The sequence below is a fragment of the Nuphar pumila genome, chromosome 5 (genome assembly GCF_984573655.1).
Source record: "Nuphar pumila chromosome 5, dmNupPumi1.hap1.1, whole genome shotgun sequence".
In the NCBI taxonomy this organism is placed as follows: domain Eukaryota; kingdom Viridiplantae; phylum Streptophyta; class Magnoliopsida; order Nymphaeales; family Nymphaeaceae; genus Nuphar; species Nuphar pumila.
The window spans coordinates 122,212,098-122,356,276 of record NC_143253.1 but is presented as its reverse complement, the minus strand read 5'-3'; the positions used below and the strand labels follow the sequence as shown (position 1 = coordinate 122,356,276).

General features: G+C 37.1%; 6 protein-coding genes across 7 annotated transcripts in view; 3 read left to right on the top strand and 3 right to left on the bottom strand.

Annotated features, from left to right (window-relative positions):
* LOC149838456 (uncharacterized) overlaps window positions 1-1,156 on the bottom strand; it is a 2,526-nt gene extending 1,370 nt beyond the window's left edge. The window contains exon 1 of the mRNA XM_090007700.1: window positions 1-1,156. This exon is cut by the window's left edge and continues 237 nt beyond it. Coding sequence (XP_089863826.1) covers window positions 1-1,008 — 1,008 coding nt within the window. The 5' untranslated portion in view covers window positions 1,009-1,156.
* A 47,539-nt stretch (window positions 1,157-48,695) lies between these two features.
* LOC149838455 (3-ketoacyl-CoA synthase 6-like) lies at window positions 48,696-50,399 on the top strand. The gene is made up of 2 exons (XM_090007699.1): window positions 48,696-49,832; window positions 50,013-50,399. The coding sequence occupies exons 1-2, from the start codon at window positions 48,696-48,698 to the stop codon at window positions 50,397-50,399; spliced, it is 1,524 nt and encodes a 507-aa protein (XP_089863825.1).
* A 23,712-nt stretch (window positions 50,400-74,111) lies between these two features.
* Window positions 74,112-76,045, top strand: LOC149838454 (uncharacterized). Its single transcript, XM_090006601.1, has one exon. The coding sequence runs from the start codon at window positions 74,614-74,616 to the stop codon at window positions 75,841-75,843; it is 1,230 nt and encodes a 409-aa protein (XP_089862727.1). The 5' UTR covers window positions 74,112-74,613; the 3' UTR covers window positions 75,844-76,045.
* Window positions 76,046-80,047: 4,002 nt separating this feature from the next.
* LOC149838453 (protein TORNADO 1-like) lies at window positions 80,048-84,486 on the bottom strand. The gene is made up of 2 exons (XM_090007698.1): window positions 81,739-84,486; window positions 80,048-81,436 (listed from the first exon to the last, which is right to left on the bottom strand). Exons 1-2 carry the CDS (start codon window positions 84,484-84,486, stop codon window positions 80,048-80,050), a joined length of 4,137 nt encoding a protein of 1,378 aa, XP_089863824.1.
* A 5,516-nt stretch (window positions 84,487-90,002) lies between these two features.
* Window positions 90,003-125,389, bottom strand: LOC149838452 (inositol monophosphatase 3-like). 2 transcript variants are annotated; one of them, XM_090007697.1, is made up of 12 exons: window positions 125,318-125,389; window positions 125,133-125,188; window positions 124,988-125,038; window positions 124,008-124,088; window positions 123,801-123,904; window positions 123,585-123,669; window positions 108,422-108,476; window positions 108,256-108,299; window positions 90,807-90,875; window positions 90,630-90,730; window positions 90,488-90,544; window positions 90,003-90,347 (listed from the first exon to the last, which is right to left on the bottom strand). In XM_090007697.1, exons 1-12 carry the CDS (start codon window positions 125,328-125,330, stop codon window positions 90,251-90,253), a joined length of 813 nt encoding a protein of 270 aa, XP_089863823.1. In that variant the 5' UTR covers window positions 125,331-125,389; the 3' UTR covers window positions 90,003-90,250. The 2 variants fall into 2 exon arrangements, with proteins under 2 accessions (XP_089863823.1, XP_089863822.1); XM_090007696.1 differs by lacking the exon at window positions 125,318-125,389 and having other exon boundaries at window positions 125,133-125,210.
* Window positions 125,390-127,257: 1,868 nt separating this feature from the next.
* LAZ1 (organic solute transporter ostalpha protein (DUF300)) lies at window positions 127,258-136,397 on the top strand. The gene is made up of 9 exons (XM_090007695.1): window positions 127,258-127,441; window positions 127,661-127,939; window positions 128,046-128,102; window positions 129,509-129,617; window positions 129,949-130,133; window positions 130,279-130,367; window positions 134,254-134,515; window positions 135,310-135,561; window positions 135,670-136,397. The coding sequence occupies exons 2-9, from the start codon at window positions 127,790-127,792 to the stop codon at window positions 136,018-136,020; spliced, it is 1,455 nt and encodes a 484-aa protein (XP_089863821.1). The 5' UTR covers window positions 127,258-127,441; window positions 127,661-127,789; the 3' UTR covers window positions 136,021-136,397.
* The last annotated feature ends 7,782 nt before the right edge of the window (window positions 136,398-144,179 follow it).

The following is a 144,179-nucleotide window of genomic DNA, read 5'->3' as shown; positions in this document are numbered from 1 at the left end:
CACCACCACCGCCTTCTCGACAACGCCGGAGTCGCGGTCGCTGATCAACTCCAGGAGCGGCTTGACGGCTCCGGCGGTGACCGCTCGCTCCTTGTTCCGGCGAAGCGACGAGAGCTTGTACAAGGCAGTAAGGGCGTCCTTTTTCCCCCTTGCCGACCCACCGATCAGGAGCGCCACGAGCGCCGGCACGGCACCGGAGGCTCCGATCGAACACTTGTTCTCTTCAATCATCGCCAGGCTAGAGAGGGCGCACGCAGAGTTCTCCTTTGCCACCGCCGTCCCCGTCTTCAGCGCGTAGACGAGCGGCTTGATCCCGCCGGCGGGCGCGATCGCCGTTCGGTTCGCGTCGTAGAGCGAGAGGTTCAGCAGCGCCGTCGCAGCGTACTCTTGCGTCGCTGGATCGCGGCAGCGGAGGAGGCCGATCAGAGGAGGGATCGCCCCCGCCCGGCCGATCAGCTCGCGGTTCTCCTCCCGGTTCTTCGCCAGAAGACGGATCTTTCCGGCCGCACTCCGCCGGACGGAGACCGACGGCGATCCGAGAGCCGAGATGAACAGGCTGATCGTCGGCTCGAGCTCCTCCGCGTCCATGCTCTCAAGAAACCCCAGAATCTCTTGCTCCTCCTCCTCCGACGGCCGTTCCCCAAACGCCAGCCCTACCTCGAGCTCCTGCCGGGAGGCAGCGGCGGCCCGATCGGCCTCTTCGGCTCCGGCAGGAATCGAGGCGAGGCGCTGGAGCTCGCCGGAGATGTCGCTGCTGCAGGCGGAGAGGTCGCTGAAGGCCTGCGAGAGGTCGAGGAATTCGTGGGCGTCGCGGAAGGGGGTAAGGCATCCCACGAGCCGGGCTAGGTCGATGTCGCCGGAGTCGGCGAGCGACGAAGCGTCGGAGGGCGGGAGATCGGCGTGGAGGAAGAACTTGGAGCGCAGGGTCCGCATGGATCGAGCGCCGGCGGCTTGGGACTTCCCCAGATCGACGGCGGAGCGCGCCAGATTCTGCGATAGGGAAACCATGGTCTCGGCGAAAATGCGAGCTCAGTCCCCCAGTTTCGGCCTCGAACAAGCGATCTCTCGGTCGTTTGGTACACCTTCCTCCCCTTCCTTGGGCGTCTCGGACTCGACCTTGTGAATCTGCTCGCTCGATTGCAGTTGCAGGGAGAGCTTTGCTTTTGGGGGGAGAGCCAAGTTACAGTAGGGGGGAAAGAGAAAAAGCAGCAGCAGCTAAAAAGAAGAAGAAGAGAAATCTCTCGCTTTATGGAGAGAGAGAGAGTGAGTGTGTGTGTGTGGTGTGCTCCACCTCACTAGTTAGTGCGTGTGCGTGTGTCTGTGTGTCGAAGGGGGCCGTACAAAACGAGTTGTCAGAGAGCTATGGCTGCTCGCGACAGGTGTGGTGTGCCATTGGACGACCGCTGTTCATGGATCATGGATATGCCTCAACGGGGTCTACGTGCATCAGGATCCGTTTTCGAGTTGCACTCGCACTATTGATTAGCTGTATCAAACTGTCAATCGATCCCGCGGGCTTCGGAGCAGGTCGGTCGTGTTCTTTCCTGGTTCCAACTCAACCCAACATGATTTAGGGTAGGGGTGGCACAATCTGATCCACGCTTCTTAGATGGGTTAGGGTTTGGCTTAAACGGGTTCATGTCGTAAACAAGTCAACCCGCCTAACTCGTTTATTAAACAAGTCGTGTTCGTGTTAGAGGTATGCTAACCCACCAACACGTTTGACCTGTTTAATAAACGGGTTAGGCGGATGAGTCAACCGGTTTACACGAACCCGTCAAACCTGCAACCCGTTTATATGTTGGTAGGCGGGTGGGTCAACCTGTTTAGATGTTGTCTTTATGTTTATGACTTTATGTTAAGTTTTATTTACAATTCCATATTGAGATTTGCGTTTTTTTTTTTGTGTTTTTAATTGTGTTATTCGGGTTACTCGGGTCAGTTATCGTGTCTATGTTATCGGGTCAACCCGTTTAATAAATGGGTCGCCGTGTCATGTAATCGTGTCGTGTCGACCCAACCCGTTTAATAAACGGGTTAACCATGTCGTGTCAGGTTACCTGTTTAATAAATGTGTCGTGTTCGTGTTTGCCACATCCGACCCGTTTAATAAACGGGTCGTGTTCGTGTTGAGGTATTTTGACCCGCCAACCCGTTAACCCGACCCACCAACCCGCCGACCCAACCCTATTGCCACCCCTAATTTAGGGTGTAACTTATACGGGTAAAATCCAGAATTTTTCATAATGGATCCAATCGAATGGATATCTACCTAATTTGTGTCGGATTCAAATTTCAGTGTAAAAGTTAATTAGTGAATCTAGATCTGGTCAGCCAATTGGATGCATTTTCTTATGTTACTGGATTCGGATGTCCATTAAATTATAATTCTGTTCCGATTCCGATGTAAGGCTCCACGTAGAACCCAAATCCGATTTTTAATGAATAAACGATATTATTTGCTCTATAAAATCGCTTAAGGCTCCGTTTGGCAGCCTTGCATTGAGATGCAAATGCTATTCTCATGCGCTGCCAAAATATAGCTTTGCCAAAACGTGTCATTGAGGTTGGAGTTGCCAAAAACATCTTGTTGTAAATGGTGTTCAAATGCGCTGTTGAGACAACCAACCTCAGTCACGATGCAGTGTTTTGGCAACTCCACAGCTCTCGAACTACAGAGGGCATAAAAGCACTGGGGCTGCATAGGGAAGTCACAACACACTTCCAACTCAAGCCTCCCAAACACAGACAAATTGAGATTCCATTAGAAATCCAACCCAAATTTGATGATCGAATATCGCCCTGATATTCTTAGATGATATCATATGGATCATATCTGCTACCTTGATATTCTTAGATGATCGAGTCAAATGGGTAGAAATATTATTTTGAACAATGCAAAACAAAGGGAAAGGTACCAATCTTCCATCTAGCATGATTGGAAATGATAGGAATACTTTGCAATATGCTGGACCATGCTCATGAATATTGCCCTGTTTTGTTTTGTATCCAAATGGAACAAGAGAAGCCATACTTATTTAAAACCAAATTGACCTAAATTTTTCTTCTTGGAAGCAACTAACCAGATAGACTTAGCTAATAAAACAATATTTACCTCAAAAAGTTTCTTGATACCAGGGTTGCCTTCATCTCTTGGGCTACAAGCAAGCGCCCAATTAAGCTAGGGACATGTTTTTGTTCAGATTCTTGTCAAAGGAACTTGCACATAATTGTCTTCAATTTTTTAGGTTAGATATTTCATGTGGGCCTACATATATAATTGTCAAAGAAACTATGAGAAGTGGGATCGATTCAATCACATGAGTCTTATGATTATGAAACGTGCAATTCTAGAAACCTTCAGGGGTGCTATATCTGAAGAAGTTAATGCCAAAAAGTTATTTGAAGAAATTGAAAAATATTTTGCTAAAAACAAAAAGGCCAAGATAAGTATTCTCCTTTCGAGTCTTGTTTCATTGAGGTATAAAGGTAAAAGAAACATAAGAGAGTACATTATGAAAATGTCTCATCTTGCTTAAAAACTAAAAGCACTAAAGTTAGAGTTGTTTGAGGACTTACTCGTGTATTTAGTTTTGATATCTCTTTCTGCACAATACAGTTAATCGAAGGACATTTATAACTGCTAAAAGGAAAAATGAACTCTAAATCAACTCATTTCATATTGTGTGAAAGAAGAGAAAATGATGAAACAAGAAAAGATAGAAAGTGCTCACTTAACAGTTACCTCTAAAGATAAATTTAAGAAAAGGAAAAAGGATAATGAAGTTGCAGTGGACCCTCAATTATAGAAGAAATACAAGAAACATCAGGATCCAAAGTTCAATTATTTCTTTTGCAAGAGCGAAAGTCACATGAAGAAAGATTATATCAAATATCATGCTTGGTGTGAAAAGAAAGGTACCCTCCTTACTTTTGTTTGTTCTGAGGTTAATTTAACTTTTGTACCCAAATACACATGGTGGATGAATTTCGGTGTTATCACTCACATAAGTTTATCTATGCAAGGTTGCCTAAGTTGTCAAACATCAATTGATGTTGAAAAATGCATCTATGTGGGCGATGATAAATCACTTCAAGTTGAGGCAACATAGACTTTTAAGTTATTATTAAAGACTGATTGTTATTTAAATATGAAACAAACATACATTGTACTGCCATTTAAACGAAATTTAGTTTCTATTTTTGTATTAGACAAATTTGTTTATTCTTGTTTATTTGAAAATAGCCAATTTAAGTTGTTTCTTAATTCAAATATTATTAGAACTGGTTCTTTATCTGTGGTCGATAACCTATATTTACTTAATACTATTGCCTTATATCATGAAACCTTGTATTCAAGTTCACGTGGTACAAAACAAAAATTAGCCAATAAAAATTTTGCTTTATTATGTCACAAGCACTTAGGTCACATTTCTAAATAAAGAAGTAAAAGATTTGTGACAAATGAAATTCTTGATTCATTGATTTCACTGACTTTTAGGTTTATGTTGAGTGTATAAAAGGAAAATAAACAAATATAAGAAAATAGGTGCCGATAGAAGAACAAACGTCATAGAACTTATTCATAGAGATATTTGTCGGCCATTCCCTACGGCTTCTTAGAATGATTAATAATATTTTATTACGTTCATAGACGACTATTCATGTTATGAGTACCTATATTTGATTCATAAAAAGTCTCAATCATCGGATATGTTCAAATCATTTAAGGCTGAAGTTAAAACTCAACTTGGCAAAAAGATTAAAGCCGTCAGATCTAACCGTGGTGGTGAATACTATGGTAGATATGATGAATCAGGTGAATAACGTCCATGGCCATTTGCTAAATTCTTAGATGAATGTGATATCACCCCTCAATACACCATGCCAAAAACTTTTAGTATGAATGGTGTAGCTGAGAGACGAAACAAGACCTTAAAGGATATGGTAAGAAGTATGATCTGTCATTCTACTTTACCACAATCTCTTTACGGAGATGCAATAAAGACTGCAATTTATGTACTGAATAGAGTACCAATTAAAGCATTAACCAAAACTCTGTATGAAATATGGACAGGCAAAAATCCTAGTATGAAGCGTTTTTATTTTTTAGGATGTCCAATTGAGGCAAAGCCATATAGGTCACTTGAAAAGAAACTGGACTCAAGAACAGTTAACTGCTATTTTGTTGGATATTCTGAAAGGTCTAGGGGTTATAAATTTTATGACCCTATGAATAAGTTCTTTTTTTAGACGAAAAATGCCTGTTTCTTTGATAATGCTAAGTTTGGGAGAGGTGATAAGGTAAAAGACATTGCTTTTGAAGAAAAATTTATTTTTTTTCTACAATTGTTGTTGACAATGATCAGATTTTAATTTCTTACATTGTTAAAACAAATCCAGAATAAGGCAATGTTCAAAATCTTCCTATTCAAAATCAAGTTTTTACTCCTTGAATACAGACTCAACAACCACAATAAACACCTTAAGTAACTCAAGAACACGTGTTATTAAGAAAATCCGCTAGAGAGAGAAGAAGGATAATTCTAGATGATTATATTATTTTTCTCTAAGAACATGAGAGCGATATTGGCTTAAAAAAGATGATCCAATCAACTTACAATAAATTATACAGAGTTCTAACGCTAAAAAATAGCTAGATGTAATACATGAAGAGTTTAAATCCATGAAAGACAATGATGTATGAGATCTTGTCAAATTACCTAAAGATGTGAAACCTATTGGTTGCAAATGCATATTTAAAATCAAGAGGGATTCAAAGGGTGATGTGAAAAGATATAAGGCACGTCTTGTTGCAAAAGAGTTTACTCAAAGGAAAGACATGGACTATACATAGACTTTTTCTTCAGTTTCTGCGAAAGACTCTTTTAGAATAATGATGGTACTTGTGGCTCATTTTGATTTGGAGCTGCATCAGATGAATGTAAAGACTACAGTCCTTAATGGTGACATTGATGAAACAATATATATGCTGCAACCAGAATATTTTGTCACAGGCGATGCAAAGAAAATGGTTTGCAAATTAAAGAAATCCATCTATGGACTCAAGCAGGCTTCCCGTCAATGGTATCATAAATTTCATCAAGTTGTCCTCTCATTTAATTTTGAGATGAATGTAGTTGATGAATGCATATACCATAAATTTAGTGAGGGTAAATACATTTTCCTTGTTTTATATATCGATGACATACTACTTGCCAGTAATGATATAGGCTTATTGTATGAAACAAAAAAAAAATTGACAAAAAAATTTAAAATAAAAGATCTTCGTAACACCTCTTTTGTATTAGGAATTTAGATACGTCGAGATCGTTCTCAATGTATTCTTGAATTATCACAAAAGAGCTATATCAAAATGATTCTTGACAGATTTGGCATGAAGGATTGCAAACCGAGTGACACCCCTGTTGCTAAGGGAGACAAATTTAGTCTTGCTCAGTGCCCCAAACACCAGTTTGAAGTTAAGGATATGGAAAAGATTCTCTATGCATCTGTTGTAGGGAGTCATATGTATGCTCAAGTATGTACACGTTTGAATATAACATACATTGTTGGGATGTTATGCAAATATCTCAGTAACTCAGGTATGGATCATTGGAAAGCAGCCAAACGGGTTATGCGATACTTGTAAAGATCAAAAGATTACATGCTTACATACATGAAGTTGAATCGGTTAGAGATCATTGGGTATTTTGATTCTGACTTTACTGAATGCTAAGATAGTTGTAGATCCATGTCAGGTTATGTTTATCTATTGGCCAGGGAGCTATCTCTTGAAGGAGTGCTAAGCAGACACTCATTGCATCTTCCACCATGATGGCAAAGTTTGTAGCTTGTTATGAGGCATCCAATCATGAAATATGGTTACACAATTTTGTGATTGAGCTGCGTATTTTGGATAATATTGAAAGACTGTTAAAGTTGTTTTGTGATAATAATTCGACAATACTATATTTCAACAATAACAGGAGCTCGTTAAAGTCAAATCATATAGACATCAAGTTCCTTGTTGTTAAAGAAAGAGTGCATAATAGTCAAATATCTATTCAACATATTGGCACAAACTCCATGATCATGGATCTGCTTACCAAAGGTTTATCACCTAAGGTCTTTCAAGAGCATACTCCTCGAATGGGTGTTGTATCATTTAATGATATGCTGGTTTAGTGGGAGTCTGTATTCAGATGTTTAGAGATAAAATAAAGTTTCAGTTTATTACTTCAGTATAAGGATCCAGTTTCAATTTCATTCTATACTTATTTATGGTGATCTCACTAAAGAATAAGGTCAGACCAGTTGAAAATAGGCATGTTCAGATCACATTATATATAATTTTCATGCTTCACATCCATACTTGATCTATGTCGTTGGTTATGTCAATATACATGATCATTGATGGGTCTAATTACGATGCTTGTAATAAAGATTACTTTGGTTCTATGTTGACATGATCGATAGACCATATTATTGGAGATGTCATCTGGTAAGACAATGTTTTAAGCTCATACAAATATTATATAATGCGTGATTATATGGTAACATATGTGACCCAAGTGAGAGATTGTTAGATATTTCATGTGAGCTTAAATATATAATTGATCCCCCATTATAAACTGTCTTAGGTGAAGGCTCATATAAAGTGATCTTATATAGTTGGCCCATATGACATCTTATAAAGTATGATTATAATAACATGTAGATACCATATGTGCCCTCATTGTCAAATTTCTGATTTTATAATGGGATGAATTGAAAAGAATATCATAGGGTGGTTACAATTAGGTTATGGTCTCTAAAACCATATATACTGATTGTTCTCTTTTGACTCTCCATCAAGAAAGAAAATTGTCTCTCTCTTTAAGTTTAGAAAAAAAGAAAATACCACCTATAAAGGTTTTGAAAGATCTAACTCATTAAGATCTACCGGTGTAATAATGGATTCAGTTATGCTTCCACGTTATGTTTTATTTGTTTATTTCTAATCTTTTCAATGATTTTAGCATGAACAAATTTAATGATTAAGAAATATGATTTTCCTAATCAAGAATCTAACATTTTAATGATAGATTTAAGGATCTTGAAGCATAACATAATATAAATAGGCAAGAATGAGAGAACTGAACTGATTAAAATAGCCCTGCATATAATTGGAAGAAGTTTACCACCCTTGGATGGGAGTTTTTGCTACATTTTAGGAACCAACCACTGCAAAAATGGGCTTTAATCTACCCATGAAAAAAGGAGCTCCAAGATACTAAATAGGTAGAAACTCCCGATGTCAAGCAGAATTAGAATGAATATAGTTCACTCGATCCAGGGATCAACCAAAGGTGATAAAAGATGATTTCTCATTGCTAATATGGCACCCCGAAAATCTATGAAATTCTTCTAAGTTCATGAAGAAACTACCCACAAGCTGGCCTTTATCCCTTATAAAAAAGAGGGCATCATTTGCATAAAAACTATCGCTCTAAGAAAAGTCTGATTGAAGCGGGTGGGATTTGCTTTTGTTGCTCTGCTAAAATCATTCATAACCGTTCCATAATTATGAGAAATAAATATGGAGACATTGGGTCACTCTGTCTAATTCCGTGACTGTTGTGGAAGACCTCTCCTGGCTGGCCATTTAACAGAAACAGAAAATCTTGGAGTCTGTCATAATACGAGCAATCCAATCATCAATGAAACCCAAAAATTTAAGAGAGCTACAAAGAAAGTTCCAGTCAACAATATCATATGCTTTAAATGTATCAGATTTAAGGAACACATGAGATTTAGAACTATTATGAAAATAATGTACCAGCTCATTGCAATCTTAATACTTTCCTACTGTCGCCTGGGTGCGGGTGCATGTACGGGTACAAAGGGTACGATACGGCAATCCTAGAAAATGTGGACACAGGGATACAACTATATATATTAAATATCAGATAAATATAAAATAAATTCAAAATAAACTGAATATAATCTAAATATGTATGTTATATTTAAACTATATATTATATACTGGAAATATAATTATAAATTATAAATTAAATAGGAGGGTAAAATTACATGTCCAGGAATCTACGCATGTGGACACGGGGATATGTGTATCAGCATGGGTACAGAGGGCAAAATGGAGTGTTTGAGTACCATAGCTTTCCTGTATACTTCTGTCTCTAAGAAAAGCCGTTTGGTTATGTGAAATAATCCTCTGCAAAATCTCACGCATTCTGTTAACAATAATATTACACATTATTTGTTAAATATAGTTGCAGAGGCTAATCAGCCTGAAATCTTTAAGTTTGATCTCACCAGAAAATTTAGGAATCAAAACAATGTTAGTAGTATTGATACGCTTCAGCAATCTGCCCGTATGGAAGTCCTTAACTGCATTGCAAACATCCTGATATATAACATGGCAGAAGTGTTGATAGAAAATACCTGGAAAACCATATGGTCTTGGAATACTTGAATTTTAATAACAAATATAGTCATTTTCAGTTCTTCATAAGAAAGAGGACTGTTACGGTATGCATTATCTGTTTCAGAAACTCATGGTTCTACTACACCCTATAAAAAATCCTTTTCTACTTGTACAGATGCAAATAAATGAGAAAAATAAGCAGAAGCCTCCTAAGCAATCAGTCTATGCTTGTGAATGATCTGTCCATCCTCTTTGATCAAGTTATTAATAAAATTAGCTTGGGCAGTGGCATCGAAAGGAGCATGAAAAAATGCTGTATTGTGATGGCCATCCTGAAGCCACAAAGCATGAAATTTCTGCCTCAAATAAGCTTCTTCCATATTAATACAGTTATGCAATTCATCCTTAAGATTGAGTATCTGCATAGATGCATTGACATCTGGTATGTGTGCAGTTTCCTACAAAGACTGGATCTGGTTCTCAATCCTATGTTTATTCCGAAAGATATCTCCCAATTCCTGTTTGTTCTAGACTTGAAGTTGTCTTTTGACTTCATCTAACTTCCGAACCAATTTGAACATCGGGACACCTCTTACTGGCAACCTCCAACATCTTTCGATAATATTCAAACATTGCACTTTATAGGTCGCTATTTAAAAAAAACTTAAACAAGATTTTATGTAGGTAATTGGAATTACATGTATCAACTAGTAAACCCACATGATCAGAGACAAACTTTGGAATGAATTGAATTTGAGAATGTGGGAAGGAGGATAACCAAACGTTATTCACTAATGCCCTGTCAACCTTTCTTTCTCTAAAAGTTGATGCTTGCTGAGAGTTGGTCCATGTGAACTGGACAGAGAGATTCTCCATCTTTGTCAGTCCGGATTCAGCAATCATGTCATTAAATTCAGTCATTGGCTTTTAATCTTCTTGGACAGGCCAACGTTCATGTGCAAAATCTTGTAACGTTCCAGTCCCCTGTGAGAACCCAGGGACCATCGACATTCATATCTTTAATGCGTTCCCATAGAGACTTGTGGCAACAATAACCCCAGAATCTTTAGTTACTTTAACAGTAATGGCTTGATCTGACATCAACATTAACTTGTTTTGGCCTCCAAAAACAGATAATCCTACACTTATGACCCTCTACAAAATTTCCAAGAAAGTTGACAACAGGCAAAAGACCTCATTATAGAGGGTAGATTATTAGCACTAATTTTTGTTTCTGACAAAAAAATAACATCAGCTTTATTTTTCTGAATTATACACACAATCTCCTTTCTTGCCCAGGCACCGCCGAGGCCCCTAATGTTCCATGATACGATTCTGACCATCTGAGCTTGTGCAATTTATCTTCTCAAGGGAGCAGTCCGCAGCTGTAGTATTAGAATTCTCCTCATTGGAATTCATTGATGAAACGGAAAGCCTACCGTCCCTTCCAGAGTCTGGTTTAACTGGCTTATTAAAAAGTGCAATGTCTTTTTGCCACTTAATTTGAAAAGAGTCCTTAGATTCAACAATAGATAAAGATTTAGTTTCTAACTTACTTATTTTGAGTTGATATAATGACTACCAATAAAATATGTAGAATAAACATCACAGTTGTGCCATGTGTACATCATAAATGTTTGAATAAAACAGTTTTTTTCACCAATTTCGTCCTCGGGTAAATATTGTCGAGAGAAAATCTCACGATATTTGGAGAAAACAGGTTTTTTCAAAAAAATATTGGTAAACATAACTTGTAACTTGAGCGTGTGTGATGTATGTTTTAGCAACAACTTTTCGACAATTGCAAACACAATTAATGCTTTATGCCAAACATTACCATCCATCTTGGGACTGCCAAATTTGAAACTTGCATGGTTTTGCAGAAATGTGCATGTGATTACAAGCATGCAACCTGTGGTAGAGATAGGTACTTTTTTTTGGAACTTACGTTACATTGCTATGTGCTTTCAATTTAGCTTCTTCAGACATGATTCCTGATTGTTTCGAGCATGTCTATATAACGTTCAAGATATTAAGCTACTTTCAGCATGGTTGTATGACACCTTTCATTGTGCGCCCAAAATGGACAGGCCGCACGTTGTGGACTCATATCTAATCAACTTTCACAAACATGCCAGGTGACCTGAAAGGTGATACCAAGTTCTGCATCCTAGGCCATGAGGTTAATGGGAAAAAAAATAAAGAAAATCAGATGAACATTAAATTGTCAAACTGCAGATAATTAAACCCATGTCACCAATAGCAAAGAGTGGAGGCAAACAAACATATCAACACAAAAATAACAAAAAGACTCAATTAAGGTGTTGACTGTTGTGGACCCTTTTCTGGACCTGATCAGTTAAATCTGCCCCAGTTAAGACCCGCTCAGATGAAGTCTCGTCCAATTGAGACTGCACAAAAGGGAGTTTTCCTTTCTCTCAAGACTCCCATAGAAACCTGCCTGCTGGGACTATGGTGAGATGCCCCCTTAGACACTTATCTAGGATGAAATTGTGCCTGAGTATTTTACTGTTTTGTCTTCTTGTAAATGTATATATAAATATATCATGCTTAGTTTAATTTTAATGAAGTTTATTTAAAGATTTTTCTAAGCTTCGTTCTTGGTTCGTGTTCTTGTTCTTTGAGAGAACGTGTTTCTCTCTCGCCTCTTTTTCATGTCCGTTATCGACCTGGAGGGAACTCCTTTTCTCCCTCCTTTGCCATCAACCCCCGTCCACCTCATGCTTTTTTAAGTAGCTGATTATGAGAGTCGACTCTCTCTCCCCCAACGTTGTATGCTCCTCCTTCAAGGAGTACACATCTGTATCTAAAGTCGTGCCTCATGTCCAACTCATCAAAATTCAGAGGATCATTTTCCATGAGAGTTTAGATCTTAACATAACACTCGAGTGAGTATTACTTAAACCAATCATATACATTATTGAGAAAGGCAAACCGAAGAGACTCCCCTTACGATTGCGTTGGTTGCATGAAAATGGACTGAGAAAGCAGTAGCTTGGGTCGCATCAATCTAAAAGTAAACGTATGTCAAGCCTAGTAATCACATCATCACTGGTCTTGAGATCCCTGAGCCACTATATCAACTTAGCTGCCAAAACAAAACAAAAGCCTAGCAATGTTTCTTCGTAGATACCAACAAATCAACAACCTCCAAAGATTCATCACAAGTCACAACATAAATTAAGCCAAGTAATCTAACTTGATGAATGTCAAGAAACCCAAAAAAGTTTATATCTGCTGCATCTTTTCAAGAAATAAACACGACTGGGGAAATGAAAACTGAGTACTGATTAGAATATGCAACCGATAGCGATTTAACTGACAAATTTATTTCTGTTGTTTTCTCTTGATTACACGAAAACATGGTTAAAAACAGTTGTAGCACAAACTATCATCTAAAAATGACAAATTATAAGTTTTGACATTTGCAGGGCTCATAATCTTTTACTTTCCTTTGGCAGTCACATGCATTTATAGTATATTTATCACAAGAAAACATGTCATTACCTACCAAAAAAATAATGACGATAAATTATTGTTGTCAATAATAATTTAATCCCGGTGACATATAATGTTATAGTAAAAATATCTATTGCCGATCATAGGCGGAGCTGGGAGGGGGGGGGGGGGGGGAGCAGAACTGGGCTGTAGCCCAGTCGTGCCTCCTGGCCCAGTTACATTTTTTTTTTAAAGCCCAGTCCTAGCCCATCCCTGACTGCAGAAAATAGTTTGATTTGTCCATATGAAATAGATTTTTATTAATAATTGTAGCCATTTTTTTATTTTATCTCAATTTTTTTTTGGGGCGCTTCCCCCAAACCCCAGACTATCACACCATTTTTTTTGCTACACCCCTGTTTGCCTCCCCTCACATGAATCCTAGCTACGCCCCTGTTGCCGATGATATTTTATTATTGCTCTTATCATGTCAATAATATGAATAGTAAGACACTGAAGATGGTCGGAAAGACATATTGCCAATGATATTATTGTTGATTTTATAATTACAATGATAATTAATTGTTACCAAATATCTTTTATAATTATGATGATAATTAATCATCACCAATAATATGATAATGATAATTATCATCATTTTTAATCAATAGTGGACGATAATTATCGTCGGCTTAAAAATCATATAGCCGACAATATTTATCGTCAGTTTTAAACTAACATAGCCGACAATAATTTATCGTCGGTATAAGAAATATTGCCGATGATTTTTATCATCGGCTATGTCCATTTTTCTTAATTTTGAAACTAAGATAACTGATAATAAATTATCATCGATATAAAAACTATAGCTGATGATTTTTATTGTCGATTATATCCAATTTTTGTTTATTTTATTTTATTTTGAAACTAACATAGCCGACAATAAAAATCATCGCCTATGTCCATTTTTTTAATTTTGAAACTAACATAGCCAACACTAAATTATTGTCAGTATAAGAACTAAAGCCGACGATTTTCATCGTTGGCTATGTCAAATTTTTGTTTTTTATTTTTTATTTTGAAACTAACATAGCCGACAATAAAAATCATCGACTATGTTTCTTATACTGACGACAAATTATTGTCACTATAAGAAAAATAGGTGATGTTTTTTATCATTGCCTCTGTCCATTTTTTTTAATTTTGAAACTAACATAGTCGATGGTAGATTATCGTTGGTATAAAAAATATAGCCGATGATTTTTATCGTTAGCTATGTCCATTTTTTTTTAAATTAACATAGATGACGATATCATCAGTATAAGAAATATAGCCAACAATTTTTATCATCGGCTATGTCCAATTTTTGTTTTTTATTTTTAATCTTGAAACTAACATAGCCGATGATAAAAATCATCATCTAGTGTTCCTTATGCCGACGATAAAAAATGTTGGCTATGATCCAATAGTCTATTTCTATAAAACCATGCATCTAGATCGCATTCGTATGGTAAAATTTTAGATTTTTTTTTTTAAAAAACCTATGAAAATCTTGATGCATACCAGTTTACATATTTTAGTTAACCTAGATCAAGAAAACTAGAATATGTAAATGAACAAAATATATACACTGGTATGAATCAAGATTTTCATAAGTTTGTTTGCAAATCCAACCTTGCAGATGCATTAAGCGTAGTCCATTTGCTTGGAATAAACTTTGGATCATCGTAATCAAATCTCTTAATTGAGGAGATTTTTTATGCTTGTATATTTATGAAAATTTTGAGTCATTAATTTTCAAGTCTTAAAAGATCCTTCTTGTACATGATAATCAGATGATCCAAGAGATTGTTTTTATAAAATCATGCATCTAGATCACATCCGTATGCTAAACTTTTAGAAAAAAATAAAAAAACCTATGAAAATCTCAGTGTAGACTAGTTTACATATCTTAGTTACCCTAGAGTAAGAGAATTTGGAATATGTAAACTAACAAAATATGTAAATAGGTATGAATAGAGATTTTTATAGTTTTTTTTTGCAAATATGACCCTACAGATGCATTCAGCGTGGTCCATTTGCTTCGACTATTGGATCTCGTAAGGAGATTTTTTATGCTTGCATATTTATGAAAATTCTGAGATGTTGATTTTCAAGCCTTAAAGATCCTTCTTATACATTGTAATTGGATGATCCAAGAGTCTATTTCTATAAAATTGTGCATCTAGCTGTATGGTGAAATAAAAAAAAACCTATAAAAATCTTGATGTATACCGATTTATATATTTTAGTTAATTTGGATTAAGGGAAACTGGAATATGTAAGCTAAAGAAATATATAAACTAGTATGAATCGAGATTTTCATAATTTTTTTTACAAATCTAACCCTGCAGATGCATTCGACATGGTCCATTTACTTGGAATCGACTATTGGATCATCATAATCGGATCCTGTAAGGAGATTTTTTATGCTTGCATATTTACAAAAAGTTTAAGTCATTGATTTTCAAGCCTTAAAAGATCTATCTTATATATCATAATCAGATGATCCAAGAGTCTGTTTCTATAAAACCATGCATCCAAATCGCATCCGTATGGTAAAATTTTAGAAAAAAATAAAAAACCTATGAAAATCTGAGTGCTAATTATTTGAATGTATTAGTGATGATAATTATCATCATCAATATCCTCAAATGCTCATCATATTGGCGAAGATAATTATCATCATGAATATGCTGATTAATCTACTAATGATGATAATTATCATCATTAATATAATGATTATTTATAATATTTATAAACTGTTGATGACAATAATTATCAGCGTCTATAAGCTATTTATATGAATCTATTGATGATGATAATTATCATCGTCAAGATGTTGACTATTTATGCTCTACTGACAACAATAATTATCATTGTCAATATGTTGTTTATTTGAATCTATTAGCGATGATAAGTATGATCGTTAATAGATTACAAATAATCAGTATATTAACGATAATAATTATCATCATCAATATGCTGATTATTTATAAGTTATTGATGATGATAATTATCATTGTCAAGATGCTCTTTATTGGAATCTATTAGAGATGACAATTATTGTCATCAATATGTTGATTAATTGTAATCTATTGATAATGATAATTATCATCATAAATATGTTGATTATTTATAAGTTATTGACAATAATAATTATCGTTGTCAATATATTGATTAACAATGATAAATTATCATCGTCAAGTTATTAACAATTATCATCGCTATTCTGTTCAAATAAATAGCATACTTATCATCATCAATATGCTGCTTATTTGAATCTATTAGCGACAATAATTATAATCGAACTAAAATATAATTTTATGGGTCTTTAATTTTATAAAAATTTTGAGTTATTGTTTTTTGAAGCCTTATAAAAGCCTGCGCACATGGCATAATCAGATTATCCAAAATCCTATTCTTATTAAGAGACCATGTAGATCACATCTATAACGTTAGACTCTGAAATTGAACAATTTTTAAAAATGAAAAATAAGATTGTTTATACCCTCTTTTTATGTAAATGTATTTTTTTTAAAGTATAATTCTTGCATTCCTATAAACAATGCTAAAAATTGTCAGGCTTAGAGATAGATAAGACGATAAATATCGTTGGAGAAGGGTGTTTTTAATCCTATAAATTAACGACGATAAATAATATCGTCAGAGACAGGTGTTTTTATTTTGCGGGAGGATTCCCTCCCCTTTTCTTTTCAGAGTACTCTCTCTCTCTCTCTCTCTCTGGGAAGCTCTCTGACGAAGCCCCTCCCCTGTTTCCCCGACACCCATTCCACGATTTCTGGCCGATCGTCCGGCGGGTCGAGTTCTGGACGCCAACCTCTGCTCCTTCCTACCATCCTTATTCGAAGGTTGGTCTTCTCTTCTCTTTCCCCTCTTCCTCTCTTCTTCTTGTCTTCTGTCTCTAGCAAACTGCCGTCTTCTCTCTTTTCCTTCTTTTGAAAGTTTTCTTTTCTTGTTTCTCTCATGAATGTTCGCTTTCTATGGTGGTAGAAACTGCTTCAGTTGGATAAAAAAGCACATCTTTCCGATCGTTTTCTCGATTCTGTGATCTGGGTTTGCGTTTTTACGAAGTGGATTTTGAGGGAAGTTTTAGTTTGTGTAGGGGTTTGGAGGAGGCGGTTGTGGACGTTATGGCTGCGATGGACCCAAACGTGATGTAAATTGTGATGCCCAACTTTGTTTTTGTTGGTTTTTATTTTGCTTTTGCATTGTTTTTTTTTTTCTCTTGATGGGCTTCCCTTTGAATGGTTGCAGGCTTGATGTTTAGATTTTGGACTATATGAATAAGAAGAACTTCCATCAATCGGCTAAGGCGTTCACGAAGGAAGGGAAGATCCCCCAAACGCCCTGCTGCTGATGGTAAAGAATCGATCCGATGAGAGTTTTATACTTTTTGCATGTCTTCTTGGTTTGATTTTGTTGATCTTTTTTAAGGTGATATCTGTTAGGTGCAAGAATGGAAGGGAGAGAAAATTCCAAGAAAAAACGTGGGGTGTTTTTCCTTTTTGGATTATATAAAAGGAAAAGAGTCATGCCTTTTGGAACGGGTGACCCTTGGCAGAGTCACACCCGTTCAGAACTGGTGACCCTTGGAAGAGTCACATTTGTTCAAAACTGTTAACTCTTTGCAAGGGTCATGTCTATTCAAAATGGACAACTCTTCAAGAGTCATGTCCTTTCAAACAGATCTCTTTCACGTCTATATAAACGTGGTTAGAGAGGTTTTAAGGGAACATATGTACACTCTATCATCTCTCTCTCTTGCTTTGTTGTGAGGTCTGCAGTAGTAGTTCATGAGGTTGTTTTCGAAGGGTGATCTACCATCGACGTGCACCGATCCAGATCGTCGAGGCTATTGTATCCTGGAGGAAGGACGCCGAACCCTATTTGCACTGTATGTGAGGGCAAATCTTCTCTAAGGGGAGTACTTTAGTACGCCTTAGCCGTTTATACAGTATTAACATGCTTCTGTTGTTTATATTATGTTCTATGCATATGTTTGTTCATTTGCATATATCTGGATTTTGGTATATGGTGGAACTTGACATGTTTGCTCCCTATTATTGTTTTGATTGTTTGTTGATCATGATGTCTATACTGTTATATTTCTTGATTTATATCATGTTTTATATCATGATGATAATTGTGAAACTGTGTGATCCGAATATCGATCTAACAGTCTTAGAGAAGATTCTAAGCATGTCAACCTCTTTCGCTTTTGTACAAAAAGTGGACATGTCCGGGATGCCGAAAAAGTTTACCGGTCAGAATTTCAAGCGTTGGCAGCAACACATGAAAATTTGGTTTACAACGATAGGACTGTTGTCTGTTCTAGAAATCGACTGCCCTTCGGTTTCTGATTCTGACCCTGACCCTGCTGCGGTCACTGCGACAGTAGAGTGGAAAGAAAAGGACAGTATATGTCGTGGTTGTATACTGTTGGCTCTGTCCAACACGTTATTCGATGTGTACTGTTCCTCGTCTACCACTGCTAAGGGCCTATGAGATCAACTTGACAAGAAGTACAATATCGAAGACCAAGGTCTTGAAAAGTACTCTGTTGCCAAGTTTCTGAAATATCAGATGGTAGAGGACAAGTCGGTCACTGAGCAGACACACAAGTTTCTGCTGTTGCTCCATAGTTTGGCTGAGGCTGAGATGAAACTTCCTGAGAAGTTTCAAGTTATGACCATCGTTGAGAAATTTCCTAAGTCTTGGGTAGACTTTGGTATGTCTCTCAAATACCGTAGATGAAAGATTTCTCTGGATGATCTTATGGTAGCATAGCCATTGAAGAAGAGCATAGAAGCCAGAAACAGATCGTGATGCCAACTGAACAACCTAAGGTGAACATGATGACCGGATCTTTTAAGGGCAAGGGACAAAAACTAAAATCTGCAATGAAAAACCAGTTTAAACCTAAGGCCAAAATCCAGAAAAAGACAAAGAAAAAACCGTGCTGGAACTGTTGGCAGGTTGAGCACTGGGCTAAGGAATGTCCTTCCAAGAAGGCCAAAACTCATGGGACCACAGATGGAACCCCTAAAGTCAACATGGTGACTGAGGTCGTTGGGACCAGTACTGGGTATGTTTCTGTTAACCCGCAAATCTATCACGTTTATGAGCCAACTGAGTGGCTGGTTAACACTGGGGCTAACGTGCACATTTGTGCTGATAAGTCTGTCTTTGTCTCATATCAGGTTGCTGTAGACAGATCCGTGACTATGGGCAATTCAACCACTGCAAAAGTGTTAGGGATTAGACGCGTGAATCTGAAGTTTCCTTCAGGACGAGTTCTGTCTTTACACAGAGTGCACCATGTGCCTGTAGTTAGAAGGAACATTCTAAGTGGTTCATGTCTTGTTAGAGAGGGTTATGAATTTAACTTTAAATGTAATAAAGTTGTTATTTTACATTCTGGAACCTTTATTGGCCATGGGTATTTAGATGATGGTTTGTTTAAACTTCGTGTTGAACATGTTTGCAGTGATAAATTAGAAAATGATGTTTCTTTTGATTCATTGTCTAATGTTGCATATAACATAGAATCATCTGATTTGTGGCATAATAGATTAGGTCATGTGAATTTCAATTCTGTGAAACACATGATGAACTTGAAAATGATTCCTGAGCATTCCATTGATAAAACTAAAAAATGTGAAATTTGTGTGCAAGCAAAACAATGTAAGAAACCTTTTCATATGATTGTTAGAGATTCTGAAATATTGGATCTGGTGCACACAGATATCTGTGAGTTTAATGGAGTGTTAACCAGAAATCATAAAAAATATTTTATCACTTTTATAGATGATGTCACTAAATAATGTTATGTGTATCTGCTAAAATCAAAAGACGAAGCTTTTGATAAGTTTTTTATTTTTAAGAATGAAGCAGAAACACAAACTGGTAGAAAACTGAAAAGACTGAGGTCTGACAGAGGGGGATAATATACCTCTAATAAACTCTCGATGAATATTGCAAGTCTGTTGGCATAGTTCATGAGTTTACTCATCCATATTCTCCTCAATCTAATGAGATTGCAGAAAGAAAGAATAGAACCCTAACTGACATGACAAATACTCTACTTGGGAGTTCTGGATTACCTACCTATATGTGGGGGGATGCTCTGAATACGGCTTGCCATATTCTGAATAGAGTTCCTCAGAAGCATAAGGACAGTAGCCCTTTTGAACTCTGGAGAAATAGGAAATCGAGCTTGAAATACCTTAAAGTGTTGGGGTGCCTTGCTAAGGTACTTGTGCCAGAGCACAATAGGAAGAAGTTGAGTCCTAAAACAGTAGATGCTGTCTTTTTGGGTTATGCAGAGAACAACTATGCCTATAAATTCTTAGTAATTAAGTCTGAGATATCTGACATATATGTAAACTCTATTGTTGAGCTTCGAGAAGCTACATTCTTTGAGGATGTATTTCTTATGAAATTTGGTGTACCTCAGAATCTTCCTTCTTTAGATATATCTTCAACTTCTGGTTCCATTTCCGAACATGTGGAAAGGATGACAGATGTGGGGGTAGAACCATCTTGTTCCCATCCTAGACCCATTGAGTCTGAGGAAGTGACTGAACCTAGAAGGAGCAAGAGACAACGGATTACCAAGGATTTGGGAAGTGATTTTATTACTTACCTTATCGAGGATGATCCTCCCACTTTTCGAGATGCAATGGCTTCACCTGAAACAATGCATTGGAAAGAAGCCATTAAGAGTGAAATTGACTCCATTGTCTCTAATGGCACTTGGGAACTGGTTGACCTCCCTCGTGGTAGTTTCACTATTGGGTGCAAATAGATCTTTAAGAAGAAGTTGAAACCAAATGGATCCATTGACAAGTACAAGGCGAGACTGATTGCCAAGGGGTTCAAACAAAAGGAGAGAATAAATTACTTTGACACCTATTCTCCGGTTACCCGGATGACCACAATGAGAGTGCTTATTGCATTGACTTCCATTTATGATCTCTCAGTTCATCAAATGGATGTGAAGACTGCCTTTTTGCATGACGATCTTGAAGAAGAGATCTATATGGATCAACCTGAGGGTTATGTGGCTCCTGGTAATGAAAATAAAGTTTGTAGACTTGTTAAGTCATTATATGGACTAAAACAAGTTCCTAAACAATGATATGAAAAGTTTGATAATATTATTTTATCATTTGACTTTGTTGTCAATGAATCTGATAAATGTGTTTATTGTAAAGTTAAAAGTGATGGTTGTATTATTTTATGCCTGTATGTAGATGATATTATATTGTTTGGTTCCAATATGAGAATTGTGAATGAGACAAAGTCATTTCTTAGTAGTAAGTTTGATATGAAAGATATGGGTGTTGCAAATGTGATCTTAGGCTTAAAACTGACTCGTTCGGCTGAGGGAATAACCATTTCTCAATCTCACTTTGTTGAGAAAGTACTTGAGAAATTTGGCTATAACCAAGGGAGATCTGTAGCAACTCCATATGACCCTTCTATCCCTCTTCATAAGAATACGATTGGTGTTCCTGTGTCTCAATTGAGGTATTCTCAGATTATTGAAAGTTTGATGTATCTTGCAAATTGCACGAGACCGAATATTTCGTTCTCCGTGACAAAATTAAGTAGATACACAAGTTGTCCAAATCGCACTCATTGGAAGACATTGGACATGGTACTAAGGTACCTGAAAGAAACTATTTCCTTGAGTTTGCATTACAAGAGATTTCATGCAGTCCTTGAAAGATATAGTGATGTAAGCTGGATAGCCATGAACTCTGAAAGTTATGGCGTGACAGAGTATGTATTTACTTTGGGTGGCGGCGCTGTCGCCTGGAGATCAGTAAAGCAAACCATTTTGTCTCGGTTTACTTTTGAGGCTGAACTCTGTGCTTTAGATGTCACTGGATTGGAAGTTGAATGGTTAAAGAGACTTCTTGAGGACATTCCTTCAATGTGCAAACCAATTTCTGCGATATCTGTACATTGTGACAATATGACCACTATTGCAAAGATTAAAAACACAAAATATAACAAAAAATAGAAGAGACACATCCAAGTCAGAATAAAATCTGTAAGGGAACTAGTATCTCAGTTAGTGGTTGCTGTGGACTATGTTGGGTCCAAAGAGAACACAACTGATCCATTAACGAAAGGACTAGATAAGTCATTAGTCCTAAAATCTAGAGAGGGGATGAGACTGAAACCCATCAGTAGTTCATCTACAGTAGCAACCCAACCTATCTGAGTGGAGATCCCACAAAGTAGGTTCAATGTAGTAATAACAAGCTGTAGGGTTAACTGAATATCACCTTATTTATGAGATACTATGTATCTGTGTCTGTTCTCCTGTTTACTCTGGAAATGTGCTGTAGTTGCTAGTTAAGGAAGAGTTCAAACTCTGAATGAGTTCAAAGCCTTCTAGGCGAGATGTTAGCAGTGCATCTCTAGAGAAGCTCACCTATGTGAGTGTGACTGTGTGGCCGCAGTTTAAGAAATTGGGTTATTGCTGAAGTCACTCATGAAACAGGATTCGGGCGCATGGCCTTAACGAGCCGCCCCTAAAGATTACAACCAGAACCTTTATCATGTTGTTGCTAATGGACACTCCTACACCAAAGGTTCAAGTTCAAGACTTCAGTTCACTTCGTTCCTGTAGGGGTAAAGTTAGTCAACTAAGGTAATTGTTCAAACCGGAAGGTACCATTACTAAAAACATGATATGTCCTGCTGCAGATTATCTCATCTTGCATCTTGGTTTCTTCCCGTTTCATTCTTTGAATTTGTGGGGGAATGTTAGGTGCAAGAAGGGAGGGGAGAGGAAATTCCAAGAAGAAACGTGGGGTGTTTTTCCTTTTTGGATTATATAAAAGGAAAAGAGTCATGCCTTTTGGAACTGGTGACCCTTGGCAGAGTCACACCCGTTCAGAACTGGTGACCCTTGGAAGAGTCACATTTGTTCAAAATTGGTAACTCTTTGCAAGGGTCATGTTTATTTAAAATGGGCAACTTTTCAAGAGTCATGTCCTTTCAAACAGATCTCTTCCACGTCTATATAAACGTGGTTAGAGAGGTTTCAAGGGGACGAATGTACACTCTATCATCTCTCTCTCTATTGTTTTGCTGTGAGGTCTGCAGTAGTAGTTCTTGAGGTTGTTTTCGAAGGGTGATCTATCATCGGCGTGCACCGATCCAGATCGCCGATGCTATTGTATCCTCGGGGAAGGACGTCGGACCCTGTTTGCACTGTATGTGGGGGCGAATTTTCTCTAAGGGGAGTACTTTAGTACGCCTTAGCCGTTTATACAATATTAACATGTTTCTGTTGTTTATATTATGTTCTATGCATATGTTTGTTCATTTGCATATGTCTGGATTTTGGTATATGGTGGAACCTGACATGTTTGCTCCCTGTTATTGTTTCAATCGTCTGTTGATCATGATGTCTATACTGTTATATTTCCTGATTTATATCATGTTTTATATCATGATGATGATTGTGAAACTGTGTGATCCGAATATCGATCTAACAATATCCTCTCTTGGGAGTAACTTTGGTCTTTAGTCTTTTGGTTATGTTGGGAGGCCTACCATCCATTTTCTAGGCCTTGGGATATGAAGTTTATCACTCACGCTTGCTTGCATCTCGTGTGATTTGGAATCACATAAGATTCCATCTCAAGTGATTCGAAATCGTCATTCAAAATAACGGGGTGCACAATGTGATCGTCAATCACATTGAGAAGTTAGTAAAATGTGATTTCGAACCATGAGTATTCGTTCCTGCGATTGCTTGCACGTCAGAAATCAGGCAAATGATAATTGTTCTTTCACAATTGTGAGAGAAAAATTCTCATTTGGGGCCAACCAAACGTTATGTGGGATCCATTTTGAGCTTTATGTTGCATGTAAGAAAAATGGTTTTGGCCGATCTTGTTGGTGGTGGTTGTGGCCCTTGCTCCGGTGATAAAATCTGAGTTGGAGGCATCCTTTCCTGTTGTTGGCGGGAGCTACAAATCGTGTTTGAGAAGAGTGAATGATATGAATTGTGAGGATTCTGATTTTGGTGATTGATGGGATGATAACGCCGAATATATGGGTTTTGTATTGAGATGCTAGCCTTTATTGGACAGTGTTCTTATGCTTCTGATAAAAATCATGGACTTAATTGGGTTACTTGATATTGAATTATCTTGTTATTGCATAATGCATTACCTTCTTCTATACTTTTTGACATCATTTATCCATCTGGGTTTTTCTAGCATATCCTTTAGATCAATACTTAAGAGTACTTTCTTTTGAATTTGATTATATTATGGAAGTTAATCTTGTGTTTGATATTTTTAAGAAAGTGAACATTTGGTCAAGTTCTTTACTTTTTCATCATAAGAATCCACCCTTATTTCAATCACAAATCAACATTATTGGAAAAAAGACCTCTCCTTTCAGCCCTCATCATTAGAAAATTTTAGAATCCCACCAGTATCAATCTGTCATAATAGGAAAGCTAGCGCTTCCAACTTTGATGGTTGATAAATCAGTTTCAAAACGAGTGTATACCCTTGACCTACCATAATCCCACAATTTTATAACTACACTGACAATGCATTTAAGGACGTAAACCCATACTTTTCTTTCATAATTTTGAAAGTACTAAATAATGAACTCATAACATTAAGCATATAAAACCCATACTATTGCATCTTACAGTGATCACTATGATATCGTACAAACACACGAGAACACACTCATTTACGCATACCACACATTCACAAACAGAGGACAAGATTCCATGCTTGTCTAGACAACAAGTTGAATGTCAAATTCATTATATCCTAATGGATAAGAACCAACATTAAACATCAAGCACATTGCACAAGAATAAAACATTAACCATAAGAAAACTTAGCCATTTAGCCATATATACAAAGTTTGGACTTCTTGTTAGGTACTTCACCACTAAGAGCTACATATATCAAGCATGAAGCATGTAGACCAAATGCTAATGGCATAAAGCCTACGTTCCTATCAAAATATTTGATGATAATATTTTGGACTAATAACAGAACTTATTGTTATGTCTATAAAAGCAAATCCAACTAGATTTGCTTCTTGGTTTCATTAAATCAGGCTTAAGTTCTTGGCTCCGCCACGGGGGACCTATGACATATAAAAAAATGGATTTAAAATCATTTACTCAATAAATTGCAAAAATAGAGATTAAAATACAAAACTTCTAAAATTTAACACATAAAAAAAAATCGGATTTAGCATCATTCACTTAATAAATTGCAAAAATAGGGATTAAAAGACACAACCCCTAAAATCTAAAGCTGAAAAAAATCAAATTTAACACCATTCACTCAATAAATTATAAAAATATGGATTAAAGTACAAAATCCTTAAAATCCAAAGCATATAAAAAAAATTTGTATTTAGCATCGTTCACTTAATAAACTGCAAAAGTAGAAATTAAAATAGAAAACCCCTAAAATCTAAACCATAAAAAAAAAACAAATCAGATTTAACATTTTTCACTCAATAAATTGCAAAAATAAAGATTAAAATATGAAATCCCTAAAATCTAAAACATACCCCAAAAAAATTGGATTTATCATCATTTGCTCAATAAATTGCAAAAATAAAGATTAAAATATAAAATCCACAAAATCTAAAATATACCCGTAAAAAAACATGAGATTTAACATCATTTACTAAATAAATTGCAAAAGTAAATATTAAAATACAAAACCCTTAAAATCTAAAGCATAAAAAAATCAAATTTAGCACTAATATACTCAATAAATTACAAAAATAAGGATTAAAATGCAAAACCGTTAGAATTTAAGCATACCTGAAAAAAAATTGGATTTAACAAGCATTCACTCAATAAATTACAAAAATAGGCATAAAAAATCAAAACCATAAAAATCTAAGCATATAAAAAAAATCCTAACCCTGCAATCAAGCATGCATTCACACAAAAAATCCATTAAAATATAAAAAACCTAAAATCTAAGCAATAAATAAAAAAACTAAAAACCCTAACCCAAACCCTAAACTCTAATAGAGAAAGAGAGAGCACTTTGATGTGGGATGTGGGCATGCCAGAGAGAGGGGACGCCAGATGTGGCCATGCCAAAGAGGGGGCACAGAGGCACAATGGAGAGAGGGGATGCCAGCGCCAGAAAGGTCAAGATGGAGTGGGGGGGGGGGGAGAGGGCAGAGATATGTGAACATCTTCATAGAGGGCGGAGCCTCAAAGAGAGAGAGAGAGAGAGAGAGAGAGAGAGAGAGAGAGAGAGAGAGAGAGATTTTGGGCGCAACTAGGAAAAAATCGGGGGAGAGCCCAAGAGGGGTGGGGGGATTAGGGAACAAGGGGAGACCTCGGGTCGGTCGGGCACTGCCTGCCCCTTGTGATAGGGGGGACGAGGGTCAAGGTGGGCACGTGCCCACACCATTGGTTACCGGATCTGAGACTAATTGTGTCTTGAGCTCCATAGTAAACTGGTCTCCGGACCCAAGTCTAAATAATATATCATCTCAATGGGACCCAGTCTGAGTCGATTAGTTATCCATATTTACTGGGACGATACTTTTGGCTCTTGCTCCATAAAAGGTGGTTGGTCCGCCAGCGGATCAGGCCTTCTCCCTGTCCCGTTACGCACCAAAGGACCCTTACATGGTGCCCACCACTCATTTTGATCCCTACTAATTGCCAGATTGGATCGGTTCTTGCTACAAGTCCACGAACCTGTTAGGGCCACGGCTTAACTAAAGCTATGCAAATGAAAACGTCTCAAAAAAGATGTTTTATAACTGAATATTCACCTTAAGGCCTTTACCGCTAGGCCAAGGTCATATTGGTAAGTCTAGGTTCAAATCCCATGAGCGTCTAGGTTCAAAACCCATGGGTCAAGGGGTAAGCTCTCAGAGTTTCACGCAGGGCAAGCTGAGCCAGCACGACTAGGCCTTTGCGACTGGATCAGTTTCTCTGAGTAAAATATATTAAAAAAAAACTGAATATTCGTCAACTCATCCTCAATGGAACGGATAGAGATCCAACCGATCATAGGGTATCAACTAGGGATGTAAACGTTCCGGATTCAGGTAGGATGTAGTCAACACCAGATCCGGCTAATCCGATGTTGCCTAAACAGACTCAGATTTGAGCTCAAACTTGGATGGTGAAAAGCTCATACCAACTTCGCATTTTTACATGTAATCGGATTAGAATATCCATTGGAATCGGTAGCAAAAGATCAAAACCATATCCTCATCCGCATTATAATCAGGATATTGTTTCCGCTTACCAAAACTAACTAAATGAAGTAAGATTCAGTCTCGAATAAAATCAGATCCATTGAAATCCTTAGGTATATAATAATATGGATCCAGACCTTTTGTTTTGGTTTGTTTAGGCCTTATGGAGAATTGAAACTGCTGGATATCAGATTTTGTTTTTGGCAAGAGGGGGGTCAGCTGAACATATAATTTTTAATTGATTGAGAAATATTTTCTATATTTTAATACATAAGATATATTTGTTACTGACAATATTACTAATACAATTAAAATCATTAAAAATAAAAATGTATTGTCCATACACATGGGACAACTAAATGGCAACATAGTTCGTAATCGTTTACACAACCAATTTTTACTTAACAACCAATATACCTTTATGGATAACATGAGTGCATTTCTCCTTTTTAATTTCTACTAATCTTTTTGCATTTCCATAATAAATTTGAGTTTAGATCTTAGTTTGTACATTTATACAAGAACGTTTTGAGTATTATGACCTGATAATAAGGATTTTTATGCATAAAAATATTTCATTTACTATTTTTATAAATTACATATATTTTTATTTGTTATTTTTGTAAATTAAATATATTTGCGTTCATATCCATTCATGTATATGTGACATTAATAAGAACCACAAATCTGTTGCTAAATTAATAATGCCATTGATTTCCCAAACATATAGCTCTCTCTCTCTCTCTCCAATATTGTTATTAAACAACAACAACAACAACAACAACTACGCCTTCATCCCAAAACAATTGGGGTCAGCGATCCAATATTGTTATTAAGTTGGAAAAAAAATTTATTATTGGATTTTTATCACGCATCTTGAATTCATGATCTTTCAATTAAATGGAAACTTCTAGAATCTTTAGGTTGTTGCATATCCCAAGGCATATTACAAAAAGAGTGTTTCTTGGATGCATGCAATCACTTGAAAGGAGTTTCAATGTACATGTAAACTTTATTTATTTTTATGCATAAACAGAACAGCTGAACGTACCATCTCATTACAACTCACAGTGTATCATATGTACAATGTTAGTGGCAGTAACTAAAAATAAGGCCAACTCAAGGGAGAGTAGAATCAGTGATCAAGGCCGGCCCCAACCAGCCCAGTGTGTGCTACGTAGTGCCTGCCCCCCTCCATTAAGAAGAAAAATAAACAGTTTTTATTGGAGTTTTGTCTCAAAATTATATGGCTTTGCACCTAAGTTTGGCCACTTATTTTTTTGCCTTTTCCTTACTTAACATTTGGAGGGAACTTCATTTTTTCTTTATTGTTCAGTCTCACGTTGAAGAGTGTGAGAACTTCACTTGTGTTTATATAAATTACTAATAAACGAAATGAATATGAGAATCAATTCATGAAGTTTAAGCGAGGAAGCGAGTGTTGACAAATAGTATTAAGCGAGAAGCCGAATATGGTTGTGAAATAATTATGCAAGCACTTAAAAAATGAAAAGGAAACGTATAACAAGCTACATGAAGTACAAAAAAGAAGCAAATAAGAAATGACATAAACATAATATAAAATGAACATGCAAACTTGTTATAAAAAAATACTATTTTAATATTAAAATAGTAAGAATTAAGGGAGAAGTGCATGAAAAGTAATATGAAGCAAGAGAGAAATGATAAATAAGCGAAAGGGAATCAATTAGAGAAACGAAGAGAAAGCGAGCTTTCCACTAAAGAAAATCGAGTTTCTCATATTTAGGAAGTGAGTTTTCTAAAGCTTTCACTCCTTTGAAAGAAGGGAATAATTTTCTGCTTTTGAAGCAAGCTTCTAGGGAATCAAGCATCCTCATATAGCATGTAGCCTATTGGTGGCATGTCAATTAAACTTTGATCTTTGGACTTCATTTTGGGTTTTGGTTTGGTCTGAACCAGTTTGATTTAGTTTTGTTATGGTTATTCCTAGACTTTGATCATTCTTTTTTACTCTTGGGACATTTTTATTCCAAGTCCTTGATCACCATTATATACAGGTTTAACCAACCATTTAAGAGCTTTGATCAACCTTTTATTGATTAAGATTCAGTCAACATGGCCGCTCTAAGCTGCCTTTTACCACACCTAGTATTGTCTAATGTCCCTGCGTGGTAAATTTATACTTGAGTGGTCCTCTTACTGCCTCTACTTAGTCCTGACCATTTGATTTCTTTGACTTTTTGATCTATGAGTTAATAAACTATTCAAGGTGGTCTATGTCGAGTTGCTCGGTCTCACCCAGTGCAAGACATGAACTGATCTTCACGAGTAAATGAAAGCTTGATTGTATCTTACGAGCAAAGTTGCATGAATACCTATTGCACCAAAGACGTAGTCCTAACTGGGGCAACTATTGCTTTGAAGATAATGTGTTCAACATGTGCCTCCGAGCCTACGTAGCTAATTCAAGCTTACTTGACATACCCACCAAAATTTTCAACAGTTTCGTCTCTTTAATTTTTTATTATTACTATTTTTTTAATATAACCTTATATATGTGGCCTTAATGGTTTTTTTAGTAGGAATAGGCCTTGGGATCACCCAAATATGATGTGAGCATGTTTTTATAACCTTTAAAAATCATGACTCTAAATTTTCATAAAATTTAAAGCTTATAAAATCATATTCTTTTATTAGAAAAACATGATTCAACAATCAATTTCTAGCAAAATAAAATATGTTGACATGACTTAAAACATTGAAATCAGCACTGTCCACACAATGTGGTTGGTAAGAGAAACCAATTTCTCTCTCTCTCTCTCTCTCTCTCTCTCTCTCTCTCTATATATATATATATATATATATATATATATATATATATATAAATCATAGGTGAAAGATTTGTCTAAAAATCTAACTCCATTGTTTCAATTTATTTGTTAAGATCACATTTTTTTGAGTAATAAAGGTTTAGTGCAGCATTAGCCAATATATATAATAACTCCTAAAAAATATGCTTGCATGACATGATCACATGAACTGTAACACCTTGACTTGGGACCTTTGGAGTCTGGGTTCGTAGGTATAACTTTTCAAAGAAAAATACCAAAGTAGTGAAAAGAAACATGACATCAATTTTTTTTAAATAAATATCATTAATTAAATTCAAATAAAAAAATCTCACATAAGCCATAAAGGTTACATCATCCAAATGAGGTATCACCTCTCAAGTTCAATAAATAAAAGAAAAAAGAGAAAACTACTCTGTCGAAAGACGAGGCCGCCTACATCCTACACCAAGTCTTGTTCTACAAAAGTCACTTGAAACCTACAGTTATAATAATTAAAAGGGGGCAAATCTACAACTTAGAAAGAGATAAATTATATGCAAAATAAACACAGATTTTCAACTATAGTGGTTTTCAAGCCCTTAGTCTTATTTTAGTTTTTCAATCAAACAACACACACATGTTTGTGTCTTTTAATTCCTCTTAGGTTCTCACTTGATTCTCACAAGTTAACATACTTTCGATGCTAAATACTATCTACTTCAGCTATACCAGTAATACCCTACTATAGGCATAGCAACCCATGTAAGATACCCCAATTCTACGGTGTTAACCAGACTATGAACCACTCTCTTTGTCTCTGTCCACTATAGATTAGGAGCCCTAGTAGGGAACCATCAAGTCAGTAATCTAGAGTTGTACTTGCTGTAAGGTTTCTGTGGTTCATATTACATCTTAATCTAACTTTAGAGTCTCAATTTTCTTGGTGAAACCCTAAAATTCTTTAGCACATATATAATATGCATCTCATGCATTCACGTGAACTCTCACTCGAGTTCATACTCACTATCTCCCAACAAGTGTTCTCAAGGGACATTCTCAATCAAGTATTCTCAAGGGTCAATCCTAGGGTTCTGAAGTTCACCAATTTTCTAAGCATGTAGAGATGTAGTCTTTCTACATCTATAAATCTCGAAGGCTTCGACAATGGCAACTTTCATGTTGACGACTATCAAGTAGTCATTTTCACCCGTCACCCCCCGATAAGTTATGAGATTTTAGCATGCTAAAGTATTTCAAGTTACAGTAGCACTTTTGTAACCAATATGGGACTCAAATCTCATCTCAAGGACTTTGTTCTTATGCATATATCTCTAAGTTCTTCGCAATCTCAATTATGCATTTCATCTAAAATACAACTCTATATATGAAACTCATGCTGAAGAATCACAAATACTTGAAACCATTCATTGCATCAATACTAATTCACATGCATTTATTCTCTAATCACAAGGAAGGTGTATTTCTAATATGCAATTGCAAAACTCAATAGAATACAACTGTAATCTCAAGTAAACATGATTTCATATAGTCTAATTCATAAATATGTCATCAGACAATGTTTTATTTACTAAAATGCTTATAATTTTTCTTACCTCGAATGCAAACGTTGCACTCTAGCCTGCAGTTGAGTTTCACATGACTCTAATAATAGAATCTGATCAACACACAAGCATATTTATATCAATAAACAAACATTCTTTATACTTTGTCAAAATTATCAAAATATTCCTCTCGAGGTAGTCTGTGAGACCTCAATTTTTTTGCTCTTAGTTTGGTCAAAAGCATAGAACAAACATATTCCTCTCTAAGGTACGAACCCAACACATCAATCCTCACTCAATTCTGAGTTCGAGGTGCAAAGTTATGCTCATTTTACTAACTTAATATCAAGTCACAAATATAAGGGTAATTTGATTATTTTAATTTTTTATGATTTGACCTGATTCAGCTCAAATTTAGTGCCTTTAGTTTGGTCAAAATCATATAACAAAGTGATTCTTCTATACGATACGAACCCAATACACCAATCCTTACTCAATTTTAAGTTCGGGGTACAAAGTTACACTCGTTTTACTAACTTGATATCAGGTCTAAGATACAAGAGTGATTTAGTTATTTTAACTTTTAATGATTTGCCTGATTCAGCTCAGATCAGACCGGACTTGGTCTGAGTTTAGAATATTAGGTTTACTGATCCTAATTTGGACCTAGCTTGGTTTGCTGGACCCAACTAAGTTTGGGTTCAGACCCATCTAGTCTCTTTAAATTCCATCTCAGATTCACTTACTAATAGTGCAGATTCATATCCAGTTTGGTGTAACTGGACTGAACCCAAACTGTTCTAACTGAGAACAAATTGGGCTGGTCTAGTTGTCCCAATCAGGGACAGACTGAGTTGGTCCAATTCTGTTCCAATTAGGAACAAACAGAAATGGTTCAGTTTAGTTTTAGTTAGGAACCAAAACTAATTCAGTACAGAATAGACTAGACTGAATCTAGTTTAGTTCAGTTCTGGATCCAAAACTGATCTGCCTAAGCACAGACTGGATCTAAATCCAGTTCTATTCTAGATCCAAAACTGATACAATTAGTCATAAACTGGATCCAAACCCAGTTCTGATCTGGATCTAGAATTGACAGGTTGAATTCAGACCCAATTCTAATATGGATATAGAACTGATCCATCTAGCTATAAATTAGATCCAAATCCATTTATATTCTGGATTAAAAAATGATCTACTAGTCACACACTGGATCTAGGATTGGCCTTTCTGGTCACAGACTGAATCTAGATGCAGTTTTGATTTAGATCCAGATCCAACTCTGATATAGATCTATGACTGATCCTTTTGGTCATAGACTGGATCCAGACCTGGTTCAGTCTACGTCTAGTCCAATCTGGATTGGTCCAGACTAATTGGACCCAAACCCAGTCTGGTCTAGTTCAATCAAATCCCAAAATAGAAAACCAAGAGTTTGTCAAACCAGACCCGGTCTGGGTTCACACCCAAACTGGTTCGACCGATCAACTTTTTTTTTAAACACAATGATCAGACTCGATTTGGACTGAACCTGAACTGAGTCGGCCTCAGTCAAACCTGACTTGGTCTGGGTTTACACCCAGACTGGTTCGGTCTACCACGACATTTTTTTGAGTCGGTTTGGTCTGGGTTTCACCCAGACCAACCCATTTGAGTCTCGACAGACCTGACTCAGTCTGGTTTATACCCAGTGTGAGTCGGTCCTACCGAGCCACACCGTTGACTGGGTTGAGGTTGACGACAACCTCCTCCTTTCTCTCTCTGTCACTCTGTAACTTATCTCTTTATGTAGGATGATACCGACAGCCAGTGGCTGCTGACTTCCTCCCTTCACACACGTCGCAGAGGTTGAGATCGTCGACAACTTTCAATTGTCGGCTTCCTCAACGTCTCTCTCTTTTTGTTTTCTGTTTCTCTATAATGATGCTGACAACCATGGTTGTTGGCCTCTTCTTTTCTCATACGCCGACAGCCATGCCTATCGGCCTTCTAGAAAAAACAAACAAAAAAAAAACAGAGAAAGGGAAGAGTTTACCTCCTCCAATGGTGGTGCTCCGACAACACTCTCCTTCTCTCTTGTTCTCAACTCTCTTAAAATCTCTGTTTTTTTCTCTCTCGTCAAGTGGGGCATGGAGGCACACTCTGAGTGAGGATAAACCTCACCCACTCGATAATCGTGTGGTGGTGGTGGCGGGGGGGGGGGGGGGGGGGGGAGTACAACGAAGAGGGGGAGACAGTTTCGCACTTGGGAGAACCGTTTTTCCCATGATTTTTTTAAAATTTATTTATTTTTGTTCAATATTAATCCTCCCCACATGTAGTCGGGTGGGTTTTACATGAACCACCAGTAATCCAATTGCTCAAATCGGTTCTAACAACATCGAATCAATTTAAATAACCTACAAATTATGCATACACTTTATTTTAACCCTTCAAAACATCCCCAAATCATCTTAAATGCAACAGATCATGCATGCACTTCATTTTCATCAAAATAAACGATCTATCAAAATTTAGCATAATCCACATGAATTCAATGGTATACATGAAAGACCTCACCAATTTCACTCTAAGAATGGTGGATCTTGATGAGTCGACTTGAATTCTATTGAAACTGGTTTACTCAATGTTTGATCTGGTATATTTTTATGATCTTAACATGATCAAAAATTGATCTGATGATTATTAACGTGAATTGTGGTGCAGCATACCAATTTCTTCAATCTCACATGAAAATCGGCTAGATCCTCCAATCGACTACACTAATATTTTTGAATTTTAATATGAGAGATGAAATTCTTCTAAAGAAATTGGAAAGGCGTGAGTATTAAATAAAGAAATAGGAGATGAGAGTCTTGGAAGGGTAGCACATAAGCTTCTCTTGGGTTTGAGAGAGAGGGACGGGTGTGACTCTATTGGTGGTGGTTCTCTCTTGGTGTTGGGAGAGATGTTCTCTTTTGGGTTTGAGAAAGGTTGCATCTCTTGGGTACAAATCCGACTTGGCGACGGGTATGACAGATCAATAGTTAAACCGTATGCATCGGTACAACTTCAAGTGATTGAAGATGAATGAGGTAGAGTGCAGTTAGTGCTTTATATTTTGTTTTGGTTCTTTTAATTATATTTACATGGTTATTGGTTTTTCTTGAATAATAAAAGACTCGGTACTACCCCAGTGGACATAGGCACATCGCCAAACCACAAAATCTTTGTGTTCTTGTGTGATTTTTTCTTTTTTGGTCATATTGTCATTGTGTGAGCTCCCTAATGGCATTAATATCAAATATGTTCTATCATGAACTTGGGCACAGACCCCAAAACCACAAACATTGACGTATAACCGGATTAAGTTTGCTTTGTTGGCCATGTACCGACTCCAAATCAAATGTGATTTGGAGTCATATGAATCATAATCTTAAGGGTCCCTTGTGATTTTGATTCTAGCACAAATAAGAAAACAACTATCCATTCTCTTACATTTGTTTTGATGCAAGACAGTAGATCCAATGAATCTCTCTCTCTCTCTCTAACAAAATGAGAAGCATTCTCATGGGGGTATAAACAAACATCCCCTAACAAAGAGAATTTGTAGCTTCTTTTTATTCTTTTTTCTTTATTATGGTCAAAGCTAGTGGCTACCCCAATGCTTGAGATCCCTCATTTAAGATGGTGCGACTTTGACAATGAAATTTCAAATTTTCAATGCCATAACATCATGATGGACTATAAAGATTGATGCATTGATCAACGTATATCAATTTTTTTTTTATTAAAGATAGGGAATGAATAAAGGACCAAAAAAACCTTTAACATAACTTTCTATCATTCAAAAAATAAAGCACCCAAAGGGCCAAAGTTTTTTTTTTTTGCAGAGAGAATGAAAACGAAACTGTTGCATTTAACTTTAAAACGAGTTACATCTCAAGCAGCATCCAGTACTATTGACAAGAAGTCCATGTCAAGAGAGTGAAAAAGCTCCAAACTGTTGCATTTAACGCTGGTTCCTTTCCTTCCATGAAGTGACAATCCAGCACCTCCAAATTTTGGGCTATTGCTTCCTTCCATCGACAAAAAAAGGGCGGTGAAGTAGTTGTCCACCCCATGAGTTTGGTTGCGCGTTGATGTTTTTGGAACTCCAGAATGCCTTGAGAATGTGTTGAAAATATGAGCTGAAGAAACTGCACCCGGCATGAAGAACTGGTCGCGCTGGCTCAGCCTGTCATACCTACGGGTCATCGTGCTGGCTAAGTAAAACTCTGAGGCTAGGATCGCTGCTCCCGAAGCCTATGTTACACATTGGCTTGCACGGAGGGGCGACACTCATGAGAATTGAACCTTGACTGCTCATCTAGCAGCCAAGCCCCACACCACTACCCCACCCCCTTGGGGCACATGTAGCACTTACTGGGAAGATTTATCCCCCATTTCTGCATGTTCTAATAGGTTAACACCCGGTTATACAACATCAGCCATGCCAAGAATTTGGACCTGGGCGATGCACTAGACACCCAAATACATTTCCTAGGAAGGATGTCCACACCCGGATCAGCATGTTGCTGACATATTGGCCTCTCGGTGGTGAACAGTTAGACAGTGCTAGATCAAAAATTATATTTCTCTCGAAGGAACCTGATTAAGCATGAATCATGTTGAGATTCATTTGAGAAAGAAACGAAGAGAAACCTGGAGTTGCCGAGAGAAAGGAAGTCGATCTGTTACAATCCACTTGTGACAGGATGCAATTCAAGTCACCAAGAGTTTCAGGTGGATAACACATGTAGAAGTTCTTGCCAAAAGTCCTTGCGAGCGGATGTATAGGGGGCCATAAACGAACTATTATAGAATGGAGTGGCATCTATCCCCGCTTGAATGTTATCACTGATAGAGTACAGTTCAATATGAACGGTGGATGGAGCAGGAGTCATTTTGCATAACCAAGATGCCCCCAAATCGACCTCCATTTGAAATAGGCAAATAATTTTGATTTCATTCTTTTCAATCACATCATGAATATACTGATATTTTACCATTATATGCTTACTTATAGAAGTATTTGCTAAACTTTTTATTAAACTAATAGCCACAATATAATTGTATTGGTCCATCAGCTATATCCAGCTTCAAATATTTAATAAAGTGGTTTATCCATATAACAAATGTGGTAGCAACATGCGGTTTATCCATTTAACAAATGTGGTAGCAACATTACAATCATGTATTGTATTATGATTCTTGTGTATGTTGAGCTAAACAACCTTGGTTCTTACATGAACAAGAAACAACACCTTCACTAAAAAGAAAAACGTAACCGGAGGTGAATTTACTATCATCTCTAAAAACGAAATCGATATCAGAATAGTCAGTTATTTTCAGTCTATTTGTCTGATAACACAATTTCAAAATTTTAGTCCTTTTCAAGTATCTAAATATTTTCTTGACAGTTTGCCAATATGGTCAACTATGATTACTTTGGTATCGACTGATAAGACCTAAGACAAAACTAATATCTGGTGTTGTACATAACATTAGATACACCAAGCTCAGCTTGAGCATAAGGGACATTCAATCTATCATGTCTATCGTATGGACAATTATTCTTGCTTAACTTGACCCCTTTAGCTACAGGAGTATTCATTGGCTTGCAGTCATACATTCTAAATTTTTTGAGTATATTATCAATGCACTTTTCTTGACTCTGACACAAAAGTCAATATCTTTTATCTTGTAAGATTTTTATCCCAACAACATAAGATGCATCTCCCATGTCTTTCATTCAAACTGAAAATTTAACCATGACTTGGTTTTGGCAATCATATCATTGTCATTTTCAGTTAGCAATATATCATCTACATAAAGAGATAGAATTGTAAACTTGCTTTCATCTTTTCAAACATAAACACAGTGATCAAGTACATTAGGTATGTATCCAATCTCAGTTATAACTTTATGAAACGTTAGGTACTATTATCGTGGTGTCTGCTTAAGTTCGTACAGGGATTTTTTAACCTATATACTTTATCTTCTTTACTTTTAACCATATATTCTTTCGGTTGTTTCATAAAAATGATTTCTTTAAGATCTTTATTTAAAAAAGCAGTCTTAACATTTATCTGATAAAGATCTAGATCATAATGCGCTACAATGGCTAAAATTATTGTTATTGATGCAAATTTTGCAATAGGTGAGTATGTATCAATATAGTCCAATCCTTTCTTTTGTGAAAATCCTTTTGCGACTAATCTGGCTTTAAACTTGCCAATAGTTTCATCTGATTTGTACTTTTTTCTCATAACCCATTTATACTTAATGAGCTTCCTTCCCTCAGGTAGATCTGTTAGTTTCAGACTTGGTTTTTCTCAATGGATTGAATTTTTTCATTAATGACTTTTACTTAGTCTAATGATTCATGTGAGTTGATTGTCTCACTATAAGTTAAATTATCAGTTATTTCATCTAGATTTACTGAGTAACATATCTCTTCTATCAAGTATATATAATAATCATATAAATACGAAGTTGGAGCACGTGATCTCTTATGACAACTAAGAGTTTGAATAGAAGGATCATTCATGGTTGGTTCATTACTTGACTGAACATCGATCGGTTCATATGAATCATCATAAATGAGATCATATAGATCATGATCATCATCTTCAAGAGCATCAATGTTAATATTTTGACCTTCAAGAAATTCAACATTCCTACTTTCAATCAAGTCCTTATTGGGATAATAAAATATGTCTCCCTTAGACCCTTTTGGATATCCAATAAAAGTGCATTTAATGGATCTATTATCTAACTTATTGCTTGATGGATCCATAATCTTTACATGAGCTATTGATCTCCATCTCCGAAGATGACTCAAATTTGGTTTTAAACTAGTCCATAACAAAAAAAAAAGTTGAAATGACTGCCTTGTAGGAAATTTGATTTAGGATATACAAAGTTGAGTAAATATCTTCTCCCCAAAACACCTTGGGTAAAGATGCATGTGATAATATGGAGCAAACCATATTTATGTCAGTTCTATTATATCTCCCAGATGCACCATTTTGTTGTGGTATTTCAGACATTGCAATTCAATTCCATGCTCTTGACAATACTCATATAATCCATTTGAAGTGTATTCACCACCTCGATCAGGTCTTAATATTTTGATCTTGTGTCTAAATTGTTTTCAACTTCTCGATGACATTTCTTTAATTTCTCAAATGCCTGAGACTTATGTGATATTAGGTAGATATATCCAAATTTAGAAAAATCATCAATAAAAGTGATGAAATAAAGCATGCCTCTATGGGTTTGAACCCTGAAAGGTCCACATATGTTAGTGGAAATTATCTCCAATAATTCAGATGTTCTAATCATTTCTTTTGAAAAAGGTTTTCTTGTCATGTTTCCATAAATGCAAGCTTCAAATTTACAAAATGTTTTTTCATCAAAATCTTGCAATAATCCTAATTTAACCATTTTCTTCATTTTTTTTAAATTGACATGACCCAATCTTTCATGCAAGACATTCACATCTATGGACAATGCACTATCTATATAAGCAGAAGAAACATATTCTTTATTAATTTCTGAAGTAGTAGGTTTAAACAAACCATGATCTTCATCGAATATACCCTCAAACTTAATGCTTACTCACAATGATCTTATCTAGAACAAACCTGATCTCAAAGGCCTTCTTAGCTAGGGCCGTAACAAACACAAGATTTCTCCTCATAGATGGCACATACAATACATTAGTCAGAATGTCATTAGTGCTTAACACATTCAATCTATATGACCTAATTCTCACAACATCACAATATGTGTTGTTCCTCATGTATACATGATATTCTCTAGGTTGAAATACCTTAAAGTCCATCATTCTCTCTTTGGTCCTTGCTGTAATACTCGACAATTTTTGAGCATTTTGTTCAAAACATAAATATCAAATGAAATGAATGTTTTGATGACCTGTTTTATAACTTTAGATTATGTGGTTGTGACCACATTGAAATTTTAAAAAGAACCCAAGTGATTTCATCGAAATTCGAGCTCGTACGCTTACAAAATGTACCTGACAACCCCAAGGGTAAAATCATAATTTTATGATTTATTTTTATAAGTTTTTAATAGATTATTGCATTCGTATCAAATTTCTAATAAAGTCAATCTTGATTTCATCTAAAACGGAGCTCGTATGCTCTTGAAACTCACTCAACAAGTTTGAGGATAAATTGGTCATTTTATAAATATAGTGAGGCATTTATGACCAGTAGGGTCATTTTCGTCCATCCCCTAGTTGACTGAGACAATCAATCATGTTTTATGAATTAAAGGGGGCATAAATAAATGTACATATAATACATATATGTGTAAATATATTATATATATAATTTAAGCTTATGTGAGTTTAGTTACATTAACTAAGTTCTCACTTAGTGTAACTAATTAGCTGACCAACAAGTTCAACCAACTGAATTGGTGGGGTTAGTTGGACCTAGGGTTGGATAACCAAGATCCGATCCAAAGACCTAAGGCCCATTTAAATAAAGGCATGTGATGCCCGCTGTTTTCATTTTCATGGTATTATGAAAATCTACAAGTGTTGACAAAGATCAACACTAGTATTTGGAAGGCCAAAGACGTGATGCCTTTGGTGTTGCCATTTGGCAACACTAAGGCACCCTTATTACCCTATAAATAGCCCCCCCCCTCCTCTGAAATTCACTTCAAACCTCTCCCTTCCTACTCCACTCTTCCTCATGCTCTCCTCCTCTTCAGCCCCTCTCTTCCTTCCATTGCTGGTGGCAACACCAGCCACCACCTCTTAGCCCAACCACCTTGCTGTTGAGCTCACCTCAGCTGCGCCACTCAGACCTGCACCCTAGTTGCTATCTCTCTCACCTGGTCTGCACCCACTTGGACCAGACCACACCCTCCACCTACTGCACCCTCTGCTCCTGATCAGACCACCCGTCCAGCCAAGTCTAGTTCTTTAGCCCAGCAGAACCTAGGGCTACCACCACCCTGCACCAGGACCACCACCTCGGTGCAGACCACCTTCACTTTCTTCGTTGCACCCAATGATCTGATCCAATGCCCTGCACCCACCTGAGCACACCCAGCCTGCACCCAGGTTTGGCTCTTTTGTGCAAGCCCTCACCTGATTGGGTTATGCTAGCCACACTGACCCAGTTCCTTTCCATACCCAGTTTCCTCTTGTTAACTAGTCCCATTGGGTGACTCCATTCAGTGGAACCGTGACCCTCATCTCCTCAACCCAGTTCGATTCCACCAAACTCTCCAAACATGGTTCACTCTTACAAAAGGAGGTTCAACTTGGAGGAAAATTTCCCCAGAATTTTTGAGAATTTTTTATTACAAAAGGAGGTTACAAACATGGTTCACTCTACGAAGTAAGTACATGTAAATTCTAAATAATTAAATATATCTTCGAGGCATACATGTTTGCTTATGTTTGAATGATTACATATATATATATATATATATATATATATATATATATATATATATATATATATATATATATATATATATATATATATATATATATATATTGAATTTCAAATTTGGTACATCTCATATTTGAAATAAAATAATAACAAAACAATAGTTTTTGTATACACCTTTTTTGAATAAAATAATAGTTTTCGCATAGACCCTTTTTTAATAAAATAATAAATTTTGCATACACTCTTTCTAAATAAAATAACATATAGTATCAGATTTCAAATAAAATAATAGTTTGGTACGCATCATACTCTGAATAAAATATTTGATGATGCACACATTATACTTCAGATAAAATAATACTTTTTTCATATATGTCTTTTCAAAGATAAAATATTTGAAGCAAGCATAAAACAATGTGCATCTCTGCTTAGCTCAAGAATAGAGCTCTAGGTTCAGAGAACCCTATTGACAAAAGAATATTATGCTCCAAATAAAAAGAAAATGGTTGCAGCCCAAAAGGGTCTAAGGTTCTAAGAGACCTTTCTGGTGTCACAAGTATACAATAGTGTATATGCATACTTTCGTTCTGGGATTGGCTCGTATACGAGCTTGAAATAAATTAACTCTCAAAGTGCGAAACAAAACACTATTTCATAAATAAAACATGCCTACCCAAAAAACTTAAGATATTGATTCACCACATTGGCGAAGTGCTCATATATGCAAAGCAAGTACTGATTGGGTCTAGTACACATACAAGATTCTGGTCATTACCCTAAAAGTGGATACTTGGGTCATTAAGCTCCATTCTGGCCTACATGGTGTAACACATTTAAAATAATCATTGTAATAAAATAACCCTTCTAACCTATTTTGTTATGATCTCTACCTTGAAGAAGGTAAATGGTACAACCTCGAGTGTTTCTGTTCTAATTTTTGAGAGCAAGGCGTCCAAGCGGTCTTCACTTAATCATAGGTCTTTGGAGGTTGGAGTTATCTATTTGTTCTAGGTGATAGATCCTCAACTACTGCAGTAGTCCAGGATGCATCTTATTTTTTGTTCTGCCTTAGCGGCGATTCTCCTAGTCATGGACTGTACGCTTTGGGTCTGCTACAGTCAGGTAATCGAGTTTAAAACATCTAAGAATAATACACTCCTTGAATGCCTCGGCTATCAGTGATTGTCTTCTCCCACATATCAGGGTGGCTGGCTAGTTATCGAAACAACAACCTTTTGAATCACTTTTTGAAATCAAAATATGTCATAATTATGCAAACAGTTTTGTTTCGTATTTTGTCTTACTTTTTAGTGACAATGCTCTATATGAATTGTCTGAATATGTTTAATAATTTGAATTATCAAAATTGGTATAGACTTACCAGACTGTTAGCAGCCTGACCCATTAATGGGTTTTGTTCAGGTACTGGACAGTGAATACAGCGAGACAGACAACATCAAGGATTAGCATTTTTCAGAGGATCCAGGGCCCAACTTAGGACTTTTTGGTTCATAATTTTTTGTGTTCTCAAATTTTGAACATTTTATACATTTTGTCAAAAATGATGTAAATAATATTTTGGTTGTACTTTTATAAAAGCTTTGTGTTCTCTCACCTTGTGGCTCACTCAAAATTATCAAACCAGGCTCAATATTAAATCATTTTTCGTCGTCAATATTCAAAAATAATTTTTTTTCCAAATTTTTTGATAAAATTTGTAGTTTTAAATTTTGAGGTGTCACACTTGCAATGTGACGAGTAGCTCTAGAGTCCACCCACCATCCTGTGATATCTTGATTGGCGAACAAACATTTTGACACAACACAGACAATGTCAAGCTCTTCTGAACCCCCTGCCGGCCGAGCAAACACAAAGGCAGGGGGTGGATCCCCCTGTCGCTGTTGCTTAAACAAGGGCAAGGGGTGGAACTCCCTGTCGAAAAGGACCAGCGACAGGGGGCGGAGTACCCTTGTCAGCCAAAAGAGAACAAAGGCAGGGGGATGAACCCCCTGTCGGCCGAATGAAAACAAAGACAGGGGAGCGTAGCCCCCTGTTGGCAGGGCAAACACAAAGGCAGGGGGTGGATCCCCCTACCAGAAAGAACCAACGGCAGGGGGTAGGGCCCCTTGCCGACAGATTGGAAAGAGGGACAGGGGGGAGGTGCTCACCGACGCAGTCGCTGGTGGACTTCGGTCGAGTTGTCGGAGCGGGAAGAACATGCAGTGGGTCATTGAGGGAACAAGGGGAGATGTCAACGATCGAAGAGGGAGTGGTCGACGGTCGGTGGTCATCGGTGGTAGCAGAGAAGAAGGAGACGGTGGTGGTGTTCGGAGGGGTGGCTGACGGCTTCGGTCGCTGGCGTTTGCTCGAAGGATGGGAGGCGACAGAGGGGGATCGAGCGAGGGAGGAGAAAGGGAGGTGGATCGGCGGAAGAGGGGAGAAAGAGAGAGCATGGAGAAAATTTTGCACCCTAGATGAGTAATTTTACATCAAAAAGTAGTGACGGCTTAGCGAAGGACAAATTCTGTCTCAAAATCCGTCGCTAATTAGCGGCAAAAAAATTCTGTTGCTCATCCATCATGAAGTTGCGACAGAGTTTTTTCGTCACTAATCCGTCGTTAATTAACAATGGAGTTTGAGACATAATTGTTCCGACACTAATCCATCACTAATTAGCGACCGATTTTGAGACAGAATTTTTCCGTCACTAATTCTGCAACTAATTCTGATTTTAGGGATGACTAGTTTTTTTTAGCTAATTCGTCGCAAATTTGCGACGACTTATTTTTGTCACAAATTTTCATCGCTAATTAACATTTTTCTTGTAGTGTCTTTCTTATTGCTTCTATTTTTGTTGATGTAGTTATGAGATCGACAATTTTTCTTAATATTCCAAGGTTTTTCGCATTTAAAGCACTTGGTCTTGGAGGCTTTTTCCTTTGGCTTTTGGAGTATTGAACATTTTTCTTATTATATTTGTCAAAATTCTGATTGGGTCATCTTTTGAATTGGCAGGGTTTAAATGGTTTATAACTATTCTCAGCAACATCTTGAGCTGCCAATAGTTCCTTCTTTTGAAACTTTTTCAAATAAGATTGTTCAATTGCTAATTTGAGTTGAAGCTCAATCAAATCTAAGTTTTTGAAGTTAAGCCTAAGAATAGTTGTGACTATTTTTTAATATGAGGGCAAACTATGTAAGAACATAGATATTTGCATACTATCAGGAATTATATTTCTGATAATTGTCAAATCCTTGACCATCACCAACATCTTATTTGGTCAAGAACAACATGACAAAATTCAACAAACAAGCACAAGTAATTTAGGACGATGTGAGTCAATCTTAAATTTTCACCATCAATTATTTATTTATTTATTTTATAAGAGGTGAAAAATAAAAGATTCACGTCAAATCAAAGTACAGTAGTTTCCCTTATCTATGTATTTCGTATTTCGAATTTACAAGAGTAAATAAGCCCTTAAATATTTAGTATATATAGTCTGAGAAGCAGTAATACATATATTCCACTTTATGCTACGTAGTCTTCACCTAAGAGTAACTACCACACTAGTGGGAACATAAAGCATATTTCAGCAATATTCAAGTGACACGAGGGCAGCATATGATAATAAAGAAAACACTTATTCCCATTCTAAAAGTAAGAATTCAAAATCAGGAGTGTGTAACACGTTTATTCAATGAAAAGACTATTCCAAAATGATAGAGTTTTATATTTTAGAGGGTCTCAAATTGGAACAAGCAGAAAATATAACCCACTAATCTGTAAATATTGATTCTACTTATACATGCATTAAACAGAAAAACAATAGAACCTTTATGTATCAATTGAGTGAATAAAAATCTGCAAAGTACATGTCATCAAACAATCAATATCCAGCGATTTTAAATGAGATATACACTAAACTGGAACAGCTAGCATGCAAATACTACATAATTGTGGCCAAACTAGAAATTATGGCACCTTTTAAGGGTTTTCAATAAAATTAGTGGTACAGAATTGTAAACATAAAAACAATTTTAATACACAAGCAAGAGGGGTTCTATCTCGACTCTTCTACTCAAAATGTAAGGTGAAGGGTCAGATGAACCCTTCTCCCTTTTATGCATCAGGCCAGAAGAAGGATTGTCACCATCGACCCTAACAACGATCGGCACACAATGGTATGAGGGTATGCAGGGTTTCTCAGACATCCAGCTGAGAAGATGGAGGCTTAAACAGATTTTATGCAGTCCAAACAACAACAAAAAAAAGATTGCAGAAAACAATAATCGAGGAAACAAAATTTTTCTACAGCAGATTAGCCGAACAAACAGATATAAAGCAGCAATGATCAAGACTAAAAGCTCTCTCAAGAAGGCAGGAAAAAATTACTTGGTAATATCTCTATTTTCCACACACACACACACACACACACACACACATATATATATATATATATATATATATATATATATATATATATAGAGAGAGAGAGAGAGAGATGAAAACCTACAAAATGAGCATGCCCAACACATTAATATGGAATCTTTGTAAATTTTTGAGACTCCAAGTATCAAAAACACATGATCTAGGTGTGGATTCCTCATAAATTGACGATGCCCAACACATTTATAGGGTCGAAATTGCAAAAAAAAAACACACCGGAAGAGCAGAAAAGCCCATTTAGTACGTTTCATTTAGCACCTACCCATATATATATGGAAATGAAAACCTACAAAATGTGCACGGTGCTAAATGAAACATGCTATTAGATTTTTTATGTTTTTTCAAAATTTTGGCCATACAGAAGTGATCTATATATATTTTTATAGGAATCACTTTTTAGAGCGTTTGATTTCAATGCATGAATAGGTTTTTATAAGGTTTAAAAAAAAGGCCTAGAATTTTCATACATTTTTGAAGCTCCAAATACCATGCATGATCCAAATGTTGATTTTTAGTAAATCAATCATGTTGAACACATCTATGGGGTTGGAATTTCAAAAAAATTATAGGATATCCAATAGCATGTTTCATTTAGCATCATTCATGTTTTTCTTAAATCGGATTGTACAGATGTGTTTTACATGCTTGATTTTATATGAATCAGTTCTTAGATCATCTGATTCCATTATGCATGTAGGGTTCTCTCTCTCTATACACACACACACACACACACACACACACACACACACACACACACATATATATATATATATATATATATATATATATATATATATATATATATATATATATATATATATATATATATATAAGGAGAGAGAGAGAGAGAGAAAAGGTGACCACTCAGCTAACCGGGTTTTTCCATGTCGAAAACCCCTTCAAAACCCCGGTTAGCTGGAGAAAAGGTAACCACCCAGCTAACTGGGAATTTGAAGGGGGTTTTTCATGTTTTTCTTATATATATATATATATATAATCACTAGAATATGAGAACTAATGTGTGAACTGTGATTTTAATGAATTTTTTGTTTTCTTTTGATTCTAAAGTACAGATGTGTTCTACATGCTTGGTTTTATAAGAACCCGCTCTTAAATCATCAGATTTTAATGCATAAATAAGATTTTTTTAAGGCTTTAAAATCAATAGATCATAATCTTCTTAAATATTCAAGAATTCAAAAATCACATTTTTCTCATAGACAATACACCAATGATTGATTCCTAGCAAATTCACCATGCCAATCACATCCACATGATTGAATTTGCAAAAAAAGTATTGAAAATGCCTATATTTTCAGTTCTCATATTCTATTGACTATATATATATATATATATATAGATAGATAGATATAGAGAGAGAGATGATTCAGTTGAAGCGTGGTGCACTTGTGATTGGTGGGCTACTGCTCAGATTCGCAGTTAGGTGTGCCCATGCCTTGCGGGATTCTGTCCCATGTGTTTCCCACCTGCCCACGTTAGACAGAACTCATTAAACACATGGAGGAAGACTTATTTTGGTTCGATGTGGATCACAGCCGACACTACAAATCATGGGCTCAGGATGGGGTCCTGTGAACGCTAGAAGTCTTTGAAACCTTTGGAAGCTCGATTTGGAAGGATTTTTTTAAGCATTTGAAATTTGTGAGATGTTTGCTTCTAAAATAATCGAAAGTTTTGGCCTACTAGGACTCTGCCTTCCTACTCATGGGCACCATGTATTGTCATGTGAAATGACCGTTGCCCCAACATCGAAGATGGGTGTATTCTTCAGTAGGCAGGGTCCTCAATGGTTTTACCAATGGGAGTTTGCTAATGTGCAGTGTCATTAGGGTGTTTTCCTTGGCCTAACCAAAGAAAGAAAAATAAGGTTTGCTATTAAGTAATTACAACAAGCAGCCTAATTTATTCTCTATTTACAATAAGTCGTCTTATATTAGCTATCTATAAGGAACCATATAACTTTTAACAATTACTTTTAGCTGCCTGTTTTTTATAATTTATGTTTTAAAGACATGCTTGGTCTTAAAGTCGTTTAGTCGACCTTTGTTTAATTAATAAATTGATTAAAATACCCCCATTTATTCAGAACAAAGGACCATAAGTAGAAAATTTCTAGGAGAAATGGACAAAAATGTCATTTTATATATTAGGCTGGCATTTGAAACGCATTTAGATGGACTAGCTGGTTGATGTCATGACCCAAACGGCTTTGTCTAAATTGATGATAGGTGATTGTTTGTCAATTAATATTTGATTTCTCCAATGTGTACAATTTTGAATAATCATATTCTTTGTAAAGAAATCAAAGCCTTTAAAGCCTAAATATATGATGAATATTGTTTGGGCGAAAGGCTTAAAAACTTCTTGCTCTAATACCTTGATCCAGTGGTCACTGGATTTTAAATTAGATATGAAACCGGTGGTTCAATGCTTGATTTGAGAGCAGATATGGTAATCAAACTTGCATGAATGAGAAAATCAAACATGCCTTATATGTTCAAGGATGAGAAAAGTTTAATGTGAGTTCATTTGCTTATGGTCACAATAATGGTATAGTTTAGACATTGGATAGAAGAGAGCAACTGTAAGCTGATGTCTTCGTAGGCTCCCGAGGCGAGTTACGTACATCTCTTTAATGCGTCATGGGCCGAAGGGGAGACCTACCACCTCACCCAAAATGAATGGCCACCCATGTTTAAGAGGGCCCCTGCTCTTCTGTTTTCTGTTCACCTTACTATTTTTCTCTCGACGGGGCTGTCAGTCAATACACAACCGTCTTCCATCCAGTTAAGTTCAATATTAGTTTTACCTTTTCGGTGGTCATCCCAATTAGGAAAAAGCTGTGTAACTTGCATCAAATGCAAAACAATAATGGTACTGCTCCAACTGCTATAAAATTCCAGAGCAGTTACCAACGTATGGCACATGACATTATATTCCATCACCACCGCACATCTCATTCCATGGAGCTAAGCTGTGCACGGCCCCAGACATCTTACGGTTCCCAAATGAGGTGCAGTGGAGATTGAATGTGACCGACAATCAATTATATAAAATATTACCTTAATTGCTCTCTATAAATCCTTCCTTCACCATCCCTTTGTCACCTTACTCATTAGCCTGTTCTTATACTAACTGAGCCTCCCCCACCTGCACCACATTCACTTAACCAAACTCCAAAAGATGGCTCCTTCTTTGCCGGATTTCTCTTCCTCCGTGAAGCTCAAATATGTCAAATTGGGCTACCAGTACCTTGTCAACAACATCATCATGACCTTGCTCCTCCTCCCTATCATGGCTGCCATCATCATCGAGGTAGCTCTTCACGACCTCGGCGATTTCCTTGCACTCTGGCACTCCCTCAATTCCAACCTCATCCAAATCCTCTTATTCTCCCTCTTCGTCGTCCTGACGGCCACCGTCTACTTCATGTCAAGGCCTCGCCCCATCTTCTTGGTCGACTTTGCCTGCTTGAAGCCCCCGGAGACATGCCAAAGCCCGTTCTCCACATTCATCAAGAACGCCCACAGCCACTCTGCCTACACCGAGCGCCAGAACCCCTCGCAGTACTTCGAGAAGAAGAGCGTCGACTTCATGCTCAAGATCCTTGAGCGGTCCGGCCTCGGACAAGAGACCTGCCTCCCTCCGTCTCTTCACTGCGTTCCGTTCACCAGCCCCATGGAGGGCTCCCGAGCTGAGGCCGAGCTCAGCATCTTCTCCTCCATGGACGCTCTCTTTCAGAAGACGGGCATCAAGCCTAAAGATATTGACATACTCATCGTCAACTGCAGCCTCTTCTCGCCAACTCCTTCTCTCACGTCCATGGTGATCAACAAGTACAAGATGAGGAGCAACATACTCAGCTTCAACCTCTCCGGCATGGGCTGCAGCGCCGGGCTTATCTCCATTGACCTCGCGTGCGACATGCTGCAAGTGCACCCCGATTCCTACGCGGTTGTTGCCGGCACTGAGATCATCACATCCAATTGGTACGACGGAAACGAGCGCTCCATGCTGCTCCCCAACTGCCTTTTCCGAATGGGCGGCGCCGCCGTTCTCTTGACCAATTGCCGGAGCGAGAGACGCCGTGCAAAGTACCGCCTTCTTCACGTGGTGCGCACTCACAAGGGCGCGGAAGACACGGCGTACACATGCGTTTTTCAGCAGGACGACGAGGTGGGGAAGGTGGGGACCAAGCTATCCAAGCACCTCATGTCTACCGCGGGTGACGCACTCAAGTCGAACATGACGACGATCGGACCGCTGGTACTGCCGATATCGCAGCAGCTGCAGTTCGTGTTCACCCTCATAGGGCGCAAGGTATGTTGAATATTAGTGTGTGCTTGTATGCTTGGGTATCTCAGTAAAGATGTGATGAATAAATAAGAACATGCAGTAGATTCTTAATTTATTCTTTTAGCCTTGTTTTTCCAATTTCTTGATGGGTTGAGTTGGTGGTTATCTTCTTGATCAAGGATTTGTTGGTTTTTATTTTATAAGGTGTTCAACCGCAAGTGGAAGCCTTACATCCCTGACTTCAAGCAAGCATTCGAGAACTTCTGCATCCACGCCGGCGGAAAGGCGGTGATTGACGAGCTGGAGAAGAACCTGCGGCTTCTGCCGGAGAACACGGAGGCTTCGAGGATGACACTGCACCGATTCGGCAACACGTCGTCGTCAACGATCTGGTATGAGCTCGGCTACATCGAGGCCAAAGGGAGGATGAGAAAGGGAGACCGGGTGTGGCAGATCGCGTTCGGGAGCGGGTTCAAGTGCAACAGTGCTGTCTGGAGGTGCAATCGGACCATCGAGGCGCGGGAGGAGGGTCCATGGTCCGACTGCATTGATAGGTATCCCGTTCATATTTCCGACGTGGTTAAGCTCTAGGCTTTATCACCGCAATGCACAGGCAAAAATGGTTCGCTGTCTGTTCCAAGATGACCATCCCTAATGTTTCTTGGCTTTCAAGATGTGTTTTCTCCTTCTTCATTGTCTCCTTAAAAACGATTTCAGTGGGAGTTGCTAATCTTTTCCTACCATGAATGACGCAAACATCAAATCATCACCCTGAGAAAGTGTCATGCTGTCACAGGTGGGCCTCAGTTTTTCTCACCACCTTAAGTTTTATAAGTAAATCCATTCGTACCTTCTCCGAAAAGCTTTTACATGAACTCATAGTGACAAAAGTTTAAAACGGCAATTTCTCTACTTTGAATTTCTCATGATATTTTCAAATATTTTTTATTTTTCTCAAGTTTTTATCGGCAAAATCTTTGAAAAATAAAATTCTCAAAAAATAAATAAAATTAAAGAATAAAATGAAAACAAATTGATTACACAATTAAATTTTACATGTAAAGAAAAAATAAAATATATTTTGAATTCCAATATCATATCTAAGAAGTATCAACTATCAACCATCAACCATCAAAAAGGCAGTGGCAAAGATGTGAGTATACTTGCAGCATGCCAACAAAATGACAGTGGGTAAAGATGCTTCTTCGTAGGAGTTTCAATGTAATTACAGATAGGTGATAATCCGATCAACAAGCAGTATATCATGGCATGAAGTAGTGTTGAAAAAAAAAGGAAAAACGATGAAAAATAAATAACCAAAATCTTAAAACAAAACTCACACCAATTAAAAGCAAAATAGAAAACAACCATTCATAATTTTGAAAACCCTACTTACGCTAATTAAAGAGAGAGATTAACATCCTGTCACATTCATTCAAGTCTTCCACAAAACTTTTGCAAATGGTTTAGTCTTTTCGAATTGCAAACCGTGGTTGCAACTAGCATGACAAGAGCCACCTACATTTACCCAAAACCTGTCATAACTCATCATGTTATGTAAATTTCCACAACTCATCTTGTTTTTGTGGACAAGTAGGTGCATCAAAAAATCGTTTTTATGCATAATACTATCACCCCAATCATCCCATTTTTTTGGAAAGGAAAACAGCCTCTAACAATAGGAAGAAAATCACCAATGTTTTCGTACCTATCATAACCTTCTAGGCAAAACTAGAATTGGTCATGAACTGAAGATGGGAAAAGGGCAAAGGCCCCCATCATACTCGTACTAACCAACAACTTAAATGAGAGTGCTTTGCTTCAGATGGTTCTTCACCGAATCAATGGCAGTAATAACAGAGAGAGAGAGAGAGACAGAGAGAGAGAGAGAGAGAGAGAGAGAGTTTGTTAAACGACATCATCGTTATCCTCACAAGATCGATTTCCATGGGCAGTTGCTACATTTGTGCATCCATTATCGTGTTACGCGATATTCATTATCGATTATCATGCAAGTGGCGATACCCATTATCGGGTTCTCTTTACAACAAATTTCAGTTATCATGCAAGTGGGCAGTTGCTACATTTGTGATGTAGCAATTGCCATTATCCCTTGATCATCGAGATAACCTTATCGCATATATGGGATTATCTCTTTCATTGTTGTATCTTTTTCACCTTTTTCATTGTTTTAACCTTTTCCACTTGTAGGAGTTAGTTTAGCCTTGTATCATATATGGAGCATGTCTCCTTGGAATAATTAAGTAAATCAATTTTACACTCTCATTACCGCATCATTATCATCATGTTTCTCTTAACATGGTATCAGAGGTTGGCGGACATGAACCAAAATCAACTATCGATGAGTCGAATGATAATCTATTTTTTTTACATCATTCAAAAAACTCAGGATAAATATTGGTCACCAGCCCTCTCACAGGTGATAATTATGCATCATGGAGTCGAGCAATGACTATAGCCCTATCAACAAAAAAATAAAATGGGTTTTGTTGATGGCTCAATTATGAAACCAATGCAACAACATGGTTCTCTCATGGGTACTGAATTCATTGTCAAAGGATTTAATAGAAAGTGTGATTTATGGAGAAACAACAGTCGAGGTATGGAATGAACTCCATGAACATTTTTCTCAAACCAATGGACCACAAAATTTTCATATTCGTGGTTCCATTGTGACTCTTCATCAAGAAAATCTCTCTATGTCCAATTACTATACAAAAATGAAGATTCTATGGGATGAGTTATCAATACAATTGGCCATCCCTACATGTATTTACAGAACTTCTAAATCTCTATCGAATTTTTTTCAACAAGAGAGACTTATAGATTTTTTAATAGGTCTCAATGAATCTTATGCTCCCATAAGGAGTCAGATTTTAATCATGGATCCAATGCCAAATGTTAATAAAGCCTACAACTTGCTATTGTAAGAAGAAAAACAGAAAGAACTTAGAATAATGCCAATAGTCGAAAATAATTTGGCTGTTGTTGTGGATCATGGTGGACATCAAAATCATTTCCTACAAAATAATTCCCGCTTCAAGAGTAAAGGGCAAAGAGAATGCCCAAAATGTGATCATTGTGGAAAGTTGGGGCATACTAAGGATCACTGCCATCATATTCATGATTTTCGAACAAAACCCACCAGCTTTACCAATCAACGTGTTGGGACCTCAAATAAGAAAAATCGTCAATCTCAAACTTGTATAGCACTAGTTCAATCCAAGGCAACACTTTCAACTAGCAGTCTTGCCCCTCGGCTTACCATTGACCAATACAATAAATTTTTATCTCTCATATCAGAAGGTAACAAACCTATGTTGAATATGACATGCAATCATTTTGCCAACTTAACTCATTCTTTTTCTAATGTGTGGAATCTTGACTCTAGAGCCAACAATCATATGTGTTGCTCATTAAACACATTGTCTTCCATCCAACCCCATTGTTCACAACCTGTCAGACTTTCAAATGGTACACTTTCTTATGTGACCCATATTGGAAAGACCATCATTTCTCCTAACATTACACTAGACCATGTCCTTTACGTACCATCCTTTAAATTCAATTTAATATTTGTTAGTAAACTTACTAGATCTTTAAATTGTGAGGTTCACTTCTTTCCTGCTCATTGTGAAATACATGACCATCGATTGAAGATGATGATTGGTATGGGTAAAGTGCGTGCAGGACTATACTATCTAAAGATGGAGCAAATCATATTGCTGCAACCTTCACCCACCAAATGCAATTCTTAGGCCTATGGCATTGGCGATTAGGACATCCATCATATCAACGCCTGAGACATTTATCTCGACATAATGAGATGATTTCCTCTAACAATTGCCAATGCAATATATGCCCATTAGCAAAACAAACTCGTTTACCTTTCTTTGATAGTGACTCATGTTCTTCTTGTGTCTTTGATTTAATTCATGTTGATATTTGGGGAGGATATTTCATTTCATCTATTATTGGCGTACATTATTTTCTCACTATTGTGGATGATTTTCATGTGCCACTTGGCTATTTTTAATGTGTTTCAAATCTCAAACTAAAGAACTACTTCAGACCTTCATCAGTATGATTAAAGTGTAATTTAACTCACATGTTAAATACATTAGGTCCGATAAAGGCTCTGAGTTTTTTTCTCATGATATGCAAAATTTTCTTTCCACTAATAGCATTTTGCAACAACATTCTTGCGTTTCAATACCCCAACAAAATGGAGTAGTTGAACGCAAACATAGACACCTACTAAAAGTTGCAAGAGCCTTAAGATTTCAAGCAAATTTATCTATCAAATTTTAGGGTGAATGCATTCTCATGGCAACTTATTTAATAAATAGATTACCCACTTCAGATCAAATAAAGGATTTTTTAAAATGTTGTATGAGATGTTGTACCACACTAAACCAAAATATCAACATTTAAAAGTCTTTGGTTGTTTGTGTTTTGCCCACAATATCAATTACAAACACAAATTTGATACCTGTGCGAGTAAATGTATTTTCGTTGGATACCCTCATGGACAAAAGGGATACAAAATTTTTGATCTTGAAAAACAAGTAGTCTTTGTTAGTCGAGATGCCATATTTCATGAAAAGGTATTTCCCTTTCATTCACATATTGAGAAAACCCTTAGTGACCATGTCCTACCCTTTCCTATTTTAGATGATTAAGATCCAAAAACTATCTTGTCAAATCCAATGAACCATACACACCTTGAAATTGCATCCCTTCTAATGGACCCACCAGACCAATGCAGGAGATCTACCAGGGCCAAGACCAGACCCGCGTACCTAAATGACTACCAATGTTCACAAGGTGCAATTTACGCATACATATCTGACTCTAAGATGAAGAAGTCATCTTTTCCACTTTCACATTACCTATCTTTTTCTCAATTTTCAAAGGAACATGTATCTTTCTTAGTTTCTATATCCTCCCACGATGAACCAATGGATTACCAAACTACCATGAAAGATAAGAAATGATGTGAGGCCATGAGAGCTGAGATCAAGGCGTTGGAAGAAAATAATACCTGGACTCTTACCACCTTGCCCCTAGGAAAGAAAGCGATTGAAAATAAGTGGGTTTTCAAGATTAAGTACAATTCTGATGGCTCCATTGAAAGATACAAGGCACGCTTGGTGGCAAAGGGGTACACGCAATAATAAGGTCTAGACTACCATGATACCTTTGCCCCAGTTTCCAAACTTGTCATGATGAGGTGCTTATTATCAGTTGCAGTCATTTCAAATTGACTCTTGTATCAATTAGACATCTACAATGCCTTCTTATATGGAGACCTGGAAGAAGAAATATATATAAAGCTACCACTCAGATATACCATACATGGAGAGAAACTAGTTTGTCACCTTAACAAGTCTCTTTATGGACTTAAATAAGCATCCCGCCAATGGTTCACCAAATTTTTTCAAGCTCTCAAGCAAGCAGGTTTCAAGCAATCTTTGGTTGACTATTCCTTATTTTCCTTGATAAAGAAAATCAAACATATATTTGTTCTTGTCTATGTGGATGATGTCATTATTACGGGGAATAATGATTATCTCATATCCAAAGTAAATGCCTTACTTCATGACCAATTCCATATTAAAGACCTAGGCAAATTAAAGTATTTTCTAGGAATTGAGGTTGCTCGTTCACAACACAGAATATTCTTGAACCAAAGAAAATATGTTTTGGATCTATTGAAAGATGCAGGTATCTCGGATCCAAACCCAGTGACATTCTAATGAAGTAACACTTAAAGTTAGCTCATAATGGTGAAACACTTAAAGATCCAACCCCATACCGACATCTTATGGGAAGGTTCATATATTTGACTATTACACGACCTGACATCACGCACTCTATTCCCATTCTTAGCCAGTTTATGCAGGAACCTCACCACCCACACTAGGATGTAGCCATGAAACTGCTCAAATATTTGAAGGAAAACTCGTTAAGAGAAATTATATTACGTGCTAACAATACTATACACCTTTCTTGCTATGCAGATTCAGATTGGGCTGGTTGTCCTATTACAGGGTGTTTCATCACCAGATATTGCACTTTCTTGGGGGACAATCCTATTTCTTGAAAAACCAAGAAACAAAACAGTGTGTCCTGTTCGTCTGCTAAAGCCGAATACATATCCATGGCTATGGCCACCAGTGAAGTCATTTGGTTAAGATATTTACTACGAGATCTTAGTTTTTTCCCTAATGCACCTGTCACTCTATATTGTGACAATCAGTCTGCTTTACATATTGCGACAAATCCAGTATTTCATGAGCGTACCAAACACATCGAGCTTAATTGTCATTTTATCAGAGAAAAACTTCAGCAAGGCATCATTACTACTCAATTCATCCCTAGCAAAGATCAATGTGTTGACATCTTTACCAAGTCATATGGTCGAGACCAACTTTGCTACTTGCTTGGCAAGTTGGGCTTGATTGATCCTCAAGCACCAACTTGAGGGGGAGTGTTAAATGACATCATCGTTATCCTCATAGGATCGATCTCCATGGGCAGCTGCTATATTTGTGCATCCATTATCGTGTTATCCGATATGCATTATCGATTATCATGCAAGTGGTGATACCCATTATCAGGTTCTCTTCACAACAAATTCCAGTTATCGTGCAAGCGGGCAATTGCTACATTTGTGATGTAGCAACTGCCATTATCCCTTGATCATCGAGATAACCTTATCACAGATATGGGATCATCTCTTTCATAGTTGTAACTTTTTCACCTTTTTCATTGTTGTAACCTTTTCCACTTTTGTAGGAGTTAGGTTAGCCTTGTATCATATATGGAACACGTCTCCTTGGAATAATTAAGTGAATCAATTTTACACTCTCACTACCGCATCATTATCATCATGTTTCTCTTAACATAATTGGGACTTACCGGTCAGTTACCACATTGCTACCACCTATGACGCCTCACACAATCACGCAACATCGAAAAACCTCACCTCCAGCCATTAGGGTTCCATCGTTGAGAGGCACAAAAAGGAGAAAGGGGAAGGTAAAGTTGTGCAGGGTGCCTTGTTAAAAACCCAAAAAAACACAAAGCAAAAGGCAAAAGTTAATTTCACGAGAAATTATAAATACCGTGAAATTTTTGAGATAAATAGTCACAAAAGATAATTTTGTGAGAAATTCAAAAAAACAAAATTTTTACCATTTCCTAAATTTCTCATGATTTTTTCACAAAAAATACATATTTCTCACGATATTTGTCACACTGAATGGGTTGAGCTGATATGATTTTTTTTCAAAATTTGTGCCCGCTATCATGTAAAGCCTTTTCTTTATTTGAGAATGAAACAAAGGACAACTATCTAGATAAAATCAATGATAAATATCATCGCCTATATTATTTTAAGCTGACAATAAATATTGTCGGGTATAGATTAAATTCGATGATAAATATCATCGGTTATATTAAGAAAACTGACGATAAAATAGAAGAAAATGTGCATGGAATCATGCAAATTTGCAAAGAACTTTCACATAATTTCATGAAATTCGTTCTATTAGAAGAAAAATCGCTCTATTAGAAGAAAAATCATATGGAATAACTTCTGCATTGTTTGGCGAAAATTTACATAATTAGTAGTGCATGAAATCATGCAAATTTGCATATAACTTCCACATAGTTTGACAGAAACTTGCTCAATTAGAAGGAAATGTGCATGGAATCGTGCAAATTTGCATAAAAATTTTGCATAGTTATATAAAAAGTCATACAATTCTTGAGACATTTACATGGAATCATGCAAATTTTCCTATTCTTACATAAACATATCTTCGATTATTACAAAACACTTCAGTTATTACAAAAAAATATAACACTTCAAACAAACTTCAAACTCTACTATTACATAACACTTCAAACAAACTTCAAATTCTGCTATTACAAAACACTTTAAACTTCAATTCAAATTTTAGATTTTCCTATTATTATAGAAATTGTTCTTCAAATCAAATAACCAGGCATATACAATTGCCAACAGTCCACAACAGCAATTATTATAGTAATTTTAATAATGCATTTCATATTCCCTAGGAATAACCTAATTGATATACCAAATATAAATGTGGAATCAAGAGTTGCAAATCCCTATCACTCATTGAGATAAAATACATGACAGGTGAATCAAACATATGCCAACTAGTAGGATATGAGAAGCATCATACTTTCACATTAAATCTCAGAAATAAAGCAATGAAACACATAGAATATGAAGAAATGCAAAAGAAGATTTGAGTAAGAACAGGAGAAGTTTGTCCATCTCATGATGGCTAAATAGCTTAAATGGATGCAAAATTCTGTGATTAAAAAGATGGTTAGACAAGATTAAATTGATTATCTTGCATAAATTCTAGTGTATGTATTGTCTGCATTGCAAATTAGAGAAATTAAAAACTTCCAAGTTGTTTTTATTGTTTGCATTGCAAATTAAACTCTAATTAAGATGAATCCATATCTTAATTATTTCTAGTTATATATAGAACTCATATAGATTTAATATCCAAAATACAATTTAAAGAAATCCAAAAATAAAAAAATGGATCCAACTGGATCCTTTATGGACTTGAGTCTTTTGCTCCGCTCCTGTATCATAGTCCCTAGGTTGGAGAAGACCGATCCTCAAGTCTGGATCTTGCTTGTGCTTTCTTCAATTTCACTTGACTTTTAAGAATCATGAAGGTGACACTACCTCTAATGGGTGTAGATTGATGCATTAATCCAAAAAAGTTGATGGAGACAAGATCCATTTTGGCAACAACCCAAATAGATAAGGCATATGGACTCTATTGTTTCTTGTTGGTTGGTGTAGCACAATACTAAATGGATTCACCTCAAGAATATGGTTCAAAGTCCAAAGACATGTCTGATGACACAGCTGGACCCAAATAGGATTAATTAGACTCAATTGCTCAACCCTTGGATTCAGATATTGGTTAGGCTTAAGTAGGGGACTCATGGAAGAAATGAGTGATTGCAAGTAGGCTAAGGGCTAATTTGGATGAGTTTGGGTACAGAGTGTGATTTGGTTCATCGGTCGAATTTGGGTTTGGGTGGCCAGGATAATGGGCTTGAAAAAGATCTTGTTGAATCACGATCGGATTGGGAACATACTGATTCATCGAACTCAAAATGGGTTGGGTTAGATATTGAATCGAGCTATGAGGGTAAAAGGTCAGTCTAAGACTTAATTCATATCCAAAATTATGTTGGGTCTAGTCTTGATTTGGTTCGAACTGAAACTTGAGCTTCGTCTAGGTACGATTAGGTCTGTTTTGGGTTTTGGTACTCATATTTGGATAAAAAATTGGTGGGTTGGGGCCCCAACCAGGTGGACTTGAATACTGAACAGGGCCCACCGAGCATGAAACCGGTGGCCCATGGCTCGAAATCAGTGGCCATAGCTCGAAACTATTGGCCAGGGCCCAAAACCAATGGATTATGGGTTGGACTCGGGCTCAAAACACAAGGAACCAGGTTCTCGGCCTAAGAAATGACCTGAATATCTGTTTTCGGGATCGAATCGGTTCAGAAAACTGGTTTATCTAAAAGGAACATCGGGTGGGACTCCACCCACGCCGAGGAACGGTGGGTGGAGTTCCCCACCCACATGGGGAACTCGTTGGCCCCCCAGTCTCGTTGGTGGAGGAGCAGCTGTCGGTGGTAGGTGGGGCTCCCGTCAGACGGTGCCATTCGGTGGAGGGTCGCCGAACAGTAGTCAGGTGGTGGAGGAGCCCCTTCCCACTCGGTTGTGGCCCTCCGTTGGGCTAGGGCAAGAAGGAAGGAGGGGGTGGCTGTCAGCCCCTCCTGACGGGTTACCCATCGATGGCCAAAACCGGTAGCTGGCTAGCTGGCCTCTGCCACCTAAAGGGCGTCAAGTCCCTTAGAAGCCTCATCCCCCACGTACCGGTTCTCTTGAAAGGAGAGATCAGGGGGCATCGATCGTCGGATCCTGCTTGGCTCATCGACAGAAGCGTAGCTCGTGGCGGTGGATCTTTCATTTGAGCGTGTTCTAATGGTGGGGGTGATTAATGAACAGTGGATGGGCATTCCCAAAGGCTAACTCGGTCGTCTCACCCCCATCTTTTCATGATACTTCCGAGTGTCGTGCATACGCTCTCTTTCTTCATCTGATCATCGTATGAGTCGCAAACGTTTTTATCGGCAATTTCTCGTTTTCCAAAAACTCGTGAGAAATTGAAAAAAAATCATAAATCTCGCATTTTTTGGCAAAATCTCGGCAATAAAAAAATAAATTTAAAAAATAAAAAATTTATTTTTTATAAGAAAATATTAATAAAAAATATTTAAAAATAAAAATACATGATTTTTTTATGATAAATAGCCATTTAAAACATAAATATCACGTTTAAATCATGGTATTTATGTTTTTTTCATTAAATCTCATGATATTTTAAAAATCTCTTAAGAAATTGCCATTTTAAACTTTCAAGCAATTTCTCGCAAGATTTGTCACTGTGGCCTCGAGCATATGTTCCATCCTGAAGATCCATTGATCAACCATCACAAGCCTCTTATTCATCTTCGTCACCATTGTTCTCAAGCTTTGTATGTATGTCAATCTTTAGGTTGGTCACTTTAGCGAGAAGATCCATCATCGCGTCCTTCGCTTCGACCATGATTTTTGTCATATTTTTCTCTAATACAACTTTGATGCAAATTGGGAGAGCTCGATTTATGAGAAAACTATCAACTTACGGTCTTCTCTATTGTACGACAAGAAAAAGTAAAAAATTAAAATAATTGAAAATTAAAAAAAATATTATAAGTTATCTCATCTTCAAATTTCTCATCTTTTTATAGAAGAGAGTTCCTAATCAAAACAAATGCGTACGTGATAAACTCTAATTAAGATGAGTCTCTTTCTTAACTAACTTTCTAGCTAGATATGAATCTTACATAGATTCAATATCCAAAATACAATTTAAAGACATCCAAAAATAAAAAATAGATCCAATTGGATTCTTTATGAACCCGAGTCTTCTGCTATGCTCCTGCACCAGCCGCAATGGACACGGCCTCCTGTAGGGACTACTCCTCTCCCATATCTGCTCCTCCAAAAATTGGAGGTTCACCAATTGCGCACCATTTTGTTTGTTGTACTCTAACTGCAAATTCAGCAGCAAATTGGATGTTGAGCTGATGGCTGGAGTTGGGAACATCTTGGCATGATCCTGTGTAGGGAGGGGTGTAAGCAGCCACGGCCACACATGACACAGTCAGGATGATGAGAAAGCCACAGAATGAATGCCGGATAGCCATGTTGTGATATGGACTTCAATTACTGGGCTTGGGACCGGTGTAGGAAGGGGTGGATGGTTGAGAAATGGATGAGTTGCACATCAATCATTTATAGGAGGGAAGTTGGCATGCCAAAGCATTTGTATGCACTAAACGGAATAGCCAGTGAAGGGGAACATCTTCACTTCCAACAGCTTCCTAAAACTTGATGCTTGCTAGATGTGTGGCTCACAGTTTTCTTGGTAATTTGATATGAAAATTGCTTGGCAAATTTTTTTACATTTTTTTACTTCAACAGCTCTTTCAAAACTACTTTCTAGTCTGATACCAGACAGTATGCTTGTGGTTTGTCATGCAGTTGGCCAGAAGATTATTAGAACCTTGGAAGCTTATTAGCAAGCTCTTTCAAAACTACTTTCTGATCAGGTTGGGTTTTAATGAACAGTAATGCTACGGTGCTCCACCCACCTACTGGAAACCAAAGGTGTAGGTTGCATCTTCTCAATCAAACCTTATAGATATATTCACCATAGTTTGTTTGATAAGAATCATAACTTGGATCATGTTTTTTATATAAAAATAGGATTTTTTAAGTCGAATTTTAGTACATTGTAAGTAATTGACTTTTGAAGATCTTAAAAAACCTACATGTATGCCATAATCACATTATCCAAAACTTGTGTTCTACTCAAATATCTATAGGGTCTCATCAACAACAAAAAAAAAAACTCAAAAAACCTGTTTTTATCAGATCAGATACTGTCTTTTAACAACATTATGTATTAACAAGTTACACTATAAATATTTGTAAATTGAAAAGTTTATAAAAATCACTATTTTTAAATCATACCAAATTTCACAAATGAAAAGAACATTACTTGAAACTGGTTTGGGTTCGAGTTGGTTCAAATTTGGGGTAAGTATGTATGAGTGCTAACCACCTTCAAGTTTGGGTTGGTTCGCGTACAAATTGCACAAAGCAGTTTGGATCAGGTACAAAAATGGGCTAATGCATAAGATTTTAGTTATTTATTTTTCTTACACAAGAACAGACTTGTTTTTAAGACGAGATGAATTTAGACCCGATCCAAACCCGCAAATCTATCAAGATTGGATTGAATCAGGATTAATATATTCAGACTCAGTTACACCACTAGTCACCATTCATCAACTCAATGTTGTCAGAATCTGTATCGGCCCTGAATCAATTTTGAAAACAATTCAGGAAATCAAACCATTCTGATTCTGAACCGAACAGAACTGAATCGAGCCAATTTTTAACTATCAGATAACTTGTTATTAAACTAATAGTAAAAAATATTTTAAATCATTTTTAAAAATAAGCTGAATCAGCTTGGTTTTGTATCGATTTATGGCCGATACGATACGAGTGGGCCGATTCGCAACTATATAAACTTTTTTTAAGAGAATTCTCAACCATATGGACAACATTGCATCAACTCCCAAATTCAAGTCTTTTTTTGGGGTAATAAAGATTAAAACAAGTTGAAAACCGAGGCCCATGGTTCTAGAGCCACCTCCAATTTTTATAATTGAGACAAAGATTTGCACGACCTGGTCTCGTGCCTGACCGGGTGCAGGACACTAGCTCTTTCGATCTTCGTGGGTCCTACATTGCAGCCAACTTTCTCAAGTTTCAAAGATAAAAAGTGAGAAAAGTTAGAAAAGACAGACCATTATGGGTGCAGAGGAGGACTAGACAGGGTTTCTTTACTGGGCTTTTAATTGGAGGGATAAATAGTCTGCATTCGGAACCCAAGATAAATAAAGTTGAAAGATGGTTTTGTCAATGGTGCCCACAATCCCACTTTATAAAAGAATTCTGGTTGCCACCCACCACCACCACCTTGTTGACCTAATGATTTCAGCCACCTTTATCAGCTTTCCTTTTTTGTTTGTACGACATTTTGAAGAAGTTGAAGGACATCATAGCATGTTTGTCTTGTTAGTGAGGTGTAAAGTATACAAATTTTCAGCTACAGTAAAAGATGCTGTTAACAAGAAAGGGTATATATATATATATATATATATATATATATATATATATATATATATATATATATATATATATATATATATATATATATAGAGAGAGAGAGAGAGAGAGAGAGAGAGAGCCCAAAGAAGATCAATATTATCACTTATAAAAATCAACAAAATGTTAAACCCATGAACCAAACAAAATATAAAACAAAACTAAAATATAAAATAACAAAAGCTAAAAAAAAAAATAAAATCAACCAGGATTCGCTGAATTAGAAGAAACCACCGATAAGTGAACGTTGTTCAGACGAAAACGAAAGGAGAGGTCTTTAAGATGCATACGTAGAATCGTATATACATCAACCAGGATTTTATGAACAAGATTATTAAGGATGACCGAAATTTGACGAAAAGTAGCATCATTGTGTGCCATCCAAACAAACCATCAAGTAGTAAGCAACCATGTCTTCCAGATCAGTCTCCACCGAGAGAGAGAGAGAGCAAGACCTGAATATATTAGGTCACATCTCTCGTTCTGCCCTCTGCCCCATGGTTTTGAAGTGTTTTATTATATATTTGAACCGTTAGATGTGTTTGACATGCTTGATTCAATAGAAATCGACTCTTGGATCATGTTTTCCAATGAAAAAAATGCTTTTAAGAGACATGAACAATGACTACCTTCACAGCCATTGATTTTGGATCACCGAAAAAATCTATATATAGGTCAGATTACGGTAATCCAAAAGTCGGTTTCCACTAAAAAAACCTATAGATCACATTTATGGCGTTAGATGTGAGAAAAAAAATACAAAAGATGATTTTTTGGGGGACACAACAAGTTAATCATATATATGGTAACATTTTTTTATGCAGCTATGCCCAAATCGAGAAATGCCAAGATGGGTGACTGTCAGAGATGTCGCATCATGCAGTGATGCTGTATTTTAGATTACAACCAAGCTAGTTTAGGCTCGACATAAGATGGGTCATGTTTGGTAGGGATGACAGTGGATTGAGGAGAAATGGGGATAGAGGTTAAAATCAAAACCAGTACCAGGACAGAGGCGAAGATGGACTTAGGTGTTCCCCTGCCCCGTCCCGGTTCCCATTAATAAAATAACTGAAATATTCTTCAATGGTTCAACTTTCTTCTTTAAGGATAGTAGTGGACCCAAGGAAAACGGGGTTCTACCCCGTTTGAAACCGAAGATGAAGGGCATGAAACGGAGATGGAGATGAACCTTAAAATCAAAACCCATGCCAAATGAAGGCGAGGATGAAAGCTAGAATTTTTGAAATGGGGCGGGGGTGGAGACCTTGTCCCCCGCATCCTCCCCGGTTCACTGTCATCCCTAATGTTTGGATGATCCTAATCTATTTTGAAAAAAAAAAACTAATTGCTTGAATGCCTAGCAAGATAGTGTACTTTTTTTTCTTTTGAGTCAGATAAAGACTACTTCATGTCTCATAAAATAGTGCAGGACATACCGAGGTGGTATCCCATGTGGTAAGCGGGGTCTTGTGCCAAGCTGAAGGGCGAGGTTTTGATCCCCCCAACATGGAGGCTTAAGAGATATCTGTTAGGGGTCTGTCTAAGCCCAGCTTCCCTATAAAAAAAATAGTGCACAGGACAACATCATTTGATGAAGGCTTTATCTTGTTTAAGAGTTAAGATAGAGCTGAACCAGCTGACAAAGGTTGCACAAACTTGGTTACGTGGGTTGTGTGAAGGCATCCAAGTTGAAGGACATCATGAGTTTTGATGATATGATGCTAGTACTTTGCGGAATTGAAGCAGCAGACTCCTTAGCAAGCAATGTGGCAAATAATATCGAGATTTATGAAAAAATCTTGCGATAATATCGTGAGAAATTGCCTGAAAGTTTAAAACAATAATTTCTTGTGAGATTTTTCAAAATATCACGAGATTTGTGAAAAAACATAAAATACAACAATTTAAACATGATATTTTATGTTTTAAACGGCTATTTATCATGAAACAATCCTATATTTTTTATTTTTAAATAATTTTTATTCATATTTTCTTATAAAAAATAAATTTAATATTTTTTTAATTAATTTTTTATTACCAAGATTTTGCCAAAAAAATGTGAGATTTATGATTTTTTTTAAATTTCTCACGAGAAGAAATTACCGATAAAAACTTTGGTCACTATGGTGGTGACCCCCTAAAAGTTAGGAGTGGCAAAACATGACACGACCGGCCAACCCGCTTCTTAGGCGGATTCGGGTTTGGCTTAAACAAGTTCGTGTCATAAACGGGTCGACCTGCTTAACCCGTTTATTAAACGGGTCGGGTTCATGTTAGGGGTATGCCAACCCACCAACCCGTTTAATAAACAGGTTAGGCGAGCGGGTCAACCTGTTTACCCGAATCCGACCCGTTTACCTGACCCAACCCGTTTATTAAACGAATTAACCAGGTCTTGTCGGGTTACTTGTTTAATAAACGGGCTGGATTCGTGTTGAGGTATGCTGACCCGCTGATACGACCCGCCAACCCGACCCGATTGCCACCCCTACTAAAAGTTAGTGAAACCAATAACAAACATCTTCTAGCCAACACCCATTTATTTACTACCCCCTTCTACTAAAACCATGTGCTTCACAAATGATGCAAACACATAGAAATCGACATACATTTTGTTCGTGACCATGTTCACAAAAAATCGTTCATAGTTCGTCGCATTCCCTCTGTTGAACAACTCGCAGATGGGATGACCAATCCACTCTTCACCGATCAACTCAATGTGCTTGATCGCCCCTTGTGCTTGAGGGAGAATGTAAAGGATAAGATCAGAATCTCACCCAATTTGAAATACACATCAGGCAAGACCACCATTTCTGCCAAGAATATCATAAGCGAGTCTTGGCCCCATTGCCATAGGGATCATTGAATACCATGATGCGAGTCTTGGCCCCATTGATGCTCATTTTCAAAATCTCAGAAAAACACCTAAAGAACCAACCATAACCTCTTGAAATTCTCCTCAAAAGCTTCCTTGAAAATCAGTATGTCATCTGCAAAAAGGTGTGAAAAGATGACAAGGCCTGGCATGTTAATCCCCTTGAACAAACCTTTGTTTAGCAGCCGTGTCCAACATGGTGGAAAGGCATTACAAAGCCAAGTTCAAGAGAAGCGGGTATATGGAATTCCCTTGCCAAACCCCCCACGAAGGTTTGAAGAAATCCCCCGTAGTACCGTCGACATCAATGGCCACCGAAGCTGAATTTAGTAACCTTTCAATCCATTGTAATCATTTGTCCCCCAACTCCATGCGTTGAAGGCATTGGATCAAGAAAGGCCATTCAATGGTGTCAAAGGCCTTTCTTAAATCGATCTTGAAGAAACAACAATACCACACAAGAATCTATTTACGTGGTTCGGTTCAGAAATAAAACCTACGTCCACGGTAGAACACGCTTATCCTCTTTCTATTAAACACACAGAATCTTGATACATGGGAATATGCATTTGATAGCATATTTATATACAGTGAGTCAGGATATTTTTCTATGTATATCCTTTTTCAAATCTCCTATCGTTATCCACATTGACAGAGATGGATGATTTGTTGGGATTAGGATGTATATCCTGTTTATGATGATCCTGAGCCGTAGGAGGCAACTGTGCTGGCGTCTGTGCTGGCGTAAAACCTTTAATAGGTATCTGATCTTTGCACTTTGGATCTGGATCTTCAATAGGCCCCCTTAAACATGGCCGCCGAAGGAGACCAAGTTTGTTGCGAAGAGTGACAAAGTGATCCTTAGAAAGTGGTTTTGTAAAAATATCAGCGAGCTGGAGCCTGGAAGGGACATAACATGTTTCCAAGTTTTTGTTGGCGACTTGTTCCCTCACATAATGATAATCAATCTGAATGTGTTTGGTTTTGTTGTGGAAGACTGGATTGATGGTAAGATGTAATGCACTAATGTTGTTGCAGTACAAAATGGGTCGCTGGGGTGAACTAAAACCAAGATCATGAAGGACATAAGTCGACCAAGTGAGCTCTGCAGCAGTAGATGCCATAACCCTGTATTCTGCTTCGGTGCTAGAGCGAGCGACCATGCGCTGCTTCTTAGCACTCCATGAGACACAATTATTGCCAAAGAAGGTACAATAACCAGTGGTAGATCAATGAGTGATGGGGCAGCCTGCCCAGTCTGCATCAGAGAAGGCATACAACTGAGGTTGGCCAAAATTATAAAGCATAAGCCCAAGGTCAATCGTTCCTTTGACATAGCGGAGTATGCATTTGACAAGTTGAAAATGTCCCAGAGTGGGGGCATACATGAATTGGCTGACAAAATTCACACTGTAGGATAACTCAGGCCGAGTGATGGTCAAGTACTGAAGACCCCCAACGATGCTTCTATAAAGAGTAACGTCTTGGAATGGCGTAGAGTTAGCTTCAGCAGCAGATAACTTTCGTGGTATAGGTGTGTTCACCGGCTTGGAGTCGGCCATGTGCGAGAGGCGCAAAAGGTCAAAAGCATACTTATGTTGGCTTAAGAACATGCTCCTGGAATCACAAACAACTTGAAACCCAAGGAAGTAGTGAAGAGGTCCCATATCTTTAATGGCAAATTGTGTCCCAAGAGAAGAAATAAAGGATTGAAGTAATGAAGAATCACTTTCTGTCAAGATTAGATCATCAACATATATGAGAAGGACCATAGTCTGCTTATTATGATGCCAAATGAACATGGATGGATCAGAGGTGCTGCAAAAAAAACCGGTGGAAAGCAAAAAAGAACTGAGTCGATCAAACCATGTCCGAGAGGCTTGACAAAGTCCATATAGAGCTTTCTTAAGTCGACAGACCTTATGTGGGTAGTCCAAATGCTTGTAGCCAGGAGGCTGAGTCATAAAAACTTCTCCATGAAGAAAAGCATTCTTAACGTCAAGCTGGAGTATATCCCATTTAGCCATAAGAGCAACACTAAGAACTAGACGGATAGTGGAAGGCCTAATTACTGGAGAAAAAGTTTCATGGAAATCTTCTCCTTCGATTTGAGTAAATCCTTGAGCAACGAGTCATGCCTTGAGACGTTCGAGAGAGCCATCTGCATGCAACTTGGTTTTGAAAACCCATTTCGAACTTACAATATTAACTCCTGGAGGTTTATCAACAAGATCCCAAGTATCATTTTTGGATAGGGCCGCAATTTATTCATCCATAGCAGCTTTCCAACCAGAATGCAAGAGAGTTGTTTTCATATTATGTGGCTCTGTAGGAATGGTGGGATCAACCGTATGCAAGAGAGCATATTTGGGGTTAGGTTTATGAATACCATGCATGCTTCTGGTGACCATGGATCTTGTAGAATGCGGTGAACCAGAGTAAGTTGTAGATGATGGTGAGTGATTATCTTCATGAGTTCCATCATCAGAAAGTGTTGACGGTCATGAGTGGCTTCATGAGAGACATCATGTTGTTGAAGTGACGGTTCAGAAAGTGTTGACGGTCTCAAAAGACTGCTGGCTAAAGTAGGAGGCATAGAGACGTCAGAAGAACTGAATGAAGACAATTCAATAGACGTTTCATTGAGAGAACTAGTGAGCTGCGAGGGAGGAGAAGATGAAACAATTTTAAGGAAACTCGGTTCATTCTCCAGTGAGAAAGTAGCAACATCTCCTTCTATCATGGTGTGTTGAAATAAGGATCCTTATTTAACAAAAGGGAAAAAATCTTCATCAAACATAACATGACGTGAGATATAAACTTTGCCAGTTGGAGAGTAGAAACATTTATAGCCTTTATGTTCCATGTCATACCCTATAAAAACACACAGTAAGGATTTGGCATCAAACTTGTTCTTAGTGCGGTGTCAAAGAAAAGGATAACATCGGCACCCTATGATTCTCAGACTTGAATAATCAAGGTTCTTTTGATACAACTGAAAATACGGTGTAGCCATTCCCAAACTTGATGAGAGCAATTTGTTAAAAAGAAATACAGCAGCCGAAAAAACATCAACCCATAATTTTTTTGGAATATGGGCATGATGTATCATGGTAAGTCCTAATTCAGTGATGTTGCGATGTTTTCGTTCAGAAACCCCATTCTGTTCAGGAGTATGTGGGCATGAAACTTGATGCTTGATTCCATCTTCAGTCAAGTATCGCAAAAACATAGTACTAGAATATTCACCCCCGCCATCACTTTGAAAAATTTTAATGAATTTTTCAAACTGACATTGGACCATTTTGTGAAAATGTTGAAAAACTTCCAAAAAATCACTCTTTCGCTTTAGAGGATAGAACCAAGTGAATCGACATGCCTTCCCGTACTGACAGCTTGAACAAATATGAGACTTATTTTTATTCCCAATAACCGAAATAAGACTTTTATTATGCAGAAAAGAAACCGTCTTGAGTTGAGGATGTCCAAGGCGCGCATGCCACTGTTCCAAGGTGGTCCGACAAAATCTGTTGGCGAAGAAAGTCGTTGGTCCATCCTGTATGGAGTATAAACTCCCTTTCTTATTTCCCATCGCTACTATTTGCCCGGTTCTCTGATCCTTAACATAACAACCAGAAGATGAGAAAACAAATTCATAGGGAAAGTCAGATGTAAGTTTACTAATAGAGAGCAAATCAGCCTTCATATCTGGAACATATAAAACATCCTTGAGCTGTAGGGAAAAAGGGTGAGTTAAAAGTTCAACGTCTCTTGTATGAGAAATACGTAATCGTTCTTCATTCCCAATTATAACAGAATCATGGCACTCATATGGAGTTAATTTAGACAACTTACCAGCGTCGCCTGTCATATGTGATGATGCACCCGAATCCGCAAACCATTCATTATCTTGGGAATCGGCTATAGATAGAGTTGCAAGGGCTTTAGGCGCATCATCCATTTGATAAGAATGATTAAATCGATGATAGCAATTAAGGGCAGAATGATTCCTTTTTCCACATATCTGACATTGCATCCCAAAAAATTTGTTCTTATTCTGACTAGTATTTTGAGGGGTGTTGACTGAAGTTTTGGACTCATTGACAACACTTTTATTGAAACTGTTTTGTCCTTGATGGAAACCTCTACCTTTGCTATTGAACTTGAAATTGTTTTTTCGTTTATTGGACTGACCTTGATTTGCATAATACGCAGCTTGTGGTGTGACATCATACAAGGTAGTTCTTGTTTCATGACTTTGCAGCAGAGGCAAGATTTCACGATATGAAGGAACCGGTGGCTTGAGCATGCTGGTGACGAAATTTTCGTATCCTGGCCCTAAGCCTTGTAGGAGCCAAAAACCTTTGACCTTATCTTCTACAGGTTTGCCTATAGTGGCCAGATCATCACATATCGTTTTAAAATGACTGATGTAGTCTGTGAGAGAATCTATCCATTTCTTAACAGTGGATAGTTGTTGTATTAAACAGAATTCCCTCTCTTGCGAATCTTGAGCAAAGGAGGTGATCAACATTTTCCACAATTCTTTTGAGGTTTCAAGACCTACGACGAGGCCAAGAACTGACTCAGATACAGTGGCAGTGATCCAACCTTTAAGTAATCAGTCAGATTTCTTCCAAAGCACATAAGAAGGATTAACGATAGCCTATTTTTCAGGCCCTTCTATGACAGGATTTGGTGACGACAACTCTCCATTGATGAATCCTTGCATGTCTTGGCTTTCGATCAATGCAAGGATCTGGGTGCGCCACAACAGAAAATTTGAATGGTTAAGCCTCAATGAGACAAAGTTGGAGATGTTCAGAGCAACAGGATATGGATATGATGAAGTTGGAGGCAGCTGAGCCATCGCACAAGCCTGAGATGACACACAAACCAGAGGTGTCTCAAGGAGGACGATTCTAGGATCTGGAATGAACAGTGAAAAAAAATCACGGTTGAAGCTTTGATACCATGAAGAAACAACAATACCACACAAGAATCTATTTACGTGGTTCGGTTTAGGAATAGAACCTACGTCCACGGTAGAACACGCTTATCCGAACACACAGAATCTTGATACATGGGAATATGCATTTGATAGCATATTTATATACAGTGAGTCAGGATATCTTTCTATGTATATCATTTTTCAAATCTCCTATCGTTATTCATATTGACAGAGGTGGATGATTTGTTGGGATTAGGATGTATGTCCTGTTTATGATGATCCTGAGCCGTAGGAGGCAACTGTGTTGGCGTCTGTGCTGGCGTAAAACCTTTAATAGGTATATGATCTTTGCACTTTGGATCTGGATCTTCAATAGATTAAGAAGAAATGCAGGTTTCTTAAAGGAGTGAATAGTGTGCACTGCTTCACAAGCAAGAACACAACAATCATGGAGACACTGACCAAGGATGAACGCGCATTGGTTTGAGGAAGTTTTCAATGTCCCAATAGTTCAGTGCAAAACTCATAAGACATTCCTCCAACATTCTGGATAGCTAGGTCGATGAAGAAGTAACCCGGAAGAAAATTACTCCCTCTTCCTAGTGTAAAGAGGCCCTCATGTTAAGAAACAGTTGTAAATCTATGTTTAGCAGGTTGAAACATCTGTTCTTTGCGTTAATCCCCCAAATTCCTTATGTCTGGCTTCGTCCCCTCTCCAACCTCCATGCAATGTACAGATGCGCTTTCTGAGATCTCCCCTGGACCTCTCGTTTCTACCACTAGAATTCGCTCTTTGCTCTCTCTTTCCAAAAACCTTATGAGATGGAGGCATTCTTTCCTTTTAGACAACCTCCATGCAACGTATGATGAAACTTGGTTTCCCAAATGCGTTCTCTGAGATCTCCTGCAGTCAAGATATTGAGTCTGCAGAAAGATATAACATTGTCCTGTTTTTTTAATGATCCTGGTCCATCAACAGGCTCGGTTAAATGGGTCAAAGGCTATAACCCTGGCTTATGCTCAGCCCAAATGGGCCAGATCAAGGGCCTGCGGTGAGCCAGGCTCATGACTATGATGGGATCCTTGAAAAGGTGAAAAAAAATTGAAAGGGTAACGATGCTTCTTTGTGGACCCTGCTCCTCCCAAAATAGGCCGTCCTTGTCCCGTGTCATAAAAAATTCGTGTTCCAACTGAAACCCAAGTCTGGACAAAAATACTGTCCAGCCCTTGGTTATTTTAACATAATAATTATTGTTTAGGTGAAATGCTTATTATTGCTGTTCAAGAAACATCATTTGAAATTGGACAAAAAAACTAATAGTTCTTCACCCATATAGAGTTGACTCGTTTCTTAAGTTCAGTTGGGGTTCTTTGCCTTAACGAATGCGATTGGCTTTTCCACAAAAAGTAGACAAAGAGATTAAAAAAAAATCAAGTGTTTGGCTAAGGTTTCAAATTCAAAATGATTATGTTTCATTTCTTTTGGGGGAAACGTGATTAAACAATTCTCAGTTATGGTTCTTTCAGATGCAGGATACAAAATCTGATAACCACTCATCTTGGCATTTCTGAAGATGGGTGCATTGTTCATCCATCTCAAGAGATGTTGAGATGAATGGTCAGCCGTAGTGCATCTGGATGCTAAGCAACAAGGCTGCTGCATAACAAATGGCCTGGACAAGACAAACCCCAAAAAGGAAGAATATGCCAAGCATCCATCTAATATTCTAACCTCTTAAATTTATTACCCATCTTTAAATCTTGGAAAAGAAGGATCAAGTAGGCCCTTTTAACAGCTTGATGCGCCATTTCCCTCCATCCTTTTAATTAAAATGTGACAAAAAGCAGAAAAAAACTATGAAGTGACTCCACTGTCTTTCCTTTTCTAATAACATCCACAAACCTCTGTTTTGATTGGGGTGTCCCGTAATGAGGTTGAGAGGTGCCCTGTTTTTGTTTTTTTCATAACAAGAAACCTTGGCTGAAGCAAGAAAAACCCCGGGTGGGGGCCTCACGACCACCCTGTCTTTCGTGGCCTACCTTTAAAAGCTACTGACATACCCGTGCCCAGTTGATTATGACCCTACAGATCCAGGGGTCCCTTGAGTGCCTGCCTATGACACAGGCCAGCATGATAGACGCATTGTTGTAACCCTTGTGGCAGTTTGCCGTCAGGGGGTACCCTGCCCTCGTAAGGGCTTTTTAATTCTCAATGACACAGCACTCGATGATTTTGTTCACCAAAGAGAGTCGACAATGGAGAGCATAAAGTAAACTGCGCACCCAACATTTGTTTCCCTCTCAATTGAGTTCAATGTTTGAGACCCATTACATCTGCTTTTAAAAATTTTGATAAGACAGAGCCATCTTGTCTTTCGCCTTCAGTTTATTATTGTCCTCGCTAGATTAACGAGTAGAAAAAACCAGTGTTGTCAGTATGGGTGGCCTGGATCGGCCGATGCTTATTGTATCGTCAGAAAATTGATACGATACTGACTTGAATCGATTATTTTTAATAAAATGTAAAAAAATAGCTTAAATTGATTTTTAAATATTCTTTTAATATCTTTAACATGTGACTCGTTCTGATTGACAAGTAATATTTTTTAATTATTTTTTGCTCATTTAAAACGATTCACTTGAGAATCTGTATCGGCCGATTCACCTTAATCGTTGGCCAAAGGATACAGGTCCGATTCCGATAATGACAATAAACAAAGTCACTGCTCCCTCCGTTTCCGTGTTTTAACTTTCTTGGGGGAAGGGGCGATACAATGAAGAATGTTGGGTCATTGCGATGTTGACTCCTCGACCGAATCTCGGTTAATCCGCTCCTCTCCTTCTCTCTCTAGAATTTGTTTCCGTTCTTTATGAGAGCGTCTGTTGGCTTTAGAAATTTTCTTCGTTTTAATAAATGATTTCGTTTTTTTCATTGGTTTGGCGCTTGTCGACTTCTGCTCGTCCTCTACTCCACTGGGGTCCACCACGCTGAATTTGTGGTGGGTTGGGTGGGGGGGGGGCATCTGTTAAGGAATTGGTGGGGGTTCTTTTATTTTTATAAACCCCGGTCTGCCTCACTTGGGGCGTTGGCGTGTTGGGTTAAGCTTATCCGATTAGGGTTCTCGTCTTTTTGCTTTTCTGGATTGTGATTTTGGTGGTGAATCGTGTTTTTTTTAGGTTTGATGTTGGCGTTTTGAGTTTTTAGTTGGGGGGTTTTGTTTTGTGGGTATCGATATTAATAGAGATTTCAGCTTCTGATTGCCGGCTCAGTAGAAACCTGTCCTTCAGCAACTGCAAAATTGGTGAAACAATCTAAGCTTTTTTGGCTTTTGGAATTCTTACATTGGTAGATGATGGGTCTTTAAGTGAGAAATTGGTGAATTGGGAAGTTTTTTTTAGTGCTTATGGTTCGTGTCCCTTGAAGTTTTTTTGGGACTATCAATTAAGAATTCCCAGTTTTGGGGTTCTTTAGTTGAGGTTGTTTTCGTTCTAAAAAGGTCCCATCTTGTCTTGTTTTGATTTAGACTTTCTTTTCTTCTTCTTGTTTTTGGTTTGAAGCTCTTAATTCTGTAGCCCAACTCATATCATGGAGTCGTTTCCGTCCTCTTCACCGTCATTCGGAAACTCCCCTGCTTCTAATCCAGAGGTTCATTCGAGCAACTTGTCGGAAGCAAACACGCTTAATCCTGATCTAATGGTTGTAGGAGCAAAGAATGATGGCTCCATTGGTGTTCTTGAGGTGTACATCCATCAAGCAAGGGATATACACAACATTTGTATCTATCATAACCAGGATGTCTACGCAAAATTTTGTCTCACCTCCAGCCCAGATTCGACGGTCTCTACTCGGATCATCAACGGTGGTGGAAGGAATCCTATCTTCGACGAGAAACTGCAACTCAACGTCCAGCAGATCAACGCTACGCTGAAATGCGAAATTTGGATGTTAAGCAGAGCGAAAAACTTCTTGGAAGATCAGTTGCTTGGGTTTGCACTGGTTCCGATTTCCGCTGTGGTCGCCGCGGATGGGAGACTGGCTCAGGAATTCTCGCTTTCTTCAACTGATCTTTTCCATTCTCCGGCGGGTTTCGTCCAGCTATTGATTTCTTACTCTGGCTTTTCGCCGGATGTCATGGTGACGGACGTGTCTGTTACTGCTCCGCCCCCTGTCACGGCAGATGAGACTCTGCTTGATTCAGTAACCAACAATTCCATTTCCAGTGATTACAGCAAGATGGAATTTCCAGATCCGCAGATCGTTAACGAAAATGAACGTATGGTTTCTGAGTATTTCGAAATGGCACACAATAAATTGGACTCGGAGAGCTCCGAGAGCTTTGCCAATTCGAACAATGAGAATCATTTGGCCTCTGATATCGGCAGCCAGGTTGTTGATAGTTTCTGCAGCAACCTTGATTCTGAGAGTATGAAAGATCAATCTTCTCCGCAGAGCAATTTGACGAATGGAACTCAGGTCCAGGAGCAGGTGTGCTCGCCAAAAGATGCAGAAAAAAACAGCGAAGGTGGGGGTGTGGAGAGTGATTCTGCAGGAGGATTACCCAAGAACACATCTGTTCAACCTTTGATCAATATTAACCTTGAGCCAGAACAACCAGTTATGCAGCAGCAGATAGTTGATATGTACATGAAGAGTATGCAAGAATTCACCGAGTCTCTCGCGAAGATGAAGCTCCCAATGGATATTGAAGTTAGTGGGGATAGTCCAGTAGGTGCCAATCCAGGTGCTGGTAAGAAATTGGAGGACTCCAAGAGCTCAGGATCCAGAGTCTTTTATGGAAGTAGAGCTTTCTTCTGAAAGTTGTTAAATCTTTGTGCGTTTCTCACCTCTAGAATAGATCTTATCCTGCTTGACCTTTTTATGTCTTTAACGTGGAGTTTCTGAGGTTTCTTATGTATGTTTAGCTGGAACAGAAAAGGTGGTAGCATCCAATCTTTGTTCTGCTTCTGCCTTGCTCTGTATACTGAATGCTGAATACTAGTTTGAACTTAGTTCCTTTTTCCCATAGTCCAATTGAATCTTTGTTACTAACTTTTATTATACAATTTTCTTCTCCTCTCTCATTTTTAGCTTTGTTTCTCCATGGGTGTACATTGACTATTGAGCTTATGTATTGCTGGATTATCGCTTATGTTTTTGAATTTCCTGTTTTCTGAATGGTATATGAAGTGATGATGATGCCAGAAAACAGTGGGTTGCATCATCTCAGTGGAATCATTGTATCAATATCCAGCCGTGCTGCAGCAGGAAAATCAATGGCAGCATGCTCGTTAGGTTCTTTTTATCTTTGTTTGGACAATGAAAAGGACGGGTAATTTGTTATGAGACTGGAAATTGCCAATGGGGCTGCAGGGATTTTCTTCAGCTCCTAAATCTCTGGTAATTTCCAGTTTTTCACACCCTTTCCAATTGAGTGTCATCTATATTTATATTATAGAGATCTTATCCTGTGCTGGCTTCTCATATGCAGTCCCGTTAGAGAAAACAACATTCTCCTTTATTGTTCAAAAGGCTGACCAAGTCCATTTTGTTAAGTTCTTAACACGGTCACTAATTTAGAAACTATTAAGGTTCTGTTTGGGAGCTGGTGTTGGAGAGATCAAAATGGGAGATGAGTCTAGATTTGTCAACATCATCCTTGTGAAGATGTAGTTGAAAATGGCCCATCTCCACTCCGAACACCAGCCTCATCTACCAAAACAGCCAAACACCTGTGGGGGTAGATGGTATTAATTGCACCCTCATTAAATGCCATCTCCCCTCCCAAACAGAGCCTAAGAATTTTCAAAGTTAATGGCTTCCAAAATGTATGGATTTAACGCTAGCCCTAGCACATTATGGAAACTGGCATCTCCCTCCATAAGGTGCTCTTCATGGGCATGTTATTGACATGCTTGCTCATGCAATGCCCTTAATATCAATAAATATATCAATTTTAGATCTATTTTGACCAAACAAAACACATTCCTTTGACTAGCATCATACCAACAGCGGATTGACCAGAAAGCAGTGGAGTGGCACCAACCATCACTGGTGGTGCCATCCTGCTGGCTATTGGTTTCTGATCAATTCAATAATATAAATATTTACAAAAGTGTTTCTGAATATATACACCTTTTATGTTAACATTAGCAACATACAATTGATTAAAATGACCAGAATACCCTTAAGATCAATGACATTTGAGACAATGTTAATACCTTTCGGGGTAAACATAGATCACTTTCAATTTTCAAATTCAAATTATTAAAGCACGCTTTTTCATTTCTTTTTAAAGTGTTGGATTTTTTATCTCCATCGAACTCCTTCCAATAAAAACAAGACCCTTAACATACAAGGTGTGAATATGTTGGGACAAGGCCTGATGATGATGTGTGTCTTAGTGTGTGTTTGCAGTTACTTTGCAATGTGCTCCTTCTTTAATATGCAGTCCAATGGCTCTTGCTGCCTATGTAGTCAAAACCCCCGACTAGGGACCGACTAGTCCGCCTAGTCGGTCTAGGCTAAGTCAAGTGCCTAGGCTTTGCAATTCCTAGGTGGGTACCTTAAAAGGTACCAATTTTGCTGACTAGGCACCGACCAAGGTGCCTAGTCGGCCACTAAGCTGCCTCCGCCTAGGCACGAGAGCAGTTTAGTTATTTATTATTCATATATATATTGTTATTTTTTTGTGTATATATAATTATATGTATGTGCGTGTGTTTGTGTGATTTGTTCTGTGAAATTATGAAAACATGCATATTTATTATATTTATATGTGTATGTGTGTGTTTTACTTTGCTTTGGGATTTTTTCTGTGAAACATTGAAAGCATGCACAATTAATTTTAATTGATTATGTTTTTTATATATTACTTTGTTTCTGATGAATTTTTTTATAAAAGCCTGAAAGCATGTTTAGCATTATGAATTATGTAATATGTGATTTATATATGTAATATGTTATTATGCTTCTGTGAAAGGTCGAAAGCATATTTTGTTGATTATACTGAATATGTTATGAATAATTAAATATATATTATGTACAATTAGATATATGTATATTCTGGACATGTATATTAATATATTTTGTGAAAGCATGTGTAATTTTGTACTTGTGTAATAAAATCATCTTATGAGTAAAAGAATTAAACATATTTTTATGTACTTTTTTTATATTTAATTGGGGTACCGACTAGTCCACGACTAGTCTTTTTAGGGGACTACCAACTAGGCACTGCCTAGCGCTTTTGACTATATAACTCGCTGCTGGATGTCCTCTTCTGTTGAAATAGGCATATATGTGATGGTGCAGTTGTATACATCATACACAAGTTTGAGGTACATTTTTTCTTGGTTCTGATGGTGTTACAGCACCTAGCCACCTTTGACTTGGTTTCTGTTTTCAACTGCAACATTCTTTCTTTGTTGTGCGTAGATGTGCTTCTTGCAAATTTATCATCAATTTATTACGTTGTATAAGTTATTGTGAGTGAAAAAATGGGGAATGCATTCTGTAAGATGATAGAAGAATTGGTCGCACATTCAATCAAATGAAAAATGTTCTGAAAGTGAGCAGACCGAAGCTCTTCCCAGTGGCAAAGTTATATGATTAATATTCAAACCATATGATAGCCAAGACTGATAAAAAAATCTGTGTCCTGAATCAGAGCTTCATGTACATAAAAAATAAAAAATGTTCAGAAACGTCTCCTTCTCTTACCTGAGAATATAAATGCAAGGATTTTAAGTCCCTGTGCATTCTTCAATGTAACTAGATGTTGGTAAGTCTTCTCGACTTTCTCCTTGTCATTGTGATCAACAGTCCTCATCATTGTTTCGAAGCTGAATGAATTTCATCAAAGAAAAAAAATGACTATGAGGACTGCTGGGAATGGGGGATATGTTGCAAAAGAAGGATTGGCAGTAGAGGAGGAGCATCAAAATAGGTTGTCACCTGGTTTGGCATATTAGGTAAACTCTGTACCTGGAGAACTAGAGTAATACTTGAAATTGTTAGTTTTCAATTTTGGATTTCTATCTTTACCCATGCTTCTTTGCCATCTTGATTAGAGTCTTAGATGTATATTCCATCACATGTTTTGTGAGTAATCTGGAGCATATAAAGTAATTGGCATGTTGTCAAATATAGAGATATCTTGTGTCTTGGTCTTTAAGAGCAAAATTGCAATTATAAAATGTTTCTTGATTCAATAAATGTAAGTGTTTCTTTTGATCAAGTTTAGTTAGCTCATACTTACAGACATACCTTTTTCTTTTTTGATAATCAAGTTGCGGTTAGTTAGACAACCACCAGTTACATAAAGGAACTATATGGAGATACAGGTAATTTGGAGGAAACCAGTCTGTGGCTTCTCTTTCCACACCTGATCTTCCTCAATCCCTCCTAATGTGGCCAGCCCATTGGCTATGTAATTACATTCTTTTAAAGGAAACATACATTATAATCTGGTGAATGCAAACAGTCTGTCTCTCACTCGAGTGCCCAACTAAATTTTGAGGACCTCTCTCTTCCTACAGATTGTTTATAATCTGATATATATATATATATATATAGATAGATAGATAGATAGATAGAGAGAGAGAGAGAGAGAGAGAGAGAGAGAGAGAGAGAGAGAGAGAGAGAGAGAGAAGAGAGAGAGAGAGAGAGAGAGAGAGAGAGAGAGAGAGAGAGAGAGAGAGAGACCCTTGCCTGCCTGAACCTCATTATTTGTTTCCTAGCCTGCTTCTCCTCTTGACTTTGCCTGCTAGCTTCTCTCCCCGCCTGGCAGCTCACTGGGGCTTGATGGTTCAACTTCTGTTTAACTGACTGTTATTTGGAACTTCTTCAGATCTCTAACTATGAACTTCTCCATTCCAAGCATTCACTGCCTGGCCTGTGTGTGTGTCAACAGAGAGAGGGAGAGAAAGGGCTAGAACAGGCTGGTTATATATTTATCCCATTTTCTTTTACTTCTAAATCATGGATGTCAATCTCCATCTGTTTCTAAAGGAAAATGATCTTATACTGGTATTTCAACGAGTTCATTTGCTCTTGATTCTCTATGTCTCCTGCAAATCCATGCAATTTGACCATTATCCAGGTACCTAACTCGCCATAGTGAAAACTTTTCAGAAATTTCTTTACCACTGTAACACTTTTGGTCCTTCAGAAAATCTGTTAGCCACTGCTGAGCTACCCTGACCTCTTGATGAACATTCCTTGAACTACCCCAACTCGACAATCTTCTTTCTGTTCTGCTTCCCTCAATCATCATTGCTCCTGCTACCATTATTGTTGCTCCATATATAAGTGATGAGTCAACTAGGTGTGCAATTTCCTTGCTTAAATCCGGAATCATCTCCCCTAATCCAACTGCAAAATGCGCACCAACTTTCAAGGCCAATATTAACAACTTCATGAACTTGTTCAGGTAAGGCGCCAGGCACTGTACTGTAGCATTGTCAACTTTGATCACCTCGCATCCTAACTGATCTTCAATTACATGAACCTCTCCCCTCATTTCACATAGCATGTGTAGACGGAGTGGTGTCATGCCTGAAACCATGCTTGTGACTAAACGTTTTGAGTAGCTTCCTGTGCTCTGGACAAAGTAGAACATGTGTGGGACTCTGCGCTCTTCCAACTGCATGCTGAAATTCACTAAACTATTCACCTTGTGGTGTAACTCAATTAGCAGCCTGTGTTCATAATATCTTAATCCTTGGATCTCTTGCTTTATGTCCTTGAGATCTTTCTCTATGAACTTTAGCCGCTGTAGCACTAGCTCTACTCCTTTGGCAATGCCTGAAATTGTGTGTTCTACATTATTGTGCTGCCCAACTTCAGTGTCTGGTGGTGGTTCATGGCTATCTGCAGCAGGTGTAACTGCCAACTCGACAGCAAGGCGGTGAAGGTCATGGTACCGTTTCTGCAGCACATCATTGAAATTGTCTTCAGAGAGTAGGTTTCTGGCAAAGTCAAAACCTGAAGGTATTATTATTCTTCTTCCTTCTGCTACAGGAGGCCATGTGTGTTGGTAATTGTACATATCATCAGCAGGAATTGAAAGGAGTGCACTTTTTAGTTGTTGTAGTGGGATTTGTTGGTTCATTCTGTATCTTGGTGGTATGAGTTCTTGGACACATTGTGGCCGGAGAATGTTTTCTGCTAGGGTAACACCATTGCAAAGGGCCATGATCGAGGGGACTATAAGATGCTGGATGAGTCTAAGAATTTCACTTACGTTCTTGGTTGAGCAGGCTAGGATATCAATATACTGACCAAGTTCTCCTCCATACTCTACTCTTATGTCGACCCCATTTATGTTTATTAAGATAAGGTGTTTCTCTAGTGCATATGTTGCATTGTGTTGGTTCTTTGATCCCAGAATTTTGTTATGGAGATGTACCTGTACAATTGAAAGTGTCTCAGATTAGCTAGATCCCATTGATAGCCATTACGAATGGGTTATAAGTAAAAGAATACACTACTTTTGAAGGTGGCCATGTAGGAAATCTGATTATTATTATCATACAAAAAAGTTCAATCTTATGATTGAAACGTCAGTCGAAATTAAAGACTAGTTTTAAGAAAAGTGGAAAATGACCTCTTGGTTATATTCTCTGATCATAGCTGTAATGATTATACGTTTCAACTGTAAATCATTAAACACATTTTGCATGAGCAAGAAGATAAATCAGAAAAGTTAACCTGCAATCTGGCAAAGAATCCTGGGGTCAGAAACGTGTGACTAGAGTCATCGCATTCAAAACGGTGGCCTGCATAAATGCAATCAGGTGTTGCTAATTGCCATTTGTGCAATTTCCCCCGTCTTTCTTCAAGCAGCATTGGAATTAGAAGCTCAGATTGTTGGTCTTTAGGATCTTGTTCATAACAAAGCTCTAGTTTTAGCATCATTTTTACAAGGTCGCTAGCTTCAATATTATCAAATGTTTTCAGACCTGTGCCTGGTATCCAACTCTGTAGACACTCTTTCAGATGTTTCTCCAATTCTTTCCTTGATATGAATCCTTTCCCTTGTGCATTCTGTTGTTTTCCCCCCATCCTTATTAGTAATCCAATTACATCCCGGCAAAACCATTCACAGTCCATGATAAGAAAGCCCAGTTCATGAAAACACATAAGCTCACCCAAATATTGCAAAGAACTTGCAATTGCCTTCCGTCTTGCATCTACCTTCTCAAGACTATCTCGTCTTGAATGGATTCTCAGTTCTTGGATCTTGACCTGACACATGTTGCAGAACTCCTTCCATTTCATCACTGGCTTATTAGAGTTCTCCGACCTCCATTCAAATAGAACTTTTTGCACTTCTTCACAAAGCTTATAAACTCTAGGCACCCTCTCTTGAATTGTTTTGCTGGTTTTTCTCATATGATATGCCAGTTTACTTACTGACCCAGATGATCTTGCATCAACAGCAAATACAGTTGGGTAGAATTCAATATATCCTTGGAATTTTTCCCTCAGTCTGTTTGTGCATGTTGCAATTTGCTTCAAATGTTCTGATGGTTGTACGAGCTTGTCAAAATGGGTAAGAACTACTGTGGCATTTGGTAGCATGGATTGTAATTGCACTTTTTTAGAGTTGGAGATTATGAATCTAAGCCAGTACTGTATATCTTCCTCAATCTCTTGTACATGCTTTGGCTCTCGGTTGGCAGGCTTTCTGAATACGCTGGAAACTATTAGAAAGAAAGTAGGACTTCCCTGTGCTGGAAACATCAGTTCGTGGAAAACATGAAAAGCATCCTGTCCAGCAAGATCCCATATTGAAATCTTTGTATCATCATCATCCTTGAGAGTTTTGATCTTGATCCCACCTGTTCTCACTGCTTGCTCAGCTGGGTTTATCAAACTTTTCATATGATCAACATATTGAAGCTTGGAGGAAGAAAAACATTGGGATATGGTACTGCACAGTGTGCTCTTGCCAGAAAATTCTTGTCCACAAAGGAAGACTCTGCAGCATTTAGGCTTTGTCAGTGGTATATCATTAAGCAAGTCCACCTCTGCCACCATTCTCCCATTTTGCCCAAGCTTCTTATATATCTCCTCTGTTTTGCCACTTTTCTCCAGGGGTGTCCCAGTCAGGTCAATATCTTCAATCCATGGATTGATCTGTAACATATCCATGATCGCCTGCACTAGATCCTCACCTTCAACACCCCCGCAGCCCCGTAAAGACAAATATCTGAGGGTAGAATTTGCCTCGGTTGTCTTGAAGATTCTGATGAAGTCTTCACTTTTTAAGTTTTTGTTGTTGCAAATACCCAGTTGGATGATGCTCTGGTTTGTAGCAAGCATTCTCAGTATTGCTGCCATTCCCTCTCTTTTTATTTTTGCCTTCCCACTTCCAAAAGTCAATGACTTGAGTGTCAAATTTGCTTGGTTCTGAAACACTGAAAATTGACTTAATGGACATAGTAAATACTCAACTCCTACGCCACTAAACAAGTTTCCTTCAAGCTGTAAGCTTTCCAGACACTGGTTTTTGAAGAGTCCGGCTGCAACATAAACAACTGCCTTATCTTTCAGCTTTGTCCTTGACAAGTTTACATACTTCAGACTTCTGTTCTGTTCTAGAACTCTTTGAAATTCTTTTGCCCATCGAGATTTTAGGTGAATTCCAGTCATGTCCAGAGATTTAATTGTGGAATTCCACCCCAAAGCACAGGTTACCCTGCAAACTCCTGAGATGTTGAGCGTGTAAACCCGTAGGGTATTCATCTCAGGAGCTAACTCAACCACCTTCTGATTGTTGTCTTTACTTGTGCTGTTCCAGATATGAAGTTCAATTGTTCTGTTTCTTGCTAGCACTGCAGAGATTAGTGGTGCTGCTGTGATGGTCTGGGAGTCTAGAATTATTAGAAGCTTCAGCGTTGAGTTTACTTCTATCATCTGGGAAATATCCTCTGCACCTTTTGAGCCAATTGAATCTTCCCATATTTGCAGCTCCTCCACGGTTTCATTTCTCCTTAGCGCTGAAGCTAAGAACCCCACGCCAACATGCCCAATTCCAGACTCCAAGAATATCATTTCTTTTATGCCAACATTCCTTTTCAGCATCTCTGAGAATTCTGATAGGCTTTCGTTTCCAAAATTGTTCTGTTGAAACACAACCCTTCTGATGCTTGTATTTCTCTTGAGCCAATTGCATAGTATTTGTTGTTCTTGTAAGGTCCATTCAACTCCATGGAACTCCAACGTTTTAAGAGAAATTTGGGTTTTGTTTCCGGATGCCAATGCTGTCAGTATGTGCGGGAAACTAGAGATGCTGTTTGCAGACAGGTTGATGCTTATGGAGGCCTCTGTTTCCTGATAGCAGCAGTTGGAGGGCTGAAAATGGCGGAAAGATACAGAGTCTATGCATAGCCTGTCAGACAAAATTTCATCTATTGCCCATTGGATCCCTCTGGTATTGAGGTTGGAAGCCATGGATTTCTCAATCTCTTGTGGCGATACTAAAATTCAATAGTTTGTGAAAGAACCTAAAATTTGTGCTTATGATGCAAGTTATGTTATTGTACCTGAAGAGGAATTGATGCTAGTGCTTTTTCTTTTCCTTTTTCTCTTGCTTTTTATCTGAACAGCTGCCAAAGCAAAGTCTTTCAATGGAATCACTAAGGGGGCATTTGCATATCATGGAATGGGGTGCCGCGGCACCCCCTTCCGTGGATTCCACTGCTGCAGAAATGGAATCGGACCCCGACCCCACGGGCCCGCGGAAAAGGGGGCTCCAGCGTGCATTTTGGCACTCACGTCTAGGTAAATCCATTCTCCCACATTTGTTTCAAAATTTTGGGCACCGCAGAAACCCATTGAATGCTCCCTAAAGCGTCTGTCGTTAAGAGGAAAGAAAAACACAACTATTGGAAATACAATGAAGAATCAATGGCTTTATCCAACTCTTAGTACACTGTCCTTGTTTAACTTGAACATTCAGGTCTGGGATGAGTTTGAGGATCGTTGCCGAGTCTCATACAAGTTACATTTTGTTCCAACTTTACTGGATCAGCTTGATTTAAGGCAGATAACTATGGAGTACTATGAAATTACATTCATGGCAGAATATTTAATGTCATATATAAGAGATTAGGCAGTATTTCTGTCATATATAAGAGCTAATGGTGAAGTGAAGGAAATCTTGTACTGGCAAGATCTACCATTAGCTATGCCTATGATCCTATAGTTGGAATCTTCTTTGTTGGAATAGCTTCATGATCAAGTCACCTTCATGTGGAAAAGGAACATATTGCTCCCCATCTTTTTTAAGTTAGTGGGCGAATGGCATCATCCTTTACAGCACAATCCACATGAAAGAATAATTCCTTCAAGATGCTAAAAAATAAGGAAAATAAAAAGATAAAATTTTGTACGTATGCTTGTAGAAGGAGCCAAGGAGCGCAGCATGCTTAGGCTCAGGCTTACTTAAGAGCTCAAGCCCTGGTGGGTTGGCGAGTTAGACCTCGAGCTGTTGTATATTTTTCTCCAAATGTTCAATGTTTTAGATGTTGAAAAGGAAATGGACAATGAAGAGATTTGAAATTCTTACATGCTTAACCAACTAGGTTGTAGGCATCAAATAGTCATACTATTTGGCAGCAGCGGCTATCAGTGGGTGAGATCTTGTGTTGGCTGTCGACCATTGACAATAATATCTGGGCACGAAAATAAAAATGCAGACCACCTTGGAGGTCTCCCGTGTGGCCAGCGGTGTGGTTGTGAGGGTGCTGAGATGAAGGCACTGGTAACATGTGCCTTGGATATGATTTTTGCTGGATATCTGACCTGATCTGACTCACTGAATCTCTCTCTCTCTTGAACTCACTCCAGCTCTGTCCCTCCTCCATTCATCAAGGACCACTATCAAAGAAAATCAGTGGCCGCTGTTGGGCAGCCGCCTAGCAGCATCCAGCCACCGGCAGCTACCCATCGGTGGTCAGTTGCCTGGTGGCGTCCGGCCGTCCGTAGCCGTCTACTGGAGATAATTTTTGCTCCCCATCCTTTCCTCTCCCATTGCGGAGGAGGAGCCTCTGATCTAAACCAGTTCATTCGTGAACCGGTTTGGTTCACTATAGCCCCAAGGGAAACCTCCTTCACCCTATTCAAGAACCGGTTCAAGTTTACAAAATTGACTCGTGCCCTTTTATTACTTAGATGAGCCTTCTACGGGTCCGATCTCACTCCAAAACCCTCAAAACCAACCCCTTTGAACCCAAATTACTCTTCTAAGCCCACCAGGTTCAAAAACCAAATTTTCAGCCCGACACCACACACCCAAATGTTGCACCCTATTTTTTACCAGCTTACATAGTTCCAATCAAATTTAAAATGATATACCTATAGACCCACCTAGCCAAACCGTATTACATTTTTAAGACTGTTTGTATCGCAGAGTCCATACATTCTTCATGCTTAGGGCTTCTATGTTTCGAACACTGCCAGTGTGAGAACCTCTTGATCCACACCTATCAAATTTCCATGCACAAGTATCAGTTCAATTGTTTGCATGGGTCAAAAGAAACTAGAAGAGTGCAAGCGAAAGACCTGGACCCGGGTCATTTTTTCAATCTGAGGAAAATGATGCAGGGTGGAAGCTGGATGTGTCCGGGTCCATTATCCTTATTGGTCTATTTTTTCCTTTTTAGATTATTTTGGAAATTGGTTTTGGGTATTTTTTGTTTTAATGAGATACTCGATCCAGATCCTTAGCAGAATTAAAGTTTCTGTCCTCTATAGATACATATGGTAGGGACTTTGTTAAGATAGATGGTTGATGATTAAGGTATTTATTTAAATTTCAGTTAATTTTCTTTTAATTTCAGTAGATTCTTCGCATAGTCTAGTTTAGCGTAAGGTAGCATAGATCGTATTGTAATCTTTCAATTCCACTTTGGAGCTTCCTTGCATCAAAATTGCACAAGAGCAATTTGTGAGCTTAGACAAGCCTGAAAACATGGTTCCATGATCTTTGCTCCTTAATCTAGTCTGGATTATTTGGTTCTAAATCTAATTCATCTCTTTTTATTTGCAAAGCATGACCTCTATATTGATGCTATATTAATGATGGAATAATTTCCTTCTAACAGACTACAAGAATGAGGGTCAATAGTGGTGACTCTTTGACAGCAACATAAAAAGTTGCCGACTCTTTAACAGCAACATAAAAAGTTGTCGTTATTGACTGAACAATAACGGTGACTTTAGATATCCCCGTGAATACCTTGACCAGGAACAAATGTCGCCATTATGGACATGTCTATAATGGCGCCTTAAGATATCACCATTATAGGTATGATTGTAACGACTACCTTAGCTATTGTCGTTAGAGGTATGTTTATAACTGTGACATTATATAGCCACTACGAGGATGAGGGTCAATAGCGGTGATAATAAAAGTTGCCGCAGTTGATCAACTATGGCGCACATGTCGCCATTATAAACATACCTATAACATCAACTTTATATATCTCGTTAAAGATATGTCTTTAACAACGACATTTTGTATCCGTTAAATATTATCGTTAAAACCACTTTAACGATAATGTTTAATGGCCGATAATCTCGCCGTTAAAGATAAATAACGACGGCATATAAATGTAGCCATTATAAGGTTATAGACTCAATAACAATGAGGTATACATATAGACTCCATAATAACGGCATAAATGTCATTGTTATTGAGTCTATAATTAGGGCTTGACATGCCCTTTTTATTTTTTTTTCGCTCTCTCTACGGTTCTCCTCCCTGCTTGGGTGATGCCAACAGACCCCAGCCTTCCTCCTTCCTGCTTGAGTGACATTGTCAGACCCCAGCCTCCCTCTCAAAGGTATATATATATATATATATATATTACTCATTACACAATATCTTATGCTTCTTACATTTATTGTTGATTAATTTTATGTTGAAAACATGTTTGTTGTTAGTTTTAGCACTTTATTTTAAGAATTTAGATTATCTTAAAATTATTTGGCATTTGCTAGTTGTTTGCTTTGCCTATTCAATTTTTTTAATATTTGGGCAGGTTTTGTAATGTTTGACATGTTTTTTATATTTTTTGCTTATTGTTGATTGATTTTATGTTGCATACATGTTTGTTACTATTTTTAGTATTATATTTGCATATTTTTATATTTTATATTTATTTAATTAAGGTACCACTATAAGGAATATGGTTAATAGCGGCGACTCATCAACGACAACACAAAATGTCACCTCTATTGCTGGAATTAAATTGCCGCAATAACAATGACTTTATATATCGTCATTATAGATATATCTATAACAATGACTTTATATGTCGCTACTATAGATATGTCTCTAACGACGATTAATAAATGTCACTGTCATAGATTGTCTTTAATGGTGACATATGTGGCCGTTATTTCTTGTTGTTAAAACACTTTTGACGGCAAGATTTAACAGCCATTACATGTCATCGTTATTGATCAATAACGCCGACATTACAACATCATTGTTATAGGGTTTTACTCTATAACGATGATCGTGTATGTTGCCGTTATAGATGTGTCATTAATGGTGACATATGCAGCAATTAAATATATATACAAGGATTAGGGTCAATAGTGGTAACTCTATAATGACATCATAAATGTCATCATTATAGATTACTCAATAATGGCAACATAAATTTTGTCGTTATTGAGTCTATAATTAAGGCTCGACAGGTCCTAATTTTTTTTTAATCTCTCTCTTTCTCTGGCCTCCCTCCTCCCTGCTCGGGTGATGCCGATGAACCTCCGTCCTCCCTCCTCCCTGCTCGATTGACCCAGCAGGACCTTGACCCCCCTCACCCTTTAAGCTAGCTCCTCTTCTTTCTCCCTCTTTCATTTTCTTTTTTCTCTCTCTCATTCACTTCTTTATGCTGCAACCCAAACCTCATTGCAGCAACCTAAACCACCACTGTGTGAGGCCATTTACACACTCTTCCTCCCCATCCTCACGATTGGAGCCAAAAGGGGTCGAGATTTTGTGGATCGGCCATCGTAGGGGCTGTGTATTTGGGGATTTCACGATGCAGCGTAGGCTCAGAGATTCTAACCATATTTTGGGCGAAAATCAAAGGTAGGCTCTTTCCTTTCATTTCCTTAGGTAGTACTATGTGTAGGTTTTTCTTCTACACACCTTTGTTGGTAGTTCTTTGTGTAGGAATAGGCTTTTGTTGGAGTTTTTGGGTTCAATATGCCCCCAAATGGGGGTTTAGTGAAATTAGTCATGGCCATTAGGTGGTGGCATTTTTTTTTGTATGCTTTGATTTAGTTGTTGTTTTCTGCACAATTTTTCACCTTCTTCATAACTGTCCAAGAACATCTGATCTGCACAAGAAGATTGAAAAAATGTAAAAACAGGTTTCAAAAATTTTCTTGTACTATAAAAGGAAAAATCTTTAAAAGAGAATTATTCTTGAATTCAAATTTTGAACGACACAAGAGACAGATTTTTTCAACATCAAATTACATGCACAAACATATGCACACACACACACACACACACACATATATATATATATATATATATTAGGGTGGGTAGTGCCCACCCTGACCTAAACACTGTGCCCTCCCTGCTCCCCCAACCCATTCACCTGCCTCTCTCTCTCTCTCTCTCTCTCTCTCTCTCTATATATATATATATATATATATATATATATATATATATATATATATATATATATATATATATATATATATATATATATATATATATATATATATATATATATGTGTGTGTGTGTGTGTGTGTGTGTGTGTGTGTGTGTGTGTGTGCGCGCGCGCGCCCACCCTAACTTGGATTTCTGGCTTCGCCCCTGGTCTGCAGAAAAAGATATGCAGGTTGTGTATCACCAATCTCCATACAGTGGAGATCTTAAAGTTGATTACATGATTGCTAAAGTTGCACAAAAGAAATTTGGACCAAAAGCAAAATGTAACATCAAATCTGAAAATTCTGCATACATAATAAGAATTATGCTGCCAAAACCTAAAACAATTAGGCTAATGTTCTTGGCAATTAAGAATCGTAATGTGTATTAACTGATATTCATGGACTGAAAAAGACTGGAAGTAAGCAACATAAACTCACTCATTGCAGAAAAGAGCACCAGAAAAGCCTATTCTGTTCTTCTCAATGGTGCTCAAATCATGAAAGAACCAGTAAGAGAGAGGTGTCGAGAAATAATCATGCAGCTTCCATTAAAGCATCAACAAAGAGATCCTTTAAATGTGCATTAGATGCAGCAACTCTCTGAGACATAATATCAAAATCAGCTCCTGATCTGAAAGAGACAATAACTGATGTCAAATTTTGCAACCAACAATGATGACTGCTAAAACCTATCCTGCATCATGGAGAACATGTCATATAAAGACAATGACAAAAAGGCCAAAATTCAGCAAATATTAATGAAATGCTTACGGATCGAAGACACAGCCACCTGCTTCTTGAACCATCAGAGCCCCAGCAGCTACATCCCTATGTATAGCAGTACAAATCAACATTGTAGATCATCACAAATTCCTCGTACTTAAGTATCACAGTATATAACTTGAAATCTTACCAAGGCCCACCAAAACCAAGTTCATAACAGATATCAAGCCGCCCACAAGCAACACCACACAGATTTAGAGCACAGGATCCAGCCATTCTCAAAGAACGAATCTTTATATCACAGCAATGAAAAGTTACAAGGATAAACAGACTTAATTTACTGAACATATTGAACAAGCTCAGAAACCTTGAAAAGCAGTTTGTTGATCCTATTTGTTGTAGCATCCACTGTAACTTGATCACGTTTGGTGCCAATCTACTCAGTTAATTGAGGACAAGCCATAAATTCAGGTTAGTGCTTGTCTAAAATATCTAAAACTGTCAAGGATAAAACACAAAAATTATAATAGATGGAAAATGTTTGTGAGAGAACTAAGCTCTCCTTTCTTTTTATCCCTCAAAGAGGAGATTTCTAAAAACTTGAGAAGCACAACAAAGACTTCGCAAGCAATAACCAAGAGAGGGCATATAAAACTGCACTGGGAAGCTAAGCCAGGAGAGTACAGATTTAGGCTAAGGTCCCCTAGGAAAAATACCATAACAAGACATGTCCTCAAGAGGCATGCCTTGCTATCAAATAAAACATTTTTCTAATCAAATAGAACATTAAATTACTTAGATGTTATTGGGGTTTTAAACAAAACACTCATGCACGCATACACGTTTGCACCAATTATGGAAATAATGTAACAGGACAAATCCATAACAAAAAATTTCGAACATGTGATCAATGGCAAAGATGATCAAAATTCATAATCCAAGACATGCTCGGCAAACAACAGGGAGACATTACAATATCACATACCTATAGGAGATAATATATTGATTAGGTAACTAAGAAACAACCAATTAAATTGGAATATAGCAGTCCTAACTCATAATATAACACAAAAACAATGACATAAAAGACCAAAAGTATCTAACAAATGGTGTAATACTAAAACAAGAAAAAAAGATCCAAATATCTTAAAACTGTTCTTACAATTATTTCTTAACATCTCTAGCATATCTTCTAACTTTTCTTCATCACATCATTCCTATGGTTAAAAGATTTATCAAAACTTTATATTTTTGAGAATGTTCTCAAACTTTTAATAGTGGTGTTTGATCTCTTAACTTCTGGTAGTGGTGGTTCACTTTCAGATTCTCAACTACAAATGTTTCCCTCAGAATGCAAATTGGTCAGAGACCAACATGGAACAAATCAGGCCTGACGTACATTGTTGGATACTAGTATATATCTGAATCCCTAGTCAGATCCAAGTCAGAATAAGGAAAACACATAGGAATAGATCCAGGTTGCAATCAGGTCTAACCTAGCCATTTTACCTTTTCCACATGAATATGAATAGCATTTTAGCCATTTTCATCAGGCATAGATCCATGTCCTGAACCAGACATGACCTTCAAAAGATGGACCCAACATCGGATCAAGCATGAACCCACCCATACACGACCTGTTCTCCTCCCTACTCCCTATTCAACACTTTCCTGCAGATCCACTATCATTTCTTCTTTTATCTCATTTGGAACATTAAGATATTGCTTTATGCTGTCACTTGTATCAAAAGCTTTTTTAGCCTTACATTCACTAAACATAGCATGACAGAATATCAACTTTATCTGGATCATCTGTTCCTCCTTGTGCCATTAGTAAAAAAAAATCACTTACCTGACATCGGCTTCCTCAAACTTTATAGATAGTATTTCCCAAGCACGTATCTTCTATAAAGGGTTTTCTGAGCACGTCTGTCTATGCCATCAGATCTCAGAGGTTTTATTATCAAATATAAATTTTCAAAATACCTTAATTTTGACAATATTTGAAATCTAAGAGAGAGAGGCAGGTTTCATTTCTTCTTTTAGTTTTGGCATAAAAAACTGGCTAAAACAGCGCCCTGTTTGAAGTAAAAACCTGACTACAATGGCCAAACAGAAAAGGAAAGAAAAAACTATTGACTCCAACAAATTTGAAAAGGAGACCGACTGCCATGGTATCAGTGTATGTTATGATAATATATGGTACACCTATGTACTAAATGAAATGAAATAGGGATCTTCGAAACACGAGCTTAGATTCACAAGGGAAAGTGTCAAGAATGACACTAAAGCATAACCCTTAAAAAGAGTATAACTGGAAACAAAATAAAAATAAAAAGGTATTCTTTATTGATATGAAAAACCAATAGGTTAAGAAGCATTGGAATTGAATACAAGAGGGGCTGCACCCCTTTATATACACAGCTGAAAGAGGAGGACTCAATAGAGCTGTTGGACACAGTCCAACGGCTCTAAATAGAGCCGTTGGACACAGTCCAACAGCACTATTGCTAGTCAAGTCTGGACAGGACTTGACTAGCAACTGTCATTCTAGTTCAAACTGAACTAGATGACATAAAGACAAAAAATAAAAATAAAGGAAAAAAAGTTACAGAAAAGAAAGAAATGAAATATATATATATATATAGTTTTACATTTTAACATTCCCCCTCAAACTTACGGTACAATGAGCAAAAGTTTGTCTAAGAGAAAGTTAAATCGGAGAGCAACAAGAGGCTTTGTAAAGAAGTCTGCTAACTGATATTCTGAAGTGACATATGACAGATCAATTATCCCGTATAGATATTCCTCTCTGACGTAGTGACAATCCATTTTGATATATTTGGTGTGTTCGTGGAATGTTCTCTTACAGACAATGTAGATCGCACTTTTGTTGTCACAGTACATTTGTGAAGCCTTTGTGTCCAACAACTCTATTGCTAGTCAAGTCTGGACAGGACTTGACTAGCAACTGTCATTTTAGTTCAAACTGAACTAGATGACATAAAGACAAAAAATAAAAATAAAGGAAAAAAAGTTACAGGAAAGAAAGAAATGAAAAATATATTTATATATATAATAATATAATAATATTATTATATATATGTACAATTTTACATTTTAACACTAAATACTGTTAAAATACATTGTTTTTTGGAGTAATATATATATAGTTTGTAACCTTTCTTTATTATGTATTTTTTATTTTGTGTTTTTGTAATAGGTCTGCCCATTAGGGGCAGTTTTGTCCTTTTATTTTTTTTGTTCTTTGTTTGTAATAGGGTCTGCCCATTAGGGGCAGTTTTGACTTTGGCCTTGTAGACGTTGGGACTAGCCCAACGGCTAGTTGAGCTAGCCTTCTTCCACATGTTGTATATATATGTGGGATACTTCCCACATTCTCTCTGCCTTTCTTAAACATTTAAAGTTTGAATAAAATATTAATTTTTATATTTTGTGCTCTCTTGTGTGCTATTGTGAGTCTGCCCTAATGGCCTTGTGGGTGTGCACTTTCTTGTATACTCTTAGCAACATTGTAAGTGTATTTTTGTTTATGTTTTCATTACATGGTATCAGAGCGTTGAGCTCTTGAGATCCTATTGTATTTTTCTCTTCTACTCTTGCTTGTGGTTCGTAATTGCCGAAAGAGACCATCTTGGAGTGAAGGCCATCTTGATTAGTGGTGTTTCTTTCCTTTATTACGGCTGAGAGAGAATCTGTGACAGTGATCTCCTTTAAGCTCAAGGATTCAAACTACCCCATGTGGGCTGCCACCATGGAAAATCACCTCAAAGGAAAGAAACTTTGAGGGTATGTGAGCGGGATGTCCAAAGAACCTCAACTCGTACTCACAAAGAAAGATAGTAACCAAATCAATGCGCTTGACAACAATGAATGTGAAAAGGCTCTTAAAGAATACCAAGACAAGATGAAAGATTGAAAAGCCAAAAATAACCAAATCTTGTCTTGGTTCATGAATAGCATGGAGCTCAAGATTACCGCCCACATAGTTAAATTCAAAATGGCATGTGATGCTTGGGCATTCTTTAAAAGAATGTTCGTGCAAAAAGGATTAGGCTCGTGAATACTTCTCCAAGACAAAATTCGTACCACAAGGCAAGGAAATAAGAGTATGAGAAACTACTATGGAATACTCTTTCCCTTACAGGATGAGTTGGCCTTACTCGAATCAAAGTGGAAAAGCTCGGCCAATGAGTTGAGACAAAAGCAACTCGAAAGGACCATCTATTCACTTTCCTCTTTGGGAAAAGGCCCGAATTTGAGCAAATTAGGTCCCAAATTCTCCATAGGACCATTACTCCTACTCTTGATGAATCCCTTGCCAAAGTATATCAAGAAGAAATACGACTAAACATGTCTAAGGGAGGAGAAGAAATTCTTGTCGTGTCTAGGCCCGACAACAATGTGAGAACATATAAACCTCCTCACTTTGAAAGAAATAACCATAGTGCAGGAAGAAAAATCATGTCATTTTTGTAATGAACCAGACACATCAAGCCAGAGTGTCCAAAACTCAAAAAGGTGGCTAGCGTTGAGGAATCTTTCAAGGAGGACAAGACAAGCAAGAAAGGTGGAGATCCTAAAGACTTGCCTATCTCTCAACTTCCAGAGGTTCTTCAACAATTTTTTAAGTCATCTTCAACATCCACCTTCGGTGTCTACTTCTTCTCCACCCGGTATGTATTCTTGGATTTTTCGTTCCAGTGTCTGTTTTCATATGATTCCTAATGAGTCCCACTTGTCCGTGCACTAATATTTTTTTTAAATCTTTTGTTTCTATTGTGGATGGTACTTCTTTGAAAGTAAAAAGTACTGAAACTTTTAAAAGTATTTCAAATAATGTTCTAAAAGTTAGAGTTATTCATAAACTTAAACTTGTTTTCCGTTTCCCAAATCTCCGATCATGGGTATGAGGTTTCTTTCTTATCAAAAAAATATTGGGTGCATGATCGTCACTTAGAGAAGCTTCTTAGGGAAGGTCATAGGAGGGAAGATCTCTACTACATGAATTTTCTTTACCTTCCTATAGAATCTTTTTGTAATTTTATAAAGGAAAAAGATATTGTGTAAAAGATTAGGCCATCCAAGTATTTCAAAATTATCGCTTTTTCCTTTTTTAAAGGAATCTTGTATTAAAAAAGAATTTATTTATAAGGATTGCATACCTGGCAAAATGAAATCTATTCCTTTTGGATCTAGGTCTTTTATTTCTACTAAACTCTTTGAATTAGTGCACTTGGATGTATAGGTACCAGATCTCGTTATATTGAAAAGAGACTTTTCAGATTATGTTGTGTTTATTGATGATAATACTTTGTATACTTGGATCTACTTTCTTAGGCTTAAATCCGAAGTTTTTTTTATATTTTTAAAGAATTTCATAATTTTGTGAAAAACCAATTTGACAACAACATAATCATGTTACGTTTCGATTCAGGAGGAGAATATTTGTCAAATGAATTTAAAAATTATTTAAAAGATCATAGAACTACTCATCAAAGGTCTGTCTAAAAATTCCACAAAAAAAAAAATTGGCCAAAAGAAAACACCGACATATTATTGAAACAACTAGAACTTTACTTATTTCAAAAAAATGTTTCCAAAATTTTTTGGGCTGAAGGTGCTTTTACCGTGGTGTATCTCATAAATAGGATGTCATTAAATTCTTTGCAAAAACATCTCCTATTGAAAAACTTTTAAAAATAGCTTCAAATTTAAATAAATTAAGGGTTTTTTGTTGTAAATGTTTTGTTCTCTTTGATAAGAATTACAAACTTTCTCCCAAAGCCATTGAATATATTTTTTTAAGGATATGCGGAAAACTAAAAAGAGTATAGATGTTATGACTTAAAACACGATAAACTCTGTTTCAAGGAATATTGCTTTTCTTGAAGATGAAAATGGTTTTAACTCAAGTAAGCTTAAGGAAGAAGCCGATTATTATTTTTTATTTGATTTATTGTCTAGAAATGAAAGAGTTAATGATGAGTGTGAAATTGAGCATGTTGATGATGATGTTGAGCATGTAGATAATGATGCTCCTATTAATGATAATGCCAATAACCTACTCATAATACTCAATATTACTCTCGAAGAATGGGTGAGAACATTCCATGTGCACTTGATAGGTATATGCAATCGCAAACCATAGAAGAACCTAGTGTAAGAAGATTTGATCGCATTTCTAGACCTCCTAGTATATTTGTTTCACATTAATCTTTTGCTTCAAAATATAGAGCTTGTCTTATGTTTATTTATTCATTTTATGAATCATCATCATATAAAGAGGTTAAGGACATTCCCGAATGGATTGATGCCATGAAGTTAGAATTTCATACTCTAGAAAAGGCCAAAACTTGGGAGATACAACCTTTACCTATGGAAAAAAAGACTATAGGATATAGATGGATGTTTAATGTTAAGACCAAAGGAGATGAATCTTTTGAAAGATACAAGGCTAGACTAGCAGTCAGAGGTTATTCTCAAGAATACATGATAGATTATAAGAAAACATTTTCACCGGTAGCCCGCATGACTAGTGTTAAGACCCTTATTGCTTTAGCATCTAAGTCACACAGACTCGACTATAAGGTCGACCCACCCGCGTCGACACGCCCCGATACGGGTGCAACTTCAGACACGAGGCAGACACAGTCAACCAAGTGTCAGACTTGATCAACGTACCGGGGCAGAGTCCGTCCACATTTTGGACTCGGTCAACTTTGACCGAGTCTATTTTTATCCAATTTTAGGGCAAAAGATGTATAAAAACTAAAAAAATGATTTTTTATATATTTTTTAAAATATATATATATATATATATATATATATATATATTCGAGTCTTATTATTGTTATATATATAGTCGTGTCCCCTAATGGGCACAACTTTGACCGAGTCTCATTATTGCTATATATATATATATTTTAAAAAATATATACATATATATAGTCGTGTCCCCGTGTCCAAAATTTTTGAAATTGCTCCGCACCCGTGTCGCACCTGTACCAGTACCCGTACCCGCACCCATGTGACATAGTTTAGCATCTATTAGAAAGTGACCAATCTACCAACTAGATATTAAGAATGCCTTTTTTAGATGAGGATCTTAATAAGAAAGTGTACATGGACCCTCCACCCGGTCTTGTAATTGAGAAGAGAAATGTTCTTCGGTTAAGGAAGGCTTTGTATGGGCTTAAGAAAGCCCCTAAAACATGATATGACAGGTTCAGTAAGGTAATATTATGTATGAGTTATAGATCTTGTTATACTGACACTGCTCTCTTTGTAAAGAATACAAGTTATGATATTGTCATTCTCTTGTTGTATGTGGATGACATGATTATTACGAGAAGTGATAAAAAAGGAGTAGAAGAAATCAAAGTTATTCTTAAAAATCATGTTGATATGTCTGCCCCATAGTGACCTGTATCGTTAAAGGCAATTTCTCGACGAGGGTATTTCTTGGAGAGATTTTCAAAAATTGATATTCTCAAGAGTTTAAAAAATTTAAAAATATAAATAAAAACAAAAAAGCTAATAAAATAATAAGTTTTGCATTATTTTTCTTCCAAAAATATAAAAAAACATGTTTTCAAGAAAAAAAAAAGAAAAAAAAAGAGTTTTTTCACAAAAATATCGCGATAATATCACAATATTTTGTCTTTTGGCGATATTTTGAAAATATCATGACATATTATCTTTAATATCGATATTTCACGCGATATTTTTAAAATATTGGCATTTCTCACGATATTTTCAAAATATCGCCGTTATTAGTGACAGTGGTCTGACCTTAGCTATTTGAGATATTTCTTAGGTATCGAGGTGTCTAATTCACCAAGGGGGTATATCTTGTCTCAAATGAAGCTGGTTGCAAATATTATAGCTAGATCAGGGATTTCATATGACAAAAAGGTAGAAATCCTAGAGGTTGTCAATGCAAAGATGAGGCTTGAAGATGAAACTCTCCTTGAAAATCCAACGATATATAGTCAATTGATCGGATTTCTAATTTATTTGTCAATTATAAGGCTAGATATATCTCATATCGTTCATACTGCAAGCCAATTTCAACACGTACCAACTACTCTCATATGAGCGCAGTATTGAGAATTATCATATATATCAAGAAATCTATTACAAAAAGTTTTTTTGTATCTTCCACATCTTCTTTAGAATTAATTGTTAAATCTAAGTTCTTAAAATTATGTGTTATTCTTGTTTATTTAGTGAGATCTTTTGTATGAGATGTGCCTTAGTGCATTTGTTTCTTGACTAGTGGATTTGTGATCTTTTTAAAGATTCTCAAACTTTATAATTTCATATCGCTTATATTGAACATGATTCTTGTTTGCTTATTCAAGGTTGTAAAAATTGTCATATGACATTGTTGTGCATATGATTGTGTTAAAATATGTATCTCAATCTTGTAATCCGATACATATTATATATATATATATATATATAAAAGGTACTACATATATATATATATATTATAAATGTACATGTATATACTCTTGAAGTAGACTCCCATAGAGATGCACAAAAATAACTTACTTCATATTAGGTTTAATCTCTTCTTAAATAGAGATTAACCATGTGTCAAATTACAAAAAAGACCCACAGTATATAAGAGAATAACGTATAAGGAGACAATAATATCAAACTCCCCAAAAAGTCCTTATAAACACGAGCCCTTATAAACACTTCTCAACACTCCCCCTCAAGCTGGAGCAAAGATATCAATCATGCTCAGCTTGTCACAACAACGAGAAAAACTAGCACTCATCAGAGCCTTGGTGAAGACATCAGCTACTTGATCTTCGGAAGATATATAATTTGTGCAAATAAAACCAGTCTGAACCAAGTCACGTACATAGTGACAGTCAACTTCAATATGTTTAGTCCTTTCATGAAATACTGGATTATTGGCAATATATGTAGCAACCCTATTGTCACACACCATCAACATAGGTAGGGATACTTTCACTTGAAGATCGGTTAGAACTGATTTTACCCACATCATCTCAGCTGCGGTTTGAGCCATAGTTCGATATTCAGATTTAGCACTTGACCTGGCTACAACAGTTTATTTCTTACTCCTCCAGGTAATTAGATTTCCTACCACAAAAACACAAAATCCAGTTGTTGACTTTCTATCTTCAATTGACCCCGCATAATCTGCGTCAGTGTAAGCAACAACATCCAAGGAGGAATTTTGTTTAAACAACAGTCCCTTACCAGGAGATGACTTTAAGTACCTGAGAACCATCATAGCTGCATCCCAGTGAACTTTAGTGGGTTTATCCATGAATTGACTAATTTTACTCACTGCTAATGAAATGTCAGGTCTAGTAACAGTGACATAATAACAACTTACCCACCAAGGATCTAAAACTGACACTATCCACATATTCAGACTCCTCATCAAACAAATGAGTTTTGGGATCCATAGGAATGTTAGCTGGCTTCGCTCCTAGCATTCTAGTCTCTTTTAATAAATCCAAAATATACTTCCTTTGCGACAAAACTAAGCCTTCTTTGTTTCATGCCACCTCGATACCCAGAAAATATCTGAGGGGACCAAGATCTTTAGTAACAAAATGTTTCTGAAGATGAGCCTTTGTTGCATAAATATCTTGGGCACTGCTCCCTGTCAATATGATATCATCGACATATACCACCATAACAACAATTTCAGTACTAGTTTTCTTAATAAACAAGGAGTGGTCTGAGGCTGATCTGACAAAGCCAAAAACCGACATTACCTCAAATAATTTGTGAAACCATGCTCGAAGACTCTGCTTCAGGCCATAAATAGCCTTCTTCAACTTGCACACCTTCTGACACTCTCCCTGAACCTCAAAGCCTAGAGGTTGCTGCATGTATACTGTTTCGTGCAAATCCCCGTACAAAAAGGCATTCTTTACATCCAACTGACATAAGTGCCATCCATAGTGTACAACGATTGAAAGAACAAGACGAATAGTGCCAAGACGAGCAACCGGGGAAAAAGTTTCAAAGAAGTCGACACCATAAGTCTGAGTATAGCCTTTGGCAACCAACCGGGATTTGTAGCGTTCAATTGATCCATCTGAGTTACATTTAATGGTATATACCCATTTGCAGCCAACAATATCTGCATCAGCAGGTGGATCAACCAAGTCCCATGTGCCCTGAGAGCGAAGGGCATCCATCTCATCCCACATAGCCTGCAACCATTTAGGGTCGAAAAGAGCTTGACTGTGATGGAGTGGAACAGAAGAGACAGACTGAGTAGAAATGAAATTCTTCATGGATGCACCAAGATTAAGTTATGAGACAAACTGAGAAATGGGATGAAGGGTGCACTGTCTCTTTCACTTGCGCAAAGCAATAGGAAGATCATCATCAAGAATAGGAACTTCAGTATGTTCAGGGATACTCACCTCAGGAGAAGTAGATAATGGAGGCATTGAGGTAGGTGGCGACCTGTGAGAGTATACGATAGGAGGGTTTTCGTAACGAGACACAACAGAGGATGGAGCCAAAGACTGAGAGGGAAAAGGCTCTAACGAAAAAGGAGGGACCGGAAGAGGAAGGATATCGCATTAGCTCTCCTGTAGCCTTGGAGTAGTACTTGAAAAATAGGGAATAGTCTCAAAGAAGGTAACGTCCGCACTGACATATTCTGTATGGGATGTAGGGTCATAGCAACGATATCCTTTTTTATTCTTAGGATATCCAAGGAAAACACATTTAATAGATTGTGAAGCAAGTTTATCTCGATTAGGACCCAACTTATGCACAAAGCACACACATCCAAAAACTTTAGGAGAGATCGAAAAAAGAACCTCTGGACGAAGAATTTGAATAGGGATATGATCTTCTACCGAGGTTGAGGGCATACGATTTATGAGAAAGCCAGCAGTTAAAACAGTATCACCCCAGTATGATGCAAGCATATTGGATTGAATCATTAAGCAACGAGCAACATTCAAGATTTGTCTATGTTTTCTCTCAGCCACACCATTTTGCTGGGATGTATGAGGACAGGTAAATTGAGGTTGAATCAATTGAAATAAATCTTTGGATTTGAACTCAGGAGCATTATCAGTGCGAACAACTTTAACACACACATCAAATTGAGTCTTTATTTCAACAATTAAAGATTTGAGAATAACAAGAACTTGAGACCGATCTTTTAACAGGAACACCCACGATAACCTTGAGAAATCATCAACACTAACCAAATAATGACACTGAGACCTACTAGGAATCCTACTTGGACCCCACACATCAACATGAAGAAGATCAAACAATCTTTGACTCGACGGACTCTGACTGGAGGGAAAAGAGCTCCGGTGATGTTTTCCCAATTGACATGTTTCACATTGAAAAGAAACTGAAGAGGTTATATGAGGAATGACACAACGAAGTTTTGACACGGAAAGGTGACCCAGACGATGATGCCATAACAAAGAGCTTGAGGATGATGCCACAACAGAATAGACTGAACCCACTGGTTGATGTAGATAATAAACACCACCTTCCTCATAGCCGCCACCAATCCTCTTCCCCGTCAGCAAATCCTGCAGAGCACACAACATCAACTACTGGAGAGCTCGAAGTAGATGGCCGTAAAGCTAGAAGCTCGTCATATTCAGTCTTGCTAAGAGTCACTGAATCATTGGTAAAATTAATATTGGAATAATCTGTATCTAATTTGACCATTTGAGCCTTGGGAGCAGTTTTAGCCGTTGAAGGAGGAGGCCTACCATGTTTGTCAAAACATCTATTTTCTAAATGACCAAATCTGCCACAGAAGGAGCACTAAAACTTTCCCCTGCCTCCAGTACCACGACCACGATCCCTTCCTCTGAAATTCGGGACAATTCCTCGACCACGACCAAATGAAACAGATAGAGCAGAGGACTGGGTTTCCGATTGAGAATTAGGAAGAGACATAACAAGCCTACTCAGCCGATTATATGCATCAGCAAGTGTAGGAACATTTGATCCTGTCAACATCTGAACTTTAGCCACTGATTACTCTGATGATAGCCCAGTAAGAAATCGATCCACCATGGTCTGCTCCTGATGAATCTTCTGTTGGTTGCAGCACAAAGGTCTATGAGCATTCAACCTCTCAAACACAACCTTTACTAATGCGAAGTATTGTGCCAATGTCTGATCCCCTTGCTGCAGTTGATAGATTTCCTGTTCTACCTGAAGAATACGACTCACATTTGTTTCTTGTGAGTATGTATCCCTCAAGTTATCCCACATCTGCTTGACTGAAGAATAATAAATAAGACTATCGGCAATATGTGGTTGCACACTATTCATAATCCAGGACATAACTATATCATTGTCCTCTTCCCACGTTGTATATTTTTCAACTTTTTCTTTAGGTTCAGACTCCAACAAAATATGCTTCCTGCGATGACCTGAAACTGACATCATAAATGTTCGAGACCATCTTACATAGTTAGTCTCATCTAATTTTACTGATGTACCATACAAAAACGGATTTGCGAAGGCTTTATAATCTGCCGAAGCCTTTGTTTTCTGCTCCCCTTTTTGTGATTTAGCCATTACAACAATAGTTAAAATATCACAGCAGTCACTTGACCTTCACACGGTCTGAGATCAGATTTCAAATAAGATATAACTAAAAAAAATTTGCTATAGGCAAATGTCACAAAAACAAAATGATCCAGTAATAAAGACTGATAGAAGAAATTAGGCAGACGCAACTTTCAATGATAGGCTACTAACAAGAGATTAGGCATAGGCAGATGCAATCCAAACTGTCTTTAAAAGAGCACGTCCAAACAAAACTCCCTTAAAAAAACATCCACAACACAACTCTTACTGTCCACACGAATTGATCCACCAACTGATATGATCTTAGATCGCAGATCAAACCGATTTTTTTTTGACTCCTATACTATCCAGGGCAACCTTGCCTAGATAAGTCTCCAATTTTTTTAAAAATAAAATTGATCTGGTATATACCACAATCACGCAGAGCTTACTCCACCAACCTCAACGATCGTGACTTTTCGACATCAACACGAAGAACGATCGTGACTTTTCGACATCAACATCAACGATCAGATCTGATCCAGATCTCTGTCACGACACCATATCTATTTTAATGGTGCTTCAGCTGACAGAGACCCAACATCATATCTGATTCTTCTGTGAGAGATGTCCTCCACCCAATCGATGATGTAGAAGGCTAGGGCACAAGCCTAATCGATGTTGAAGTCGTCAATAGGCTTCAGACGTCAATAGGCTTCAATAGGGATCAGATCTGCTATTGTCGAAGAAGATGGGCAGACGTCAATAGGCTTTAAACGAGAAGGACCTCACCATGCTCTGATACCATGTTGAAGTCGACTCCTATAGAGACACACAAAAATAACTTACTTCATATTAGGTTTAATCTCTTCTTAAATAGAGATTAACCATCTGTGTCAAATTACAAAAAAGATCCACAGTATATAAGAGAATAACGTATAAGGAGACAATAATATCAAACTCCCCAAAAAGCCCTTATAAACAAGAGCCCTTATAAGCACTTCTCAACATATACTTTATATATATATAAAATATGTATTTCCTCATTATTAGCCGTAGGGGTAGTTTAGGTATTTCCTGTATTTTTGCGTATATTCACATTACGAATATGCATGTAATTTTTACACTTTTATTCTTTTTATTTTTACTTTTTTCTTTCTTTTTCTTTTTGACTTTTTGACCAACCTTGGGGGCCCAACCATATAGACGTTGGGCCCTTCCAACGGTCACAATTGTGACCGTTGGAGGGGCTCCAACATCTACATGTTGGCCCCTCCAAGGCCTCTTGATGTGTATAAATAGAGGCTCTACCCTTTGTAAAAGGTATTGCTTTAGGTCAAAGCCCAAACTAGTTTTTATTAATGTTTATGATTCATTTGTATGCCTTTGTGCATTTGTGAGTTTTGTATTGTGCTTTTGTGCACAAGTGTTTCAAGTGTTCTTGATTGTGCGTGTGCGCACGTGTTCATTATCAAGAATATTGTTATCTTGATCCTAGTATCTTGTTGAAGATACTTTTACAGATTGCACTATATTTATTCTAAGATTTCAGCTCCTTTATTGGATTTTGATTTGAAACTGTCTTTTCAAATCAGTTTCTTTTTATGAACTCACCTATTTGAAAATTGATTTTTGTGAGTATGTATTGCCTTTTTATGGCATTTGAATTATCCATCACTGAATTTTATATAATGATCGTTTGTTTTTGGCCTTGTTATTGGGTCAGGGTTAGCCGTTGAGATGAATTATGTGTGCGTCTCATGTCATCCTATCAATCTAGATTTTCAAGTTTATGAGTGATGTATTATCATTTTTCTTAGGTCTGAATGATGGATGATTGACCTCTCAACTCATTGTTGTTGGAAATCCGAGTTAGTCGTTGGGGTGAGTTGTGTGTGTACCTCATGTCATCTTATTAGTATAAACAAGTGATTGACCTCGGTTTCTATGAGTGTGTTTTAACACTCATTTGTTTATATGGCCATTAGATGCTTAATATCTTGTGATGATAGTTATGTTTTTAAAACCATGGAGTTTTGAAAGATTGTTAAAATCATTATTGATAGTATTAGTTTTTTCTCATTACAAGCTCTCTTACCTCTTGTGTTCCCTCTTGTTATGCCTCATATCTAAGTGTCATTATATGTAGACAAGAGATAGTTATTCACACTTTTGTGTGTTTGTTTAGCCTATAAGTGGCACTATGATTATACTCTTATTTTAGTAGCTGATACACTCATGTTGAGTGTCATTATACGTAGATAAAAGATGTTTATTCACATTTTTGTGTGTTTGTTTAACCCATAAGTGGCATTGTGATTATACTTTTGTTCTAGGAGATGATATACTCATGTTAAGTGTCATTATATATAGACAAGAGATGGTTATTCACACTTTTGTGTGTTTGTTTAGCCCATAAGTGGCATTATAATTATACTCTTGTTCTAGTAGCTCTTACACTCATGTTGAGTGTCATTATATATAAACAAAAGATTTTATTCACTTTTGTGTGTTTGTTTAGCCTATAAGTGACATTGAGATTATGTCCTTGTTCTAATCGCTGATACACTTGATTTTTGAGGATTGAAGGCCTAGTGAGGTGATTGCTTGTGTTGATCAAACTAGTGTTAAGATTTGCTAATATCATTCATTGTGGGATTTTTAAATCTCTTCATATTTTTTCTTAACTCATTTTTTCTTGTATGAGAAATGATTATTAAAATATTTTCATGCATTTTTGTATTTAATATGCTTTAGTTGCATAATTTGTTCCAATGATTGATTGTCTTGCATACTCTGCATACGTCTAAATTATGATTTAGCATGGTCATTATTATGTGTTGAGACCTTTGTGGCTTTTTGTATGCACATATTGTGCCTTGGTGATTGTTTTCATTAGAATGTTATATTGTCATATAGTGGACTATTGTTTGTGAAATTTCTTTTGCTTTGTATAATCCCTTTATGGATTTGCTATTTGCATTTTGCTATTTTCGCTTGTTTCTAAACATGTGATCTTGAAAGTTTGTTTATTTGAAATTGGTCCATAAGTGACTTTCTTTAGTTATAATGATTGATATTGCTTCTAAAATTGATCATTGTAATAATGAAAATCATTTCTTGTATCTTTCGCTGTGTGAAAATAATTTATAATCCTTTATGAGTTGATTCTTTATGATATTGATGATGTTGATATGTATTAATGTGACTTTTGGGGATAAATATATATGTGCATGATTTTCATAAAATAACTTTATTATTGTTGCATCTCTCTTAAAATTATTCTATTATGATCTCTTGTGAATTAAGAACTTTGGATTATCTATTAAGTTGATTTTTTCAATAATTATCATGTTTAAAGTTAATGATTGTTCAAACTCAACTCTTACTTTAAATAAATTTAAAAAATGTTAGATTGACTTATTAAATATTTTCTACATATTGTAAGTTTGTGTGATTGGTCATCCTCTCTCTATAATTTATATAAGTATAGTTATTTCTTGTTAGATTGCTCTTGTTAGATCTTCTTGCAGGTTTTGTTTTTCTTAAAGCATTAGTGATATTGAAGATCCTCTGTGTAATGGAGCATATGATTGAACACCCTTAAAGAAGTACCAAATGAAATAACTTTATGAAGTCTGTGAAGACATTTTATTTAATGGGGTTCTTTGTAATTTCAAACTTATAGTGAGTCACTGTAAGTTTGAGGAGGGGTGTTAGACCGTATGAAATCTTATATATATATATATCTTCATATATTTATATACGTATGCATATTTGTATATATATAATATATGTATATATACATAGTTATTTCTATAAAATATATATTATATCATATAGTCAACTTGGATTGACTAAGTCAACAATTGTTGACTTTATATAACCATTGTAGAGGATCCAACAGTTATATTTCTAGCCGTTGGATCCTCTCCACTTCTCCTTTTCTCTCCTCCTTTCCTATATATCGGGGTGGGTGTGTGCATTGTAAAGTGAGAGAGTGATGGATAGTTTCTTAGGTTTTGAGTGTTTGTAGCAAAGTTGTCAATCAAGGAAGCGGGAGCGGAAAGCGACACGGGAAGCGAAAGTGGGAAGTGAGACACTTTCAAAACTTTAGGAAGCGGGAAGCGTGGGATGACTTAGAAGTGAACCAGGAATCGTCTCAGAACCAACCTAAGAAGTGAACCGAAAACGACCTAGGATGCGAGGGGGAAGTGAAAAAAAGAAAAAAAAATGAAAAAAGGGGGAAGCGCCGTGCTTCCCAATTTTTTTTTGCGCTTTCCAGCACATTTCGAAAGCATGAAGTTTCGCACTTCCGAAATGTGCTTCGAAGAAGCACGCTTCCTCACTGCATATGACACTTCCGGTAACTCTGGTTTGTAGTGAGGCTTCTTTGTAATTTTTCGTTTTTTTGTATTATTTAAATTTCATCCTTAATGGAATTGTTTATTTTTAAGTCTTGTGTTCTATGGGTATTTCTATTGTGAATATGTGTTTATCTACATTGTATTCTTGGTCCATTGGATGCATTCTAGAGTGCATTGCGATCCGTGCCATTTAGTGACATCTTTTTGCTTCTTTTTCGTTGCCAAGTAGAGAAGGTCCAATGTTGATCCCATTAGTTAGCAAAGGGAACACAAAAAATAATCCAACAGGCTTTATTACTTTGCAATGTTAGTGGAAAATGTCGCATTGTTAGCTAAAAAATTATCAAGGAGCTTCCTTAGATTTTTTTAGTCGCATCGATTGTTTTTTTCAAAATGCGGGAAAGAAGCTCCATCCTATTTTGTGCAACACCCCATAATTAACCACCTTAGATGATTGACCTTCACTAAAAATCTAAAAGTTTTATGTGACCAAGTCTAGGTAAATTCATTTATGCAAATTATTGAAAATTTTGCTTTTGCAAATCACTGAAACATCATTAACAGCAAAAGCAATGCAATCATAATGCAATATCACAGATTAGTAGGTTATCATGCTCTAGCCAGCCATCCAAGCTTTAAATATTAAAAGGAGAATAAAAAATCCAGTAGCAGAAACAATCCACCTTGTTGATAAATGTATTAAAACCACAAACAAGTGAGTTGTAATCATCTTGCAATCATGGAATGGACACAAGAATAATCTGAACACAGTTCAAGCAGTTGCAATGAAGGCTAATGACAATATTGCACCAAGATGCATAAAAATCATAATGATGAAACACAATGATATTTTCCTACCTCAGTTGCAAGGAGCGACTTCACCAATTCAGTTTGAGAGGATGCTGTTGGCCACAAACACAAAACATTTTCTTTTTATTTCACTGTGAGAGCGGCACACCGAAAGAGTGTTCACATGGAACAATTCTGTTATAAATATTCCTCCATCTGTAAAGACTACAGGTACCTTTTATTGGGATGCCATTGAGAAAAGCTCCTCGTCCACGAATAGCAGTAAAGAGCTGTAAAGAAATATTAATGCAATATTTTTTGCTTTAGTTATACTCCAGAAGTTAGAATTCCACATATTTCTGGATGAAAAACTAGCACCTACAGAAGATCAATAAAGATGACATTGATGAGCAAAAAGAAAGCACTAAAATCCTCTGTCGAATGGATATGGGCATGGATATGCTGGTATGACATGCATGCTTTTCAAAAGAAGCGGGTACAGTGGTCACACACACACATATGCACATGAGCATGCCCATGGACACACACACACTGAAAATGAAGAAACATATGAAAACTATATAACACAAAATTGTATTATAAATATATATAATAAGTAGAAAATGTATAAGTGAGGGCACCCAGCACCAGCATCAACATGGGCACACAGGCCATTTTGAAGCACCCATATTACATAGCTAAATGACAGCTATGTATGAAAAACAAGTAATCCAATGCAAGCAGAAGCAAGAATCAAGGAAATCAAGAAAAGAACAGGTCCAAAATGGATGATATCTTTGCAAAATCCCCTTCAGCTTGACGGATGAGGCTGATCATACATGAACCAAGATGAGCAAATGATCAAACTAATTTAGAGAGAATCCTGGAAAACAACGGTACTTTGATTCCTTTTGTTGATGGGTCACGAAATCCATATGCTTGGTCCATGTAAATGGGCTCTTCTAGAGACCCATGGAGGAAAACATTTTTAATATCAAGTTGTCTGATTGGCCAATGTGAGATGACAAAACAATGCGGATAATAGTGAGTTTTATAATGGGAGAGAAGTTTCAATGAAGTCTGACCAAGGTAATTGAGTAATGCCTTTGGCAACTAGGCGGGCCTTAAGGTGGTCGAGGGAACCATAGACATGTAACTTGGTTTTAAATACCCATTTGCTACCCACTATATTCATGTTGGGCTTCCTAGGTACTAACTTCTAGGTTTGTGTTTGTGAAAGGGCCTACATTTCATCCTTCATGGCTTGAATCCAACTCATATCACAGGGTTTGCCAACTATGATGAAGTGTACCTGAAGAAGACCATCCTCCTGCCTTATGTAGTAGCATCAGAATTTCAGTTGACCGACTCCTTTATGAAAGTTCTTTCTTCTCTCCGGTTTCATTTTTTGTTTGACAATTTTTCGATGATTACACCATAAGTTTGAGGGGGAGTGTTAAAGTGTATATATATATATGTATATATATATATGTATATATATATGTATATATATTTCTTGACGTAATAAGTAATACCCATTAGGGGTATTTTCATCATTTCATTATATGTAATTTGTTGTGTCCATTAGGGGCACTTTAGGGATTTGTTTTTTTTGTATTTTACCCATTTCATTAAGGGCATTATAGTCCTTATAATGCTCTTTAAAATAGAACTGTTGGGAGAGCTCCCAACGGCTCTATTTCTAGCCGTTGGAAGCACTCCCAATGGTTCAAGATTGCCCTCTTTTGTGTATAAATAGGGGTGAACCCCCTCCTGTATTCAAAGCTTGTTCTCAAGCATTTTCTCAATAATATTCTTATAGTTTTTATGTTGTTTCTCTTGCCCATAAGGGGCATTGTGTTCATGATTGTATCTTGACCCATAAGTGGTCTCCATTTGTGTATGTTGTTTTTGCCCATAAGAGACACCTGTTTGTATTGATCACATTTCATTACAGAAAGGTGTCATAGCATGGGCAGCAGCTAAGAAGGTACAAGCAGGCTCAGGTTCCCAACAGTGGTAGGAATTAGACCCAAACTTCGAACTTGTCTTCTGCATTCAACTTACCCAAGTTGTATTTACTTTTGGAAATAGGAAAAGGAAATGCTTGGCACCTATTGGTTGCAGTTGAGCCCGACCCAACCTGGCCTTGGATTCATGGGCGTTGCTGAGCACCACTGGAAGATCCCTTCTGAACAGTCTACCAAGAGAGCACTTTGCATCTAGGTAATAGGAAACCCTTGTGCAGGGTATGTTCTACTCACAAATGCTAAATATGTTGTCCATGTAGAGCACGGATCAAATCTAGCTGGCCAGCTCAGGTACCGCAAACCAAAGTTTGCAGTTGTAGTCCAGATGTGGCGACCCACTGACACCAGTGTAAGTCCACTAGAAAGGGTTGATCGGATTTGCTGTTATATGTTAGAAGTCATCCATCAGAGTCAGCTTGTTTCTTTCCAAGCCTGTAGTTTCCCATTTGATTGGTCCCACTACAGTTGAAATTTTAATTGAATTGAAGGGGAGCAACCCAGAAATGCTGATTGAGCAAAGGACGAGGATGTTCATGTAGCAAGGCCTCCTGATTTCCCTAGAGGCATTCCTGTGCAGATTTTGGAAACACAGAGTCATGCTAATGGAACTTATTGGGATCTTCAACTAGTGAACCATGCTAGTATTTTGGGAACAACAATCATGGACAATGCGGTGGATGGTGTTGACCTCTAAGAATGAGCTATGCTCAAGGCTCCAGAATTTAAAGAGCATGTGCAGTTTGGAAGTTTAACAGGACTTGCCTATCATCTAGGGGCTGATCAAGGTTTGAGTACTGTCTCTAGAATGTTATTTGCCTAGGATGCATGCTAATGAAGCCCTTCACATCGTTTTTGCAGCTTCTACGCCAACTGCATACTTTTGCAACAGTGATCACTCCCCCACCTCTATGAAGACCAGTCTACCAGGCTTGTAATAAAATTACAAGCAGTGGCACAACTGGTGAATCGGTTCCAGCTCCATGTAGCATTCCTCATGACAGATTTGATCTCAATAATAATGCTATTATTTACTGGTTTGGAATAGCTGGTTCAATTTCCTAACAGCACCAAGCGCTATAGACTGGGCTTGCAAAAGGCTTTAAAATGGTGATCATAGGCAGTTGCTTGTAGAAGGTGCACACAGTCTGTGTTTCATGTCTTGAGGACATGGCGTTCTTGAACGGGGAGGGAATTGTTATGACCCTCACAATAGGGAGCTTATCATGGGTGCCCATAAATGTAAATGGGTATTAGGGATCAATTATTTGTTGAATCAAGTGTAATGAGATCCAACCCATAGGTAGCTAAGTCAGGTTGGAGTCTTAATAAATAATCGCTCTTGTAATTAGACACCATCAAATGTTATGAGATTTCACCCTTGGGTATTTGGAGGCCAGCTTCTCCTCGAAGTGAAGCAAACCTCTCTCCTTTCCACCTCTCTTCCTCTTACCATCTCTCTTCCTTCTCTCTCTTTTCGTTGTTGCGACCATGCTCGAGCTAGGTGTACCACTAAATCATTCAGAATATGTTAGGTACATGTAGGACAGATGATTATTTTTTCAGGTTTTAAGAGTTTATTACTGATTTCATTATGCATGAGCCACTAGTATAGTAGAGAAATGCATGTTTGCATGTCGTCTAGAGCCCCAAATGGAATAAAGGCAACTCATGTGCACAGGACATCATGTATAATTTTTTCTGAAAAGAGGTATTTGTAGGTTAACAAATGAAAGAGGAAAGCTAATGCACGCTTTTCTATGGTATTCAAGATTGAGAGCAAGTTTATGTAAAATATTGATGTAAAAAAAGAGAAAAAGATATACTGTGTACATCAAGAATCACTTTTCCAACAGGAGAATGGCGAGTAGACAACAATCGCTCACAAAAAAGCATGTGTAAATATTTGAAGAAAATAAAAGCATAAAACAACATGAGTAAGTTATAGTTTTTGAAATATGATTGTCAGTTACAATTATGAACTCCCTATTGGTCTATACATTTTTGTCATGCACCTGTACATCAAAATAAAGATTATAATATCAAAGTGAAGAGTAAAAGTTTTGTAACTTCAAGCTTCTGCTGCAGAGAGAGAGAGTTACCAATTACTATGAAGATCAATTACTAATTACAAATATTATTCTCTAGAGCATCTTCAGAAATAAGGAATGCTATTGATTAACAAAAAATTGTAGGTTGCATGCAACTGTAAAAGTATCTCCAACAAGATACTAAGATCAAGACCTTGATATTCTTGATAATAAACTTGGCACATATGCACAATAAGAACACTTTAGAACACTTGTGCACAAAAGCACAACTCACAAAATCTCACAAATGCACAACGGCATAAAAAATATTGGAATCACTTTATTGAGCACTTGGGCTTTGACTCAAAGCCATGAGCAAATACAAAGGGGAGAGCCCCTATTTATAACAACCAAAAGGGGCCTTTGAGGGGCTCCACTCATAGACGTTGGAGGGGTCCAACGTCTATTTGAGTGGGCCCCCCAAGGTACCTTTGTTAAAATGTATCTCCCAAAATCGTTGATGTAAATATAAATATATATACTTATATATTTAGAGATACATATACATATAATATATATATGTACATGTATCTCTTTATATATAAATATATATATTTATATATATTTTATTTTCATGTTTACCCGATAAGGGTATTATTGTAATTTCCCCCTCTTGCGCATATTCCATTTGGAATATGCTGTATTTTTCTTTCTTTTATTTTTGTATTTTTTTTATTCTTTTTATTTTTTGCTTTTCATAAAAGGTGCATTGGGGGCTCCCCAACGACTCCTTTGGGAGCCCCCTTGCACCTCCTCTTTCTTGTATAAATAGGGGTGTTCCCCCCTTGTTTTCTCTAAGCTTGAGAGTCTCAAGCACTCGGTTCCTTCTATAAAATACATGCCATTGTGCATGTTTATTGTTTTTACGCTTTTGCGTATTTGTTCAAGAGTTGTGAGAGTGCCTTCGTGCACATCTTTTTCATATTTTTTGTGCTCGTAGGTGTATTGTCTTTTCATAGACAATTTTACATGGTATCAGAGCAAGGTTGATTATTGAAGATCGTGGGATTCTCCTTTTTTCGAGTGCCTCGAAAAACATGCCTTCCGATCCTTGAAGATTGAAGTGGTGGATCTTTCTTCTCAAATATTTTAGAAGAATCTTGTGCAAAATTTGAGTTGGAAATATTGTGTTGGTACGCTTTTTTCTCTATCTCTCTTCTCTCTAATGGGCGAAAAAGAGTCTCATTTTGCTCTTGGTTTCAAATTAAATGGGTCCAACTATCATGTTTGGGCCGGAAATATGGAGGCTCATATAAAAGGAAAAGGCCTATGGGGATATGTTCTTGGCACAATTCCGGAACCGGAACCCAAGATTACCATAGTAAAAGAAGGCGAAATCAAGATTCTTGAGGGAGAAGAAAGAACCAAAGCTCTTGAAGAATACTCCAAGAAACACGATGAATGGGAAATGAATAATTTCAAGATTCTCTCATGGTTTTTCTCATCCGTAGAAACCAAGATTAATGCCAACATTATTAAATTCAAAAAGGCTTCGGAAGCTTGGCATTATCTTGAAAAAATGTACACCTCAAGGGATCTCTCTCATAAGTATTACCTTCAAAAGAAGGCTATCTCTCTCTCCCAAGGTGAAATGACGATTAGGGAATATTTTGCCGATCTTTCCTCTATTTGGGATGAGCTTGCGATGTTTGAACCAAAATGGAGTGGAGAGGCAATTGAGCTCCATCATAAGCAACTTGAAGAAGATCAGTTCTTCAATTTCTTAAATGGGCTAAGGCCCGAATTTGAGCAAATAAGGTCATCTCTTCTCTCCTCTTTCACTCCCCCTTCTCTTGAAGATGTTCTCACCAAGTTAAGTGGTGAAGAGACTCGTATGAATTTATGTAAACAAGGACCAAATGTCCTTGCGGTCCCTTGTAATATTGAAGAACATAGTGAGGTCAATGCCGTATCAAGACCCGGAAACAATGTAAAAACCTATCGTCCCCCTCATTTTAAATTCCAAAATCAAGGTGAAAATGGTGGTCAAAGAGGAAGAAGGGACTATAGCAAAACTATTTGTCATTTTTGTAAAGAACCGGGACACATCAAACCCGTATGTCCTAAATGGAAGAGACTTCTAGCTATGGCTACCACTGGTGCACCACAGAAGGATGAGGCATCTTCAAGTGGGACCCTTTCTATAAATCAAATAGTGGAAGCCCTTCAACCTCTCCTCAAGGGATCTACCTCCGGTGCGGCCGTATCCACTTCTTCTCCTCCAGGTAAAATCTCTTGGCTTTTGGACTCTGGTGCATCTTTTCATATGTCCCCAAACTTTTTGTCACTTTCCAATTATTTGAAAAACCGTTCCCCATCTTATGTCTCCACTGCTGATGGAACCTCTCTTGAAATTAAAGGAATAGGTAATTTTGAAACTCAAGAGTTTTCTATTCCAAAAATCAGATTTATACCTAAACTTAACTTAAACCTCCTCTCTGTTTCTCAACTCACGGACCATGGCTGTGATATTAAATTCTCTTGTGACAAATGCTTAATACAGGATCGCCAGTCCGGGAAATTGATTGGGGAAGGCTTTAGAAGAGAAGATCTATACTATATGGAATCTCTTCAAGTTCCAAAAGTTTTGTGTAATGTTGCCCGACATAAGGATATAAATGTATGGCACAAAAGACTTGGTCATCCTAATATCACCAAGTTATCATATTTACATTTTGCAAAAGACCTATGTAAAAGCTCTTTTTCTTGTAATGACTGCATTCTCGGAAAAATGCGCAGCTTACCTTTTGAGCAAAGAACTATGTTCTCTTTCAAAACTTTCGAAATTGTTCACTCAGATGTTTGGGGACCCGCACCTGTTGTTTCAAAAGGAGGTTTTTCTTATTATGTAATATTTGTGGATGACTTTTCCCGTTACTCGTGGATATATTTTCTTAAGTTCAAACATGAAGTGTTTTCATGTTTTAAAAATTTTCACTCAATGATTAAGAATCAATTCAATAGCAACATAAAGATTTTTAGAAGTGACTCTGGGGGAGAATATCTCTCCAATCAATTTAAGGTATATCTTGAGGATCACGGTATTATTCACCAAAGGTCTTGTCCTAAAACACCTCAACAGAATGGGTTGGCTGAAAGGAAACATAGACACATTATTGAGACTACTAGGACTCTTCTTATATCTCAAAATATTCCTAAAAACTTTTGGGCCGAAGCAGCCCTTGCTTCTGTTTATTTAATAAATCGTCTACCATCTAGGTTATTAGGTAAAATATCTCCTTTTGAGATATTACATAAGCTTGAACCTGATTATAATAGGTTAAGGGTCTTCGGATGTAAGTGTTTCATACTTACGGATAAGAATGACAAGCTTTCACCCAAGGCTATCCCTTGTGCTTTTCTTGGTTATTCCGAAACTCAAAAAGGGTTTCGTTGTTACGACCTTCGAGAGGATAAGCTATATGTCTCTAGAAATGTAACCTTTTTAGAAAATGAGAGTGGTTTTGAAAAAAATGTTTCTCAACAAGAAAATTTTGATTACTCCTTCTTATTCGACCTGTTATCTAGTAATGATTACATATCCAGTGATGATGATGTACCATTAAACCATGATGAGGAAAATGATGAAGATATTGGTGAACATAATGATCCAGAAAGTAGAATTCCAAGTGAGCCTATTACCTACTCTCGTAGAAACCAAGACACCTTTAGAAGTGCTATTGATCAATATAGTGAGCTTTCCACTCCTCTTGACCATAGAAGATCTGAAAGAAATAGAAGACCTCCAACTCGCTTTGTATCGTTTGATTCTTTTTCACCCCGATATAGGGCTTGTCTTAGTGCTATTCACTCTTATTTCGAACCAAGAAATTTTGCAGAAGCTAAAAAATGTATAGAATGGCAAGAAGCCATGCAAAGTGAACTTAATGCTCTTAAAAGGGCAGAAACTTGGGATTTTCAAACTCTACCTATAGGAAAGAAAACTATAGGTTGTCGATGGGTCTTTAAAGTTAAAACTAAGAGTGATGGTTCTTTAGAAAGGTATAAAGCTCGCTTAGTTGCTAAAGGGTATGGGCAAGAGTATGGAATTGATTACGAAGAAACCTTTGCCCCTGTAGCTCGGATGGTTACCGTTAGGTGTCTTATTACTATTGCATCTATTAAAAATTGGAACATTTTTCAAATGGATGTTAAAAATGCTTTTTTAAATGGTGATCTTAACGAAGAAGTGTATATGGATGCCCCACCAGGCATGATAATTCCTAAGGATAAAGTTCTTCGTCTTCGTAAGGCTCTCTATGGCTTAAAGCAGGCTCCCAAAGCCTGGTATGATAGATTTACCAGTGTAATGTTGGAAAATGGTTTTTCATCGTGTTATACTGACACTGCTTTGTTTACTAGAAAATCTAATGCAGGGATTGTAATTTTATTACTTTACGTTGATGACATGTTAATAACAGGTGATGATGTTCAAGGAGTCAAGGGTATTAAGTCCGTCTTGACTTCAAAATTTGAGATGTCAGACTTAGGTTTTCTGACATATTTTCTTGGAATTGAGGTTGCCTATTCGCAACGTGGTTATTTTTTATCTCAATCTAAACTTGCCTGCGAGATTATTGACAGGTCAGGTATTTCTGATGACAAAGTATGCGAAACTCCTGAAGTTGTGGGAGCAAAAATGAAGATTGACGACGGTGTTCCTCTAACCGATCCTACTCCTTACAGGCAGTTGGTAGGGTCTTTAATGTATCTTAGCACTACTCGACCCGACTTGTCACATGCTATACACATCGCCAATCAGTTTCAGCATGCTCCTACAACCATTCATATGAGTGTTGTGCTTCGCATCATCAGATATTTGAAGGGAACGGTAAATAAAGGAGTATTCCTATCCTCTTCCTCTGAATTGAAATTGCTTGCTTATACTGACTCAGATTGGGGAGGTGACCCTAGTAACCGTCACTCCACCACTGGTTTCTGTGTTTTCTTAGGTGAGTCCTTGATCTCATGGCGATGTAAAAAGCAACAGAAGGTCTCTCTGTCATCCACTGAAGCCGAATATAGAGCCATGACATCTACCACCATGGAAATTGTATGGATTCGAAGTCTTTTGGAAGATATGGGAGTGTTTATCAGAGAACCAACAAAGCTGTGCTGTGACAATAAAAGTGCAATTTATATTGCCAAGAATCACACCTTTCACGAGCGAACAAAGCATATAGAGATGGACTGCCATTATGTCAGAGAAGAATACTTGAAGAAGGTCATTGATCTTCCATACGTGACGTCTGAGTATCAACTTGCTGACTTCTTCACCAAAGCTCTATGTTCGCCCAGATTTCATTTCCTCCTTGGCAAACTTGCGGTTATCACACCGTAAGTTTGAGGGGGGGTGTTAAAATGTATCTCCCAAAATCGTTGATGTAAATATAAATATATATACTTATATATTTAGAGATACATATACATATAATATATATATGTACATGTATCTCTCTATATATAAATATATATATTTATATATATTTTATTTTCATGTTTACCCGATAAGGGTATTATTGTAATTTCCCCCTCTTGCGCATATTCCATTTGGAATATGCTGTATTTTTCTTTCTTTTCTTTTTTTTCTTTTTTTTCTTTTTTTTATTTTTTGCTTTTCATAAAAGGTGCATTGGGGGCTCCCCAACGACTCCTTTGGGAGCCCCCTTGCACCTCCTCTTTCTTGTATAAATAGGGGTGTTCCCCCCTTGTTTTCTCTAAGCTTGAGAGTCTCAAGCACTCGGTTCCTTCTATAAAATACATGCCATTGTGCATGTTTATTGTTTTTATGCTTTTGCGTATTTGTTCAAGAGTTGTGAGAGTGCCTTCGTGCACATCTTTTTCATATTTTTTGTGCTCGTAGGTGTATTGTCTTTTCATAGACAATTTTACAACCTTTTGGTACTTAAAAGAAAAGAAATAAAAAATAAAAGGAAAGAAAAAATAAAATTAAGTTACAATCACATTCATAAAAGTGAATGTGCGTAAAACAGTGGAAAAGACTAAACTACCCCTATGGCTAAACAAATAGAAATATATATTTTATATATATAATAAGTAGATACGTATACATATATATTAATATATGTATATGTATTACCTTATATATATAAAATATATATATTACATTACATGATTAATTACATAATTTAACACCCCCCCTCAAACTTAGGGCAGGATGACCGAGAATTTGCTAAGAAGGAAGTTGAAGCGCGGAGCACACAAAGCTTTAGTGAAAAAATCCGCCAACTGATATTCTGACATGACATATGGAAGGTCAATGACTCCTTTGAGATACGCCTCCCGAACATAGTGACAATCAATCTCTATGTGTTTGGTCCGCTTATGAAAAGTGTGATTCTTAGCAATATAAATCGTACTTTTGTTCTCACAACATAGCTTGGTAGGCCCTTCAATCGTGATCCTCATGTCTTCCAGCAACTGATGAATCCATACAATTTCCATGGTAGCAGTTGTCATGGCACGATATTCGGCTTCAGTTGATGATAGGGACAATTTTTGCTGCTTCTTGCATTTCCATGAAATCAATGAATCTCCTAAGAACACACAAAAACCAGTGATGAAGTGGCGGTTATTTGGGTCACCTCCCCAATCAGAGTCAGTATAAGCAATTAATTTTAAAACAGATGAAGATGATAGAAAAACTCCTTTATTTAGAGTACCCTTAATGTATCTTACAACTCGTAAGATAGCACTCATGTGGACGGATGTTGGTGCATGCTGGAACTGACTTGCAGTATGCACTACATGAGAGATATCTGGTCTGGTAATACTCAGATACATCAACGATCCTACAAGCTGTTTGTAGAGAGTAGGATCGGAGAGAAGAACACCATCATCAATCTTTATTTTAGCTCCTACTATAGCAGGAGTTTCACAAACCTTATCATCTGTAATACCTGACCTGTTAATAATCTCAGATGCAAGTTTAGTTTAAGCTTAGTTTGAGACAAAAAATACCCTTTACGAGAGTATGCTACTTCAATACCCAAAAAATACCCTTTACGAGAGTATGCTACTTCAATACCCAAAAAATAAGTTAGAAATCCCAAGTCAAACATTTCAAACCTATCCTTTAAAATTGTTTTTATGCTTTTAATCTTTTTAGAATCGCTTCCGGTTATAAGCATGTCATCCACATAAAGAAGTAAAATAACAAACCCTACATTGGATTTTCTAACAAACAAAGCAGTATCAATAAAATAGGATGAAAACCCGTTTTCTAACATTACCGAGTTAAACCTATCATACCAAGCCTTAGGGGCTTGTTTCAAACCATAAAGTGTTTTTCGAAGGCGAAACACTTTTCCTTTAGGAGACTCCATTCCAGGAGGAGCATCCATATACACTTCTTCATTTAGATCTCCGTTTAGAAATGCATTCTTAACATCCATTTGATAGATGTTCCACTTGTTGATCGAGGCAACAGTTATAAGACATCTGACGGTGACCATTCGAGCGACCGGGGCAAAGGTTTCTTCATAATCAATCCCATATTCTTGACTATATCCTTTTACAACTAAACGGGCCTTGTATCTCTCGAGGGACCCATCACTCTTAGTCTTAACCTTAAACACCCATCTACACCCTATTGCTTTCTTACCTTTAGGAAGGTCTTGAAATTTTTATGTCTTGGCTCTTCTTAGAGCTTCGAGTTCATTATCCATTGCGACTATCCATTCAGGACATTTTCGTGTTTCTTCGAAGTTTTTAGGTTCTATGTAAAAATGAATGGCGCTTAGACAAGCTCTATGTTTAGGTAAAAAAGACTCATATGAGATGAACCTAGAAGGGGTTTTTCTATGTCTTTCGGTCCTACGAAGGTTTTCCTCACTTTGATGAGCAGTCCCACTAGCATCATCATATCTTTCGAGGGCACTTCTGAAAGTATTTCTATCTCTATGAGTGTAGGTTATGGGATCTCTATGTGGTTCCTCATTGACATGTTGATGAAATGAATAGGACACATGACTGGTTTCATTATCACTTGAGTCATTCTGATTCGACTCATCATCACTAGTTTCATCACCTTCAGTTAATAGATCAAACAAAAAAGAATTGTATACATTCTTGTCATTAGATTCAAATTTTTTGAAACTACTAAGATTTTTCAAAAAGCTTACATTTCTGGAAACATATAGTTTATCATTTTTAATATCATAACATCGAAAACCCTTTTGAGTTTCAGAATAACCAAGAAAGGCACAAGGAATGACCTTGGGGGAGAGTTTGTCATTTTTATCAGTAAGGACAAAACATTTGTATCAAAAAACCCTTAACCTGCTATAATCAAGTTCTTTTTCGTATAATCTTTCAAATGGGGAAACCTTGTTCAAAATTTTTGATGAGAGTCTATTTATGAGATAGACCGATGTAAGGGTTGCCTCAGTCCAAAGTCTTTTCGAAATATTCTGTGAAATGAACAAGGTTCTAGTTGTTTCAATGATATGCCTATGTTTTCATTCAGCCAACCCATTTTGTTGTGAGATTTTTGGATAAGATTTTTGATGAAAAATACTATGACTTTCAAGATAACTTTTGAATTCATTGGAAAGATATTCACCACCGGAGTCGGTTCTAAGAATTTTTAAACATCCATTGAATTGATTTAAAATCATCATATGAAATGTTTTAAAAATTAAAAAAACTTCATGTTTATGTTTAAGAAAATATATCCAACTAAATCAACGTAATCGTCCACAAAGTTAACATAGTATGAGAAACCTCCTTTAGATATCATCGGAGCCGGACCCCATACATCGGAGTGAACAATTTCAAAAGATTTTGTTGTAAACATGGATCTTTGAGTAAAAGGTAGGCTTTTCATTTTTCCAAGAATACATTCATTACATACAAAATTTTCATTACAAAGATGCTAAATAAAAGACAAATAAGAGATTTTAACAACGTTGGGATTCCCCAATCTCTTATGTCATACATGAATATCTTTGTTTTGAACAACATTACAAAATTGGTTCTTGGGAATTTGGAGAAAATCAACATAGTAGAGGTCTCCTCTCCTAGAGCCTTCCCCAATCAACTTTCCGGACTAGCGATCCTGTATCCAACATTTATTAGAAGAGAATTTTATATCGCAACCATAGTCCGAGAGTTGAGAAACCGAAAGTAAATTTAAGTTTAGTTTTTGTATAAGACGAATTTTTGGAATAAAGAAGTCTTGTTTTTCAAAATTGCCCATTCCTTTAATTTCAAGAGGTGTTCCATCCGCCGTTGAGACAAAAGATGAAAGAGAATTTTTAGAAAAATCGAAAAGAGAACAAGCACTTGGAGTCATGTGAAATGATGCATCGGAATCTAAGAGCCAAGTGTCTTATCGAGAGATGAGGAGGAGCCTCCTTTGAGAAGAGGTTATAGAGCATCCACAATTTGTTGAAGGGAAAGAGGCTCATTTGATGAAGAAGGTCGTTCTTCTGGTTGGGATGCCATAGCCACGGCAAGTATTTTCTTCCATTTGGGGCAAATGGGTTTGATATGCCTGGGTTTTTTACAAAAGTGGAAAGTTAATTTGCTATAGTCTCTTTTGCCATATCGATCATTTCCTCATTGACCTTGATTTTTGAAATGAAGAGGTTTGTAGGCCTTCATATTATTCCCGGGTCTTGACACAACATTAACCCCTTCATAATCATTTTGAGAAGAAGGTGTAGCAAGGATGCTAGGATTATTCTTACTAATCCCCATACGGGTTTCCTCACCACTTAGCTTAGTGATTATATCTTCGAGAGAGGGAGATGTGAAGGCAAATAGAAGAGATGACCGAATTTGCTCAAATTCGGGTCTAAGACCATTTAGAAAATTGAAGAATCGATCTTCCTCTAGTTGTTTGTGTCTTAACTCAATTGCTTCTCCACTCCATTTTGGTTCGAGCATAGCAAGCTCGTCCCAAATAGATGATAGTTCGGCAAAATATTCCCGAATAGACAAATCGTTTTGTTGAAGGGTCAATGCTTTCTTTTGGAGGTAATACTTGTGTGATAAATCCCTTGAAGTATACATTTTTTCAAGGTACAACAAAGCTTCGGAGGCCTTTTTGAACTTAATGATGTTGGCGTTGATCTAGGTTTCTACGGACGAAAAAATCCAAGACAAAATCTTGAAGTTCTTCATCTCCCACTCATCATGCTTTTTTGAATAATCTTCTAGGGCTTTTTGTCTATCTTCCCCCTCAAGAATCTTATTATCCCCTTTTTCAATGATTGTAAGTTTGGGTTCGGGTTCCGGTATTGAACCTTGAACGTACCCCCAAAGACCCTTTCCTTTGATATGGGCTTCCATATTGCTGGCCCAAACATGATAGTTTGAACCACTAAGTTTAAAACCAAGAGAGAAGTGTGAGTCTTTTTCACCCATTAGAGAGGGTAGAAGATAAAAAATAACACGTACCTCAAAAGATTTTCAAGTCTTTCTTGATAAAAGAGGCTTCTAAAATATTGCCTGAAGAAGATGATCCACTTCAAACTCCAATAGCTTGAAGGCACATTTTTCGAGGCACTTCAAAAAAGAAGAGATGTACGATTTCCCTTCTTCAACGAGGTGCTGATACCATGTAAAAGTATCTCCATCAAGATACTAAGATCAAGACCTTAATATTCTTGATAATAAACTTGGCACATATGCACAATAAGAACACTTATGCACAAAAGCACAACTCACAAAATCTCACAAATGCACAACGGCATAAAAAATATTGGAATCACTTTATTGAGCACTTGGGCTTTGACTCAAAGCCATGAGCAAATACAAAGGGGAGAGCCCCTATTTATAATAACCAAAAGGGGCCTTGGAGGGGCTCCACTCATAGACGTTGGAGCCCCTCCAATGGTCACAAATGTGACCGTTGGAGGGGCCCAACGTCTATTTGAGTGGGCCCCCCAAGGCACCTTTTGGTACTTAAAAGAAAAGAAATAAAAAATAAAAGAAAAGAAAAAATAAAATTAAGTTACAATCACATTCATAAAAGTGAATGTGCGTAAAACAGTGGAAAAGACTAAACTACCCCTATGGTTAAACAAATAGAAATATATATTATATATATATATATAATAAGTAGATACATATACATATATATTAATATATGTATATGTATTACCTTATATATGTAAAATATATATATTACATTACATGATTAATTACATAATTTAACAGCAACTACCATCATTTTAAACTTCTTAAGTCTGAAACATTAGATAAACTAAGAAATAGAAAAGTTTGAGATAAAACATAACAAGCATATGCTAACCTCATTGATTATTGGGTTGTATACAACACCAACAGTAGGAACCTTTCCTACTGTGAGGCCAATTGATACACAAACAAACGGGAACCTAAACACAAATTCATCATTAGGATAATCATCAAGCAAATTGCAGATTTGAATATATTATCTATTTTTGAGATTTTGGACAAAAACATTCAGGATGCACAACACAAGATCCATAGGATGAAGACTCCATACCCATGAACAAAATTGGTTGTTCCATCAAGAGGGTCAACTATCCAAGTCGGTTGGTCAGTCAGTTCTGCAGCTCCAAGTGATGCAGAAGTTTCTTCACCTATGAACTAGGAGAACAAAAATGATCAATCATAATATCAAGGCTTCAGTGGTTCAATAATAGCATTATACTTTGGTTCATCCAAAAGAAAACATAACCATAGGCCATACCTTATGATCCGGAAAATGTTTTTTGAGATGAATGAATATGAGTTCCTCACAGGCCTTATCAGTTTCCGTAACCAGATCAACCTTCAGTAAGAAAAAGGAACATAAATGAGGCCAAAATCAGTCACTACAATAAGGGAAAAAGAAAAAAAAAACAATAACGTAAGTCCAAAAGGTAGGTGCAAACAATGAAAAACTTGGTATAAGCGGTACAAGAAGCAGTATTTTGTAAAGAGCCAAACGTTTATCAAAGCATTAAACCAGATAAATGATCAAGCTAATAAAATAGCAATTCCCATAGAGGCAAAATTCATTAGAATAGATTAAATTATCCAGATATAGAATCAAGTGTCCTTGCACTTGCAATCTTTTCCAGCAAGAAAAAGTTATAAAAGAACAAAAATTGGAGGACTCCTAAAGCCCAAGATGGTAAAATACTGAAATCCTAGTTACTAGAAATTAGTCGCTACAAATTTGAACACTCGTGTAAACCAATTTTCTAGTTGCAAACTATTCCCATCAAACTTCTTACAGAACTCAACATAAAGGGGCATATCAAATTATAACCCAAAATTTAAGCTGTTGTAAGTCTGTCATACGAGATTCTCAGTTGTAGAATGAAATTGAATTCAAGCAAGGATGCATGCAAAAAATTGTAGTGAAAAAATATCTCATTCTAGAGAAACAAGCCAGCAAATCAAAATAAAAAAAAATAGCAGAAAACTCAAAATGAGAATATCAAGTTATACATAAGTAAAATCACACTGTAAAAAACATAAGCAGCTGTGGATATAATAGCAAACAAAAGCGATTTATCAAAAAACATATTACAAGGAACAATAAAATTTTGATAAGAGAAAAATCCCATTTTGGAGAAATAATTCACATTCAAAGAAGCACTACAAACATGTAAAAGTAGAATAACAAACAACCCAAATCGCAATATTGTTCATTCTCCCAGAATAAATCACTAACAGAGTTACCTGGCCTTTATGCTCCACATGCTTTGATTGGTAAAATCCTTTCCGAATCACCTAAAACGCCACCAATCACCCAATATATAAAGATACCAATCAAAACAATAAGAACCAAAAAAAAAATAATTGGCGGAAACAGAGTATCTCTTACGTCTCCAGCTCCTTTTGCAGCTTCAATAGCCACATCCAAATACTGACCAAATTCATCTTTTTTTATTCGTTCCACCATGCACATCACAAAATAAATCAAAACCAAATCAATTCAATATTAAGCAAAAAAGAAGCTTTCCAAGATTTGAGAAATTATCAATCACAATATATCGAATAAATAAATACCATTCTCCCCCATGAATGGAAAAAACTGAAATTTGTTGCTGTCTAATGAAGGAAGCAGAGAGAGAGAGAGACTACAAACCAACAGTGAACACGAGAGAAGTTCGTTTTTAGAGGGGGAGGGCGTCGCGGAGATTAGGAATTCGCAGAATATTCTGTTTGTGTTCTCAAAAACTTTCGGTGGTATCGGATTCTCCCATGCATTCCGTCCCAATTCGGGGATTCGATCCGTGACCTGTGGCCTCCTCCACCACGAGAAAAGCCTGATGGCCCGACCCCAACCGAATGTAACCCGAGTGGGGGGCACATTAGGGTGGTTGGATGCGCACGCTGGACACGTTTTGTGGGGAAGGGATGGCTCCTTACGGTTGCCCTGTTCAAAGCCGAGTCGGCGTGCCCTGTTCAAAGGCTGGGTGGGTTGGGTCCTACATTGTAGGGAACCGCTCTTGGCAGTGGAAGGATAACAGATCCTGCCCTCTTTCCTCACTTGTTGGGCCTCAACGTGTCCGATTCGGTCCAGATTCTTTCAGATTTGAATCCGAATCAAAATGCAAACAGTAGATCAGAATCTGGATTTGAATCCGAATCAGAATCCAAATCTGAAATACATGAGGTAATACTGGATCTAGAAAAAATAGAACAAAATAATCTTTTTACATGTAAAAATGCATTCAGGATTCTGATTCGAATCAACTTTAGATCCGACTTAAAATGCTGATCCAAATCCAACCTGAATATGAAAGTGATCCAATTGAACAGATCAGAATACAATCGAAATCCAAATTTAGATTATACTTAAAAGGATCCATATATAAAAAACACGTCAGACTTGGATAGAATATCCAATCCGTTTTTAGCCCTACCCGCTTTCCAAGCCTGCCCTCTTATGTGCGAACATCCACCTTTTAAAAACGTCAAAAAAAAAAAAGGTGGTCCAACTCTAAACCGGCAAAATAACGGCACCCAAATTCTCGTGAGAAAAGTTTTTTTTTCTTTCATTTTACATAAGCTAAATGTATAAATAAATTAAAACGCAACTAATAAGATATTTAAAACAATGCAAATACGATATTTTTGAACGCTTTAAAATGTTAAGCATTGGCTCGCAAGGTTTGGGATGAACCGACCTGAAATTAACCTAGCCCATTTATTAACAGGCTATGGTTTCAGGCTTTCAGCTGAGTTCTTAATGGGTCCTTGTTAAAAAAAAAAAATCAAGTGTCGAAGTAATTTAAGTTTTTTTAAATAATTTTTTAAACAATTTTTTAAACATAATTTTTCATGTTCCAAACCTTCAGCCATATGAAAAAGAGAGGTTCGTTTGATTTTTTTTTTTTTGGTTATGAAAAGATGGGATCCATCCCGTTTTAAAGAAAACGGATCCATTCCTGCGTTGATCCCAACCGTCCAACCAATGGTCATCTGTCAGATGGCCAGGATGGATCTCATCATATGTCATATGATGGGATCATCAATGCTGTTCGATCTGAATTGGCCGATTCAGATGAAATCGGCCCCTATCAGATTCAAAAGGGGCCGATTCAAGTCATGTTAATTTATTTTTTAAGCAGATAAAGATTTTTAGTATTTTTAAAATAACCCATTTGGTTAAATGACACGTGTCATCTGATGGTAAAAAGTTGTCAATTCACAAAACGATTTGATTCGATTCTTAGTTATTTTCTAAGAAACCAATTCACCTAGTGAATCGTGCTATGCTCTAAAAAGAATTTGTGGTAGCTATGGATCGAACCGATCCAGATCCCGATCATCATATACAGGAGAATAACGGGTCGGATCATTGACAGGTTTTCTGGCTTTTGACCCCCAAACCCGACGCACACTCTCCACCGTTTCAAGTGTTTGAGGGGCGTTTTGCCTATCATCCCGTTCCGTTCTTCCCTGACGGAACCGCGGCCTCCCGAGGCCCCATCCCCTTTCCCGTTCTGTCCTGAGACAGACAAGAAGAGAGCTGCAGCCTTTCCGCCATCTCTTTCCACCCATTCATCCAACCCCAATCTCTCTCTCTCTCTCTCTCTCAAAAGCATCAGACCAGATTGAGGTTGAGAGGTGTTTGTTGCTATTGAATCAAAATCATGGCGTTGCTGTTGCTTTCTCTCGACGGAAGTGCGTATTCTGATGCCTGCGATAAGTCTCGATATTCTTTCCTCTCTTATTTATGAGCTCTGCTTTTGCTATCAAACTTAACACAATCGCTTTCAGCTTTCTCCACCATCGATTTTCACGCACACACGCTCAATGGCTTTATCTGGTTGTTTTTGTGGAGTATGAAATCGGAAACGCCAGAGGGTTGTTGATTATTGATTGTGTTTCAAGCCTTAACAGGCCATGTATGATGCGCTTTCCCCTCGCTGATCTGAGCATCCGACGAAAATCCGATCCCCAATTCCGGCGGCGACCGGAAGCCGCGGCTGATTTCGTTCGAGATCGAGGCGCGTTTCGTCGAAGTACCTGATGAGTATTCTCGCGCATCTCGCCTATGCGGTGCAGACCTACCACGTCCCAACTTGGGCATCAGCGGTTGCCGGAACCTTTGTGGTCCTCACGCTCTCGCTTTCTATTTTCCTTGTGTTCGAGCACCTCTCTGCGTATAAGAATCCCGAGGTTTTTGCGCTCGCTGGGCTTCGATTGATGCTGGTTTTTTTATTTTAGTGGTGACGATGAAGATCCTGACTTGTGTCTCTCTCTGTATATGGTGTTGTTTCTGCAGGAGCAAAAATTTCTCATTGGTGTTATACTGATGGTTCCGTGTTATTCTATTGAGTCGGTAAATTCATCCCCAAGCCCTTTACTTCCCACCTCTCCCCTTTCCTCACATAAGTTTGTAATTCAGAAGGCCTTCGTTTCATGTTGAACTGCGACGCTTTTGACAACTTTTATTGCACAACATGTACATTGCAGTAGGAATTAATGGTTGTAGCTCAACGCATATGTGTTAGGTATTACTCCATATCATAGTTTGAAAACCCGGTGATTTGTGACTCAACTCAGCTGGTGGCCTAGCTGCGTTAGTCCAGCGGGTCGAATGAATTTCCTTAACTACTGATTTATATATAGTGGTGGTAAAAACATGTACAAATAGAAAAAAATGGACATGATGGTGGGAATGTTCGTGACTTCAAAAGATCAACATTTAACTAACGATCAACGTTTAGGGGTGTTTCTATTATCTAAGCATTAGAGAGTGAAAACTGGATTTGGTTTCGTGATATTTACAAGTTAATTAGTATACCAGGCATCACAATCAACTAATAACTACTATGCGGTATCTAAGTTCACCACCTGTGAGAGGTGGCGTACTTGGTAGAGTGATGAGGGGGGATGTTTCCTGTGTTGACTCTTTCTTTTTAAACGCTTCTTGAGATCCCCCAATGATAAAGTGTTACGATGAGCTAGGACCAACTTGTTGAAGAACATAGCTTAAATGAGGAGTTTGTCTTAAAGCATATATATGCTTAGTTTATGGATTATAAAGATTGGCATGAATTACCTCCACTGGGTATCCATTTTGATCTCACAATATCTTCCTCTTGAATATTGTTGGAGCCCTTAGTGTGGCTATGTGTCCATGGTTAGTTATTGGCGGTCGATCCCTAGACCTTATTGCCTATGCTTCCATTTTGATGTTCATAATTAAAGCACAATTCACAATTTTCATTATATGAAAGCTTTGAAAGAAAAAGTGGCAAGAAGTGTGAAATAAGTGAACCGACATCATTAACTTAGTTGCATTTATTACACAACCTCTAGGGAATATTGTATGTGTAGATTTTCTTCCATAACTATCTAGATTTCATAGTTTCCATCAATGGATCACACTTATTACAGCTAAAATATGCTCCTTGAATCATTTGACTTGTTTGTTTTAGAAACATATATTTGTTTTCTTTTCATTCTCAAAAGTGGGTTTAATGTGAAGATGAGTACACACATTCTATCTTTTCTTTCTGATGTTGTAGTCGGTACCCTGCCTTCCAAAGAAAGAATTCTCTCATGTTGCTGCAAATGACATCAAATTAATATGATATTGCTTAAGAAACAAATTCTTCGTGATTCTGGTTACATCAATGGTTCTCTGTGCCACATCTTTTATTTGATCACCTATTTATTGTTTCCATTATTTTGAATGAATAACATTGCGTGAAACATGTAATATTTTCTTCTCTTCTGCAGTTTATATCACTGGTGGATCCATCCATAAGTGTTGATATTGAGATCTTGCGAGATTGCTATGAGGCCCTAGCAATGTATTGCTTTGGGAGATACCTTGTTGCGTGTTTGGGTATGTATTTTATACCTTTCAGATCTTTCATGTTTAAAGTTGGTCCTCCATCTGTATCTTGATTTTCATAAGTGTTGCATCTTATTCTATTGTCTTCATCTTGGCAATTTTTGGCTTTGACATTCTTACCTTATTATGAACAAGAAATAGTGACATGGTTGCTGTAGTAGCCTAATAAGTCCAATTTTCATCTTGTAATTCTATTGGTTTTTTTAGTTCTTTCGGTCATCAATTGACTTGAAGTGATGAGAATGCTTCAGAGTTCAGACTCGTTCTACAAATATAACACTATTTTCATGTCCAAGTTTTATCTTGCCTTTGTTTGTTTCAGGCGGTGAAGAAAGGACCATTCAGTTTATGAAGAGTCAAGGGCGCCTTAGTACAAAAGCACCTTTGTTAGAGCAGAGCCATGAAAAGGGAATCGTAAAACACCCTTTCCCAATGAAATATTTCTTAAAACCATGGAAACTAGGTCAATGGTTTTATCAAGTCATCAAGTTTGGAATCGTCCAATATGTATGCAAACTTTCATTCTTTGCTACATCCTTTTTCCTCTTCTGAGCCTGCTATCATATAGCATCTTTCATGTCTATCAATTTCAGTTTTTTCCAGTTCATATCTTTTACTGTGGTTAATTAGGAGTGCCTCTTGTTTATTTCAGATGATAATAAAGTCATTTTCTGCTATTTTAGCCGTGGTTTTAGAAGCATTTGGAGTCTATTGTGAAGGAGAATTTAACTTGCGATGTGGGTAAGAAAGTATATGTCAAATAATTACCTGAAATTACCAAATCTGGTTTTCGCTTTCCTGAAGATTTTGTCCTTTAGGTCTTTTCATTCCTTTGATTTTCCTTGTTCTGTGTTATTGTGAATTATTCCTTTGATATTCCTTGTTGTTTATCTTTGTGAACTTGTTTGAGTTTTATGATTTAACTGTTATGTCTTGTTGAGTCCTACCTTTTTGGCTTTTCATTATGTTATTTGATGGAATTTATGCCCATTACTTTGACAAATTTGGTTGGTTATACAAGTACTGATTCATGAGATTATTTGCTCTTTTCGTATGGAGATTCCTGTGGAATACAAGTGTATGACTCTAATTGACTGAATGAAGACTAAGGGGTATATATACCCCCCAGCTTGCCTATAATATATATATATATATATATATATATATATATATATATATATATATATATATATATATATACATGTATCAATCTATGTATGTTTGTGTATAAGGCAACTTATCAAAACTATAGAGAAAAGTTTGCATTTGGTTTTTGTCTAGACAATTGATCAGCTAAACATAAGGAGAAAAGCCATCCTAGATGTATCTATTGGAATTATTTGAGACACTTATAAATGGTTTTAAGTTTACGTATGGAGTAAGATTGAGCTGCATCAAGGATCTATGTTGTACTATTAAATAAAGCAACCACAATGTCTAGAAGACATCCCATGATGCTTGTGTTCAGCAGATTATATAGTGCTTATTAACTAGATTAAAGAATATGAAACCAAAAAATTATGGAAGAAAATTTTTTATGCTTAAAGGCTTACTAATTAATTAGATAAAAAACATAATTTATTGAATGTATTTTGGTGTAAGTTTTATGCAACCTATTTTAAAGATGTATTTTTGCAAAAATGGTTTGTGAAAGTCGAACACCAAATGATAAAAACCGGCTCACACTAAGGTGAGATCCAGGTCAAACTGAGGGAATGGTTTTGAGAAACTTTGTATTCCAAGCAAATGAATGCTTTATTGCCTAAAAAGAAAAATTACAAATTAACTAAGAATGTAAAAAGGGAATTATCAAAGACTTATTACAACCCAAATGCTGAAAATAAATTAATTACAAGTTTTGAATGTGGCCTTGAGGCCCTACGTAACTACAAAAAATTGAAAAAGAAAATAACAAAAGAAATTGGAGATTTGTTTTTGCTCCTTCACGGGAGATCCAAATCCACTTCAGCATACTGCACCCCGTATATGGCAACCACCTACAAAAAGTGAACACACAAACACGAAAATGCAAAATACTATGCTAAAAGGGATTAAAAAACTAAACTACAAATCTGTCCTGTGCAATTTCAGAAAAACCTGTCAGAATCAGTTTCGGGAAAATCACAGAACAATATAGCAAATGAATTCGGTTCTTGCTGAAAATTTGCAAGAAGAATCTTAACACATGTAGGAACCATATCCAATTTAAATTGAAAAATTCCGTGCGAAACTCTCGAAACAGTTAAATGAACAGGAAATTACAGAAATAGGAAATTGCTCAAAAATTTTCTGACAGCTTCTCGTATCCGACTGTGACAGTATATCAAACTGAATTTAAAATGGATGAAAATTTCAAAATTGAAACTAGATTCATCTAGGAATCCAATCCATTTTACGGATTCAAATTCGGAGTCCGAAAGCTTCAGATATCCTAAAAACAAAATGCAACAGAAATATAAAAGGAAACAGAACAACACTAATAGAGTTTTCTGGACAAGTTGTCTGAAAATTTCGTGAAACGGAATCAGATCTTGATGAAATTTTTCAGAATGAAAATAGACTCATTCAAGAATTTGATCCAATTTACGGATCTCAATTTGGATTCCGAAAACTCAACTTATACTAAAAATAAAATCTGACAGAAAATTGAAATGAAACAAAAATTTAGAATTATCGATTTTCACACTTTGATTAAATTGATTCAAAGAATAAACGAATCGAATTTCCAGCAAGATAATCTACTTTCTAATCTAACTAATTACAAAATACAATCAAAGAAACAAGAAATGAAATGCAAAAACTAGATCTACGATTGTAGAATGAAATAATCAATGGCTACAATTGGATTTGTGCCAATTGAGCATGGATCATCATTCTCTTTTTATGATTTTTCTAAAAAAATGAAATGAAAAATCAGATCAAACACGGATCAATTGATTTAATCTGATCTAATAAAGAAAAGAACAAAAAGAATGCTGAAAATACAGAAATTAACTAAATCTAAATGAGAAGATCAATCGGTGGCTTGGAAAAATATCAATTGATTCTTCTTCTTTTTGGATTTTTGAATTAAGAATTCAAATCAAAGAAGAACAAATTCAAAGCATGATTTGAAAATTACAGAATTCTAATTTGCTAAAATGAAATCTAAAAGAAGAATGAATAAAAGAACAAAATACAATTGCAAATCAATTACCGATTTGGAGATTGAACTTGCGCCAATTCCAAAAACGTCAATTGATGTATATTTTTGGATTTTCAAACTAAAAATCAGATCAAGAACAAGAATAAGAATGAAAAGTAAAGAATTAACTTGCAGCAAATCAAAGAAACAAAAATCGAAAATGAAAAATCAAAAGAGAAACATGCAAATGCATGATTTAGAGGTAGAGAAGAGAGCGAACTCACCGGATTTTCGATCTGGCAACTCCATTGGCTTTGGTTGAGAGAAAGAGTGATCATCACCGCTTGAAACATGCAGCCTAACCTCTGGAATGGATCTCCATGCTTAGATCCATGATAAAAATAGAAGAGGGAGAATAAAGGAAGAAGAAGAGAATTAGACGATTTGCATGGAAAGAAGAAGAGGGAAAAGAAGAAGAGGGCTAGGCATGAAATGGGGTGGAGACCCCTTTCACGCCACCCTTTGAGTGGTATTTAAAGTGGCTAATTAGGTTTAGTTGAAATTTACAAATTTAATTCAAGATTATTGCCTATTTCAAAACACTACCTAATTAAACTAAAAATTGTAAAAAAAAAGTGGCGTCATTTCAAGTAGGTTTTCTTTTTTTGAGATTTTAACTTTTGGATTTGGGTTTGATGCTTGCTGATCACATTTACATTGGATCCATAATCCAATTAACGTGATTTGGACTAGATTGCGATCCGATTTGTCTCGAGATTCGCTCCAAAACCGTAAAACGGCGATAATTTTCTCGTTTTAACTCCAAATTTCACAAGATTCTAACTGTAGCCCCTTGATTCCTGAAATATCATAAACATGGAATGTAAAACAATAAAAGACACATAAATGCATGATTTTTATGCTAATCATGAATGCATTATCATGCTTTATCATATTTCTAATCACAAGGATAGTGCAAGATATCATGGTTGATATAGAAAAGCCTGCAATCCTTTAGCAATTAGATAAGGTACCTTGGATCATTTATGCAACAAGATGACAAGTTTGGTAAGGAAATCACACATTGGTTTTCTGCTGGGTGGTTGAAGTGGGAACAAGCTAGTGGTTGTATGTGTAATAAACCTGTATCCATAATTAAATGGATGTGCTAAGACGTGTCCCATTATTGGTTTTAGGCAACATGCCATTGCAATTTTGCAATATAAGAACGTGCAACTATTATGAAAATGATGATGAATTATTCTTATCACGATTTTGCTTAAACTTGTTGCATTCTAGGTCTGCATGGAGTACCTACTACAAATTTTGCACAACTTGGAATTTCAATTTACCGTATCATTGCCATTTTTTTTTTGTTTCTTGTTCTCTTTATCATCAAATTCTCTATAAAATGGTAAATGTTCATTTTATTGAATTAGTATATCTTATGGGATTCTTGTAGTTGTATTTGTTAATGTTGGTTGCCTTTTATTTATTTTGCAGGTATATTTATATGGCAGTTGTTCTCAATTTCAGCCAATCCTGGGCACTTTATTGTTTAGTTCAATTCTATACTGTGACAAAGGATGAATTGGCACATATAAAACCTTTGCCGAAGTTCCTAATGTTCAAATCAATCGTATTTTTGACATGGTGGCAGGGTGTGGCAATTGCAATTCTTTATGCTTTAGGTTTATTCAAAAGTCCCATTGCCCAAAGCTTGCAATTCAAGTCTAGCGTTCAGGACTTCATCATATGCATAGAGGTAACATATAATACTTCTCCCAGTGGAAATTAAAATGCAGGATACTTTAGTTTTCTGTTGCATAAATGTTGCATAAAAGCATAGTAATAAAAATGATTGTTAACGGTTGAGATTTCTTTACTATGAGGAGGGATGTTAGGTACCATTTTTTTGTAATGCTAACAATGCTTGTTAATCTATATTATTGCTATGTTCTTCATTTTGTCTATACTATCAACCTTTTATAAGCTTCATCTTAAACCAGAAAGATTCAGCTAGATTTGATATCTCAAATACTTATTGAAGTTGTATGTTCGGGTAGTCTGTTTGAATTTGATTTGCTTCACAAAAGTTTGGAAAACCACATGAAAACCTTCTGTCAGGTATGATATTTTTTGGGGGTTCAAAATGTGTTTCGAGTGTTGCTGGGTGCTTTTTGTGAACATAATACACATTAGACATAGTACCTAGTACATAGAAACATACATTTGTATGCCCACGCCCATGCACACACACACACATGCTACTCAAATTGTGCTTCAATCGCACTTGTTGATTCACTGTGTTAAAAAACCCTGATTTGTTGTAGTGACTCTTAGTCCATGTAAGCCACAGTAGGGGACAGTTATTTTTAATCATTGCTTCTGCAACCACTGGGTCAAGTCTGTAATTAATTTGTAAAACTTTTGGACTTTAAGATGATGGGCATCAGTAGGAATTTCCGTTGCTTTCTGTACTCATATTAGTTTCATAATGACTCCTGTGCTTGTTGATGATACTGATTATATCTAACAGCCTAATGTTCATCAGTACAGATGGGTCTTGCTTCAATCATTCACCTTTATGTATACCCTGCTAAGCCATATGCATTGATGGGTGACCGTTGTTCTGCAAGTATTTCTGTGCTTGGTGACTATGCAGATTTAGATTGCCCATTAGATCCTGATGAGGTCAAGGATAGCGAGCGCCCTACAAAGTTACGACTGCCCCAGCCTGATATTGACACAAAAGGTGGAATGACATTGAAAGAAAGTGTTCGAGATGTTGTGCTCGGTGGCGGTGAATGTGTAAGTGTTGCTTGGCCTTAGAGACAAACCTCTCCAAAGAGTAATCTTTTGTGCTTAGATTGCGTGTTATTTGTTAATGCTATCTGGTTTTGGCTTTGGCTTGTTTAGATTGTGAATGATGTCAAGTTCACAGTGACCCATGCTGTGGAGCCTGTGGAGAAGGGACTTACAAGGATCAATGAAAAACTTCACAAGATCTCCCAAAATATAAAGAGGATTGAGAGAGACAAGAGGAGCAAGGGTGATAGCTGTGTTGGGTCATCATCGCCAACTAGGAGAGTTATCCGTGGTATAGATGATCCTCTTCTCAATGGAAGCGTCAGTGACAGTAGTGTTTCAAGGAGCAGAAAACAACGCAGAACATCTGGGTACACCAGTGCAGAGAGTGGTGGGGAAAGCAGTGATCACAGTCATGGCGGATATTTTATTCGAGGAAGGAGATGGGTCACAAGTGATTAGACATGCAGCTATAAGTGTGTAGTAACAGAATGTAAATGTGACCATGAGCGGCATCCACACCTAAGCTGACTTTCTGGGTGATGAAATCTTTCATGCAAGGGGCTCATCTTCTAAGCAACTTCTGCAAAGAACGACAAGATGAAGCAGTTTGAGGGGACATGGAAGGCATAGCTTGTTCGCTATTGGTCAGATTTTGATGCCATGTAAAAATTACGCTGGTTTGATTATTTTTTCAGATGAATGCAGTATCGGTTACTCAATTCAGATCCCTTGTTTCGTTTTTTCATTGACAGTTTAGCTTGAGGCCAAACACAAAAGCACCGTGTTTGTTAGCAGATAGCAGTTGCACTGCTGCTCAATATGATAGTATTATCATCAAATCATCGATGACCACCACCCTACATTTTGCCCTTTTTCTGATCATGATCGTCTTCAGTGCATCATTATGCTTATCATGGTCATCATCTACTCTCTTCGCCTACACCTCATCAATTTGGTGCCCTAGTTGGGGTAGGCCACTTGGTGTCATGGTGCCTATTTTGAGATACTCATTTCAAGAATTATTTGATGTTCATCAAGAGGTAAAAGAGGAACAATGGTACTCTCTCTCTCTCTCTCTCTCTCTCTCTCTCTCTCTCTCTCTCTCTCTCTCTTTTGTGCCCCACTTCATGCCGACGGCAAGCCTTTAATCCTTCAAAGACAACAAAGAGATCAATAGACAGCAACCTGCTTTGGTCTTTAGTTTTAGGGCTTCTAGTTTTCCTCTAATACTTGCTAGCACTACAAGAAAAACATTAATTAGCGATGAAAATTTGTGATAGAAATAATCTATCGCAAATATGTGATGGATTACTTAGAGAAAACTAGTCGTCCCTAAAATCGAAATTAGTTGTGAAATTAGCAATGCAAAAAATCTGTCTCAAAATTTGTCGCTAGTCAATGATGGATTAGCGATGGAACAATTCTGTGTCAAACTCCATCGCTAATTAACGATGGATTAGCGATGAAATTTTTTTGTCTCAAACTTAATCGCAACTTTGCGACAGATGAGCGATAGAATTTTTTCGTCCCTAATTAGCGATGGATTTTGAGACAGAATTTGTTCGTCGCTACTTTTTGATGTGAAATGGCTCATCTAGGGTGCAAAATTCTCTTCATGTTCTCTCTCTCTCCCCTCTTCCGTCGATCAACCTCCCTCACTCAATCCCCCTTTGTCGCCTCCCATCCTTCGAGCAGACGTTGGCGATCGAAGCCGTCTGCCACCCCTCCGAACACCACCATTGTCTCCTTCTTCCCTGCTACCACCGACGACCATCGACCGTCGGCCACCCCCTCTTCGATCATTGCCATCTCCCCTTGTTCCCTCAGCGACCCTGTCGGCGACCCACAACTTGTTCCTTCCGCTCTGGCAACTTGGTTGAAGTCCACCAGCGACCACGCCGGTGAGTGCCTCCCCCCTTTCCTTCTTTCCAATCTGTCGGCAGGAGACCCACCCCTTGTCGTTGGTCCTTTTCGGCATGCCCTTGTTTAAGCAACAGCGGCAGGGGGATCCGTGCCCTCTGCCTTTGTGTTTGCTCGGCCGGCAGGGGGCTCCGCCCCCCTGCCTTTGTTTTCGTTTGGCCGACAGGGGGTTTAGCCCCTTGCCTTTGTTCTCTTTTGGCTGGCAGTGGAACTCTGCCCCCTGTTGTTGGTCCTTTTCGACAAGGGGCTTTGCCCCCCTGCCCTTGTTTGAGTAACAGTGACAGGGGGATCCGCCCCCCTGCCTTTATGTTTGCTCGGTTGGCAGGGGGCTTCGCTCCCCTGCCTTTGTTTTCGTTCGACCGGTAGGGGGTTCAACCCCTACCTTTGTTCTCTTTTGGCTGGTAGGGAGACTCTGCCCCTGCCGTCATTGCTTCTCAGTGGGAGGTTGAGCCGCCGTCTTTGTTTTCATTCGGTCGGGAAGGGACGGAGCCCCCGTCCTTAGTTCTTTTAGTCGGCAGGGGGCGAAGCCCCTCTACCCCATGTCCACTTTGTTTCTCTGGTCGGCAGAGGCTCTGCCTCCCTACTGTTGTCTTTTCTCATCGGGCAAGGAGGGAGAAGCCCTTACCTGAGTGGTTTTTCTGCCGACAGGGGGAGGGGGCTCTACCCCCTATCGTGTTCCCCTTTCGTCAGGCAGGGCGGGGCGAAGCCCCCTCTTTGTGTCTTTGTCTTTAGTCGGCAGCCTATTTTCTTCTGCATCTCCTTGTGTCTTTATCTTTGGCCAGCAAGAGTAATGCACATTGCAAGTGCATAGCAGAGCAAAATATGTGATGCTTAATGTTAAGCATCGCATGCGGCTTAAAATGCCATGCGAAAAGAAACAAGAAAAATGCAAATGCAAAAGCATGCAAATCAGGTAAATACCCGTGGTGAGTAAGTGATGCAAGTGCATCACATGTTATTTACTTTCTTGGATGCAACACTTTCTTGCTCACATACTCACTTAGTTGTGGATATCTAGGATTGTTTTGCTGGAGTTTGAAAATCATGTTGAGCATGATTTGAATGTATGAGGATAGAAGTGCTCTTATTTTTGTAGTTCGGAGACCATGCTAGTCATGGTTGTAGTTAGCGGGATATTGAAGTGTATTTGTTACAGGTACATGTTTGACATTGTTGTGATATGAATGATTGAATGTATTACAATGTTTGACATTACTATCCATGCTTCCATGCAGTTATTTTCGATTTGATTATGCATTCTATGTAAAATTGTATCATAAAAATATGCTTAAAATGAATGTATTGTGTGATATATATATATATATATATATATATATATCAAATCATTACATCCACCATCAATGGATGATAAATTATATATTTTCTTCATCATAGCATTATTATAATTCTCTTTTAACTGGTTAAGATAATATCTATAACATCATAAGATAAAATTGCTGCAAACCGTGAATGGATGTACCGTAGGATAGTTGATAATGAGGTGTCGCTTGAATATATGGATGATGTTGACAGTTTTATTGAATTTACAATGGCAAGTGTTAGTAGAATGGATCCCACCGATCGGATCAGGTGTCTCTGCACGTCGTGTAAGAACAATCGATTTGTAGAACCTCATGACGTTAGACATCACCTATATAGGAAGGGTTTTGTTAGTGGTTATCAGAATTGGACGCTTCATGGTGAAGAATTTTGAAACAATTTTGATGCACGGGTGGATATGGTGCACGATAATTCATATGTAGATTTGATATTTGATGTCGCAGGATCAGAATTGGGTTCTGCTATGGGTCCTAGTGATGTATCAACTGGGGTAGAGGAAGAAACAACAAACGATGCAGCTAGTAGATTTTATGACTTACTTAGAGATGTTGATGAGCCACTGTAGAATGATTACGAGAGTCACACTATTTTGTTTGCAGTTCTTCAACTACTAAATTTAAAGTTAGAGTATAATTTGAGTTAATTATGTTTTGACTGTCTGTGCTCTATTGTGAAGAGTATATTGCCCAAAGATGAAAAATTGTCACAAAATTTCTACCGTGCGAAGGTTATAGTCAACACTTTAGGTATGAGGTATCAAAAGATAGATGTTTGTCCAAATCACTGCATGTTGTATTTCAAAGATCAAAAAAATAGCAGACCATGTCCGTCATGTGGGCATCATCGGTTCAAGCCAAAGACAAAGGGGCAATGCTAGCACGAGGTTAAAAAAAATGTCATACAAGTCACTCTGCTATTTTCCTCTCACATCTAGATTGCAATGACTATATATGTCTTCGAGAACAGCTAAACACATGAGATGACATGCAAATAAAGTTCGACATGATGAAGACAAGATCACACATCTTGTTGACGCGGAAGCTTGAAAGCACTTTGATCGTACACAAGCACTTTATTGAAGAAAGTGATTACTATCAATCAGATGATATGCATGACTTCTTTTATGGTTATGATGTCACATATGGTCTTCATGTCACATCTTCATTGTCTAATGGCACACGTATGAAAGTATGTGATCCAAATGATATACCAAGTGAATGACCGCCCAATGAAGAAAAAGACGAAGAGGAGGAAGAGGAGGAAGAAAAAGAATATGAAAGTCAAACAAGTGATGAGGAAGCATACTCGAGCTAGTGAAATACATATTGTAATACATACCACATCACTTTCTCATATACACCATCTACATACACAGTATATCTTGCATATCATGTTACATTTCATGCATACTTAGCATGTACATGCACAGTTCATGCATAGTTATAAAACTGATTCATGTAGGACCTTTAAATCTTTATATTTCATGCATATGTCATGTCCATGCTAAGATCAAGAGTTATCTAACTGATTCAAATAACATTTTTATTTGTTAGAATATAGTTCATAGAGGTCACAATGGTCGAGCACCCAGTGGTCAAGGACTAAGTAGAGGTCATGGGACAACATTTGGTAGATGTCTTTGTGTTATATTTAAATATAGGCATTCATTATATTTTTGCTTATATGTTGATATAAAAATTATTACTTGTTAATCATCTTTATAGGATCTCAGCTGAGTGATAGCCAATCTCAACCTTAGTCTTCATATAATGCTTCGATAGGTATATCATTTAAATAATTATATACTTGATTAGTTTAAATGTGCATTGTGTGAATTTCTAACTCATTGTTCTATAGATGATGTTTCGCTTGTACATGACTCACCACACCAGCTACTCATACCTATCACGAGACAACATCGGATGCTGGGTCTTCTCAGTCTGATACACAATGACTCATTGAAATAGTGTATATTGATAATCGACCATAAGTATTTCAATGTCACTTGTCCAATACTTATCTTATAAATAGTGTATATCGATAGTCGATTGTTAATGTGTACCAATTCATATGCAACGCGAGGTTCGAGCCACAAGAAGTGATTCAAAAAATTAGGAAGTCACTAGTTCAGCATCTTTCAGGATCAGTCACTCAATGGAAAGAGTACCTGAAAGACGTGTTGGACAGATTATAGTCGTCATTCATGGTATACAATCGTTTATCATAGCTAATATGTTTCATATTTATTTTTTTGTTATAGTCATGTGTACTAACTTTCTGAAATTACTTATAGGCTTTGAATTGCTTCGCGATTGCGAAGAAGGAGCAGGATGCGAGGCTAGTGTGACAGAAGGTAGCTGCCAGTCGATTTGTCGACATGCTTCACAATATGAAGACTGCAGCAATAAAAGCAGCTGGTGGGATAGATGATCCACTGCAGTGGAAGGGCCATGACCCTTCTGCTATCAGGTCAGATTATTGAGATACAATGTGCGACAAGTGGGCGAGCCATGAATTTTAAAACTGCTCAACAAAGGTTGCACAAAACCGAGCAGAGATGCCCGATGCTCATCTACACACAGGTGGTTCTAGGACTTTTGGGAGCCACAAGAAAAAAATGGTAACTAATCAATATATATATATATATATAGAGAGAGAGTCAAATTTATTAATATTTCTACATACTTTTTAATTAATTTTTTTATCATTTAACCTTACAGGAAGCCGAAAAAGGAGGCCATGTGCCTTACAAGGATGTGTTTGTTGAAACACATAAACGTAAGAGAACGTAAGAGTTCGTATCAGAAAAGATGAGAGCGACAATAATATGTATTTATTATATTAATAAACATTATAATATACAAGTTATCATGAATTACATTATCATAAACATTGTAATTCTTAATTATTAATTCATACTGTAATCATTACTTTGTAGGAGTCATACGAGCAACAGATGGTAGAGCGATATGGTGATGACTCCACTCAACATCCGCCTTTTGATCCTGCAGCATGGGTGACTGCAACCGGTGAACCCCAAAAAGGTCGTGTGTTTGAGTTTGAGAGTAATATGAACACCACACCAGTCATTGCCTCCTGCAACCATGGCTCTCAGAGTTCTCCTGCTAGCATCAACTCCTAGCGTCTGATTGACCTGCTATTTCTTGGGATGGTGTTCGCCAACTTCTTTAGGACACAATGCATGACTTTTTACATGAAGTCATTCCCAACCTTGTCCATAATGAGTTGTGCAACTTTTTTCAGGACAAGAAAACTTTGTCTGCCTTCAAAGCTCTAGTACCCGTCATGTATGTATAACATTTATTTCAATACATATCTAAAGTTTCATGTCATTAGATTTCAATACGTATATGTATGATTGAATACATATATGCATGATTGAATCACTATGAAATTTTATTGATAGCATTAGAACACATATATGCATGATTGAATCACTATAAAAAAAATTGACAGCTTTAGAACACATATATGCATCATTGAATCACTATGAATTTTTTCGATAACCTTAGAACACATATATAAATGATTGAATCAGTATAATTTTTATTTTATAACCTTAGAACACATATATGCATGATTGAATCACTATAAAATTTTTTGACTGCCTTATAACACATATATGCATGATTGAATCACTATAAAAGTTTTTTGACAACCTTAGAACACATATAAGCATGATTTCATCACTATGAAATTTTTTTGACAACCTTAGAACACATATATGCATGATTGAATCACTACAAATTTTTTTTGACAGCATTAGAACATATATATGCATGATTGAATCACTATAAATTTTTTTTGATAACCTTATAATACATATATGCATGATTGGATCACTATGATTTTTTTTTGACAATCTTAGACCACGTATGCATGATTGAATCATTATAAATCTTATTTGACAACCTTAGAACACATATATGCATGATTGAATCACTATAATTTTTTTTGATACCTTTAGAACACATATATGCATGATTAAATCACGATACAATTTTTATGACAGCCTTAGAACACATATTTGTATGATTGAATCACTATGAATTTTTTTTGACAACCTTAAAACACATATATGCATGATTGAATCACTGTGATTTTTTTTTTACAACCTTAGACCACATATATGTATGATTAAATCACTATAAATTTTATTTGACAACCTTAGAACACATATATGCATGATTGAATCACTATAATTTTTTTTGACACCTTTAGAACACATATATGCATGATTGAATCACTATACAATTTTTATGGCAGCCTTAGAACACATATATGCATGATTGAATCACTATGAGTTTTATTTGACAACCTTAGAACATATATATGCATAATTGAATCACTATAAAATTTTTTTGACAACCTTAGAACACATATATGCATGACTGAATCACTATAAATTTTTTTGACACCTTTTGAACACATATATGCATGATTGAATCACTATAAAATTTTTATGACACCCTTAGAATACTTATATGCATGATTGAATCACTATGATTTTTTTTGACAACCTTAGAACACATATGCATGGTTGAATCACTATGTAATTTTTTTGACACCTTTTGAACACATATATGCATGATTGAATCACTATAAAAATTTTATGACACCCTTAGACCACATATATGCATGATTGAATCACTATGATTTTTTTTATATAACCTTAGAACGCATATATGCATGCTTGAATCACTATGACTTTTTTTGGACAACCTTAGAACACATATGCATGATTGAATCACTATAATTTTTTTTTGTCAGCTTTAAAACAAATATATAAATGATTGAATCGGTATGAATTTTTTTTGACAACCTTAAAACACATATAAGCATGATTTCATCACTATAAATTTTTTTTGACAACCTGTGAATTCTGTTAATGTCCTTCACTTTATTGCTAGTCTATGTGTCATTCAGCCATGTTACTTTGATTGCCTTAGATTAGGTGCATTGCATATAATTTATTTCATTATATTTTGTTTATCAATACTAATATTTCAGTTCTCTTGTAGGATGCTAAAGATGATTAGCGTAGAGGAGCTGATGGAGGCATGGATGGAGGGGCAGATCGAGACAATAAAGAGGCTGATGCTCCGAATCTTGGCGAGGATTAGCTTCATGTATTGAATTTGTTTCACGTACTTGTTGTTTTAAATGAAACACTTTGTTTATGTTCACTTGTAACTAATTAGAACTTGGCAAGGATTATACTGGGTTGTTAAATTTGTTTCACTTATAACTTGTGCTAAATTTGTTTCACCTACTTTGTATATGTATTTTTTATGTGTACTTTATTTTTTATACACAGGTTATATAAATTGTATAAC

What these genes read in the sequence shown, in the direction of transcription:
- LOC149838454 (XM_090006601.1), top strand. Translation starts at nt 74,614, where the DNA reads ATGGAGTCGTTTCCGTCCTCTTCACCGTCATTCGGAAACTCCCCTGCT.
- LOC149838453 (XM_090007698.1), bottom strand. Translation starts at nt 84,486, where the DNA reads ATGGCTTCCAACCTCAATACCAGAGGGATCCAATGGGCAATAGATGAA. An exon ending in GATTCTTTGCCAGATTGCAG is followed by an intron (nt 81,437 to 81,738) that starts GTTAACTTTTCT and finishes TCAATTGTACAG; the next exon opens with GTACATCTCCATAACAAAAT.
- LOC149838452 (XM_090007696.1), bottom strand. Translation starts at nt 125,210, where the DNA reads ATGGTGGAACGAATAAAAAAAGATGAATTTGGTCAGTATTTGGATGTG. An exon ending in ACAACCAATTTTGTTCATGG is followed by an intron (nt 123,670 to 123,800) that starts GTATGGAGTCTT and finishes ATTTGTGTTTAG; the next exon opens with GTTCCCGTTTGTTTGTGTAT. An exon ending in TCAACAAACTGCTTTTCAAG is followed by an intron (nt 90,731 to 90,806) that starts GTTTCTGAGCTT and finishes TGTGATATAAAG; the next exon opens with ATTCGTTCTTTGAGAATGGC.
- LAZ1 (XM_090007695.1), top strand. Translation starts at nt 127,790, where the DNA reads ATGAGTATTCTCGCGCATCTCGCCTATGCGGTGCAGACCTACCACGTC. An exon ending in ATACCTTGTTGCGTGTTTGG is followed by an intron (nt 129,618 to 129,948) that starts GTATGTATTTTA and finishes TGTTTGTTTCAG; the next exon opens with GCGGTGAAGAAAGGACCATT. An exon ending in ACTTCATCATATGCATAGAG is followed by an intron (nt 134,516 to 135,309) that starts GTAACATATAAT and finishes TCATCAGTACAG; the next exon opens with ATGGGTCTTGCTTCAATCAT.
- LOC149838455 (XM_090007699.1), top strand. Translation starts at nt 48,696, where the DNA reads ATGGCTCCTTCTTTGCCGGATTTCTCTTCCTCCGTGAAGCTCAAATAT. An exon ending in TCACCCTCATAGGGCGCAAG is followed by an intron (nt 49,833 to 50,012) that starts GTATGTTGAATA and finishes TTATTTTATAAG; the next exon opens with GTGTTCAACCGCAAGTGGAA.